The sequence below is a fragment of the Bacillus rossius genome, chromosome 2 (genome assembly GCF_032445375.1).
Source record: "Bacillus rossius redtenbacheri isolate Brsri chromosome 2, Brsri_v3, whole genome shotgun sequence".
Classification (NCBI taxonomy): domain Eukaryota; kingdom Metazoa; phylum Arthropoda; class Insecta; order Phasmatodea; family Bacillidae; genus Bacillus; species Bacillus rossius.
The window spans coordinates 436,984-581,162 of NC_086331.1; the positions used below are offsets into that span (position 1 = coordinate 436,984).

The 144,179-nt window shown below is 39.3% G+C and overlaps 1 protein-coding gene across 1 annotated transcript; it reads right to left on the minus strand.

Annotated features, from left to right (window-relative positions):
• Nucleotides 1-26,351: 26,351 nt before the first annotated feature.
• On the minus strand, nucleotides 26,352-112,223 carry LOC134529894 (polypeptide N-acetylgalactosaminyltransferase 1-like). The gene is made up of 11 exons (XM_063364452.1): nucleotides 112,204-112,223; nucleotides 110,012-110,080; nucleotides 106,807-106,973; nucleotides 96,527-96,701; nucleotides 82,723-82,938; nucleotides 80,457-80,574; nucleotides 66,608-66,793; nucleotides 61,350-61,484; nucleotides 47,818-47,922; nucleotides 42,669-42,815; nucleotides 26,352-26,543 (listed from the first exon to the last, which is right to left on the minus strand). Exons 1-11 carry the CDS (start codon nucleotides 112,221-112,223, stop codon nucleotides 26,409-26,411), a joined length of 1,473 nt encoding a protein of 490 aa, XP_063220522.1. The 3' UTR covers nucleotides 26,352-26,408.
• Nucleotides 112,224-144,179: the final 31,956 nt, after the last annotated feature.

Consider the following 144,179-nt stretch of genomic DNA (forward strand, 5'->3'; position numbering starts at 1 on the left):
GACGCCCTTATCGACACGGCTGCGAGTCACTATTGCATCGCTGCCAGGCGTGTGGGAACCGCGCAGTTCGAGCCTCGGCCGGGTCGGCTCCAACTTGCCACCATCGACGACGCCTGCCAGACGCAGGGCGTCGCGACGCTCCACATCAGCATCAGAGACCAGCACTCTACCACGACGGCCCTGGTGGTCGACGGCCTGCGGGACGACGTCATCCTGGGGCTGCCGTGGCTGTGCGGGCAGAACGCCAACATCGAGGTACGAGCGGGGCGACTACACGTCGGCGTCCAGGGGCGGCGCACCGTCCACGGCATCGGACGCCCCCTACCGCCACCGGATCACAAGGTCAGTCTCGACGATTTGCAGCATAGTGTACCACCCTGTCACCTGGCGAGAATTCAGAGTGTACTGACCACCAGAGGCAAGTGTTCGCGACAGCCGACCCACTCAGACGCACGATGGCAGAACACGCCATACCGAATGTCCCGCACGAACCAATATTCATTCCCCCGGGGAGTTACGGACATGTGGGCAGGCAGACCATCCTTACCCAGGTGCAGGAGATGCTGAGCGACGGTATAATCGAGCCCAGCGAGAGTCCTTATAATTCACAGATAGTTCTAGCAGAAAAGAAGGATGGTACTTTACACTTCTGTGTAAATTTCAAGCCGTTGAATTAAGGTAATCATCAACGCCCCACCCCCTCTCCTGAACATTGCCGACACTATAGTTGGGTTGGGGAACGCCAAGATTTTTTCATCGCTGGACTTAAAGTCAGGTTACTGGCAAGTGCCAATCAGACCCGCGGACCGTCCGAAAACGGCCTTTACCATCCCGGACGGAAGACGTTTCCAATTTTGCGCCATGCCATTTGGTTTACAGGACGCCCCCGCCACGTTCCAAACGTTGATGACGCGTGCTCGATGATTATGCCGGTAAATTCGCCGCTGCGTATTTAGATGACATCATCTTCTGGTCGCAAACCTGGGAGGAACACGCCCACCATCTGGCACTTGTGTTGGAACGGCTCGCCACACACAATCTGACATGTAACACTGCGAAGTGTCACCTGGTAACTACCGAGCTCGACTTCCTGGGACTTGTCGTGAATGATAAGGGTAACCGACCTACGGAGAAACAGCTGGAAGTGATTGCGAACAAACCGCCACCTCGCACGCGCAAACAGCTACAGCGTTTCCTAGGGCTGGCCAACTGGCTCAGAGCGTTTGTACCGGGGTTTTCACTCGTAGCCGCGCCGCTCTCAGACCTGTTGTCACCTAAGTGCCCCTTTAAGTGGACCGAGGCCACACAAGTCGCCTTTGACGAGCTTAAGAACAGGTTCAGCCAGTGTCACCTGCTGGCCCGACTCGACCCGGACAGACAGATCATCGTACAAACCGATGCGAGTCAGGAGGGCATCGGTGCCATCTTGCTACAGATCGGCGACGAGGGCGAGCCGCGAATCATAGAATACGCCAGCGCAAAGTTCGGCGACGTGGAGCGGCGTTACAGTGTGAACGAGCGGGAATGCCTCGGCGTAGTATGGGCGCTACGACGATACCGGCCGCACCTAAAAGGACAGCACTTTTTGCTACGCACTGACATCCAGTGTCTTAAGTGGTTAGCGACGATGCAAGGCCGCCGTTCCAAGTTAACACGGTGGGCAATGTTGCTACAATCTCTGGACTTCACGGTTGAACACGTACCCGGAAAAACTAACGAACTTGCGGACGAGTTGTCTCGAAACCCCGATCATACGGTCAGAGTTCGGGACGATTCCTTGTGGGACGAGCTCTTACCACCAGCAAGAGACAGGCGCGCCTGCGAACCCCACACACCGGAACAACAGGCAATGATCTGCATCATTGCTCAGGGAAGCCCCCCTACCATCCCACCAGGGGCCGAGATAGATGACATTGATGAGTACGTGCGCGCCGTGCAACTAACGGACTAACACACGCAGGCAGTAATACGCAGCTGTCACGAGGGTCTGCGCGAGGGGTACCGCGTCGTGGACGGCTGTTTACAAGCGCGGCCCGCAGGGAGCGAAACGCCGTGGCGGACATTTGCACCAATCGAAACCCGCAGTCAGGTATTCCAGATGTTGCACGTTAATCGGCTGGCCGGACACCCAGGCACGGACGAGACTACGAGGGCCATTCGCGAGACGTTTTATTGGCCAGGTCTGAGCCAGTATGTGCGAAATAGCGTGCGTCGCTGCCGTCACTGCCAGCGACACAAAACACGACGCTCCGACGGCGCGGAACAACAGCTGCCGCGGCGGCCCGCTGAGCCATTTCACACGGTTGCCTTGGACCTAATGGGACCGTACCCTCGCTCCCCAAGGGGAAAAAGTTTCCTTCTGGTGGTGACCGACTGCTTCACCAGGTGGGTAGAGGTCTACCCGCTACCTAACGCCCGTGCGGGCACCATTGCGCACGCACTCGAAACTGAGTTCTTCCCACGCTGGGGCTACCCGAGGGTGCTGTTGTCTGACAACGCCAAGCAATTTGTGGGGCGACGTTGGGCAGGGCTGTGTGGAAAATGGCGGGTGATCGCACACACGACGCCGGTGTACCACCCAAGGGCCAATCCGACCGAGCGTCGGAACCAAGAAATTAAGGCCCAACTCCGCCTCCGGTTAGCCGAGGATCACTCCCAGTGGGACACGCACATACCCAAAATTATGTTCTGTGTGCGCCGAAGGGTCAATGCGGCCACGGGCGAAACGCCTGCTAAACTGGTACAAGGGCGTAATCTCCCCTTACCCGGACCTAGATTAAATTTAAGAATTATTAAATTGTGTCTTTGCGCGACCAGGCGACAGCATGGCTTGCATTATTTTTTGCACACTGCACGTTTCAACGGGAAGGAGGGCCTTGGAGGCATGCAGAGGCCATTTTGGATGGGAGTTTGTCACCAAGCCTCAACAGGGTAAGCTGCGTCGCGTGCGGCGGAGTCCATCAACCTTTGTTCCATTGGCCATTAATTTCAATAGTGTATATTATACAAATCACTTTCTCTAGACTCCGCGACACCCTCCGGTCGGTTTTATCTCGCCACCGCTTAACTTAAAATGTGTACCTTTTGTTTTCTACATAATACTAGTCATTTTATTAATTCGGCCCGAGGACTTTCGGGACCCGCCGCTTTGTAGTGTAAGGCTTCGTGCCCATTTAGTGTCTGTGCTACATAATAGTTAACCCCCGCATGTTCGCGGTACAATTTCTTTCTGTTAGGGTATTTGTGTAAACCTGTACGTCCATTGGGGGATGGCTACAGGACTAGGGTAACTTTGAATCTATGTGCTCTGGGCCAGCAGGCCTATAAAGTAGCAAGCCGCAATAGACGTGCCGTGCCCAGCCAAATCTGAATTAACGCAGGTCATGCTTACGCAGCGCAATGTATGAGCGTAGCGTGGTAATAAACCATGAAAGGAACCCGCGTGTCTGATTGGAAACCACCCTGATCACTAGTCCTAGGACACGTAACCTCACCCCTGCTGTCTGCTGATGCCACAAGGCGACGTCACACCCTGAGACAGACGATCGTGCTCTACCTGAGAACGGGCCCGCAGGCGCATAAACCCCGGCCCGTTGGCGCCCTAAGCAACCAAACAGGCATTCACCAAACAGCAGAAGGCGGTAGGGCAGCAAATGGCGCCCAGATAGTGTGGCAGTTTTTCAACAAATTTGGAAAAATCCTGTTTTGAATTTTTTTTAGTAATCTAACTTAATGCAGTTCTGACTGGGAAAAACGTCCTAACAGTTCCTTAGTGCGCATGGCGAGGAGTTGTGCGAGGCTCTTTGCATGGCGAGGAGTTGCGCCAGGAAAAGCGCTCGAACTCATCGCCTTTGTGTGGGTGGAAAATAACCGGGTGACGCGACATTCCAGCGACAGTGTGGCACGCCGACCCCCCACCCCTTCGCATCACAACCGCTGAAGCAGCCGAGCCACCCCCCTCCAACCGCCTGAACGGGCCACCCAGCTGCGCGAGAGCCGAGCCGGACCGAGCATCGCCGGAGAAGAACGAACCGATGCAGTCGTCCCCCGAACGCGACCGCGCGAGTTTCAGCCTGGCGCGCGCATGCGAACAGGGCCGCTCGACCGGAAGCGAGGGGAGCGACCTCCCGTACCTGTCTGCGCCCGTCACCGACGCCCCAGCCTGCCGCCCAGGCTGGACAGCTGCGAACCGTGATGGATACACAGAGACAGTAATAAACATGGAGGCGCACAGCGGGAATAGCAGCAGGCGACGCACCACCGACACGATCACAGGTGAGTACCCCTCTCTGCAGGGCAACTGGCAAGTCCTGCGCGTGGAGACTGAACTTTTCGTCCGAGCCCCATCGGGTACTCGTGTGCCGCAAGCAGGTGTCCAGGAAACCGAGGCGAGGTGGCGCAGTGTACACAATGCGCTAAAATTAAACACCGCGCGTGCGCCGAGGCAGGAGAGTTCGTGAACTTTCGCGAGGGGCTCTTTCTGTGTACCGAGTGTGTAGAACTCACACATCGTCAGCAAAGTGGCCGACTGGCCGTAGCAAATCGCCCACCCAGCGGACCTATCGCCCTCCCAGGGTTCACGGGCCACGCCCACGAAAACCCATGCTTATTCTTGCGCGCCTGCGAAGGGAAGCTGAGGCGACATGGCGTCGCGCCAGAGGATTGGGCGGAGCACGTGAGCTTACAGCTACAGGGAGAAGCACACACCAGGTGGTCCCAGGTGGGAGAGTACGATGCTGGCTGGGAGGACTTTGCACGCCGTTTATCAGCCCGTTTCAATGACGCGCGCGCCTAGAACAAGTGCCGGAGCGAGCTATTTAGTCGCAGTCAAGCAAGCGGGTAGGGCGTAGAGGCGTTTGTGTACAGCAAGCTGCGGCTCCACCGCCATCTGACGCCCGACGGACAGGCCGATGACATCCTCCCATGCGTCGTGGAGCAGCTTTTACCCGAGATACGCCCCTTCTTGCGCGGGACGATCGCGCACGGACTAGAGGCGTTTCTCGCCCTAGTCCGGGAGGTGGAGCAGGACTTGAAGGCCACACGGGTCGGCAAGAGCGTCGCGACGTCCTGCCCCCTTCCGCCGACACAGGGAGTGACATGGCTGGAGGAAGTGCATGCAGTCGTTCCATATCAAGGCCCGCCGCCACCGCGCGACAACTACCACCCTCCCCCTCCACCAGGCGGAAGGGGGGCAGCGCCGGAGGCCAGCCCCTCCAGCCACCCAACACGGCAGGGGCCCCAGGAAGACCGCTACAGTAGACATCAGCGTGCGCTGGACAGCCGCCCACCACGGTGCCGGTATTGCCCAACTGAACAGCATCACTGGCACGTGTGTCCGACTCGTGAGGCGATCTGGCAGACACGAGGGAACGAACCCGCCCCTACGGGAAATGCTCACTAGGGGGCAGTGACACAGCTGGCCACCGTCTCTGTACCCCCGTTCCAGCTACAAGAAGACGTTCGCCACCCCAACAGCCGTGGAAAGGTGGGGAAAATGCAAAGAACCTGTTTCCAAGCCCGCCCGGGTTTCCAGCAGTCAGTACCGCCCCCCAGGTACTGAAGGCCGGTGGCACCGCCCTCCAGGTGTCACCGACGGCCCCGTGGACGGGCACGCGGCTCGAGAAATTACAGCCCTGTCACAAGAGACACAGCAGTGGCTGCCCGACACGATCCTCCACGGCCCGCACCGGGTCACGGGCGATCGACGCCGCCTGCCAGGCGTCGGCGCCGCCCCCGCCTGTCGTTGCAGTGCCCGGACAATTGCCGCCTCCCACACCTGGGACCAGTGGGGGCGGCACACCTCACCCATTCGCGGCCTGCACCGGGTCGTCGGCGAGCGACGCCACCCACCGGGCGTCGGCGCCGCCCCCGCCCGTAGTTTCAGGGCCCGGCCAGCTGCCAGCCGCCCCACCTGGGACCAGTGGGATCAGCTCGCCTCACCCGTTGGCGGCCCGCACCGGGTCGTCGGCAAGCGGTGCCACCCACCGGGCGTTGGCGCCGCCCCCAACCGCAGTTGTGGCACCCGGGAGGGCACCACCCCGACTGGGCCGATTGGGGCCGGAGGCAGGGGTGTTCATATGGATACTGTTGGAGCTGAATGGGCGACCCATAGTTGCCCTGGTGGACACCGCGGCGAGTCATACCTATGTCGCAGCCCACCTCATCCCCGAGGCGGACCGAGTACCGTATGCGAGCACCATCCAGCTGGCCACAACAGGAGCTAGCACAACCCCGACCGGACGTGCAAAGGTAATGATCAGTATCAGGGATTTTGTGAGCATTACCACCGCCCTGGTTGTGCGGGACCTCCGTGACGACCTCATATTGGGGCTGCCCTGGCTGGCGCAGGACGCTACTGTAGAGGTCTGGGAGGGATGGATCCATGTGGGTAGGTCGGCGGACTGTGTATGGCCTCAACCATGCCGCACCCCTTCCTCGGGTTGACCCCCCCCCCCCCCCGACTCTCCGACCTCAGACATGATGTTACCCCGAACACGCAGCTCTGTTAGGTACCATCCTGGAGCAGCAGCCATGGGTGTTCGCCGCCGCTGACCGTCTACGCCACACAACCATCACAGAGCACTGCATCCCCACCATCCCTCACAGCCCCCCCATTTTAGAAGCCCTTCGGTTTCGGGCCCCGCGAGCTTACTGCCATTAGGGAGCAAATAACTGAGATGTTAGGAGACGGGGTCATAGAGCCGAGCGAGTCGCCGTATAATTGCAGAATTGTCATGGCCAGCAAGAAGGATGGCTCGCTTAGGTTCTGTGTGAATTTTAAGCCCATCAACTGCCTCACCTTCCCTGCAAACCCCCCCCCCCCCCCTGATCAACATCACTGAAGCTCTGACTGGACTGGGCGATGCCCGCATTTTTTCGTCGCTGGACCTAAAGTCAGGGTACTGGCAGATGCCAGTGAGGCCTGAGGACCGCCCCAAGACTGCCTTCACGGCGCCTGATGGGCGGCGCTTCCAGTTCTGTGCAATGCCGTTCGGGCTGATGGACGCCCCTGCGACCTTCCAGACCATGATGGTCCGTGTCCTGGACGGGTATGTCGGAAAGTTTGCCACGGCCTACAAGAACGACGTAATCATCTGGTCTCGGACGTGGGAAGACCATGCCCACCATCTGGCGCTGGTCCTCGAACAGCTCGCCACGCATGGACTGACGTGTGCGCCACATAAGTGCGACAACGGCGCCCGTGAACTGGAGTTTCTGGGGCATGTTTTCAGTGCGGAGGGCTGCCGCCCCCTTCCCGAACAGCTGTCGCTTATAGACCATAAGCAGGCCCCTCGCACCCGAAAGCAGCTGCAGAAGCTAATGGACTTGCTCAACTGGCTGCGGTCATTCATCCCGGACTTCGCAACCATCAAAACACCCATGACAGATCTACTCTCTCCAAAATCCAAATTCAGGTGGACGGAAGCTGCGGAGTGCGCACTGACCCTGGTGAGAGTGCTACACCCTGTCACATTTGGACCCAGATGAGCCCATCTTCGTCCAGACGGATGCAGCCAGGACGGCATGGGTCTGGTGATCTACCAGGTGGGGGGTGATGGCAAGAGGCGGGTGGCTGAGTATGCCAGCACCAAGTTCGGCCCCGCAGAACGGCACTATCATGAAAATGAGCAGGAGTGCCTCGCGGGGGTGTGGGCTCTCAAGCACTATCGACACCACCTTGAGGGGAGGCCGTTCACCCTGCGGACGGATAGCCAGTGTCTGCGGTGGCTGGACTCTGCCCAGGGACGAAATCCAAATTCACCAGGTGGGCGCTAATGCTTCAGAGTTTCACCTTCAGCATCGAACATGTCCCTGGGCAGGAGAATCAGCTGGCGGACGAGCTGTCCCATCATCCCGACCCAGCTGTCACCTTTCAGGACCCTCAAGGATGGGAGAATCTCCTGCCCCCGTCCCCTCAACCAACCAGTGGCCCCAGCACACTGCCTCCAGCCGCACTGTACGCCACTCAGCAGGGAGGCCCCGTTGCCCCGGTAGAGTTCCCACTCCAGTTGGCCACCCTGGTCACTCACGTGAAGCTAGCCCAGCGAAGTGATCCTGATACACAGCGTGACCTGACCGTGTGTGGTGAGCATGCCCTACCACATCTACGCAGCCTGGCCGGAGTGCTACAGAGTAGGGCCCCTGGCGACATGGACATGTGGCAAATCCATGTTCCTCCTACTGCACGACGGATGGTGCTGCAGTACTTTCACAACTACGCCCTGGCAGGCCACCCAGGGGTGGATCAGACCTAGAGGGAGGTCAGGCGGCTGTTCCACTGGCCAGGGATGGCACGTGACGTTCGCGACTACGTGCGCGATTGCCAACCCTGCCAACAGCGCAAGGTTCGCCGAGCAGATGGGGTCGAACAACAGTGCCCCAGGCGACCGGAGGAACCGTTTCATACAGTGGCCTTGGATGTCATGGGCCCCTACCCCCGCACGTCACGCGGGAAGCGATTCCTCGTAGTGATAACTGATGTTTTTACCAGATGGTCAGAGGCATTCGCAGTCTCCAATGTGCGAGCAGGCACAATTGCCATTCTCCTCGACAGCGAGGTTTTCCCTCGGTATGGGTACCCGAGGTCTCTCCTGATGGACAATGTGGCGCAGTTCATGGGGCGATGATGGAAAGCAGAGTGTTGCCGCTGGGACGTGGAGCACCACAACCCCGACCTACCATCCTAAGGCAAATGCAACGGAACGCCGCAACCAGGACACAAAAATTCAGTTGCGCCTCCGTTTGGGGGAGGACTCCAAATGGGATCTTCATCTTCCCAAGTTGCTCTACTGCCTGCAGCGGCGAACCAACGTGGTCACAGGCCAGACCCCCGCTGAGCTACTCCATGGCCAAAACCTCGCCCTTCCTGGGGAGCTCAGAGTAGCTGAGGCAGCAGGGGCCATCACCCGGCCACCCTTCGTTGACTTTAGGGAGGAAGCCCGGCAACACCAGTCTAAATTCTTGGCCACACACACTCCACAGTCACCACACCCTCCGACACCACTGGAGCCCGGGCAAATGGTTTATGCTTGGTGCCATCACCTGTCCTCCAGTAGTAAGCGATACTGCGCTGGCTTAAGTCCGAAGTGGGCCGCCCAACGGGAGGTTCTTCGGTGGCTGGGACCTACCTCATACCTAATCAGGCTCCCAAATGGCAGATCAACAAAGATTCATTGGGACGACCTGCGCATCGTCCCCCCCCCCCCCCCCCCCCCCACTGGTGTATTGGCTGCCTCAGCGAGGAACAATGGTGAACCAGGCGACACACCCTGTCACACCATGTCACCAGCTGACCACCAGGCCACCACTTCTCGTCCCACAACACCATCCGACCAACAAGCCACCACCTCTCATCGCACCTCAACAATTGACCACCAGCACACCATCAACCGCTTTGCATCTCACCCGGGTGGTGCGACAATGGACGAGCTAGAAAACCTGGTAGACATGCTAGACCCCGAGAGGGCACAAGTGGGGCCACTCGGTACAGACAGATCTATCACACCGGGGCCAAGCCCTAACCCGCAAGTCACATTCCCCGAGGAGGCATAAGTGGTCCCCACGCAGTCTCGTCAACCTGGGGCCCGCCCTACTGGCCATTAGACATGAGTCTAGCTGACTCAACACTGGCAATGAGCGTGGAAGAGCCCGACCAACCAGAGGCAGAACCGCCTAATGAGGGGCGTCTGGTGAGGACGTGTCAAGCCCCTGGGAGGCAGTGTTGTGAGGCCAGCGCCGAGGGGGCAACCATCGTCCCCGTCGATGGGGCAGGTGATATTGACAGGGCACAGTCAGTACACATAGAGGTGGGGCTGAGGGGGGCCGAGCCCCGGCCCTTAGGACCAAGACGCTCTGCCCGGACCCACCGTACTCCAGTCCACCTTGGCGGCTATGTGGGGCAACGCCCACACAGAAGGGCGAACCAAGTGCCAAAACCTGACACACCCTGCTGTAGCGTAATGGCCTTTCTCCCGCCATACGCACGGTCATACTCTCCCCCAAGCACCACCCCGGCCCTGATCACGGAACCATCGCGAGACATCCAGTGTACCAAAGGGGGACAGGCCTCGAGGCAATGCGTGTGACAAGGGGCTCCGAGGGTTATAGCGGCCTGGGTGGGGGGGGGGGGGGGGGGCATTTGACGTCGCCCAAGGGCTCCCTTCGTTCGCGTAGGCCGTTATGCCGCCTTGGCGCCTCTGTGGGGTGCGTGTGTGACGAAATGCGGGTGTCATCGGGTGCAGCGTAGTGAACGCAGGGGTCGTGCAGGTGCGCGCGGCGCTCCGAATGCAATCAAACGGCCCAGTGACGTCATTGATATGCCGCTAGATCATTTATCATGTTCTATCCACAGGGGCTTCAAAGAAACAATTTCTATCACGGAAACTCTCTTAAATTTAAGAATTATTAAATTGTGTCTTTGCGCGACCAGGCCGTGCCGAGCCAAATCTGAATTAACGCAGGTCATGCTTACGCAGCGCCATGTATGAGCGTAGCGTGGTAATAAACCTTGAAAAGAACCCGCGTGTCTGATTGGAAACCACCCTGATCACTAGTCCTAGGACACGTAACCTCACCCCTGCCACCTGCTGATGCCACAAGGCGACGTCACACCCTGAGACAGATGATCGTGCTCTACCTGCGAACGGACCCGCAGGCGCATAAACCCCGGCCTGTTGGCACCCTAAGCAACCAAACAGGCAAACAGCAGAAGGCGGTAGGGCAGCAAGTTGTTCCAGGTAAAGAGAATTAGTAGTGCAAGTAAGTGCATCGTTGTTTCATGTGATGTGTATAGGATAATTTCATTATAGAGTGTTTTTGTAAGTTTTTTTTTTACATTGTTTGATTTTCGTTTACGATGTGAAGGAACTAATAATGAAAAGAAAAGTAAGATGGAAGCTTACTGAGGTCTCCAATCTGTTGTTTTCACGTAGTATTTAACAAACATTTTTTTCGCCTACTTTGGCCAATGGTACTTATAGAGCTGGTACCTAGGGCTTCAAGGATAACCTGTACAATAATTTTTCCACTAACTTATTTTTTATTTGATTGTCTATACATTTAGGTAGGTACCTACATACCAGCTCTATCGGTACCAATGGGCAAAGTAGGTGGAAAAAAATAATGTTTGTGATAAACTTAATGAAAACAACACATTGTAGGCCTTGAGGGCTCCTGGGACAACCTGTACGATGGTTCGCACTCTAAATTTAATTTTTTATTGATAGTGCACACATGTATGAAGGTTGCCATGTAACTGCTCTATCGTTATGTTTACAAATTTTGTTGTAAAAATATAAAAACTCTGTTGGAAATTTCCATAGTTGCGTGGAATGACTTAAGGCTGTTGTTGTCCCAAGCTCTCTGACCGCGGTGGCCCGATAGATCCGCCAAATAAAGCTAACGTCTGCTCTGTGAAATTTTATTTTCAGAAGTGATGTCGAAGCGGTTACAGGCAGAATAAATGGTGGGAGAACAAGGGTAGAAGTGTCCAGTTGGTTAGCGCTGTCTAACATCACTAGAGATGCAGAAAGGTAGAAGTAGGTAGCCTAAGAGGAGTTAGGCCCTTCAGGAATTATCGATAATTGATCCTGCCGAGGGAAAAATAAGATAAGCTGAATTGGGTTTAGAGTCCAATGAAGGTATAGAAAGTGTGATTTTAAATCTATTTATGAAAACGTTGGAAGATATTATTTTAAAATCTATTTATGAACAGGGTTAAGTTAAATTAAGAATTGAGTTTATTATTTAAGTAATTCATAAGTTAGACTAAATTAATTTAAGGAACTGTAGTAAGAATGTGAGATTTTGATACAAGAATAATTTAAGGTGAAAATTTTTTGAAGTTAAGGTAAAAGAAATTTGTGTTGAGATGTAACAGTATTGGTCAAGGTAAATGCGAGTAGACAACATACAAGTTTTGTGTTAAGGTATTTTCATTAATTTCTGAGGATAAAAGTAAAGAAAACGTAGGCCTAAAGGAAGATTTAAAAAGGTTATTTTTGTAGGTTAGACTGTAGTTTTTTAGTTGATGTTTAATTTTTGTTATGACGAGAAAGTTGGTATTTTGTTTTAATGTGTGAGAATAAAATTCACAGGTTTGAGGTGATAATTGGTTAGGGTGTACTATTATTTTTTTCTTATTATTTTTTTCTTTCAGAAAAAAAATGGTAACAGAGTTAATATTTGCTGTTTATTGTTTCAGACACCACCAGCTAAAACGGAGACGTAGGCAAGAAGAAGACACCCAACATGAAAACATCCACATTTCCGAAGACCATCTATGTATACATCAACAGTCAGCGAGTTTAATTTTTTTGAGGAGTGTTGACTAATAATGTTTATTTCAGATTGTACAATCTGGTGGTGCAAGGAGCATAAGCAGAAATGTAATGAGTATGTATTTTTGAGAACTGAATTTTTTTTTTTTTTCGGGCAGCATATCCTGAGAGTTTGTGTATTCTATATTAATGGTAATTAATAACTTTGATGTTTCAGTAAAGAGGATAGAAGCTGTAAATGTATGAGTAGTTTGACATACACTTTTTCAAGTACATACTAACATTTCTAGATGCGAATCATGCACTTACCATAAATCAACAAGGTAGCTCGTGTTTTCCAATCACAAATCACAAAAATAAATCCTATGTTTTTATTTTCGAAATAACATTTAGGCGATGAAAGGTTTTCCACATACAGTCACACATTTACATTTTTTCAAATATTTATGTCTCCATAAATCAACGAGGTAGCTCAGGTTTTCAAATCACAAAACACAAAATATCTCCATTTTTATTTTCGAAATAAATTTTAGGCTATCAAAGGTTTTGCACATAGTCATGCTTATGTTAACAAAAATCTTCCATACTGCAACGAAAATCACTTTCTACAAATAGAAAATGTTTACTTTGAATAAAAAAATTTCCCCCCCCCTCCTTTCATAAAATCATGCGACAGTACTAAAATTAAATTTTACAAAATTATTCTTTGCTTATAAGATTTAATGCTGCAAAATGTAAGAATTGTTTAAATTTCAAAAATACTCATAATTTATCCAAATTTATTTTGTAATATGAATGTATATACTGAATATTACAAAAAATAGAACCTATCTCACTTTAATTCAAACATGAAAGGTGATTTTCAGACACGCTACAACTGTACTCAAAAATATAACAAATGTCATTCACTCAAGAAATTCAAAATAAACTTTTGAAAAAATGTGTTGTGAAAGAAACATATTTCTAGCATATGATACATAGTTTACCTCAACATGTAACCCGCAAAATTTACAAACTGACAAATTCATCAGTGAAGAACAGAATGTAAATTTTTTTGCTAAACACAAGTTTGACCTTAAATTACATTTCAGTTCACATTTCGAAAAGAAAAAATCCCTAATGAATATGTCTAACACATCAGCTTTGATACTTAAAAAAACATTATGCATTGCCTAATTTTACATCTGTGCATCAGATATAGTTATATGGTTAATAGTTAACCTAAAGCACTAGTTGAAAATAATATTTATGGAAAATCACCTAAAATGTCTAATAGTCCCTATAATTATGATATTAAAAATAAATAACAGTTTAAAAAACTAAAAAAACACGCTTTTATAGAAAATCCAACTAGAAAATAGAAAATAAATTTTAATAAATTTAATTTAAAAATAGTGTGATATAAAAAATATTATTTTATTTAAAAAAACCGTGCGGTGCATGGTGTCAATAGTTATTATTTTACTGACAGATATGAGTAGAGGATTATCATTTTGATAATATCTTAAAAAGCACCCCACGCTTTTTTTAAATAAAATATATATTTTTATTTTACACTATTTTTAAATTAAATTTATTAAAATAAATTTTCTATTTTTTAGTTCAGTTTTCTATAAAAGCGTGTTTTTTTAGTTTATTAAACTGTTATTTATTTTTTACTTTTTGTTTTGTTTATTTATAAAAGTGTTTTTTTTAATTTTTTTAAACTGTTATTTGTTCTAATCTACTATTAATTCTGTGATAACTATAAGTAACTGCATTTATTTTACAAATTATTAATGTGTACAGCTGTATTGATAGTCAAATCTTGATTTTAGAAGCCATTCAAAAATTTTAACGTTATCAATATATACAGGTATAAGGTTATTGACGAACAAGTGATATCGACCAGTCTTACGTACTGTACGAAATTAATGCTGTGAAGCAGGAAAGGATGGGAGTTACGGATTAATTATTACGTGAAGCGTTCTACATTTACGTAACAGGAATTTTGGGAAGGATAAGGATTGATAAAGGATGAGGAAAGGACCTGCTCAATGAGTGTATACAATATGTGAGAAAAATTCGGATAGACCGGACTGGGATTCGAACCCAGAGTCTTCCGATGACATGTCGGCTGCTCTACCATCGGGCGCTCGATATACAATAAATATGATACAAAGCGCCCCACGCTTTTTCCACAATAATACTAGTATTTTTCATTAATTATTGTTTTAAGCTTATTTTAAAAATTATTTCCTCAATTCCTTCCAGGTAAAAATCCTTAAACTGTAAGTTTTGCTCTCTATCCAAATATGTTTTTGATATATCATCTGTCAAACTTATCCATATTTTCCGTGTTTGATGTCCTTTATTTAAAGAGTTACTGACCTTGGCATAGTTTGGAGTATTTGTAACTGCTTGGTGTAGATTTGCAGGTTCGTGTTCGAGTGGAATTTCAAAAATCTGCCCATCAGGTATAGCTATTGAGGTTATGCATATGGTGTTTGATTTCCCATCTGCTGTTGGTTTCACAGCAAAATAAAAACTTCAATTTTTCCATGTTTCGTGAAATATTTGCATAAAATGTTGTTTTATAATAATGTTTCACTCGTGGTTAATTGGTAAAATGAAAAAAAGACGTAATTGTGTTTCTCTATTTAACGAAAGAAACAACATTTAAAGCCCTTATTTCAGGTTTTTTTTTTTTTTTTTTTTTTTTCATATTTTTACAAATATAGATAATATTCTCTTCAAGAAAGTATATTGTTCACAATAATCATAACCCACTCTCACTTTTCATTTAATTAAATGTCACAATATTTAGTAGGCTTTTTTTATATCGCGCCAAAGATAAACTGAAAGAAAAGAGTTCGCACATTGTAAAGAAAACCATTTCGGTCATGTGCGAACTCTTTTCTTGTGAAATTATATAAATTGTCATAAATCTTATTTTGCAAATTTAATAATGGAATAATCTTATCAAATTAGTGTATTGTCATCGGTCCTCGATAAATCTACAAAGTTTGAATGAAATCTGGCCTTTTAAAGTGGGTCAAAATCGCACCCAAAGGAGTTGGTTACAAACATACAAACAAACATACAAACAAACAAACATACAGGTGAAGCTAATATAAAGCGTGTGATAATCAACAACAGTCAGTTTGAAGCAACATTACCATAAACTGTAAGTACTAATATGTTACCATTTTTAACATTTCAGCTCAAAATGTGTATAACTATAGCAACAACCCAAACATATACAATACATTCCAGAATTTAAAGTGATGACTATATGTTTTTATACTTTTTATTACACCAGTTTCTTCAGAATAAATTTTTTTTGTCTATAAGCTTACTTTTTCTTTCATATTTCGAAACTCAAAAATAAAAATTTTAACTTATTCCCACAATTGTTGTAGTTTCCTCTCATGGGCAAAAAATTTTCAATTTCGTAGTAGTGTGTTAACTTCATGCTAAAAGTAGTGTGTTTGCTAACCTTTAATGCTATTATGGAGAGCACTTAAGGATTTGAAAGAGTCTGTGGTTATTAAGTTTTTGAAGCATTTTTCAAGAAATGTCATTCTTTTCAATTTCAATTAATGTTAGCAGCTCATTTAGCTAAACAAAAACATGATTTAAATACGATGGAGATATTTGATCAGTGTCATTCTCACAAAATTAGTTTTATTTTAGTTACACCAGATCAGTAACAAGATAAGTTACGAATGTTGTATTGTTCTTAATAATGATGGATATAAGTTGGCTATTAGTGTCTCAGATGTTCAAAGGTAATTCTACTTGCCCATTTGTAGGTGTCATGTGTATAAATAAAACTTGGTCAAAATTAAGATACTGTACCTATTGTTCATCTAAATTCCTTTCGGCAGAGTTTTTCTTTCTTTCTTTCTTTCTTTCTTTCTTTCTTTCTTTCTTTCTTTCTTTAGGTGGTAAACTAACACATGTCATTTGGAGTATGAACCCAGTTTTCTTGCTGTTGATGGTGATCTCCTAGTGTCAAAGTATGCAACAGTCTGGATAGTAGACCTTATGTTTTGTCCTTATATTTTCCAAAGTCACCCTGTCTAGTGCCTTGTGCCCAAAGGGTCTATTTCAAGTGGTAGCTAAAGAATGGCTCAGTGATCTATGTGCTTTCAGGTGTCATTCCGATACCCATGTGAAGATTACTGAAGCAGGGCCTGAACAGTACTTCTCAATAAACTAAATAAAATCATAAAATAAAAACAGACTTTCATTAATTACACAAATTATAATAAGGATATAAGTTAAATAAACTAATAACTCTCAAAATTGTAAATTAAGTTAATATTTAAGCCTTAGTAATTTTTAATACACCATTAAATTTGCAATAATGAATATAAGACTATAATAAATAAGTTACTCCACTCATAAAAAATTTACAACTCGTTGCCTAAATTCAGCCACACAATGATTATTTTCTACCAACCACAAAAAAATATCGGAACTTTATACTTCATATTAGGTAAAATTGGACTATCAATAAGTGTATTAATTCATAAAGAATTAGGAAGCCCAGGATATATTTATTAATGGAAAAGATCAATTTTATAACTATTGTAACAGCCCACACTTTTGTAATAGTTTTTTTAGTTATACCTTTCATAATTGCCAGTTTTTGTAACTGACTTACCTATTATAATTAAATCACCTGATATTGTACTTGCACGTATAAATAATATAAGATTTTGACTACTAACACAATCACTAACACTACTAATTATAAGTAGAATAATTGATACACGTAGAGGAACAGGTTGAACATTATATCTAACTTTGGCATCATTAACAGGACATAGATAATAATCTTTAGATCTTACAATTTTTCACTACAAATAGCAGGTATTTCGTCAATTCTTGGGGCAGTAAATTTCATTTCTACAACAATTTAAGTTAAATCACCAGGAATACCTCTTTAACAAATTCCCTTATTTTATCAGTAGTAATTACAGCCATTCTATTATTACCAAGTACTATACTATTAACTGACTGCAATATAAATATATCATTCTTCGATCTATCATGATTAATCTGAACTGTAATTCCCGCAATAACATTATTCTTCATCGCGACTCCATCACTTTGTCTATTATATTTTATATTTAACAGATGAAATTAATAATCCAATAATAACTACTAATCCAAGACACCAATGATACTGAATTTATGAATATGTAGATTTTAATAGTATAGAACTTATACATAACTAGGGCTGGGCGATTAATCAAAAATTACGGTTTCAATTTGATTCCATAAATAATTGAAATCGTATCTTTCTTTTAAATTAAGATACGAAAAAATTTGAATTTCGGCTAGGTCTAGGTCATTTGCATGGTGACAATTTCCCAACATTCAGTTTATTTTGCATATAAAGGTGTGGAATATAACTATGTATGTACGTAGAACCTCAACAAATATTCCATTTAACGACGTTCTTCGTATGTACTGACGCCGACCGCCAATGCTCCTCTATGTCGCATAGACCGCTATGCCTCAGCAACGTCTCGCAAAGGCGTGTGCACCGAACGCGCTCGTGCGCGCACCAAAGTGTAGAACGTGCAATGAGGCGAACGACAGGCAACAAGTGCTACGTCGGCGGAAGGATCCGGCCGGGTGTGGCATATCCCTCCGCCGAACTACAACAAATGTAACTATGTATATTTTCCACAGGTTTTTATTAGACATTATTTTCATCATTTAATATTTCAGTCCTCTCAAAAATTATGTTTCACTGTGCGCCTGGTCCCGAACCTGGCCGGTTCAGTTTCCATCGAAAATAACACGTTTCCGCGGGAGGGCTGGCGGGGGAGGGAGGTCGCGTGCTGCGAGAGCGGCAGTGTCCTTCAGGAGCTCAGAGAGGCCGGCAACTCCGCGCAACACGGAACCAGCAACTTTTGTTTTCACCGACATGTAGTTTCAATAGTCGTAATCTTTCTCAATCCTTTTCGTACAGTTCCGTGGTCGGCCTCAATTTACCATGTGGTATTTCACTTAAATTAATCAGTGCTCCAAGACGAGTGTTCAGCATAATACGTAAAAGTACTGTGGGGAGTCTACAAGAAGTTACGTCAGCGCTTCACACAACAACCTAGCCGACCGGCTACATAGTTTCAGCCCGCACGGGGCAGCCAGTAGGTGACACATGCCACCAAACTTATTAACGAGTCAGTATCTGGGACAAGTCTAAGAGTCAGGTAGAGTCACCGGTGTTACGGGCCTACGTGTCACTAGCCCAGTGTAATACGTAAAGTGTAATAGTGAAGTGTTTTATTCGTCAGGGTGTAATATGTCATGTTAGGGTTTATTCTGTAACCGCCACATCATGTGCATGAGTAGGTCCTTCACGCGTAGTAAAATCGTGAGCCGCCACTGAGAAAGTGGCTGCGCGTGTAACTATTCAATTCGGGACAACCGTTACGGCCAGGACGGGCAGCACTATGTATAGGGCTGTGCCGTAATAAATTCGTCAGGCATCAATCAGTAATTTTGTTTTCTTCTTCAGGCGTCCCGAGTGGCCATAACAGCTCGGGGGGCCCTACTGCGTTAACCCCTACCTCTAGCCACAAGGCCGAACCTACCCTGAGATCACGAACCATATAAAAATCACGTAAAAATCAATGGAGGTAGTGGGGATGGCGTCAGTACTACGAACTTTGATACTGCCAAACAATCATGATACATAATGCAATTTTTACATCTCATCCTGTAAATAACAAAACTCATTTTGTTTAAAATAGGAAAAATTCTCTTTACTACAAACGGCCGACATACACATTAATTATGCAATTGGAAAGTCCTCGAACCAATCGTAAAATACGTTTTCATTTCTGGGATGTGATTATAACCTCAATCACCGAAAGCAGTAAATAAATAAGCTCTAAGTACATAAGCTTCATAGATACTATACCGACGTGCATGCGACACTTCCCACAAAATGGCTTCCGAATTGAGTGCCTGCAACTTAAGTGTTAATGGTGGCACACTTTAGTACCGCGGCTTGGACGTGAAAAACGTCCGACTCTTCCATCGAAGCTGTGCATATAACAGCAGTCATTGCACTGTATCTGTGATAACCACTTCTTTTTTTTGATTCGGGGATCCGGTACTGTGTATTTTGTTTATGAATTTTAAGGACGTAAGTTTGATAGCTACATATGTGGTAATTGTGTTCTTTGTCTTTACATGTATTCCTCGACTGCAGTATCATGCATATTGACGGTGACATTAATGGAAAATGCAAGTGTGATAGTTCTGTAGCAATGATGATTGACCCATTACATCGAACCAAATCGAAATTTAAATTTCAATATTTTTACAGTAATTCAAATCGGAATCGAATCGAAATGAAATCTGTGGAATCGCCCAGCCCTACTGATCATAAAATGTCGGATCCATGATGGTCGTCAAGGTCAAAGTCAAAGATCAAGGTCATGGTCAAATGTCAAGGTCAAAGTTCAAGGTCCAAGGTCAAAGTTCAAGGTCAAGGTCAATGTCAAAGTTTAATGCCAACAGTCGAGGTTAAAGGTATGGTGAACAGAAAATTATACTAACATGTCGCCGGCACACACTAGCAGACGAAGACATGACGTCATACCATCTGACGATATATACCTTGGTATTGGTGGTAGGTCAGTCTGTAGGTGGCTTCTGTGGAGGAAGGATCGGCTGTTTGCTCTTAACGGTTTCGAACCAAGGACGGGAAACAATATAATCAATCAGAATTCTAATAAGTTAATTTTTTGATGAATTTTAAATTTTTTTTCATTAAAATCAGATAATAAATAAAGATTTTCAAGATGGCGGGCGTAATGGAAATTGCAACATTAATAGGATCCAATATGGCGGTCGTGAGGTAAAGTGTAAGGATGGCATCGAACTCAACCAAGATGGCGGGACGTATCGAAACATGCAAAATTTATATAATCCAAGATGGCGACCATAATGACAAGTGCAACAGTGGTTTTTAAGTTATATTTTATTAAATTTTTATTAATCAATTCGATTAAATAATTTTTTTAATGATTTTTAAAATTTTTCCCGATTTTCTAACATAAAAATTACAGATTTTCAAGATGTCGACCGTAACGATAATTGCAACAGTTACGTCTTAATACTGTTGCATGTGCTCCGCATACGCACATCAAGATATGTCGCGCGGCGCCTAACTGCGCGCCGATGCAACCAGCACAAGCCAAGTATTCGCGCGCTGCGCGCATGACGTTCGGAGCCGCTCGGGAAGGCTAGTTTTGGCAGGCTGCCAACCGGACATCGCCGAAGGCGGCGGTTCCGGTAGGCCCGACCGAGAACAATCTGCCATGTTCAATACTAGCAGTTCACAGAGTATAAAAGGGGTCCCATTTTCCGCTGAAGGAGGAGACTCGTCGCGACCACCAGCAACACCAGCCGAAGGCCCTGCTGGCCTTCCCTGCCGAAGGCAGCTACACTGTCAACACGTCTCGCCGGTCTGCCATCACGCTGCCCGTTGGAAGAAGCTACCACTTGGTAAAGTACTGTTTCGTCGTAGACACTTATAGACCGAGTGAAAAGAGGGGCAGTGGTGACGGAGGCAATGCTTGGAGACGGCGGTGTGAGCTTGTGAGTCCCGATGAAAGACTTTACATCTGACTGGACACACAACACTTAGGTGCGAATCCCGGCAGCGACACGTGAAGAATAATGCCAGTCCCCACACCGACGAGCATTTCTCCCGCTACGAAAGTTTGGGGAGATAGTCAATGGTAACCCCTGCATCGACGAATAAGAACTTGCCCTCAGAAATACGTGTCGACAAGAGTAATCGAAGTCGACGACCTGTTGTATTAATAATTAGAGGTCGGCGTACCCTGGTGAAAACATGTATAGTGGTCCTTTATGTATTAGTCACGTTGTGTATAAATAGTATTTTAGTTAAATGATATTAATGATTATGCTGATGTTTGCTAACTTGCGCATTGACAGAGGTGTGTCACGTAATATTCCATAAGTCGAGGGGTCTTGTTATATATTTTCATTTGCACTCTGGAAATTTATGTATGTTAATTGCTTGTAACTTAGCTTTTGTTTTGACGGTGTACCCAGCGCCAAGCGCGGTGCCAAGTATGAGAGCACGGGCAATTGTGAAGTGAATTTGTTAAGCTGCATTCACGTGTTTCACGTTGCAATAATTCTTAAACGTTTCTGTTCACAGACTTTTGGATCAGAGCCACGCCACAAATATCAACTGTTTACTTTTTTGTAGGGATGGGATTTTCGAATCTTGGATTCGTCGAATATACCGAATCCTATGGATTCGAGGATTCGTAGGATCCGAGGTGGGATTCGAGATGGGTTTTTAAGAGTTTTAGGTAGTAATTGATAATTGTAGTGCTGGGCGAAGTTTGAAAATTTCGAACCGAACCGAACCCTTACGTTCGGTTCGGTTCGAAACCTCTTAAAATATATTCGAAAAACCGAACGTTCGTTTAAAAAAAATTACGTTTTTCTAATTTTCTAACCCCCATTTGAGACCATTCACAAAACAGCTCAACAAAATTCTATTACTTGTAATATTCCGACTTTTATCGCATAATCGTCGCCTCAACAGTTTCAAGCGCAGACAAAATAAAATAAAAATTATTAATCGTCGCATAACTCGCATAGCATCTTTTCATATGGGCGCGCTTTGTTTTTTGATTACTTTAGAGAATTTTGTATGCATTTGTCGTACTAAGTAATATAAACTATCGTACAAATGCCAAAGGTATTGTATATTATACCTTTAACTATAGTGCGTATACGAGAAGTGTTGTAAAATCACCAAACATTGCGTACCCCATACGTTAAAATAATGCGCACGTACGAGAACTCTCGTATCTCGGCAAAACTAACGTGATCAAGTTAACACAAGACAAATGCGGTAGGAAATGATTACGTAAATTACGTATTTTAAATTACTGGGATGTATTTATTTTCTTTGACCTTTTTGGTTATAACAGTCAGGTAATGAAAATATTAATTTAATCTTGTGTATTAAAAGTACTGGTCCAGTAAATTTTACAGTACGGTACTAAGTTGACTAGCGTAGTCGCGGCAGCCATTATTATTTCTCGTGTTTTCTTTTTTCCAACGCAAATTTCTATAACCACACTTTTTACGTTACGTTTACAATATTATTGTTCTTGAGGTGATTTGCGATGAGCAGGCTTACGTCGTTTAAGTTTTCCAAATGGAGAAAAGATAATGACGACCCGGATGACCCAGAACCACCCAAAAAAAACGTCTAAAGTTTCTTCTAACGAGCAGCATTCTTCCAAGAAAACAGCAACTGCAGTCAGCGGGTTTTGTAATGTAGATAGGTAACTTAATTCACATTCGCCCTTTTTTTGATGTCCTATTAAAAAGTTTTACTTATTAAAAATGTTAGGTTATGTCTACCACAAAATTATGTTATGTGGCCTTATGCTGAATGTTCGTCATCTTTATAATATATTTTTTTTAAATGAAGGTTAGTGTACACTTAAAAAGGAATATAGTCTTTTTGAAATTTAGATGTAACTTCTTCACGAATTAAAAGTTGGTATATATATAAGCTAAGCTATATAGGTAATGTTTTAATTTTACATATGGCTGGAGAATCTTTCTTTCTCACCACTCAGTTAAAGACCAAAATGCTGGAACTTCTTCATGAATTAAAAGTTGGTATATATATAAGCTAAGCTATATAATGTTTTAATTTTACATATGGCTGGAGAACCTTTCTTTCTCACCACTCAGTTAAAGACCAAAATGCTGGTCATCGGTTCATTTTAATTCAAAACAATTATTTCTGTATGAGGCTCGGTTCGAAACCAGAGAACTGAGGTTCGTCCAGCTCTAGAAAATTGTATACCTAAACTATATTATAAAGGTAACAGAAATGGCACAAACATAAGATAAACTACGCTGCATTTTGTCAATTAGCATAACTACTCTATCATTTCCAACCTTCAATAATATAACATTGCAGAAAAAAACGTAACTTTTTTTTAATGGTGTCTGTTATACAAACGTATTTTATTGAAAACATAGGAAGGATTAATTTAACAGAGAATTACACAGATGCAAACTTACGTGTGTGGTTTTTGAGGTTATTTGTCTCTATTTTATATCAGGTGTATACACTATGCACTTATTTTATAATTTTATAAATACGCATGTGATTTTTTTTAATACATAGGCCTATGTATTTTTTTAAAATAAATGTGTGATTTTTTTTAATAACATGTGGTGAAGTTTAGTGTGGGTCTGGGATTCGAGATTCGATGACAAACACTGAGGATTCGAACAAGGATTCGGATTCGACCAAAATGTGGATTCGTCCCATCCCTACTTTTTTGTCATTAATGAAGTTGTAATGAATAATTTCATGTATAAGCGATAATAAATGTGTTGTTACCATGGAGTTGTAATACCTTTAGATGACATTTCACCACACTCTGTTCCATTCCTACTCCTTGTTCCCCTCGAGTGTTTAACATGAGAGGCTACAATACATGATGGTGGTTCTGTCTCGAACAGGTAGTGCTATTATTACTTAAAATTAAAAAAATACTAGTCCGAATATGCATGTTATTTTTATATATACCTTATTTAATTCTCAGTCTGGTAAATGTGTCGATGGCCGTGCGGTTAAAGGCGTATGTTTTCCAACCTAAAGATCAGAGCTGCGATGGTTCGAATCACAGCGCTTACAATGTATTTTGCATAAAAAATTAAATTTAATATGTCAATAAGGACAATAATAGCTATGGAAGGTAATGGAACATCAACCTTATGTGATGTGACAGAGCGACGCTGGCGCTCTCTAGGAACAAACAACAGAAACAAAGTCGACGGTATCCAAGATGGCGGCCTCCAGCAGAACAGAAAAAAATCAAGAGCGATGCTGGCGCTATCTGGGAACAAACAACAGAAACAAAGACGACTGTATCCAAGATGGCGGCTTCCAGTGGAACAGAAAAAATTAAGAGCGAAGCTGGCGCTCTCTAGGAACAAACAGCAGAAACAAAGTCAACTGTATCCAAGATGGTGGCCTCCAGTGGAACAGAAAAAAAATCAATATGGCCGCAGACGAGAAAATTTCATCATAATGAGTGGGGTGCTCGATTTAAAGATGTCGGATCTAATATGGCGGATCCAATATGGCGGATCCAATATGGCGGATCCAATATGGCGGATCCAATATGTCTGCCTGGGTCAAGGGCAAAGGTCAAGGTCACGGTCATCCAAGATGGTCGCCGTGATCTACTTGTCCCGTTATGCTGTTTCCTGTTATGCTGTGTCCCATTACGCTGTGTCCCGTTATGCTCATCCAATATGGCCACCGTGACGTCACAATAGAGATGTGGCTCGGCACCAGGCACCACCGCCTGGCACCTGGGCCCGGACCGCCATTTACACACTACTGACGAACACGAATAATTTACTAATAACAGAAGAGAAATACCCACACAGCGATCACAAGTTATTTTCTAGTATGCCTATCCACCGGTGCTTTCTTCGCAACAAAAGAGCGCGAAGGCCTGATTTTAGACCAGTAATTATATTAAAATACTGCTCATATTGAAAAAAATTCATTTAATAGTTAAATATATAAAGGTTCCCTTGCCATCCGATACATATGGCAGCCCCAAGGTTACACATTGCCGTTTCATAAACGAAATTACAACTACAAAATACCGTATGTGTTTATCTGTTTGTCACAAAGTAATTTAGGCTTTTTTTCTGTGGGTTTATGTTTTCATTTTTATATCTCATTTGGAATTTATGATTTTTTGTTCCCATACAACTTTCACAGTATGTTTGTATTGTCATCTGTCACACCCTCTGACTTAAGTCTGCTACCGCGATGTCGGTCGGACAGTTAACTACTCTGGAGGATGTATATTATGTGTATATACAGGATGTGTATACACACATACTTATTCTTTAATTATTATTTTTGGATCAAGCATTTAACAAATATATACATTTAAATTACTATAAAATGTGTTATTAGTAAAACCTAATATTATGCAATCCCAGCCAGCCGTTTTTTAAAAGCTTTCTTTTAACTTTTTTAGGCTTTTGTTTAACAGTTTTATCAGAATGTAAGTGTTACAGATTTTTTAATTTTTTTTTTTATATTTTAACCATGTTCTGTATTACTCACATGACAACCAAAAGATACCTGTGAATCATCTGGTCTCCATAAATATTCTCTATTAAATTAATCAGCAACCAGATTCTCTGACTTGTTATTTCGCTTCTGCATTTTACAATTCCCCCTTACACTCAACTAGTGTTGTGTGTGTTGTAACTAAATTTGATGTGACCCTTCTGTGTTCCTCCTCTTGAGTTTTCTTTCCCTTGGACGTTTTCAGTTTTTAGTTCTACCGAATTGTAGTGTGTGTCAGAAGCCATCCTGTAATCTGCATCAAATTTGCATTTCCTAAAAATGTTCAGGTGATAATACCCTGCATCATAAATTTTTACCTGTCAAGAGTTTGTTGCAGACAGTATATGTGGTCAAAAATCTATAGACAGTGTATATTATTTTAAGATATTTCAAATAAGTTTAACTAGGAATGGATTCTTTTAATGTAATATCCCCATTCATAACAATATTTATATTTTGTTTTGTTAAAAGGGCGAGGTGTGCAGTCATACGTATTGACCTCGCCCAATCGCGTGGCCCGTTATGCCACCTCGACTCCTCCTCTCTGGAGGGAGTCACCGGCCGCCGCTGGCGATGCTCACCACTTGGTCATCAGCGCTCGCGGCGTGGAGGACGCAACCCGAACTATACCAGCGTGTGTGCGTCGCACATTCCTCCATCACCACACTCCTGCCGTCTGCTGCAGCCACGCCCTGAAACGAGTCTCTGCTCGCCCTGCGAACTGACCCGCGGGCACATCAAGGTCAGTTGCTGCCCCTAAAGAAACCATTTCGAATGGCAGAGACTGTAGGACAACAGTATATATGATAATTATATACTTTTCTTTAAACCTTAACTACTTATTAAATGCACACAAATAATAAACTAAAAAATACTACAGATTAAAAATATATACTTTATTTTATTTCCACATTTACCATGCAAGCATGTAAAAGGCATTATTTGATATAGTTGTCCCATATCCATAATTGTGATCGCCTGCCGTCACACACTGAAGCTGTGATGTCGTCCCCAGGTTGTAGATCAGAGGAATCCAAGCACAATCCACTGTACTTGGCCACTATCTCGCCACTCTGAAATAAAATAATTTTAAATACATAACAATGTAAAATAAAACATTCATTTGATATGATTTTCAAGTCTATAAAAAACTCAAAAGCTAAAAAAGCACATAACACCTTGCTTGTACATATATAAAAAAATACAGTGGAGTCCTGCTAATCCAAACTAATTGGCACCAAGACCTGATCCAATTACCATTTTTTAGATTAGCAGAATAAATGAAGTAATAGAACAGCGCATAGTAAAGTACATATCTATACGCATTAAGTTATCCCATTACACATTAAACTTTTACAAGCATGAAATCACAAAACATGTTGATTGTAATGTGAAAACGAGTGTACCGTACTAGTGCCTGCGGGTGCAGCTCTAGGCCAATGATCGCAGCTTGGATGATACTTCCTGCAACTGCCATCTGTTGTTTTTGTTGCCGGCCAGTTGAGCGCTGTCAATGTATTGTGTTAGTTCGCAAGTTAATTCCTAGTTTTAATATATATACCCAGATTTAATTACGTAAGTGTTCCTGTTTGTTGTTTCATACAGTAAAAATGGTCAGCAAATGTAAACATACAACTTGCAAACTAAAAAATAAATTAGAAGTTTTAAAACATTTTGATAACGGTGAAAAGTGCAATGAAGTTGTCTGTTGAGACTGGTATTGGTAAGGTCACTCTGACTGGAAAATTACAGTGTCAAGATTTAACAGTTCTGTGCATCTTCTCCAGAAAAAATCTTATGCACACAGAGGCCATACATTTCAATGAACTGATGAAAGGCGATGACATGTTCACTGAAAGCAGAGGGTGGCTAGCACGGTGGAAGAATAGCATGGAATCTGTCAGCTGACAATTACAGGGAAGCAATAATAGGCAGATCACACTGCAGTTAATGAGTAACAAACAAAGTTTGCTAATTTGATTTCACAAGGAAATTATTCACCGCAGAAAATATATAATGCTGATGAGAAAGACCAAAATTTCAAGGAATTGACTACAAAAAAAGAAACCTGAGTTCTAGGCTTCAAAATAAGCAGGCAACTTGTGACTTTGATGGGTTGCAATAACACAGCAAGGAACCATAATATGTTTATGTTAAGAAGCAGATCTGCTAAGCCTCGAGTATTCAAACATGTTAAATATACAATCTTCCAGTACAAAAACTAAAAAAAAAAAAAAAAAGAAAAATTAAGAAAACAATTTAGCATCTATGCAATTTTCCTTCTAGACAATGCCTCATCCCATCCAGATGTGAGTGAACTAACACGTGACGTAATCAAGGTCCTGTTCTTACCACAAAATGTAACATCATTACTTCAACCAATAGACCAAGGTGTCTTGCCAGCATTGAAGCTTATGCAGAGAAAACAATTTATCAGGACCCTCATAGAAGATGAACGAAGCAAACTTTCATTGGTTCACAATATAATAAGGTTAACATTGGGCTGCTGAATCATGGAGTGGAGTGACACAGCAGGCTTAGAGAAAGCTTGAAGGAAAATATGGCCAACCCTGCACATCACTGAAACTAGGAAAGAAACTAATGAAGCTTATAACGTCCTTGTTACACGAAGCACCGGGGTGCGAAGAAGCAGTAAACCCGCATTACCCCAGAGAAGAGGAGCCCAGTGGCAACATGGAGGCGATTTTGTATACAATTTAGTTTTTGCCTTAGAACTGTAAAAGCTTAGTTCCCCTTTTAATTCTTTCGTTAACTTATTTGTTTTCCATACTTTTATTTAAATTCATTAAATAATAATTTTGTGTCATTGTAAGCTTAATTTTAGGGCTTCAGCTGTTTTATTTTAGTATAAGTTAAGTTTGCTTGGGAGCACGAGCGCCGAAGCGAGTGGACTAGAGTTGAATAGGAGAAACCAGCTGTGCCTACTACAAGGCACACGTGCTGACCGGCGCTGACCGGCGCTGACCGGGGCATGACAGTACTGGGCAGCACATTGAAGGCCCCAACAATGCATCACAAGGTATGAGAACACCCGCAACGCCCTTTACCAGTATTATCCGATGGTGGCAGCAACTTTTACAAGCTGGTGTTAAGTGCGTGAACTTAACTTTGCCATGTTTACGAATCGTACTGACAATTACGTAATTTTTAGTACTTGGTTAGTTCATGTAATTTTTACGCTGATAATGACTTGCTAGATATTTTTAGACAGCCCTAGTCAAACAAAGACTGAAAAAAAGTAAAATTTTTACGAAACTATAAAGGTTTGTGATTTGTCAGTATTAATCACGTATTTTTTTGCGAAAGCCTCACTGTATGAATTTCTTTGGACTTGTTTATTTAACATGTTTATTGTGAAAAGCGTTTCAGAAAATTGCTGAGCCCAGTTCTACACACTGCTGCGACCATCTAACTCCTCCATGGCGTGTGTCCGTGTACTGCAGATAGTGTTTCTATGAACATCGTCGTGGTTCCTGCTAATGAAGTTTGCGTGATGATTATTAGGAACTTAAGCTTTGCCTCCCATTTTGATGAATTTTATAAACTTTATATAATTTTTTTGTATGATTCTCTTTTGGTTCCACTACGCAGTGAAAAAGTTTATAATGGCCAATAATATTTAGAGACGTATTTTAATGGTATTTTTTATGTATATATTTTCTTGATTAAATATTTATTTTATACATAATATTTTAATAAGTAATATAAGTTTGTGTAAGAAGTATTTCGTTATATCCAGCAAACTGATATAGTCATTTATAAATGTGTAACAAAATTAAAGGCATATAAAATATATTTACGTTAATCTGTATTTTATTTGGCTTTTTAGCACTGCCCTACTTGCGTCTTGCATGAACGTAGTTCGTTCAAGTTTTTCTCTGCTTTTGGATTCTTTGCTATTTTTTTTAATTGGCCCGGCACTTGGATCGTGGGCGGTATTTGGGTCGGCATGTTTAGCGCGGAATAAAATAAGTAAATACTCTTTTAATTTTTTCCATTTTGCAATTATTGTCCACAGTGTGGGTAATAACAGTAACGCTTGCACTTCGTTACCTTGAACAACACCCCACAACTACACCCACAGATGAGGCGGTGGCAAAACATTGCGGCTTCATGTTGACTGAATTCAGTGTGCTAAAAGAAACTGACTGATTTATTAAGTTATGATTAGGGGTAGAAAAATATCACAAACCACAAATAATACGAAATCCAATCCATTTTCCTTTAAATGCAAAATATTTTATGAAACAGCTTTATTTGCAAAATAGTGACAAAATCAGTTCATATATGCATCTATAAACTTATTCACATTTCTGGATATTAACGATGGCAACGCAAACTGTAACTTAGTTCCGCAATTTAACAAACACATTAACTGAAAATTTATTTTATAAACTGGAACCATTATACGAGCAAGCTGATTTTTTTTTAGTTGTAATGACTCATTTGTCAAATATAAATGCATGGAGAGAACTGCCACTAAGTTGCATTGAGTACCCATAGATTTTTACATCGTTGCAATTATTGCACTCTCTTCCTTTGATGTCCATGGTACAAAAGTGACCTTCTGTCTGTTGCAGTCCATGGTCAAAGATGATTGTTAAATTTTCCATACTACTTATACACGTGAAAAAACCTATACAATTAACTTAATAATAGTTTGTCTTAATTTTAAACGTCAAGAATTGTGGTTTTCAATTGTCAACGCGATTTTTTCCACTATTGTTTCGCGAGACAGTAGTGAAATAACTTTAATTACTTATATATTTAAAATGCAGAGTCTAAAGTTTGTTGAAAGTGCTGTAAATGGTTCAATTTTATTCGCATGGATGAATATACTTAGATTTAGGGGCAGTAATTGCTTCCAAAAATATTTTAATGTTACCAAAAAAAAAAAAAAAGCCATATGATCCACCAAACCAGAATTGGGATATTCCCGTACATCAAGAAAAAATATTTACAGTTATAGATATAATGAACGTTGATTTAAAAAAAAGTGATAAAATATTTGTGAAAAGCTTTCAAGGTAAAAATCTGAATTTGCATTAAGCAGTGCAAAAACAGTTTAGTACATAAATTAAATTTTTTTTTTTTTGCAAAAGTTCTGTAGTTCTGTTCTAGAGAGCAGTATAGTACTATACTGTATTTTTGACAATGTTGAGGAATATGCAAACATGCTGATAGCGGAACAAATGACCCTATTGCTAAAGCGAGCATTTGAAGTAGAAGGCTGAGTCAAAAATGACAGAAGTAAGGCGCAAGCCTATTAAGACATAAAGAAACAATGGCTGCACATGTGCGATGACCCTAGAGGAGGGTGAAAATGTCAAAAACAAAAAAAAAGTGATGTTGTCAAGGAGGGAAAGGAAGAGACGGAGATTGGTGTGTACCCAACATCTTGAATCACAAAAATCGCTAAAAATTCCCCCACCCAAAACAGTCCATGTCCTGAAAAATTACTTATCGATGACAGTCACAGTCTCTCTCAGTGGGAGCGAAGCCGATGATACAAACAAAAAAAGGCACAGTACATGAAATATAAATAATGAGAAACTTCAGCGCTGAAGAGTAGAAGTCTCTCGCTCGTTCACAAGGTCATTGGACTGCTACCACAATGGGGGACCACCACATGTATAATGGGCATGTGAACCCGGCTACTCTATTCTCAGGGCCGTGACGTTGCCTGTGTGTGGCGAGGCCCATTTCCCCCTTTAGCACTGACAACCTCCGAGAACGATGACAGGTGCGCGAAGCTCCTTCCTCTCGCAGCGCTCGTGACTCACTGCCCGTTCATCCTCGCTCGGCAACTCTCGGGAGCGGAGCACTGACGTCACATTGGCGCACGCAGGCCGACACACACACGCATGCACGCACACACACACTTCGGCGGGCGGTCGCAGAGGGTGGTGGTGGAAGGAGGGGGCTCACAGTGTGTAAGGGGAGAGGTGGTGGCACATCGGGCTCAGAAAGGTGCAGCCCGGGGGTAAATTGCCCCCCCCCCCCCCTAAAGTAGGTCGATGTGACAACAGCTCGCGCTGGCAGCTGGGTGGGTGTGACACTGTTTACTTCTGCTTTCTGGCGCTGCTCGTGGCTCGTGTCCTTCGTACCGTACAACAGCTCGGGTCCTGTGGGGCCCGACGGGGGCGTAAGTTGTGCCCGGAAGTTGGCTCTGGCAGCCCTTCTCCTGGCATGTTCGTTTCAGGTTCGGCGGGTTTCTCTACCGTTACTCTGAAGTCTGAGTCCTCTATGGAGTAGTAGAGAGGCCATAGCATCTTGTCATGGTCGGGCGTTCTGGACCGTTCGTCCTCATCGTCCGGTGTCCAGACTAAAGGTGATGATGTGTCCTCCGGGAACCCATGGAAGGGCGTGTCTTCTGCCTCCGACTCCGCGAATAACCGCCTAACAGATTCGGTTGCGCGCGGAGCGGTGATCGGTGACTGCGTCCCCCTCTCCGGGAATCCCCGGAAATATGGTCCCTGACTGCCTGTGGAGGTGGACGCTTCTGGGCCTGCATGTCGCTGATCCGCTGTGTTTGTCGGGGTCGCTGGTTCACTTCCCGCATCGCTGTCTTGTTCCGCTTCATACTCGTGTGCGACTCGCACATCGTCCCGATGATATTTCGCAGTACGCCCACTCGATAACTTGATTATGACCGCAGTGGGTCCTAGCACTCGTACCACAGGAACAGGTTCGGTCCACCTGGGCGCGAGTCCCGCGCAAAAGTTCCGGCTTCCATCCGAGAGCGTGTGCAGGCATGCGTAGACCATCATGCCGGGCGTCAATGCCGGTGGCGGTCGTGTCGTGACAGGAGTGTCAACACACTGCCTGGTAATTCTCTTGTCTGCGGCGGGCTTCGTCATGTAGCCTCGCGATGCCACGCGTGCGCGCTATCGGGGTGTTCTCCGAGTCTTCTCTTTGCCCGTCCTGCACTCTGTATTGGCCGGGTAGGGGGAGATTTCGCCCCTGAACGAGGGAAGCTGGGGATTCGCCGGTGACTGTGTTGATGCGGCGTCGTAGGCAGTAGGTGATGTCTGGAATGTGAGTATCCCACTGTGTGTGATCTTCCGCCAGTCTGAGCCTCAGCTGCGTCTTAATATCTTGATTATGTCTTTCAGTGGGGTTGGCTTGGGGGTGGTATACCGGCGTGGTATGCGGTGTAACCCGCCATTATCCACATAATTCCTTCCACTTCCGTCCCGAGAATTGTGATGCATTGTCGTTTAAAAGGACACGCTGCTTAATCTCTTTTATATCGGTAATCGCATGTCAAATAGTTTCGATAAACACAATTAATTGTTGAACCTCTGCAGCTCACTTTGCACTGCATGTAGGCGGGCCCCTTAAGGCAATTGAAAACCTCCTGTATGTACCTTAAGTGCTCCTAAAATGTTGAACTATAGACTATTAGTCTAAGATCCGGTATAAGAAATTTATACCCTCATCTGTAATTTATTAGTAATAAGAAATAAATGATAGATAATATACTCATTGACGTATCGCAAATAGGTTGCCTAATTAAATTGCGTGCTTGATACAAATAAATGAATAAAAATATGGATGCTGGGGAATAAATTGTAATGTTGCAAGACCCCTGCCCTCCTAACTAAATATTTTTCTTTTAAACTGCTTTCATGCATGTAAACAATTCTTAAAAAGTCTTGTTAAGAATATTTTACCTTTTTTTATGTATTTTAGGGTTAATATTTGCACTTGTGGTGTGTTTTAAGAATGTACTTTGTATTTTAACAGACATTTTAAATCATTACTATTTTTTTATGTAATTGTTCACAAATAAGTCGTACTGAATTTTTGCCTGTTTTGGCCTACTTTTTCAGGTTTTTCTAAATAAGTTTAATTTTGTCAAGTAATTTGTATTATGATTGCTGTTACCTAATGTTCTAGAACAATGGACTTGGTGTGGGATGTGTTAGAAAGAGGCAGGTACAGTAAGTCCTCTATTTACGTCGTACCGATTTACGTCGTTTCGGATTAACATCGCTAATGTTTGAGTACTCATGTTTCAATTTAAGTTGTCGCCGATTCACAATAACGTCGTTTACAATGACCATAAATCTTTATTTTAACCAAAACACCGTATATAATTCGTTTATAATTCTTTGTTTCCTTCGGTAGTTAATTTATGCTATGTAGCGTAAGCTACACGTTCACCGCCTTATCTTATCATACATCATGAGGGACGCTTCCTGCTCTCCGCTGCTCTCCGCGCGGTGATGCAATACTAACAGTCCGCCCGCTCGGCCACCCACATATCTCGCACGTAGAAGTGTTATCTACTTCCCGCAACGACACAGCATTTTCTCCTACCCCTTTTCGTCCAACTCCTTGGCACTTCAGTCGCTATGATATCATTGAGTTGGCCGGAGTTTTAAACGTGCCGTTGTTAACTTTATCGTGATTAAATGCGTTTGTAGTAGGCCTACAGTATCAGCTCACTGCAATTTATGATTTTTTCTTCATAAGATGTCTTCCAAATGTCTAAATTTATCTTCAAACGTAATTTCAAAAAATAAGAACAGAGCACATGTTTCATTAGCCACGAAAATGGAAGTTTTGAGACGTTTCGATTCGGGCGAGAGGGCTGTTGAGATTAGTAAAGTGTTAGGTCTGCCACCTACCACAGTTCGTACAATTCGATCAAACGCGGACAAAATTAAGAGTAGTTTACTGAACATGTCATCTGTCAGTGCTACAAAGACGAGTTATACACGTAATAGCGCTATGGAGAAAATGGAGAAGATGCTTGCCGTATGGATTGAAACACAGAACCAGCACAATTGCTCCGTAAATTTAAGGCTTATTCAAACAAAGCTCTATCATTGTACAATGAGGAAATGAAAAATTTTGAAGGTACTTCAACTATTAAAGAGGAAGTGTTTAATGCCAGCCGCGGGTGGTTTCAGCTATTTAAAGCCAGGTACAGTTTCCATAATATAAAACTGACAGGCGAGGCAGCAAGTTCCGACACTGACGCCGCAAAGGAATTCATCCCGAAACTTGAGAAGATCATTGAAGAAGGTGGCTACATGCCGAAACAAGTTTTCAATGCAGATGAAACGGGACTTTTCTGGAAAAGAATGCCGGCGAGAACCTACATCGCTAAACAAGAGAGGACTGCGCCTGGTTTCAAGGCTGCAAAGGATCGTGTGACAGTATTGTTGGCGGCAAATGCAGCTGGCGACTGTAAAATGAAACCACTGCTGATAACCAAGTCAGCCAACCCACGAGCAATGAAAGGTTACTCAAAGGAGTACCTGCCAGTGATTTTAAGAGCAAATAATAAGGCCTGGATAACTGGCCCCCTGTTCAGGGAATGGCTTAACTTGTATGCCATCCCTGCATGGAAAGAGTACTGTTCCAAGGAGAACCTTGACTTTAAAATTCTCCTTCTGATCGACAACTCACCTAGTCACCCACCCGAGGTAGTAAAAATGCATGAAAATTTGAAAGTGGTTTTTCTTCCTCCAAACACCACAGCTATCTTGCAACCACTAGACCAAGGCGTCATCGCATCGTTCAAGGCCTATTATTTGCGGCGTACATTCCAACAGCTGCTTGAAGGTACAGATGGTGAGGATAAGCCTACAATCAAGGAGTACTGGCTTGGCTACAACATTTTGCATGCTATCAAGAATATTGGAGAAGCATGGACTGAGGTCACTAAAAAGTGCTTGAACTCGACGTGGGGTAAACTGTGGCCTGATTCATGGGCGTAGCCAGATTTCAGTTTTGGGGGGGGTTTACAAAATAAAATGACAAAACAATGCAACATTAATATACACGTGAATAGAAAGTGCATACTGCATACACAATTACACTTATAGAATTATTCTTCTGTTTTTCATTTTGAATATGTCCACTACTTCATCCGCATCTATTTCTGCCCCATAGTGTATATTCATAAGAGCCAAACCGTTCAGTCTGTTTTCACTGGTTGTGTTGCGTAAGTAGTTTTTCAGTCTCCTTAGGCTTGAAAACGTCCTTTCTGGGGTAGCAGTGGAAACAGGTATGGTAGCCAAAATTTGTAGCAATGTGTAAACATTTGGATATAGTTTTTGATCGCACTTATCTAGGCATTCCAAAGCAGATTTTGGAGTAGGGGAGGTGTTTGTCATCACTGCTTTCCACACATCTAGTTCTGCTTTGACTACAGATGTACTTCTTTCGGGAAGCACTGAAGAGTACATACAAACTGCCTCTTCAATTTCAGAACTGGCTGCGAAATTTGATGGCAAGATACCAGAAAGTGCAGTCACTACTTTACGGTGCTTCGTAAACCTTTCGTTCAATTGTTGAATGGTATGGTCAAGGAATGGGATGAAGAAATTTATTTTGTAATGCGAGCATGTATCAGACGCAGGAATGTTTGAGCGGTTCAACTGCCTTCCGACTATGCGTGGCATCTGCAGTATACCGCCATTTTCTTCGAGCAAAACCTTTGCTTCTTCAAAAATATGAGGATACTCGTCATCAACTTTATTCCTCAGAAGTTGCAAGGTATTAATAACATCATCCACATGGCTGAATGCTGTAATCAGGTCGGTGTTAGCTGTTTGCAGCTGTTTGGATAACGACAATGTATAGCTCATGACTTTCTCAAGAATCACTAAGGACATCACAAAATTCGAAGATCGAAGTGTGTTAAGCATTTGGACGGCTTGTTGTGATGTTTCCTTATTATGGCTAGATTGGAGTTCTTCGAGAGCATTGACAATCGCTGGATAAATTTCTTTGAATCTCATGACAGCTTCATGCTTGTTGACCCACCGTGTTTCGCACATTACAAGCAGGCTTTTTTGGTGATCGGCGGGTAACAACTCTCGAATTTTGTCTTTCAAAACAGCAGTGCGTTGAGCGGAATGTCTGAAATACGAACCGACAGACTGTACAATCCCAACACAATTTCGGATATCTGCTTGTGAACATGAGTCAGCAATTGCAAGGTTGAGAGAGTGTGCACTACAGTGTACATAAAGAGCAAGAGCACATTCTCGACGAACATAAGCTTGGGCCCCGTGCAAATACCCACTCATAGCTGCAGCCCCATCGTAACCTTGACCAACCACATGAGAACACTCAAGCCCATGCTTTTTCAGAGCTGTAATAATTAGATTTGCTAGGCCGGATCCTGTGACATCAACAGTAGGAATGTACTCGAGAAACATCTCCTTAACTTTATGATGTTCAACATCCTTCAAATCAACATATCGCAAACACAGCGAGACTTGCTCCACACGCGAGATGTCAGTAGTTTCGTCAGCGAGAATAGCAAATAATCGGGCTTTCTTTACTTCTTCGATTATCTTATGTTGAATTATTTCACCACAAATGTCTATTATTTCATTTTGGATCTGAGGGCTTGTGTAAAGAGCATTCTTCTGAGAAGTGGCCAAATGCTCAGAAAGATCTTTATCCCCAGACTCAGCTCCGTACCGCAACAGTGCCCGAAAATTACCATCATTCTGCAGTGGTTGATCAGGCTCTGGTACAATCCGCCCAGAATCTATTTTACCTCTTAATGGGATGCCTTGTTTACCGCAAAAAATTATTCCTTTTACGATAGGGATTAATTTCTTTCGGTTTTCTTCTTGCTGCCTCTTTCTCTCAGAAGACAACTGCTCACTGACTGAAAAAGCCTGCAAAGATGTTACTTTAAGAAAGTTTTCTGCAAGTTCCAAATTTCTCTTGTGATATCCTGTTTTTGCATGAGTTTCAAATATTTCTAATGCATTTTTCCACTTGCAGAATGGCTCGGTTACAAGCTGGCCAATTCGCTGATGGCTGCCTTTACCTTCAAGTGAACGTCCCATTACAACACAAATTCTGCAGAATGCTCCACTTTTATATTCAGAATATGACAACCAGGGGAATCTCTCTATCCATTTAAGTTGAAAGCGCAAATTTCGTTTTGTGGAAATGGGAAACTTATAATCTTTGGGTGGGGTCCAAGGGACTTTTAAAATTTGGACTTTTATATATTCATTCACCATTTCATCTTGATTCGAATAAAAACCAACGTCCAGTTTAGCTACAGGATGAGATGATGATGAAACAGGCAAGCTGGTCGGTTCCTGAATAAACGTAGGCTGGTTGGTCGTACCCATTAAACAGGCTGCAGGCACCACTGACTCGAATTCGTCGTTAGATACTGTAACTGAGGTCACAGGTGCCACTGACTCGACTTTGTCGTTCGATTCTGTAACTGAGGTCGAAGGCTCACTTGCCACCACAGTCTCATTACCAGCAGCGCGCAAGCTTGTTGTAGTTTCAGTAGCCAAATGTGTTTCCTTACTGGAAACCGCTTGACCACACCACTTTTTCCAGTAGTCCATACCCTTAAACTTATCGCCTTTTCTTTTTTTTCCCTCCATTTCTCGACAACATGAAACTCGTACCTAGAAAGAAAAATAAAAATTACAACTAAATAATAAGAGTTAATATTAAAATTAATGTAACTGAAATTATTCATTAAGTACATTACAGCAACAGTGCTATGTGCTAACCGCGCGAGTCGTCTTTAGGGAGGAAAATAAAATAAAGTGATGTCTCTCATCCATTCATGTGTAATCATAATAGTAAAAAAATATATAAATTATTACCCAATTAAATGGTTGTCTGTAATGTCAGTTTATGGACGGTAATTTTACGTGATAATGTCATAAGAAAACATTGATGAAAAATTGCATACTTTTATGAACTGAATTGAATTATTATATCACTGAATTATCATTATTTTGTATAATACAAAGAAGGAGTAAGTTGTAAATTACATTTTTTTCGATAAATGTAACATTTATTCGCACTCGTTAATTTTAAGGTTTTTTTATTTTTGTAATAAACAATGTAAACCACGACAATGGAAACACTCGGCTCAAACGGAATGGGACACTTTTTCGTTCGTGCAGCCAGCGTTCATCGAGGTATAAGACATTATCACGTCAGAAATAACATTAAAGAACATTGCATTTGCTATGTATACTATTAATTAACATTCAATATGGAAAAAAAAAGAAACTTTTTTTACGACATCATTACAAATCTTTCTAGAATTTTCTCTACTATAATATGCATGTATAATACGGCCAAATATAGCTTACAAATATTTACGTCACCGAATCATGAAATTTCTTGCATTAATTTGTGCAGCCAAATTTCACTTAACCCGCACTGTTTTACTGTATTTTGGCATAACAAACCACTTTTCACATATTATTTGTTCAAAATTAAGCTTCCCCTAATGCGGGAGACGCTAAAAGTTTCAAAGGAACAAATCAAAACTTTTTGATGTTTTAAAGTCTCAGCATGCCATGGGCCGCGGCACTATTAAGCTGGAATCACAATGCCACGACGGGTCCGACACGACAGGCCCGACAAACCGTCGTACAGCATTGCAGCACGACAGATTTAATAGCCTAGGGTCACAATGCCACGACAATATTCAACCCGACGATTTCTGATTTGGCTGTCGGCAAATCGTTCCAAACAAATTATTTTCATAAAATAAAGTATATCTGACGTTTAAAAAAATAATTGAAAGAGAAACAGATGATGCTATTACAGCCCATGCTTTTTTCTCGCTATTTGTTAGGATAATTATGGCAGTTTTTCAACCTAATGCCTTACAAAATAGATTCAGCCTTAACTTTATTAATATTTAGTTATTCGCTAAACTCATTCATTATTAAATTCAAACTTCACCAATCTACAATAACAACTTTAACCATAAACACGATTAAATTTGTACAAACAGATGAAGGCAAGATATAAAACTCACTCGCATGTTAAACAAAATTACGAAGTAGGTAAATATTTTTGAAATTTAGTTCCGTACTGTTTCCTTTCCGTTGCCGTTTTGTTTTCTGTCGGGCCGTACGACACGACGGAATTAGAAATAAAATCTATTCGTTGCGGGCCGTCGGGGTGCGTTTTCTGACGGAGTGACGTCACGGTGACATTGCATTTCATTGGCTATTGAGCTTGTCGGACCTGTCGTGTCGGAGCCGTCGTGGTATTGTGATTCCAGCTTTATTCAAACATTTGAAATGCCGCCCGCCGCGACGAGGACCAGTCACATGCAGCGAGCCCGAAACTCCAAACAAAGCCGTTACTGATTCATAGTTTTACAAAACACAAGGTTATAAAAAACGTAATTTTACTCTTATATAATTAATATTAAAATAGAATTAGCAAAGTTTTCTAAGCGAAATCAGCAAACAAAAAAAAAATAAAAATTTGATGTAAACAAAACAACTTTCTAATCCACGATGGCTTCTCGGCGACTGGAACTGTTCACCGAATGAAGTTTCGAATTTCTCTAAAGGTGTATATGTATATTACGATAATATACCCTTACAGCCTTAACATAAGTTGAGTAGTTTAGAAGATCTAGGCGTACAGAGTTGCAAACTAACAGCTATAGAGACAACCAGACAAAAGCGGGAAGCGAATTAATTTTATAGTAAGTAAAGAAGATTACAATTTACTTACTCCTGTAATATGGCCAGTGGCCACTTAAGTTACTCGACGTGAAATCACAGCCAGAGCAATGATCACACAAATAACTATGTCCAATTGTCCACACTTCACAGTACACGGTACACAGATTCAGTGATCGGTGGCAAGGGATCGGTGGAGACTGGCGATAGCCGAGCTGATTGCACGCAACGGATGCATGCGCGGCGCGGGTTACAACACGAAATCAAGTCTAAGGTTACCAAACGAATACGATGATGCGGGCAGTGTCATTGGATAATCGGCGGCGTGCGGCGGCAGCGCGGCATGTTCAAAACATTGTTGTAATAGTGAGCAATTACCGTGGAACAAGTGTTAATATTTCAGTATATATTAATGAGATATTTTGAATATTTCGGGGGGGGTTTGAACCCCTAAAACCCTCCCCCTGGCTACGCCCCTGGCCTGATTGCCTACATAATTTTAAGGGATTTGAAGATGCCTCTCCTGCTGTAGACGTACGCGCGGACATCGTTGACATCGTTAAAAGAACTGGATTCAATGATCTCGAAACTGACGACATTGACGAAGTCTTGGATGCTAATGTAGAAGAGCTTACAAACGCAGAGCTACACCAGCTGGTAATTAATCCTGCAGCAGACAACACTGATAGTGAAGATGATGACCCGGAAGTGAAAACAGACATCACAGTGAAAGAACTAACCTCCGCCTTAGGCCATGTCAAAATGGCATTGCATTTTTTTTCTGAAAAAGACATAAATGAGGAACGGAGCTCTAAAGTGCGGCGAAACGTAATGGAGAGTGTTAGGTGCTACGAGGAGCTCCTCAAGGAGAAAAAGAAGCAGACAACCAAGCAGACAACACTTCATGCTTTCTTCGGCAGAACATCAAAGGCGGCGACAGCTTCCATGTGTGTAGGAAAGGAATCGGAAAATGTTCAAAGTGACTCGGAATAAATTGACAAACTTGTCACGTCATCCTTTTTGGAATTCTATTCACATTGTGTAGTGTATTCAGAGCTTTTTCATTTAAAATGATATAGTTTATATTGTTTGCGACGTAAATTTAAAGTAGTGTTTCTCATGAAAAATATTTTACATTGATTTTTATTAGAATTATTCCCGTACGTAAATTGTAAGAATTGCGCCGCGCTATTGTATAACCTCTTTTAGGTGTTTATTACTTCATGTGATTATTTTAAATCAAGGGCTCTCAATGTTTGTCATACTTATAGTACTTTTATTGTATGTATGCATTTCTTTTGACTTTGTTCTTACCAGCCTCCAAAAGAAAACAGTTGTTTTCTCCCGCGAATGACTCAAAGTAAAATCTGTGTAGCGCTAAACCACTTTGTATCCTTACAGTTTGAATGCATTATGCGTTTATATTACGTACAGTATGTACTATATATCTGTTTTTATATTTCAATCAATAAAGGTAATAAAGCCGCTGGTTAAATAACCATTCTATAAAGCTGAGAAGTACAAGTTGGACTTGTTTCCCACGCTGTCGGTTGTCATATGCTGATAAAATTGCCCGTTGTCACGTCTGTATGCCAGCGCTTCCGGCCGACCTTGGGCCGTGGCCGGCCGGTGGCATGAAACATGGCTCATTTTGCGTCGTTTCTATTTACGTCGCGGTTTTCAGGAATGTAACCCCAACGTAAACCGAGGACTTACTGTATATGAGACCTATGAGTGCGAGTGAGAAAGAAACTGTGATTCCCCACCAAGAGAGAGACAGAAACGATATCTCGTTACTGCATGGGAACTGGAGGAAAACTACTATCCCATAGTGTTGGAGAGAGAAGGAGAAAGTGAATCCCCTGTTTCTATGTGTGGAAATGGTTTTCAGTGCATATGTTCTGTGTTCTGATTGGCTTGTAATTGTTAGTGTGAATGAAGAGTGTATGTGATTGGTTGGTGAGGTCATGTGACTGCCCTTCCTGCGTGGAGGAACCAGTGCCATGATTTCACCAGTCGTCTGTCGATCGCTGCACCAGGAGGGCGCGTTCGGTGGCTTCTCACCAGATATGTAGGGATTTTGAGAAGGATAAATTTAACGTCGGTAGCTAGAGCCATGCCGTTTGATAATCATTTGTTGTTTTGAAACTTTTTGGATATTTTAAATTAGAAATTACGGCTACCGACGTCGGCGTATGGCTCATGGCGAAATTCGTTTTCGCTGGGTGCGGCAGAGTTTGAGGCCACACTGATTTCGGGTACTTACAGTAAGATGTTACTAAAGGACTTAACCTACGTTATTTTTCGTTAATTCTCATCGCCCGAGCTGCGAGCCATTTTTGACAGGCGGATGTACGAGTTGAATGAGTGAGAAAGATTTTGAAAGTGATTGGATTCGTCTGTGCAGCATTCTATTTTGAATAATAAAACAAAAACTACAATTGGCGCTTAACATCTCTTTTTTTATTTTTAGTATATAACGAACCATTATACAATTGATAAAGGTCTTTAGTCTGTAGTAACCAACTATCCCAGAGTTTTCCTCAAGTGGTTTTAGGAAAAAAATAGAAAACCAAAATTAAATTGGCCAGATGTGGATTAAAAACTGGATCCTGAAGAATACAAGTTCTGTGCCTCACAACAGTGCCACCTAGCTCCATGACACAGGAATAGTAAACTAACATTTTACAAAAAGTAATTCAAAAGATAGAAAGTACACTTTACCTTCAAAATTTCCCAAAATTGGTTTCCTTTCTTACCATGGCACTGATACATGACGACATGCATTGGAACATTGTCAGCACCATAGTTAAGGACTTCTGCACACATATCTTCATGGCGTAATTCACCCGCAGCAGTCAAGGAAAAGAACTATAAATGAAACAATACAACTACATTCCAAATTTATTCTGAATAATGACATTCTGATGTTCAATAAATATTGCACTAGCTTAAACATTAACAAATTGTTTTATATGTATTAAATTACAACCCATAAATTAACTTTCACACAGACTTTACTGTTAAAAACTTTCAAAAAATATTAGTAATGATCACAGCAACTCCTATGGGGGATATAACCATACTAAACGAGACACAACTGCCCTTAGCAATGTTACCAACCAAAAAAAAATATTTCTTCGATATGATCAATGTTCAGCCAGAAGTTAAAATATTCTTTGTAAAATAAAATAATTTTCAACCTGGTAAATTGTGCTTTTATTGGTAAGATTTCATGACACAACTCATTAATTTTTTTAACAAGTTAAAATTTTAGGGTTTGTTAGTTTTAAACTACATTTCATTTTTTTTTTGGGACATTTTAATCAATCACAGGACCTTCCATTTTAATTTATCCAGGCCTCAGGCATAAGTGATGCAATTCGTCCATTGCCTTCATGGACGTTTAGGATTTCCTGTTCCAATGCTTGCATTAGCAGTGGGGACTGATAACTTACGCCCTTGCAGCAACCGTGCCAGATCTCAGGCGTGCAGTCACATAGCATGGCTGCAGCTTGAGACAGCCTAGCTCGTCTTGCCAGCAGTTTTCACTGATTACAGAGTGTGGCTGTAGCATGGCTTCACAGTTCCTGTTGTTCTGAGACACCCCTTGTCCTCTGTCCTCACTTAGGCAAGCATACAGCATCCAACCCCCCCTCCCCCGCACTCGTCGCGCTGCTCTGGCGTGTGACACAACCAAACTAAGGCCCCGAGCTCAGAAGAAACTTTGTAGAGAATATTTTACATATTATTGCCTTATTGTGATTTATGACTGGTTTTATGATTGGCATCAGTATTTTCACTTTAAGGCATAATTATTTTACTGATGCGTAATTTAACTTTGTTTCTTGTAATATTTTATTGCGTAACTTTTTAAAATATAGTATTGTTATCTTAGTAGATTTTAAGATTTACAAGCCTTTTTAAATTGGTAGTATTGTCTGCTCACTGTTAGTTGATTTTTGTGCTAGAGTTTTAGAGAGTAGTTTAAAAGGAATAAAAAGTGAAGTTGTGCTATAAAAAGAGGCTTTTAGTAGTATTTGCAGCCCACTTTGATCCTCCGTTTTAATTTTATTCTGCTTCTTTTTTTGATTTTCTTAACACCTAGGTTAGGTAATTTTTGGAAAATAATTTTTGAAGTTAATTTTAATTTTTTTTTTTAAATTCAGTTATTTAGAGCCAGCCGAGTGTTGAGCTTGTGAAGCGGGGAGGACCCATAACAGCTCACTTCCACGAGTCCCCTTGGAGCTCCTTTAACTGCCACCCCGCAAGCAGTCGACATGCAACCTTCAATTTTGGTTCGTGTAGTCATCAGATACCCTCTCTCACTTAAGTCTGCTACTGCATCGTTTGGATCGGACAATTGACTACTCTGCAGGACATAGTCCCGCAACTAAGGTTTTTTTTTCTCTTCCTATGTACAAGGCATTATGTGGTGTGTGTTAGTTTGTTGTTTTTCTGGTCGACTGTGCTTCCGTTCTCCAAATCTGCGGTGACTCCTTCAGGCTCCATGAAGTAATTCCTGGATCACACCACATAGTGGTAACTGATACTCACTCTTTCTCCTTTTCGAATATAAAATTTCTAAAGCTAGTTTCTGTCTTGGTTTACACTCTTCGTTCTTTCTGTTTATCATTGTGTGACCTCCTGTTCTGAAATGGGGTCCCAGTGTTGGCTCTCTGTTTCTGCTCCCTTCTGAGTGAGCCTCGGTCCTACAGGACGGCTTTACTTTGCGCTCGGTGCACAGGCACGCAGATACGTGCAAACAGGAATGTAGATCATTTGTTCAAGATAACATCTTATTCGGGCTCTGACACAAATACATCAAACACAGTAAAAATGTCACTATGTTAAAGTCAGTGATATATAATTATATTCTTTATTAATTATCTTTGGATTAAGGCTTTGCATACTAGAGGCTGGGCTCGTGGCAGGTGGGTCAGCCAAGCCTTGTCGGATCTCAAGGGTCCTCCCCAGCCGCCTCGTCCCTCCTAAGGCTATTGTTATTGACCCTTTGTGGTCTGGTAATTCTGCGGGTTTTCAGAGGCCGCCGCGTGGATTGACGTGCTTCTCGCTACTGTTCTGGATGCCTGTGACGTCGGGTTGGCTCGGGATGTCACGACATGCCACAACCACCAAGGGGCGAACCACTGTTGAGCCTAGCTTCAGTGAGCAGTGTGTCCTGTGGACTTGAGAGATATTTAGTGATTTGTGAACAGACATTATTAAGTATGATGATTTAATTAGTAATTCAAAATTGGTAAAAAATAAAACTATGAGGGAAGACTCTAAAAAAATGAATTTTTGTCATAAAACATTTATTTATTACCTTTTTAACAAAATTCCTTCAGTCACCTTTAAAGTACTCTCCATTATGTCCGGTGCACTTGTCAAGTCTTCTTTCCCACTGTTAAAGCACCTCTGGAATCCTTCAACTTTCATATCCTCCAGTGCCCTTTGCAAAGCTGTTTTTACCGCCTCCACATCATCAAAACGCTTCTCTTTTAGATTTTTCTTCATCTTCAGAAACAGGAAAAAGTCGCACAGAGCAAGTTCTGACATATCATTTGCAAATCTTCAGTCAAAATCTGCTGGCACCAGCTCCAACTCATTCCTGACTCTTCTGAAATTTCGTCGATCGTGAAACGTCAATCCTAAATTTTTTGGCAGATTTTTTTTCAAAGTTGTCATTGTTTCGAGATGTTGAAGGGCGCCCAGAACGAGCGTGGTCTTCAACACTCATCTCACCACGTTTAAAGCACCCAAACCACTCGAAAACTGGTGTGCGGCTCATAGCATTATCCTGAAAGCCTGTTGAAGCATTTTGTAAGCTTTCATTGCCAATTTTTCAAGCAGGAAACAAAATTTCAAACACACTCTTTGTTCTTTTAATTCTGCCATAACGACTTCACAGGCGGAACACGAGAACAGTAAGAGAAAAACAATACTACGATCAAACGTTAACCTACAAACTGACACTGTCTGGCAAGCTGTTTAGTGAAAGTATCTACTAACCCCATCTAGCGGTATAACTCTCTACTACGTCTACGAATGGCAGCGCCCTCAACCAGGTTTTTTAGGCCACCCCCCCCCCCCCATCATATAATTTAATGGGGCTATTCTTATGAACCCCTTTTCCCCCACTCAAAATTTGATGTCAAAAGTGGGATAGCCATAGTTAAGCCATAGTTTAGGATTAATTTACAGCGAATTGGAAAATATAAATAAAATCATAAAAAAAATTAATATTAAGATTTTCAAGATTGAAATTAGTGTTAGGAACTGTGGTATGTTTTGAGTATAGTTGTAATAAAGTTGAGAAGAAGTTTAGGTTAGATCGTAGGTGAAATTATAGTGTAGTTCATAGGACAGTAGTGATGGTTATAGACCGATAGTATATGTGGAAAATGAAGATGGCGCTCGACGAACTTAAGAACATAATGCCTTTTTTGACCAGACACACTTCACCTGTGCACGAACAGCTGGATTTGGAGGTAAGGATTGGAACTTGGACATTATCACAGACATTTCTTGTTGCTGATATCACAGTTGAGCTAATTCTAGGAGTGGTCATAATGAATCAATATGGGTTCACTATTAATATGAAAGGCCAGGTACTGCAGAGGGTAAGAGGTAGCTTTATTTACCACAACACATTGTAAATTCCTGAAATGCAAGTGGTAGTTAGAAAATTTGTTTCAATTCCAGCAAACCACAAGCAGATAATACCAGCTACCTGATTTAGCCAGATATGACATTAGATTAGCGAAGCTCCTGGTCACTCAAAGCTTTTCATAAATTTAAACACTTCACAGGTCTCGTTTCACCTACTGGTAGCCACTGGACACAGGCAACTGACAACACAATATGCTAAACAATTCTTTACATATTTAAACACTTCACAGGTCTCGTTTCACCTACTGGTAGCCACTGGACACAGGCAACTGACAACACAATATGCTAAACAATTATTTACATATTTAAACACTTCACAGGTCTCATTACACCTACTTGCTGCTACCGTCCCAAATACTTAAGTAAACTAAGTATAATATTGTTCGAGAGCACCAAACTGATTAACAATATTTCACTGTGCAAATATAGCATTATGCATACAAGTAAAACAAACTAACATGCGTAATTAATATCATTCTACAACATACGCACGAACGATTATAACTGATGTCTAGGCAGTGCATCGAAACCTCAGGTACAAATTAGGTAAACAGGCCTAACATAAATGGGAATGCTCGAACCGCAAGAAAGAAAACAGCATACGGCAGGTACAGTACAACAAACTTCAAACATGCAAAAAACACACAAGACTAGACAGCTCATGCATTAGACCGCACGCGTAACACATGCAGCGACACGTGTAGGACAGCTTACACAAACAGTATCCTCACTAAATATTACAAATGCATAGATACATAGCAAGCAAAATTATTAAGCTACACGCAGCCATACTGAACACGAGGAATACCAAACTCTAAGACACAGAAGCTACAGAGAAATGAATCAACATTATTTACAAGAATTAACATTACGTTCCAATGTACAGACATGTCGCAAGCGGCAATGCAAACCGCAAATCACAGAAAAATCACCCAAATGTTTTTGTAGGCCAAAAAATATTTTTTTACTAGAACTTCCCAAACTAACCATTTATTATATAGATGTTCAATGGCCTTTGATAAATATCACACACTATTCAATTCCAGGAAAAGTTTATTATTTTTAAAGGATGGTTTCTCTTAGTGATAATGATAGACATACATTTTAAATACAAACTTACAATTACTTACATTAAGAGTAAGTGATTAATAAGTTATGCCTTGTAAAAAAACAATATTTTACAGATATCTCAAATTACCTGAGTTGTAACTGCCTGTTCATTGCAGCTAAATATTCCAAGATTGTACTGTGCATCCTTGCCGTGACGCTGCAGTGTGTCTAAACACATATGATTGTTTCGAACCTATAAAAAAAAAGTGGTTTACAAAAGCCATAGGTTTTGTGTAGATACTATTCTACACTACCCAAACAAATTCTTACTATTTTACTGATATTTCTTACTTTAACGAAGCCTTCATACTAATATTTTGTTTAAACTTATTTGACTTTAAAATTATAAACCTCAACAGTTGTTCTTATTCTACAAAAAAATTATTTAAAATATGTTTATATTGCTAACACCCCCTGAAACAATAAAATAATCCCTTTCAGCACAGACTACAGGCATAGGTAGAATTTTAAGTACCTACTTATTCTAGAAATGTTCTGGAAACTTCTATAAATTTCTCGAACATTTTAAAAACTTCATGCACATAACATCCTATAAGTTCTCCAATATTCCAAAATGATTGATAATTTGTTTTTCATATTCCATGCAGCAAATATATTTTGAATGTTTTTAACTCAATACATCCAGCATTAAATAGCTTAGAATGATTTTTCATATTATGCCTACTAAGGTAGTAGAAAATTTTTGAGACCTTCAAACAATATTTTATCCCCTGCATACAAAAATTTGTTTCAGACAAAGGCTTAGCATAATATTAACATGGTTTCAAATAAATGTAAACAAATTTGATCGTAAAGAAATTAATTTTTTTGAATAATTGTTTCAGCCAAATGTTTTATATAATGTTTAGGATTTTTACAATAAATTATAACTGATTTGATAGTAAACATAATAAAAGATCTTTCAACCCTTGTTATTTCCATCCCTTGCAGTAATGGTTAGTTGTATAAAAATTTACTTCAGATTAAAGTTTTCGACCAAATTTAGGAAGTTGAAATAAATAAGAACGGATTCAATATCGTATCTATATGGTATGATCAAAGTTTTAGATCATTTACTATCAATTATTATAGATTCTATAGTTTACCTAATAAGGGAGTCATGAATTTTTTTTGTCCTTTAACCTCTGTTTTTTTCCACCCTTTGCAAAAATGGTTGGTTGCATCAAAAACTGTTTCACACAAAAGTTTTGGATAACATTTATAAGGTTTACAAACAATATGAACAGTTTTAATATTCTGCCTACTAAGGGAGATGTGAATATTTTGTCATTTTACCCATATTTATTCCACTCCTTGCAGTAATGGTTCGTCACCTAAAAAATGATTTCAGACGAAAGTTGTAGATAATATTTTAAGGTTTCACAATAAATAAAAACGTATTTAATAGTGTACATGGTACCAAAATAATTTTTTCTACCTCTATTTTTTTCCCCAACCTCTTGAAGGAACAATTAGTTTTATCAAAAATTGTTTCAGATATAAGGTTTAGATTAAAATTATAATATTTACAAACAATATGAATGGATTTTATGGTGTGCTTACTAAGGGAACTAAGAATTTTTTTCGTTCTGTAACCCCTGTTTATTCCACCCTTTGCTGATATTATAACTAAAATAGCTATAATAGGTATAATAACTAAAAATTCTACCATTTAGAAACAGTTTAAACAGATTTGCTAGTGTGCCTACTAAAGGAATTGTAGCGTCGGGATCGCAGCAACTTTTAAACACCGCGCGTCAGCGTGGGCGTTGGCACTTCGTCCCCTCCTTCCTTCCCCCTTCTAGTGTGTGCTTGCACGCCTCCCCTCCTTCCTTCCCCTTTCTAATGTGTGCTTGCACGCCTCCCCTCCTTCCTTCCCCTTTCTAGTGTGCGCTTGCACGCCTCCCCTCCTTCCTTCCCCTTTCTAATGTGTGCTTGCATGCCTCCCCTCCTTCCTTCCCCTTTCTAGTGTGTGCTTGCACGCCTCCCCTCCTTCCTTCCCCCTTCTAGTGTGTGCTTGCACGCCTCCCCTCCTTCCTTCCCCTTTCTAATGTGTGCTTGCATGCCTCCCCTCCTTCCTTCCCCTTTCTAGTGTGTGCTTGCACGCCTCCCCTCCTTCCTTCCCCCTTCTAGTGTGTGCTTGCACGCCTCCCCTCCTTCCTTCCCCTTTCTAATGTGTGCTTGCATGCCTCCCCTCCTTCCTTCCCCTTTCTAATGTGTGCTTGCATGCCTCCCCTCCTTCCTTCCCCTTTCTAGTGTGTGCTTGCACGCCTCCCCTCCTTCCTTCCCCTTTCTAGTGTGTGCTTGCACGCCTCCCCTCCTTCCTTCCCCCTCCTAGTGTGTGCTTGCTTGTTCCTCGCCTCCCCTCCTCCAGTTGGCGCATGCGCGCTGTGCCGCTCCTAATCTATTTAAACGGCCGTCAAAGTGTAATTCGGTCTTGTCTTGGTAAATTTGTGGGCTAGTCTCTTTCGGCAGCTCGAGTAGCTGCATTGTCTTTGTAATCCAGCATGTAGTCAGTTAGGCTTAATTTGTACAACGTGCGAGAGCGACCTCGGGGGGAAAATGTAAGTGTTGTTTGGCTTTGCGAGTGAGGCGGTGGCCCTTGCCCTAATGTAAGCTTATATAAATTCTTGTCTGTCTTGTTTAAATTCCCTTTTGGTCGCCACCTAGAAAATTATGTTTGGATTTACTTGAATAATTTAACTTCACTTTCACTTTTCTTTGTAATTGTTCTCCCCTGAGACGTCGACGTACGTAAAACGCCACATTATTTATTTATTTTAGAATGTAACTTACACATGTAACGCATGTAACGCGCATTATGTAGTAGGTTCTCCCTACATAACGACTATGTTGTAATTTTGCTGTTTTCAACGCGTCTACCTTGTGACGCACCCTTTTGATGGTCCGTAATGGGACCGCGCACTGTTTCGCCGGCGTAACTCGTAACTTGTAACTTGTTCTCTATATTTTGTGGCCTTGATAATGGCTCGTTCACTTGAAATTTTGCTGTGTTTATTATCAATTTAATTCTTGTTAACCTAATTGGTTTTCCTGTCGCACGTGTTCATTAATTTTTACCTTTGTTTGGCCTAATAAAACGCCAAGTTAATAATGTTAAATAATTATGTTATTATGTCATCAAATACCATTCCTCAATCCTTGCCATGCCATGGCCTCCCTCCTCGTATCCTAGCTTTAGACTTTCAGAATTATGAATTTTTTTGTCCTTAAACCCTTGTTTTTTTTTCCACGCCTTGCCTAGCAATTATGCTTGGTCATATAAAAAATTTATTAGACGAAAGTTTTTGGTTTACTCCTAAAAGTTATAGTACGTTCAAATGGATGCAATCTTTGGCATAATATCGGAAATATGGTTATTTAACTGTTTTTCAAAAAAACCTTCCTCTTTTCCACCTCTTTGGTGGAATTTTACCCATTAACAAACTCTACCGAGATATTTCATTACTATATATTATGTATCAGTTTGGGATTTGTGCAAAATTACTGCAGTTATAGTTTCCATAAAATTATTTATTATTTATTTATTTATTTATTATTTATTAAAATTTGTGACATGCACACCAACAGCCGAAGCTTTAGAGGTGTGCACAGAACAAGTAATACAAACACGACACATACAAGCGAATAAATACAACATAAACAGGATAATAAAAGACGACACATACAAGCGAATAAATACAACCTACACAGGAAAATAAAGGACGACACAATAACAAACAAAACAAAACAAAACAGCAACTGAGATAATTTTAACTAATTGATCTAAAATTGGAAGAATAAACAGGATTATAAAATTACTCAGAATATTAGGGTAATCATAAAAATTAAAATTTGAAGTTTTTAATAAAATTTTCATATTTATTGAAATTTGAGATAAGTCTGTAAATTAAATCATTATTATTGTGTAAGGAACATAATAGGGATCGAAGGCGGCTTTTGAACTGCGGGACTCGAATACCAGAGTTATCAAGTAAGTATAAGCAATTAATTTTTGAACTATAGCACTTAAACACAAACAGGGCATCCAGATGGATGCGACGATTTGAAAGAGATTCTAATTTGGGTAATTGATGGTGTCTAGAACTAATTATTTTGAAAAATTTATTTTGTATGGATTCAATTTTGTCACTGTCGGTGGTGTTAATACTGTTCCAGATAACTGAGCAATATTCGAGTTTACTTCTAACTAAGGACAAATAAAGAGTAAGAATGGATTCAATATTAGATGCATAGTAAGTTATATAATTTATTAAATATAAGGTTCTACGGGAAAAGGATACTAAAGAATTAACATGTTGATGAAAGAATAGTTTGGAATCAAGAATAACACCAAGATCTTTTATACTAAGAGATTTGGAAATTTTTGAGTTGTCAAGAAAATAATCATATTTAACTGGATGAATTTTCCTTGTGAAAGAAATAATTTTTGTTTTATCTTTGTTAAGTGAAACTAAATTCATTTTGCACCAATTATCAATTTCAGTAATATCAGATTGAAGAAGCAGACAGTCATTTAAGGAGGAAATTTCTCTGGATATTTTAAGATCATCAGCAAACAGAAAACCAGTAGTATGATGAAGAACTTTAAAAATATCATTGATATAAATATTGAATAATAAGGGAGATAAAGTACCCCCTTGAGGCACACCAGAAGTAGCATGATATAAAGTAGAAGTTTTTTTATTAAGTGAAACAAAGAAACATCTATCTTTAAGGTAACTAGTAAACCAGGTTATATAATTATTACAGAGACCGAAGTTAGAAAGTTTAGCTAGTAAAATGGAGTGATTGACAGTATCAAAGGCTTTAGCCAGATCAAAATAACATGCATCAACCTGCCCCCTTGTTGTAACTTTATTGTATATAGGATTAATAAATGAGAGAAGATTAGTAGAAGTTGTCATGCTATTTCTAAAGCCATGCTGATTAGGAGCTAATCTGTTGTTTATTGGAAAGTTAATATGTTTAAATATTATTTTTTCAAAGATTTTAGTAAAGCCATTTAATAATGATATAGGCCTATAATTAAATACACTGAGTTTACTACCCTTTTTATGTATGGGAATAACCTTAGCTATTTTCCATTTAGTGGGAAATACTTGTGATTTTAGACTTGTATTAAATAGATGCAACAATAGAGGCATTAGAATAAAAGAGCAGCCTTTAATAATGAAATTTGGTATACCGTCAGGACCAGTAGACATAGTTGGTTTTAATGATTTAATTCCCCATAAGACCTGGCTTTCTGATAAGAATGATACAGGAATTGAATCGTGAATAATATCGGGATCAATGATACGAGGGTGGTTGGTGGATGGTACATATACACTAGCAAAGTACTTAGCAAAGACATTAGAAAGAATACCAGGATCATTACAGATATCACCATTGACATTAAGAGAATGGGATTCACTATAACCATTTTTCATAACATTGACATATCTCCAGAATTTTTTAGGGTTATTCTTAACCTTATTATTGATACTACGATTCCAATTAGTTTTATCACGCTTAATAAGATTTTTAACTATTGCTCTATATTTAGAGAAAAGAAGGTAATACTGAGTATTATTGTTTCTTTTATAGAGTTTATGAAAGTGTTTTTTAGATTTTAAGGCATGAATTAATTCACCAGAGAACCAATAAGGATGTTTAGAGGCCTTACGTGTGGATAATGGAATGTGAGTATTGATTTTATCACAGATACAAGATGTAAGTTGATCTACAAGAGCATCTACATCAGTGGTGTTATAATATTCATCCCAATTGTGGGTTTTTAGAGAGTTATAAAGGCTTAAGTAATCACCAGCTTTGTAGTTTCTGAAAATAGAATCTGGAGTAAAATTGTGTGAGGTCGCCTCAATAAGTAGTTTAATAAGTAGGGTAGGATGATAGATATCCTCTTTGACCAGAGATTCAACAGCTTTTTCAACCACACAATGGGATAGATTAGAAATACAAAGATCTAGAAGATTATTGGAAGATTGTATTAGGTTGTGCTGAAATAAATCCAAATTAGATATGAAATCAAGCAGGCACTGAGCCTTGGATCTGACATGTGCACGGGCAATATTGAAATAGTGATTTCCTTTCCAATCTATCCCAGGTACATTGAAGTCACCTAAGATAATCACATTATCATGAGAATTAACGAGTTTTTGTTCAAGAGCTTCAAAATACAATGTGAATAGATTAGGTGATGTAGTTGGAGGAAGATAAATATTACCCAATGTTAAGTACTTATTAAAGGCAATTTTAATATTAATCCATACGGCTTCTACTCCACGATAGTCATATAATTGAATTAGCTGAACAGAAGGGAATTTATGTTTGTTCACTGCGATCAACACTCCGCCACCACGTTCCATTGATGAGAGTAGCGGATCCCTATCAGTTCTAAAAATAGAATAATTATCGGTGAAATAATGAGCATTGATACATCTTTCGTTGAACCAAGTTTCTGTTAGACAGATTATGTCATACTGAGTATTAATAAGATTATCAAAGAATTCAACTGATTTTGTTCTAAGTCCTCTAACATTCTGATATGCAATTTCCCATTCATTAAGATTGGGCATTCACTGGGAAGTGAGTAGGAAGCACTCCTCCAGGCCCTGGCATAGAAGTTGCTGGCATAAAAGGTGACGATGTACTGCAGGAACTTGGAGGTAATTGGGTAGAATTACCGAGAGCTTCAGGAGATGAATTAGTACTAACAATTTGGTCTTGATGCAGTTTTCCAAAGAAAGGACTGATTAAACAGCCACTGGGCCAAAAAACAATATTATTAATTCTACTAAAATCTTCTTCCAGAACAGATACATGGAAGGAGGCGTAAGAATTATGCTTTGTCCGGAGCTTGGCCACTTTGACTTGCTTGAGATTTAGTTCGTTGGAAATATAATCTACGACTTCTTGTTCCGTGACAGACGGCTCAAAACGCGTGACAAAGAGAGCTTTTGTTTTTTTGTAAATAGGTTTAGCAATTGTTTTTAATGTGGAAACATTCCTGATGCCAATTTGCAAGGGATTTTTCTTACGATCCGTGTTAGATAATTTTCTATCGGAGTTTTCATTATTCGTGGACTTGCGTGAATGTTGTACTACGGTGAAGCCGTCTTCGTCGACGAGCTGTTTACCGTTTTTCCTGATGACGTCGTTGGAGACACGCTGAGTTGTAAGTGGGTCACTGGTGCGCGCACTGTTGCCAGATACACCGGATGACTCGACACAAGCAGGTTTCTTGTTTGAGGAGACTTTTTTAACTACTTGACTGTATGAATTAACAGAATCAGTCTTAGAAGATAAGATCTGTTTAATCTGTTGCAGTTCATTTTTTATCTCTGCAGTTTCACTACGAGAGTCGATAAGAAGGGTTTTTAACACCATATTCTCGCTTTTTAACTCGTCAAATTTCATACTGAGGGATTTCACGGCCGAGATTAAGTCTTCCATGGTGGGATCCAGAAGTTTTACCGTCCATACATACATATAAAATTTTGAGTTGACAATGGTTTTGGGGTCTATGGAGCATGAAACGTAAAACTATATAAAAATGTTCTGGAAATCGCACCATGGTAACGGCTATAATAGGTAGACTTTCTTCAAAATCTACCTAAAAACACAGTTATGTAACACACTTGGGCAACAAAAATTGTTTTTATTTTTACAGCCGAAAATTGGGCAGTGGGCAAGACAAATATAAGACAAGGATAGTAGTGATTTGTGCTGCTACGTGGATACTCCAAAACTGTCGGCACCAACAGTAAAGCACTACCCGAGGGAAAGCCACTGCAAGTAGGCATATCCACGTTGGCTTACAAACGCAAGGTGAGTGGACCACGTAGCAGCAACGATCAAAACGAATGCAAACAAATACAGACACAATAACTCAAATAACAAACAAAAAATAGAAACAAGGATATAATACATCACAGTCAATATAAAAAACAGTGAAACAATAAAAATTACATGAAAAAGGAAATGAGTGTATAGAATGACATTAACCATTAATGAACAACAAGAAACACTAGGAATGCAAGAAATAATATAAATAAATTATTCTATAGAAAATAGCAATCCTGAATTATTTATTAAATAAATTATATTTTTAAATAATTGTAGTTGGAAATAATTCTATAGATTAGGTTGTTATTGGTATGGAGAATACACAAAGTTGAAAGGAGGCAACTATTGAACTGTGGAACTCTGTGACCAGTATTATTGAGGAAGTAAGTACATTTCATTTTAGAACTATAACAATTTCGAACAAAGAGGGAATCTAGTTAAGTTCTACTGTCAGAAAGTGAAATTAAAGATGGTTGGGAAAAATTCTTTAGAGTAATTGGATGAATTAATTTGCTATGTTTACTTTCTATTATATTAATATTGACCATCTTGATATCATTCCAGATAATTGAACAGTATTAAAGTTACGATATAATAAAAAAAATAATGGGAAAGAATAGAATCAGAGAAAGCTGCATAAAAAGTAATGTATTTGATAAGGGCAAGTGTTCTTCGAGAAATGTGGTATAAGTAATCAACACGCTTATGAAACTACAAATAAGAATCTTTTGTAAGACCAAAATATTTTATGAAAAAAATGTTTTGGAATTTAAGGTGTTTACTAATTTATAGTCATAAACTACTGGGTAGTATTTTCTATTAAAGAATATTATAATTTTTTTTTTGTTTATTAAGTGAAACCAAATTCTGCTTGCACCAATTACGGACTTCATTAACGCCATTTTGTAATAATAACAAGCAATCATTAGTAGTTTTGGTTGTCCTATAAAGTTTAAGATTGTCAGAAGAGTATACCAGTAGATTTTTTTAGGTGATATCATTTATAAATATATTAAAAAGTAAAGGTGATAAGGTACCACTCTGTGGAACACCAGAAGAATAATTTTCAATCATGAGGTGTGATTATTAATAGAAAAAAAACCATCAATTTTTAATATAACTGGAAAACGATTTAAAAAGTGAGCTAGCTTAAGTAGTAAAGACCAGACCACGATGCCAGGTTCGGAGCTGGCTAGCGGCTACGCATGACCACTGGCATCACGGGCCAGTCACGTGCCGTCCACTGACCGGATTACAAGGGTTGTCATTCCCCCCTCCGCTCCCCGCACTGTTATATATCGCCGAGCGGCCTTGGGGACTACGCGGGCCGCATGAACGAGCGCTGCCGGGTCAGCCCGGGAATACGCGACACGTCACAGCTGCTCTCGTCGGTTCGAGAAGGGCGCCCCAGGTACTTACGCAGCGACGCCGGCCTCCACGACAGTGCCGCGTGAATGCCGAGTTCCGGGCGAGTTCCGAGAGTGAAGGGAAGTGTGACATATGCGAAGAGGGTGAGAGACCCCTCGAGAGTGGCGTGACACGAACGAGTGGCGCGAGACTGTGTGTCGACAGGCACGAGGTAAGGGGCGAACCACTGTTGAGCCTGGCTCCAGTGAGGAGAGAAAACTATGGAACTTGACAGACATTGAGTGAATTGCGGATAAACATTTTTAAGTGCCAGTGATTGGTGGTCGGACATATTTTTAGTATTTTATTTATTAGTAATGTAAATATTAGTAATTAATAAATATGTAATAAACCTAATTGGGCTATCATTTACGAACCCAGTTTTCCCATTCCATGTTCAGGTTTTAGAAGAAGACTTCAGTCGTATTAATAACATTGTATTCTGGCCAAGCAGCTGTCTGATAAGCCCATTTTATGGGAAATGGCACCCAGAACCAATTTTAAATAATGTCTCCTCAACTGAGGACATCAACATCTTCACCCGTAATAACACATCTACCGCAACTGCTAATTCCAAGTCTACTCCATGCAGCTTACCAACAAGAAGTTGTTCTTTACTATCAGAACATAGGTAAGAGGTTTAAGAACCAAAGATATTGAATTTTTTGATAACCTTTCTCGGAGTGATAATGATTTGATATGTCTTACAGACACGTGGTTCATGAATAATAGTATCAACTCACATTATTTTAATGATAATTACCTTGTATAGAGAACTGATAGAGACCCTGTTCAAACTTCGATAGAAAGAGGTGGTGGCGTTCTGACTGCAGTAAACAAGCATATATTTAAAAACGTAACAATTACATATGAATATGACCACTTGGGAATTGAAGCAAATTAAAAATCCAAAATAAATTTTTAATCATCTGGAAACATCTCCTTTAACATATACTACATATTTTGAAGTCCTTGAAGGCAAGTTTGCTAATTCACAAGATAATATATTAATAATAGGTGATTTCAATTTTCCTGGCATTGACTGGACTCAATTGCATACTCTAGATATACTGCAGTCAAGTATTAAGCCGAAAGCCTGTTTGTTAATCTTGACATCAGTAAGATGTTTAAATCAGCATAATTATACCCAACCTCTCACCAACTTTTGGACCTATGTTTTAATAAAATTGACTTATGTTCGGTTGATAAAACTCTGGAGCCACTAGTTAAAGGAGAAAATTTTCATCCTGCAATAGAAATCAGTTTTCAATTTGGAGTAGTTTCAAATAACGATAGTACATCATCCTCATTTTTAAACTATAAGAATGGTGATTATCTCGGACTGTTCAATACTCTTAGAGACCAGGACAATGAATAATCTTATTAAAGTATATATACCTTCTACTATGAAATAAATTAATAAATATCCACTTTGATATTCAAAACAACTAATCATGACTTCAAAGATGAAACTTCACTATCACAAACTATACAAACACACTTTGAATCCTCACTACTATTTATTATTTTCGGAATATCGTAAAGAATCTAAGTCACTTTAACGTAAAGATAAAAACAATTGGCTTTCTAATAACAAAATCAAGAAAATCCCAAAAATGTTTGGAATTATGTTAAAATTATAAGAAAGGACTATGGTCAACATTTCTCACTTAAACTCAATGGCTTAGTTACTAACAACTATTTACAAAAAACAAATAACTTTACTGAGTATTTTTCTAGCATCTATGAAACAACTAACAATAACTCTAACTTTAATCAACTTCTAATTTAAATAGTTGCAATATCCCTATGGCTAATATATCAATTAGTCTAGTTTTATGGAGTATCAAAACATTAAAATCTACATTGTCCACGGGTCTTGACAACATTCCAAATTGTATTATTAAAGGTTGTTCTCTACTCGTCACACCTTTTCTACAGCATATATTTAATTTCAGTATCAAAAGCGGCACTTACCAAATAATCGGAAAATCGCCAAGGTTATTCCCATCCATAAAAAAGGTAGCATATTAAATGTTTCAAATTACAGAAAATATCTTCTTTTTATGATAGCTACCTTCCAGTGTGATATTACATAAATTGTCAGTTGGTGCAAAACTAACTTGGTTCATCTTAACAACGATAAAACTTCCATCATCACCTTCACCAGAAAAATCCATACCATTCAGTACAATTATAAACTTGATAACTTACCTATCACAAAATCTTGACACGTCAAAGACTTAGGCATTTTACTGGATCAAAAATTATTTTTCCATCATCATATTGAATATCTTATCTCGTACTCTAATAAAATACTTGATCTCATTAAATTTATTACCTTCAACACACTGAATACCTCTCTCTACACAGCGTTAATAAGATCCAAACTTGAATATGGATCAATAATATAAAAGAGCATCAAAATAAAGACAGTGAAAAGTTGGATAGGGTTCAATTAAAATTATCAGACTTCATTACAAAAAATTAAATAACTGCAATAAAATTGATCTAAACCCTATTCTAGGTTCTTTATAAACTAGAAGAAAGATTTTAGATCCTATATTTGTTTATAACTGTTATAATTCTAATTTTATACATCCTTCCATGTTAAAAGATACTCGCATTAAAATTCCTTTTTTTAATAGCTGTTCCCCACCTTTTTTATGTTCACTTTCTAATACTAATGACATAACATATAGACTTATCACCAATTTTAATTTTTATGTTGATTTTTTGCAACCTAATAGTGACAAAAAAATTGGTTAAAAACATTTTGTCTTGTGTTACATTATATCACTAATCTTATCATATTCTCTTTTTTATAAACTTAATTTGTTATTTATCTTCTATATAATATTTGCTCAACCAAAAATTTAATTTTTTAATGGTCTTTATTTCACCCCTTAAATAATTGTATTTTTCTTTTTTATTTATTATGTGAAAACTATGTTATATTAATGTACCATACAATACTATTACTTATATTTATTCTAACTAGCAGTTAAATAACACATTAAAACTAATATTATCCTATTGAAACCAATAAGTAAACACTAATATTGTTGTGTCTATTTCATTTCTCAATCATTCCTATGACTAATTGGTACTATATATATATTTTGCATCAAATTTTTTCTTATTTTACTGTATTAATTCTTAGATAATCATGAATTTCATATAATCCTATAAGTTTTATCCTGTATAAGTTGTTTGTCCTTTTTAATATTTTTTTATGTATTTGTGTTACTGTCATACTTTTGTATGTTTTGCTTTATTATGTATGTGTTGTTTTTGTAGATGTAGGTCATGCATATCCTTGTAACCTTTTTAAGGTGTTTATATGCATGTTACAAAGGTAAATAAATAAAATAAATAATAAATAAATTTTCAGAAAATTGTTGGATGTTTTTGTATGTTAATTATTGGTACCAAATATCTTTTCTTTAGCTTAATTATTTTCAGAAATATAATTATCTTCAAACCATATTTACCTCTTTTTCACCCCTTTAGGGATGAATTTCAGTAATAATATATAGCCTAATTTTTAAGTCTAATAACAAAAAGTTAATCAAAATCCATTAAGTATTTTTCGATTTATGCTCAAACAAACAGACAAAACATTTAAAAAAAACTATAGTTTTGAGTTCTCGATAATGTAAATAACGGTTTCCAACAGTTTTTTTTTTTCATCACTTCATCCAATATACAGACTTTTTGCCTCAAACAGTTTTATTATTAGTATAAATTAAAAAATATCCCTACATTGAAAATTTTTTTTGGTATTTTTCTCAGGCATACAAGGCTCCCACAGAATGAGTTTTAAAAAGAATCAAATAAATTTTCCCCTCTCAAGCCATTGCATGGTGTGATTTCCCTATATAAGGATAGTTATGAGAAACTACTATATTGCCACATTATTTTTCACATAAGTATTTTTTTTTCCCATAATATCAAGATTAATATACAAATTTACACTGTTTGATGTTTTACAATCCTATTTATTTAACTATTGGATAGCCAGCACAGCTGGAGATGTGGTTGTTTAAATGCAACCGCAACAGCTTACTAACTGACAGGTTTTCAGATGGTTTTTGACAACTAATTATTTCTCAAGACATTCCAGGGAAATTGGAGAAGAAATGAACCATCCGAACATTGACTCGAGTGGACTGGCCCAAAAGTGAGCCTCCTCACTCGGTGCCTACGTACCTAGTTATTGCCTAGTGTGGGTCAAATGAAAAAGCAATTAAAAATATATAAATTAAAAGACAATAACATATATATATATTAATTTTGGCATTATAGTATTAATCAAAAGAAGTGTTCTTGCATACTTACACGACCATATGCCTGGACGTTTTCATCTGGGATAAAAAGCTGAGGATAAATATTCTGCAAGTACCATTTAAAGTTTTTACATTTCCTTTTCTTCCGAAATTCAAGGCGTTCTGTGATGTTTCCAAAATCTACCATCTAAAAAAAGAGTGGAAAAAAATTAGAGGACTAAGAATTTTTGTCAAAAATGTAACAACTTAATAACTAACAAGTAAGACACAGGGTTTCCTATAAATATTAATGCTGAATTATTAGGAAATTTTATCAAGCCAATTTCTGCAGTGACAGGAAATCAGATACATAACACATGAATAATAGCACCAGCTACAAAGATATACATACAGACAAGGAAACACACATAGATATATAAGAGTAAGGAATCATTCTTTGGTGCATGCAAATAATTGGCACTGTGTGTTTGACACTGAAGTAGTCATGTTTGTATACATTTTTATATAACTAAGTTTTTTGGAATTAATTCCCAAATGTTTAAAAAATTTTTGCATGCCAATTAGAAATTCAAAATATGTAGTTCAGTAGAAGTGCTCTAAAATATGCAAATTAAACATTTTCTACCAATATCATTCCATCATCATATATGCAAGCCATTTGGTTTTTTTTTAATCATTTACCTTACAAGAATACTCTAATGTAGTTTGACTAAGAACAAATAACTTATATGTTGTACATACATTTTACCCACAGTGTAAGTTAAAAAAAGTCATTCAAAAGAATTACGTTTATTTTAAGAGAAACCTCTACCACTAAGCCGGTTAAGATCAAATCAAAATGTTAACTTATTTTAATTTGTGTTACATGTTCGTATCTTTTTAATTTTGTTCAAATTTGTTGACTAGTGCTTTTGATTTGACCATGAATGAGGTATGGCTAAATTTAACTTTTAGTGGAAAAGTATAAAATGCACATTTAAAATTTTTATACGCAGTTAAAAATAAACGTATGAAAAGTACTTACAGCAGTCAAAACGTATAACTTTTTTAAAATCTAATACACAGATTATTGAAATAAGACCAATCAAGAACACAGTGTATTGTTAAGTTACATAGATAACAATAAATTCACATTGATAAAACAGTTCATTTACAGTTTCATTCCTCTTTTTTTGGTGGATCTCTAAAAATTTGAAGTTATATCAGATGAAGCTTTATTCCCCAATGTCTTCGCATGCAAGTATGTTTCTTTGTTAGCTTTGTCCTCTTCAAGTTTTAAAACTTTATATCCTTCTAATAATCCATGAGCTACATCTAACTCTTCAAGGCTTTTTCTTTTCACAACCAATTTTTTTCTTTTTTTCTTCTTCTTCAGAAATTTTTCTCTCCTTCTCTCTTTCTTCAAGGAGTTTCTTTGCTCTTAGTTTGGTTTCCTCTAAGTACTGATGGTATTTGCTTCTTGAACATCTACCATAAGCTATTAGCTCTTTTGTGATTGGAACACAAGCTGGATTATTACCATAAAATTTCAAGGCATCTATAACATTTAAGTGTGCATTCAAAGATCTTACTTTCTTAGCAGCTGTCTGTTCTGTAGTCACATTTGCAGATGTTGAGAAGCCTCTTTCAACATCACTATTACCATGTGGTAATGAGAGACAGGCTTTTACAACATTTGTAACTTCCGTATATTTTGAGTCATTCATTATATTCTTTACCTAAAAAACTTATTTCCAAAATGTTTCAAGGCCTTGGCCGATTCCTGTAAACGTTTTTGTTTTAATCATGTTCCAATCATCAATCAGGCAGTCTGTAAGGACATCAAAGGGCATCCATCATTTTTGCCACTTTCAGAAGTTTTGCTGCACTACATGTAGCTTTACAAGTTTTTGGATCCAGAAAAGTAAAGTCGTGAAGGATTGAGTTTTTTCTTATGTTACACTTCTGAAGGTATTTCCCTGACACCATGAAGTGTTTTTGAACTTTCGACTTTAAAGTTAGGGCTTCTACTTTGTTAAATTTTTTAAGCTCATTCTAGACTTATTCACTTATGTAAATGTTCTGAGGACTCTCAGAGAAATGCTACCACATGAAAAGTCATGATTTGGTCATGATTTGTATCAGGTTTACAAACTCTATTACTAATTTTGGTTAAAAGTTCCACTAAGTGCTTGTACAGCACATGAATCATGGGAGTTTCTTTTTGGAAAATCAAAGAGTACTCCGAGAACATCATAGCACTTCAAATGACGAAGAGGATTTCAGCTTTCATCAAAGGATTTTTCAGGCATGTAGGACTGATTCTTCATCAGTGATGGTTTCTTAAATGGTACAAATTCTAGAAAGTACTTTGTTATGGCATGCCACCGCTCAAGGAGTCGCTCAGCTTCTGGTCTTAGTGTCAACCACCTTGAGGAAACATGTTTGACAAAAACCTTTGGACTGAAGCTGAAGATCATGCTAGATATTCTGAAAAACTTCAAATCTAGCAGAGAAATCATAGAAAAAAATTGTAAACCAATACAACAAGTTCAGACACAGAGTCCCCATATTCATCAAGCCCTTTTGCAAATGCATTGTGAAGATGAAGGTTACAAGTTCCTACTTGCACAAGACCACACCCTCTCAACTCTGCAACTTCATCACTCAGCAACCTAAAAACCTTTTTGTTCACATTTGGCCCATCACTGCCCAGTGTCACAAGTTTAGCTGGAGATAAACAACTGTCTTTAAGTGTGTCACTTATTTTCTTCTTCACATCCTCTGCAGTTGCACTTACAATAAAAAGTGTCTTCAGGTGTCTGTCTCCCACCAAAATCGAATTCTAATTTGCAGTTCTTTATGTCCACCATCATTAGTTGTCTCATCAAAGCATAGGCTGAAATATGAATTCCTTACATCTTCAACCAATGTATTCCAAAAATAGGGCCCAAGTGCATCTGATACAAGGTATGCAACTTTAGCACCAGAAAAAGTAAAGTTTGTAAGATCTAATTGAGGAAACATAGCGTGGAATATTTCTTTAAAATCGGAGCATGATGCGTAAGAGTAATACACAATAACACATTTCATTGCCAGGATGAGTTCTGCAGAAATGGAAGCATCCTTCTCACTTCATCTTCAGCATTCTAACTGTAGACTTGCCCATATCATGATATTTTTCACTGCTTCGTGCTGCCTTCTCTGATGAACTAAGTCCTGATGTTGAAGCACCTGAACACACTCTGTGACCTTGTCCTGATGTTGAAGCACTTGAACACTCTCCATGACCTTGCAATGTCAGTTTTAACTGAAAGGGTCCAAATTTTATTTCACAATTTTTTGAATTTTTTTGAGGCTATGTGTTGGCTGATCTTTTCAAAACCTTTGGACACATTTATTTTACAGTCACAAACAACACACAACAATTCAGTATCACTTATAATTTTGGCCCATGTCTCAATTTTATGTCCAAGTGAATCTTTCTGTGACAACCAATCTTTATTCGCACGGCACTTCCCCATTTTTAATTCAGAAAGTTGAACCAATCACCATAATTTTTCATCTAGTAACTTCACCTGACACACAAAGAAAATATGTCACCTCACAAAATATTTTTAACACAGACAAGGTACCTTAGCCAACTGACAACTTCAGAGAGAAACAAGAAAACCGCAAAACAAAACAAAAATACACTATACAATTCAAAAAGGAAAGACTCCAGGGCCAAAATTAAATGCAACAAGAAAAAAAGAGCCCTGGAGAGGTCATGCCCAGGACAAACAGTTGAAACTTACCATTTCCATTGGTTAATTATATGAGAATTGCTAAAACTACTGGGGAAAAAAATGATTTTAGGGACTCAAGGTACTGATATTTTGAATAAAGGGACTTTTAGGGACTTTATTTTGGTTTAGGGACTTTTAGGGACTTTAGGGACCAAGTAGAGCCCTGATGTCACAGTGAAGTTTTCAAAAGAATTTGACCAAGTCATAGGCCTGTATATACGAGGGGGACACAAAACAACCGGTCTGAGAGCGTGCTGCCATTCATTGATGTAGGCGAGAGTTCTCCCGCTAGATGGGGTTAATAAACAGCTGCCCAGACGGCCAGGAGGATGCTCTGAGCCGCACACAAGTTTTCGAGTGGTTTGGGTGCTTTAAATATGGTGAGATGAGTGTTGAAGACCACGCTCATTCTGGGCGCCCTTCAACATCTCGAAACAATGAAAACGTTGAAAAAAAAAATTCACCAAAAAATCAACAAGGATCATTGTTTCACGATCAATGAAATTTCAGAAGAAACAGAAGTGAGTTGGAGCTCATGCCAGTGGATTTTGACTGAGGATTTGCAAATGAGACGTGTTGCCGCTAAATTTGTTCCTCGCCTTCTCAAACAGGATCAAAAAAAAACATTTGATTGAATTTGAGCCAAGACTTGAAAAAAGATACTGAAAGTGAGCCAAACTTTTTTGACCAAAGTCATTACAAGTGATGGGAGTTGGTGTTACGGGTATGACCCAGAAACCAAGCAAGCGTCAAGCCAATGGAAGACTCCCAACTCCCCCAGACCAAAAAAAGCAAGACAAGTGAGGTCAAATGTTAAGAAGATGATCATTTTCTTTTTTGATTTTCGTGGAATTGTGTACAGGGAATTTGTTCCCCCTGGACAGACTGTTAACCAGCACTTTTATTTGGAAGTTTTAAGACATTTGAGAGAGGATGTGTGGAGGAAACGCCCGGAACTTTGGCAATCAGGTGACTGGTTCCATCATCATAATGCCCCCGCACACACGGCCTTACAAGTGAACCGCTATTTGGCCTCTCAGGAATGGTCTGTCGTTCCCCACCCTCCGCACTCGCCAGATCTAGTCCCATGCCACTTTTTCCTGTTACAGAGAATGAAGAAAAATCTAATAGGGAAGCGTTTTAGTGATGTAGAAGCAGTAAAAAAAGCTTCACAAAGGGCACTGGAGGATATCAAATTTGAAGAGTTCCAGAGGTGCTTCAAACAGTGGGAAAAAACACTTGACAAGTGCATCACATCTAATGGAGAGTAATTTGAAGGTAACTGAAGGGATTTTGCGAAAAAAGATAAATATATTTTTTATGACAAAAATCCATTTTTTGCCCCCTCCCCCCCCCCTCCCCAAGGTATTCTAACGTATATAAAATAAATAGTATAATACAATACTATAATATAATAATATAATACAGAAAATAGCAGAATAAACTCTGCAAAATCCAGGTGTGTGTGTGTTAAACTATTGTAAAACTAGTCTTGAGCATGAGTAATATACACACATAAAAAAAATTAATTTTCTTTACTTACCAATAAATCTGGGCGATGCAGGTAGAAAAGTCTCTTATATTCATCTAGCCACACTTCAACTAGACGCACAGTATTGATGCCATGAGTATCTTTACCTCCTGGGAAAGTGTATGGGTGAAAAGAACGGAAAATGTGGCCCACTCGAGAACAAGGAATTATTTCTAAAGATCCACCACACATCCATACCTACATTGTAAAAAAAACACATACCCAAAATAAGACATATATAATATAATTTCTGTAAATTTAATTAACTCATATTAGATTAAATAAACACTGATATGCTGACAAATACCTCTGCGTACATTAGCAATCAAATACTATAAATATTTTTGTGATTTTCTTCAGTTATGAGTGTAATTTCATTTTTAATAAATTGATTCAAACTCAAAACATTCAGAGCATCAGCTGATTATTGTGTTGAGCTACCATCTATGATACCTGAAAACAGTGAAAACAAGCATACATAATTGTAAAATACAGTACTTTTATAGTGGTTTAGCTTTTCAAACACATTTCTGAAAGAACTTTTCTTAAAATGTTCCAAGTTTACATTTTTTAATTTTTGTAAAAACCATTAAGGAGAGAGATCGATAGTTTAACATATTAAAATGGAGCCACTTTAAAAATGGGAATAACACTAGCTAATTTCCAATAAATTGTCAGCACCAGTAAGTGGGAGCAACCTTTAAGAATAAAGTTAGGAAGTCCATCACGACCAGAGGACAAGGATGAATTTAGGGACTTTATCCACCACAGTACTAAACTCTCGGAAATGTCAGGAACTGTGATAGTGTTAACAAATCTTTGGGAGAGGAGATTAGAGGATACACAAACACTACAAAAGTAACCAGCAAAAATATTAGATAGTACCACAGGATCACTAGATATAACTCCATTGACTTTAAGTGCATGATGTTCATAAAAACTATTTTTAACCCTTTGAACTCCTATTTTGAACCAGGTTTGCCGTACTCAAAATCCTGCTCAATTATTTTTCAAATGTAATTCTTCAATTTCTTAAATCATGTGACATTGTTCTATGCAATGTGATTCCAAGGGACAGGAGAGCCAGATTCAACAAAGGATGGGAACAGGAAATATTAACCTTTTAAGGAAAGTGTGCTATACATCTTGTATGATGTTAGCTATGGTTTGGCCCTAGAATAAAAATACCGGAACATTGTTTCGGTTATTTACGTCTTCTCTACACATGTTTATCTATGGCTATTGCTTGGATCCCGACCGTGGTGTGTTGGTAAATAAACACAGTGGAGTAATTATATTTTCGTTGCTGTTGTGGAATATTCCATAGTTGACGAAACATGTTTTAGTGTAAGTTATACTTATTTTACAGCCATAAAAACATTTTCCCGTGGGAAAGACTTGTAATTCCACACATGTTTATTTTTGTAATTTATTGCTGTCACGAGTAAATAAAAATGTCACGTAGGACACTGCGGCCAAAAAAAACAAATCTCAGCGAAGAAATTTGTGTAAATGAAGAAAGTGAAAATGAAGACATTGAAAGTGACTATTTCCCGAGTGAAAAAGAATGTAGCGAGACGTTTTCGGAAGAAGAAACAGATGCTGAATCGGAATTGGAGGATTGGGCGGCTGGAAAAGGTGACTGCAGTCGACGGCCTGCAGGCAGACCTATGGAAAATAATGTATTTACATGGAAAGAAGGTAACTTTGTGCCCACTGTACATGCCTTTGATAATAAAATGTCTGGAATTTTGGATGACAATGTCACTGAAAATACATGCTGTCGGGAATTCTTTGAATTATTTATTTCCCCAGATATGTTAGGTAAAATAGCTGCGGAAACTAACCGGTATGCAATGGAAAACATTCCGAATATCGGTGATCCAGGAACTAGCAAACAAAAGCCATGGACTGATACAGACTTTGAGGAAATGTATGTTTTTCTTGCAGTTACGTTCCTGTTCACAAGACAGAAAAAACTCTCTATAAAAGAGTACTGGTCCACTGATCCTCTCATACACACACCAATATTTGGTAACACTTTATCTCGTAACAGGTATATTCTGTTACTGAGATATTTGCATTTTTGTTTCAATGAACTGCAGCCAGTTGGAGATAGACTTTATAAAATTCAGATGGTTATCAATGACTTGAAAAGAAATATGTGTGAGGTTTATTACCCATTTCAGAACCTGGTAATTGATGAAGAACTTGTACTTTTCAAAGGTCGGCTATCATTTCAACAGTATGTTCCCAGTAAAAGACATAGATTCGGCATAAAACTTTTTGTGTTATGTGATTGTGAAACAGAGTTCATCATAGACTTCATCATTTGTACAGGTCAAAGCACAAACATCACCCTTTTAGATATGCTAGGTACTTCAGGGTCAGTAGTGTCAACAATGATGGCTCCATTTCTAAATAAAGGGGACATACATTCTGAATAGTAACCCAATCTCAAAAACTTTCATTATAAAAGACCTTGGTGTCTTTCTAGATTCAAAATTATTTTTTCATAAACAAATCGACTACTTAAACTCCATTTCAAAAAGAACATTTGCTATTATAAAATATATCACTCATTATGCTACCAATTCTGATTCAATTATTTCTCTTTACTTGGCATTAATTCGATCTAAATTAGAATACTGTTCAACTATCTGGAATGACATCGGGTCGACTGATATTGAGAAACTAGAAAATTTACAAAACAAATTGTCTCAACTAATAATTCATAGAGGTTTTCCGCATCCCAAACTTATTCCTCTAGCAGACCGTAGAGCCCATTTGGACTATCTTTTTGTACATAACATTTATAACTATAAAATTAAATGTAGCTATATTCTTGAGAACACCGGATTGAGAATCCCCCAATTCAATTCTCGCCTCTTTTCTAGTTTATGCACTATTTATAACAAGAATGATCTTATTTATAGACTCGTTAAAAACTATAATAGACACAACACCAAGTCAAATTAATTGTGTACAGAGCTATGTTAAAGTATTTAATGTAATTTATATCCTCATACTAATTATAGTCAGTATTTTTTCTCTTTCACGTTTACATTATTGTACTCTATTAAATTTTATGTCTTGCTGCTTACTATCTTACCACTTTGTACTAATTATTATTTTAAGTATTATATTTGTATTTGTCCTTGTGTTGTCTGTGTGTATGGATGTCTTGTCCTTTGTTTCTTGTTTCTTTATGTATTTATGTATATTTTGTATACGTCGTGCCCACCACTAAAGTCCCTGGACTGTTGGTGCGCATGTAACAAAAATTTAAATAAATAAATAAATAAATACTGTTTGTTGACAACTGGTATACCAGTCCACAGTTGTTCCAGTTTCTGCATGAAAATAAGACCAATGCTTGTGGCACTGTGCGAAAGAGCAAAAAACACATGCCGAAAGTTATCAAGAAGCTAAAGAAGGGAGAGCATGAGGCTATGCATTCACAGAACATTTTGTTTGTACGTTGGTTTGACAGAAGAGAAGTTACTTTACTGACCACAATGCATAATAATGAAATGAAGAATACGGGAAAGGACAGATCAACAGGAAATGATATTCTAAAACCAAGCTGTGTTCTAGAATATAACATGAACATGGGGGGCATTGACAAATGTGACATGTTGCTTAGTTCTGTCCAGTCAGTGAGAAAAAGTACAAAATGGTACAAAAAATTATTTTTTTTCATTTTGTAGACTTTGCATTGTTGAATGCATATGCACTTTACAAAATTAAAACAGGAAACAATTTGAGTCTGGCAGACTTTCAACTCAAAGTTGTCTCAGAACTCTTGGAGAAGTATGCGAAACCATCTGAGAGGACAAAGCGAGGTAGGCCATCACTGCGAGAAGCACCGACAAGACTTTTGGGGCAGCATTTTCTAGAGACCTACTGAAAATAAAATGCACCCTACCAAGCCATGCAGAGTTTGCTCACAAACACGATATGGGCAGAAGAAGCGAAAGGAGACGCGGTACCTGTGTGAACAATGTGCTGTTCCCCTGTGTCTGATACCATGTTTTAAGAAATATCACACACTCTCAAAGTTTTAAAATCAAAGACAGTAAATAAATTTCAACAGTAAATTAATTTTTGTATAAAAATAGCAAATTCCAAAAAAAAAAAAAAATTAATTTTTTGTTGCCAAATTTAGTCTAATACAAGTTTTTGTCACATGCCATAATCAGTACTTAAAGGGTTAAGGATAACACCTTGCTCGACATAGGAGTTGGAGGGTTAAGTATTATCACGTAACACTAGAACTTTTTAGGATTAGTCTTGATGTTATTACTAATGGCTCTGGTCCAATTAATTTTTTCATGCTTAAATAAGTTTTTGACCTGCTTGCGGTAGAGAGAAAACAAAGAATAGTAATACATATCAATATTTATTTTGTAAATTTATAATGTTTCTTAGATTTAAAGCATGTATTAACTCTTTAAAAAACCAGCAAGGGTATTGGAGTCCTTTTTCATGATTACAGGACTAAATACATTCAAATTAATGCATATACAGGAAGTAAGTTATTCTACTAAATCATTGGGATCAGAAGTAAAAATTTGTAAAAATTAGACCAATCAAAAAAAATTTTATGGCATTATAAAGGTCAATGAATTCACCATTTTTGAAGTCCTTAAAGGTAAATTAATAAGTTATTTTGCAAGGTAAATATTTTATTATTAAGGCTTCTCTGACAAGTGGATCTTCTGCTTGAAAGACAGTGCATTGAGATAAGTTATTAAAGCAAAGATCTAAAAGGTTTTTAGAATAAATTTTTTATTATACTGTTGTAGATCAAGACTGAATGAGAAATTAAGCAGAGATAGTGCCTTATTTCTGATGAGTGAATGTACAATATTGTATGTCTGAAATGAATTTAGTATGTGGAGGTAAGTAGATATTGTTAATTTTACACTTTGTGACGGCGAGTTTTTAACTTCTATTGCATAGTAGCAGAGGTTCCATCTTGTACTAATCTTAGTATCACTGCGCATGCGCCACTATAAGGTGTACAAAAGCACAGTTAACACAATAAACACACACTGTACCATAAACAAGTACATTAAATATTTCACACCCCCTCTCAATTTCAAGTCCTCAGTAAGATTCACCAATAAATTTAGTCTTCTGTAGTCATTACTCATTTGCTATGACTCAAATACTTAAAGTTATCGTAACTTGAAATTGTATACATAAGTTTGCTAAAGATAAAAAAATTATATATGTAATCACAGTTTTTTTTTAATGTATATTAAAAAAAAATGCTCTTATTAAACCAAACCAAGATACTGTCGGCACTGTATGAATTTTTGCTTTCCCATTGGTTTAGTGAAGAAGTCTGCTATATTTCTACCAGATTCCACATACTCAATACAGTCAAACCTCATTATTACAAACCTGAAGGGACCAAATTTTAGCACTTTGTAATAACGAGGGTTTGTATTAACCAAACTATTGGGATATCATGACAAAAAAAATTGATTGAACTTTAAATGGCTATATTTACAATTATAAAGAAAATTATACACACTATTGGTAGTATAAGCTGGCTTCACTACATGCATGACAATATGTAAACACAATGCAACACTTACAGAATAAATCATAATACAAACTTCAATAAACTTGCATTCATGACACATTTTCTATTCAAACATTTGGTTTAAAAAAAGCATAAATTCTGGTTTGCACTATCTTTTTCTTAAAGGCATTGTTTACCACATTTAACTTTGGTCGTATCTACTGCTGCCGACTCTCTACACATAGTTTTGCCAACAAGATTGTTGCGATCCTTAAACCGTTGTAGCCAACCATTGCTGAACTTGAAGTCTGAAATTCCTAACCTCAATGCTAGGTAGTCTGCCTTCTTCTGAATCATAGGTCCAGAAATTGGCAAGTTTGCTGCACACATTTCTTAAAACCACTGCAACAAGGTAGCTTCCATTTCTTGATGTTTTGGGCCTCGCATTCTTTTCTTGTTGATAATCTGCACGAACTCGCAAAAGCCAATTCAATCTTTTCACGATTTTTTAGTATTGTCGACAACGACGATTGCGGAATGTTAAATTCTCTTTCAATTTCAGTTTTCGTTCTCTCTCCATTGTCTACTTCTTCGATAATTTTAACTTTAACTTGCAATGTAAGTTCGTTGCGTTTACGTTTCGCAGTCATATTACAAAACAACTAACACTCAAAATTGAGATTAAGATACACGTGCGTGAACAATGGAAAATATCAGAACATTTTTCCATAGAATGTTTAAACTTCTACGTATGTACACTTCCGACGACTAATATTAATAAGGTATAGAGTTCTTTCCTTTTCGTTTTCCGTTTACAACATGGCATCTTTTCTAGTTTAGTTACTAACATCGCCACTAGAGTTGAACTTTTCAATCTTGTTTTTCGACCATTTTGCGCTGTAGGATACATACATGTATCTTTGGAGAAACGTTTGTTTACATGACGGTTATGAAGACAATTTACTTTCAAAACAACTTCGTAATTCATGTTAACCGAATTTCGTATTAAAAGTACTGAATAACATAGGAAATCATACTTTATTTTCCGGGACTGTGAAAGTACTTCGCATAAACGGGAATTTCGTACTAAGCGGATTCGTATTAATGAGGTTTGACTGTATTTATCATTTGTCTGGCTACTATATCTTTAAGAAAATGATACTTTATGTCAGTGTGTTCAGATCGTCGTGTGTTCTCATAGTTGCCTGACATGTGAATTGCACCCTGGTTGTCTACTAACAATGAGCCCTGCACTTGCACTCTTGTGTCTTCAACAAACTCTGATAGGAGACCTTTCATAAAAATAAGTTCAGTTGCTGCCATGCTACATGATGTATACTCTGCTTCTGCGGTACTTAGAGCTACAACTTGTTGTTTTCTTGAGCACCAAGAAACCGGGTTGCCACAGTGTAATGTTACCATGCCACTGACATTCTTCCTATCCAACTTGTCTCCTGCCCAGTCTGCATCTGTGTAGGTAGTTATTTTTGTGAATTCATCAGGATTTCTCTCGTACACTAATTTCTTGTCCCTTGTTGCCTTCAAATACCGGAGTACTCTTTTCGCAGCGGTCCAGAGGGTTCTGTTTGGCTTATCTAGATATCTGCTAAGGAAAGATGTAGCAAAAACTATATCCGGTCTTGAAGTCTGCGATAGATAAATCAAACTGCCTACAAGTTCCCTATATGGCACATCTATTATAGGCTCTGACTCATCTACATCTATCCTATCTTCCATTGGAGTGTTGCATCCTTTACAATCTTGAAGATTGAATTTAGCCAACATCTTATCAATGAGTTCACCTTGGCTGATTTCTATCTTATCTGTGGATATTTCTATGTCAGTTCCAAGGAAATGCTGTACTATACATATCTTTGGTGTTGAATTCCTTTTTCAGTTTCTGAGCATCCTCTTCCATTTTGCATTTCTCTCCAAATAACAGGATATCATCAACCCATATCACAAGCCAAACACCTTCACCCACATACAGGCATACATCGTACTTTGTTCTTCTTAGACCGATGTCTTCAGCAAACTCATTGAATCTTTGATTCCAGCACCTAAGTGATTCTCTGAGACCATATAACGGTCATTGAAGCTTCAGTACTGGTTCTCCTTTCACTCCTTCAGGTCTGTGTATGTATATATCCTTATCAAGGATCCCATTGAGAAAAGCTGTGGGAACATCCATTTGTTTTGTGTCCCACTGTTTTTGCAGTGCACATGACAGGACTAACCTAATGGTGGACAGTTTTGCCACAGGTGCAAACACATCATTTGTATTTTCTGTTTAGTAACCTCTGGCCACCAACCTTGCCTTTTTTGTTCCATCCGATTTAGTCGTAAATACCCACTTAGTTTCAATTGGTGTTGTACCATGTGGTGGAGTTTTAACTGTTGTCCACGTCTGAAAACGGTCATATGCTTCCAGTTCCTTCTCAACTGGAGACTCCTTTCCACAGCTTCTTTGTAAGACTGAGGCTCAGTTCCACTTAGCAAGCAATAATTCATGTAATACAATTCAAAGTTGTCTAGATGTCTTGGTTTTGATTTTTTTCTCTTTGGTTTTTTAGCATCTACCTCTTCGTTATCAAAACCATGAAAATCTTCATCTTCATTGGTGCTGTCATCCTTCGATGTCACATCATTCACCACTTCTTCATTTTCTATGTTCTCCCTGGACATCTGTTCTCCAACCACACCATCTTTATAATGTATTCCTTCTTTCGCTTTTTCTGGAACTCTGTCTTCATTATCTAGACTGCTTTCTTTCACATTGTAGGTGGTATTGGTCTCATCAAATGTTACATCTCTGGAGATTACAACCTCATCTGTAAGTGGATCCCATATTCAATAACCTCTAGGACTGTAGCCCACCATTCTTCCTGGCCTGGTTCCAGTTTATCCTGTTTTGGTAGTTTCACCCACCATGCTTTTGCACCAAATACCCTCAATTTATGAAGATCAGTTTTTCCCAAAAATATATCTGCTGGAATACCTTCATGAAGTGCTGCAGTTGGTGATCTGTTTAACTGGTAGGCTGCTGTCCGAATTGCTTCCCCCCACAATTGTTTGGGTAGATTGGTCTCGACAAACATGGTTCTGACCTTATCCAGTAGTGCCTTATTCAGTCTTTCGCATTTCCCATTACTTTGGGGAGAATATGGTGCCGTATACTCCAGTTGTATACCCTTAGTCTTACAAAAGTTTTTCAACTTTTCACTCTTAAACTCACCACCATTATCACACCTCACACGGTTGGTACAGTTCACTCCCAACTTAGACTCAAGGTATCTTTCAAAGTCAATCAAATTATCAGCAGCTTCACCTTTGTTTTTTAACAAATAAACCACACAAAAATGTGAATAGTCATCCATGATGGTTTGATAATATTTTTCACCTTTACTGGTTGGGGTGCTTACAGGTCCACCAATATCAGTATGGAGAAATTTCACCAATCCTAGTTGACTGTATGGATGAGCTCCGAGGAAAAGGTTGTCTACTGGCTTTACCCTGACGGCAAGAATCACATACTTCATCTGAAAAAGGGAGACCCATCAACTTCAGTCCTTTCCTGTTTAAATGCCCAAGCCTCCTATGCCATAGGTCATCTATTGAGGTTAGGTTACAATTCTCCACGTGAAGATTGAATTGACTAAAATACAGTTTTCCTGAACTGTTAAAAATAATTCGCAAATTATCACTTCCTACTATCTCTGCTCTATTCTCAGTGAATATTATATTTTTTCCAGCATTAACTATTTTATTTACAGACAACAGATTCAGTGTAAGTCCTTGCACAATGAGAGCTTCAATCCCAATCACACGTCCCTTCGTATGTACTCTTAAAGTACCCTTTCTATCTGAAACCATCTCTTCACCATTGGCTACACTAATTTTCACTGGGCTAGCCATTACACTTATATCAGTCATGAATTTCTCAATATCTGGTGTCACAAGATGATCTGTGCAGCCCGAATCCAAAATAAATTTAACTCTCCCTTCGTGCACTTCATCATTCATAACCACACTATTACATGTTGTCGCAATAAACATAACCTCACTCTCATTGTCACACATATAGCTAGACTGACCTCGAAATCCGGAATTATACTGTCTTTGGTAGTGACTCCTTCCCCTTCTTCCTCGATTGGTACCTCTCGTAAATCTCTTGGGACAGTCAGCTACTAAATGTTGAATGTCTCCACATTCGTAACATCTTCTGATAGGTCTGTTGACATGATGCATTGTTCTTGATGCACCGAAAGATGTTTCTCCTTCTTGTGTTTCTTGCAAACTACATTCGTTTTTCTTTGATGCTCCGAACGATGTTGCTTCATCTTCCTTGTTGTCTTGAACATGACTTGCCTTTAGTTCAGCATCCAGTAGCCTTGATTTCACAAATTCAAGAGTAAGGTCAGTATCTAATGCTTCCAAAACAGTCACAATATTTTCATATTGATTTGGTATGGTTAACAATAAATGACACACGAGATCATCTTGTTCCAGTTTGGCACCCATTGCTTCTAAGTCCCTCACTAAACAATCGAATCTGTTGAATATTCTTGTAGCGATGTGGTACACTTTAATGACAGCAGTTTCTTGCGCACATAAAGTTTTGACATTGCACTTTTTCGTTCGAAAACATTCCGCAGTGACGATAACATCTGAAATGCTGTCTTCGCATCTCTCACATAATCAATGTGTCAATCTGTAACACAGTTAATAATTATTACATTCCTTGCTTTTCGATCCATCTCAATTGCTGTTTCCAACTCCTTACCCTCTTTACTTTTCCATGTCTCATCTTCGACAATTCCCTTGAGTCCTTTTTCCTCCAATAAGGCCAAAACACGAAACTTCCAATTTCTAAAATTTATATCTGTTAATTGAGGAAAGAGACAAACGTTTGTATTCGTCGCCATTAGCACAGTTGTTTTTCTTAGATCTTCGTAAACATCTCCCGACTCACCGCTCACGTCAATATATATTTTTATCAATCTTCAATTTTCCGATTTTTATTTCACTATGCCGACATTCGTAGTCTGGGCCCATAACCTGTTAATTTTACGCTTTGTGACGGCGAGTTTTTAACTTCTATTGCATAGTAGCAGAGGTTCCATCTTGTACTAATCTTAGTATCACTGCGCATGCGCCACTATAGGGTGTACAAGAGCACAGTTAACACAATAAACACACACTGTACCATAAACAAGTACATTAAATATTTCACAGATATTACCAAGATTGACAAATTTGTTAGACAATGTTTTAATTTTCACCCACACAGCTTCAATTCCTGGGTAATCTAGAGAATTGATAAGTTAATCTGAAGGAAAGTTGTGTTTGTTCATTGCTGTTAAAACACCACCACCGCGTACTTTCTCGGTCAGCAAAGAATCTCTATCATTCCTGAAGATATGATAATTGTTCCTGAAATAATGAAAATTAATACTAGATATTATATACTAGATACTAGATGGATTAATACTAGCCAGGTTTCAGTAAAAACAAATAATATCATAGTGAGAGCTAAAATGATTATCTAAACATTCAACAGATTTTGTTCTAAGACCCCTAATATTTTGGTAAAAGAATTCCCACTCCTTCATATTAGAATGCACAAGAACAGTTTCATGATGCTCCTCCAGGCACCACTGTAGGAACCAACCAGATTTTAGAAACTGAGTAAGCTTTGGGGCTAGCATTTCCTAAGTGAAAATGATTAGTTGTAGAAGAGTCGGAGCTGTAGATTTGGTTGGGATGGAGTTTGCCGTACAAGGGGCTTATCAGACATCCGCTAGGTCAAAACACAATGTTGTTAATCCGAGAAAAGTCTTCTTTGAGAACTGATGTATGAAACGATGCATACAAGTCATATTTTGTCTGCAGTTTCACGACTTTGACATGTGTAAGATTAAGCTCGTTGGAGATGTAATCAGAGATTTCTTTTTCATGAATATCGGGATCGAACTGGGTGACAAACAAAGCCTAATTTTTTTTATAGTTGGTTTATCAACTGTTTTTGTTGTGGAAGTATTTCGGACTCCCATTTTTATGGGTTTTTTTTCCCATTCTTTTTCACGGGCTTCAACGACAGTCGGGTTCAACACGGAATTGTGCTTGTGTTGCACAAGAGTGAACCCGTCTTGGTCAACACTGGGCGGCGACACGGCTTCTGACGTCACGCTTTTCATGCTGTGTAGAAAGTAGGTATTGAGAAGACGTTCGCGCCACCGAGTGACTTGACACCTTCGACCTTCTTGACTGCTTGACTGAAGGAATTGTCATTTCCATTATTACAGTTCAGACTTCGCTTGATAAGGCTAAGTTCATGTCCAATCTCTGAAACTTCGGATTGCGAATCGATGAGTAGAGTCTTGAGAATACAACTTTCATTTTTCAAGTCATCCACTTTAGAACAAAGGAACTCGACCGTTTTGATACGTTCATCCATTTTGTAGACTTCGGATTTCGATGTGATAGACGAAGGTTTATCACCATCAGCCACAGTTCCAGAACTGGATTACTTAGTAGGCGATCTAAACATGTTGAAAACCTGTGTTTGTTCTAAAGATAGAACACTATATTGGGGTTGAAGAAACCCCAGGCAGTCAAACTGATCTAGTAATGACGAGTTAATATTGTAAAACACCACATAAACAAAGTAAAAATAACAAAAAAATATCACTGAAGCCAAGGACCGGGCGTTCACACGACCGTCTGCGACTGACTGCTCCTTAACAAAAATTGGTTGTTTTGGCATTCCTTAATGCACATTAAATTTATGCTCAGCAATTTCCAACATTCTGTATATTAAAAGTAACACAACTTGCCTTTACAAATGATACATAATCATTTCGCTTCATAAATTATGTATGTTGGTATTGCAGTTTTTTTTTAACTCAGCTTTACTATCTGATCACAGTTTCCCTTAAAGTATTAACATCCATTTTAAATGTGTGCTTCAAATTATAGTGCAACTTGTAATTGCATTTATTTTATATGGTAACTGATTTGTGGCTCAGTAAACAAACTGGCTTCTCTTAAATAATGACAAAAAAAAACAAGTCTGACTGCTTTTCACTGAACACCGACCTTTGTCAGCTGTTTTCTGCTTGATACTTGTACTCACAGCCATTGTTAAAAAAAAAATGTCACACAAAATCGAAAATAACTGAGTTTAAGGTTAAACAAAAAAAAAACTTTTTCATAAACTAAAATATACAAGGACAGTTCTTCTTACGATATAATGTAACAAATATATTGAGTAATTTGGTTTTGTTTTGTACATGTAATTCTTCTTTGTTACTGTTTCAACCTATAATCATAAACTCATGGCCCTGATTTGTTATTTTTTATTAATTCAAACCTTCCTTGCTCCTATAAAGTTTCTTCACAATTCTGGTACAATTTGTGGTGTCCTAGTTAGTCTTTTTGCTGGCTCTACTTTTTTATAATGCTAAAGCAGGAGAGTATTTGGCAGGGTGAGCTGTTTAGTTTCCTCATTGTGGGTCCTTCTGCTTATTGCTTTTCATTCTTTGTGAAGTTTTTTTTAGATAATTTTAGTATTTGTCATTGATTTTAATTGTATCTGTGTAAGTTTTTGTTTGTATATAGATATGGTGCCTACCACTTAGGCCCTTTGCTGTAGGTGGACCGTAGACATGTAACAATTTAAATAATAAAAAATATAAAAAATATAACTGGGCACACAATTAAGGGAATATGTCTGGCGGTGCAATGCCCTACCCGTTTAACCTCCAGTTGATTTATAAATTATTTTAATCCACTGATTATATTTATTACCTGTAAGATATAGCATACAATTTTATAATGTCTGCAAGATTCAAAAAATATTCAGCAGCATACAAATTTTGTCACCATTGAAAATTGTCACATTTGAGTCTTATTTTGACATCCTCTCATCATTTTCACACGAAACAACAAAGACATCTTTAAGCAAAACACAAGTCATCCCTTGAATGCATGCTGTTAAACATTCAAACAAACACCACTTTACACATTAATTTAATGGGCACTAACAACACAAAAATTAAATAACGAAAATAAATATAATAAAAAAAGTATTTTTAAAGTTATGTCTAGGATTTTATAAAATTAAATCCACTAGAAAAAAGCAAATTGTTTCACTTGCGAAAGTTTCATTGGAACTGCAACATGTATTTGTATATGTTTAAAAATATATATATACATATATTACACCATAGAGTATATTCCAGGAACAAAATGCCTTAACATCGGCATGATTTTTTTATTTTTTTTTGGCCATTTTTGTGATTACTTATTTACATTATTGCTTACTCTGAAAGACATTTCCAAGTTTTCACCACCCCAAACATCCATATCTTTGTCATATGAGCCAATTTCCCAGAAAAAGTTACGTTCAACTGCAAAAAGACCACCAGCCATTGTTGGTGACCTAAAACAAAACAAAAATACAAATATACTGAAAATAAAAGTTTTAATTGATTCCACAGTAACAAATACCACAAAATTCTTAGCTAAAATTAATTAAGTCCTTTACAGTTGAAGGCCTGTTTGCACAATAATTACTTGAGGCAAATGAAAGTATTACTTCATTTAATTATCTTTTAAAGGTTTTGGTTCAATTTTTTTTAGCTAACTGTACGAGTAAGGGGAAGCAGGGAAGTTGCTTTGTTAAGTTTTCTACATTTGAAAAGTGGCATGTAACAACTGCAACTTATACTCCATGGAACCAAGGAAACCTTTGATTCTCCTACTTTCAGGAGAGAGAAAATGCCTATTTAATTTTTAAAAAATTGAGTGTTGTAAAAATATGTATTTTGTTACAATAGATTACAGCATAGTGTTGGAATGTAATATAAAATATAAACTGGTCCCTCTGCAGGTCTAGTCAGCTGCAAGGGCAACGTGAGTTGGCTTCACATCTTCCAGCCATCATTAACGAGGAGTGGAGCAGTGCATGCAACAAGACAGTGTGTAGGAATCTCTAAATATTTTGGTAGAAAACATTTGAAAGCAAAATATTTTAATTTAAAGTGGAAGAACAAGTCCACACACCACATATGTTCACTAATGCTGAATCAAAAGGAAAGGATATCAAAATAAAGTTTAAAGTAAGTTTTTTTACAGCTCTCATGAATTACTTAAAAGCTAGGAATAAATATTAAATTTATTTTGCAGGCCAAGTTTTATCTGCACTAATGAGAATAGAATGAGCTTTAAGAATGGGATTAATAAATACAATATTCCTCTAGAGTAGTGTTGGGTAATGCTGAAGTTAGAGGAGTAAAACCCTGCTGAAATGTTTTGTAAAATTAAATTTTAAATTTTGGATTACTAATAAGGAAAACTTCTTAAAAGGGTAAATAAAAAAAAAATTCAGGAGTTGAATAGTTATGAGTTCGGAAAATATAGAGTAGTAAATTGTACGTGGAGTTACAGTTTATTTATAGCATATTTTATCGACAGGTAAATTTAGTGAACCACAAAAAAATACAAAATATTATCATTCTGTGAAAATTTGTGAAATTTTTTAATAATAGCTTTATAGGTGGATTATGGAAAGAAAGAAAAAAGCCTAATTTACATTTTAAAACCTAGTTCTAGTTATTTTTACAATTTGGTTGTTAACAGCAGCCACACAAGCTGTATTTTAGTTCAGCAATATTAGTCACGTTTACTGAAAATTTCCACTGAAATCCAGAATGTTTATTTAAATTTAATTTGTTTTGAGTCACAACGTCTGCTTAGTCATACATAAATGCAGCAAGTAAGTTACTAAGTAATGTATGCATGATTGATAGTGACTATTAATTTATACTCCGTGGCAACTTTTGCATTCACATCTTTTAATGTCCGTGGCAAAATAGTGCTCCTGTTATTCATTGAAGTCCATGGTCTAAGATTTTTTTTTTCCATTAGGAATGCTTGACGAAACAAATACAAACACCCCACATAATTGTTTCTCTTCTAGTTTAAAATTTCAAAAAATAGTCAGTGTTTTCAATCATCCATGAAATTTTTTCCACCACTGTTTTGCAAGATAGCTCTTTTTGATTACTTATGTGTTCAAATGCAAATTATAATTAATGGTTTTGATAGTGTTTGTGAATGTTTTCATGCCATTACTATTTATGTTGAGTTTAAAGTGCGGTAAATTGTGCATTTTTCATTGCCTACATGAATTTGCAGAAAGCAACCATTGCAAATACATAATGTTATTTTAAAGATGACCATTCAGGAAATAAATGACGGCGCTGTCGTGTTACGGTTCTTTTACTACAATACAATAGTTATTGCGATATTAGGATGGATTCAGGCAAGAATTAAACAAGTTTTTTCATTAAAAAAAACTATTAATTTGGGGTTTTTTTTGGTGCTTATTAAATTGGATAATCTAACTCCAAAACATATTAAAAGAGGGATTTTTAGGTTAATGGCATAGGAAACATTTGTACTTGGCTACTGAATCAGTGCTCTAACATTTTAGTCATATCAAGGGTTGAGATTGAACCTGTAACCCTTGTTATATGAACATGACATAGCGATCACATTCATATAAATTAAATATTTTGACTGATACCTTGTGGGGTTGATAGAACTCCCCCGGCGGGCTTCCTCTTCTGGTGGTATACTTATCCATGTAAAATGACCACTCCACGTAAAACCTCCAATCTGAAAGAAGTCCTTTGCTCCTTTGCTATACATGTATTCCATTGATTCATCACTAATAACATCAATTATTGGCATCAACACAGAGGTTCTGCTTTCTTTTATCCTCTGGAGTAAAGGTTCAAGCCTATGCAAGTAAAAAGGTTATTTTATATACAGTTTGATTGCAATCACTGCATAGACTGTCAAATCCTTAAGGTTCTAAGAGCTAAATGTATTTAATCAGTAAGATTATACAAATGTGAATTAAATCTAACATCTGTAGTGTAATGTATCACTTAGTGATTAATGACAAATAGTTAAACACAAGTGTACTTTACAGAGGTTGAGAGACACATTCACAATCCTATGTGAAAATCTTTTAGTTTCTTCCTGAAATTATTAGTCAATCACATTACTTTACATTAAGCAGGTTTTATGGTAAATAACGAGCAAACTTTGATACTATTTCTTGTACTGGTCACAATATTTGAAGATGCAATACACATTAGAAGATAAAAATAAAAATTGAAAGGATTTAGGTTCATGCTCGAGCAGATATGTGCTTGCTCGAGCGGAAAACAGCTTGGATTGTCACGCACGCTTCCCACAATCGTCGTAGATACCACTGCTTTATATAAGAAGAGGCTTCAGGCATGCTGCTTTGCATTGAGAGAATTACCGGGTTTTGGCTGCGGTGGAAATGGCGAAAAAATTGCGCAATACAGAAAATTTTTATAAACTGGAAAAAATTTTATGCTTTTCTTGGTTCAGAAGCTGACAACTGCAGTTCTGATTCTTTATACGAACTATCGTTTGAACTTTCTGACATATTCAAAATCTACCGAATGTGCTTCAAATATGATTTACCTATGTCTAAACACGTATCAGTTTTGTACGTATCTTACCAGGAATGATTTTATTTTATATTACAGATGAAGATTTTGCAAAAAGCAGGAAACAGAAAAGCAAAATTTTCTTAAGAAACCTGACCTGATATTGTACTTGATTACAATATAAACACAACTGGCATTCATCATGTCCACCAATTACTCTACTACTATCCCTTTCAAAGAAAATTAATAAAATAGGGGGAAAAAATTGGTTGTCTGTAAAGTCGGTTTACGGACGATAGTTTAACATGACGTCATAACAAAACATTGATGAAATGATTGCATACTTTTATGAATAAAATTGAATCTTTTTTATTGAATTATCACTATTTTGTATGGATACAAAAAAGGAGTGAAATGAAATCTACAATTTAATTGATAAATTTACTTTTATTTGCACTCATTAATTCAAATATGTTTATTACTTTAACGAAAAGATTATTTTAACTATAACTTTTATGCATGTTTGCTATTTAACTTCTTCCAATCTGTGTTATTCTGTTAAGGATAGGATGATGATAGGAAAAGTAGGAAACGAATGGGAGTGTTTCAAGTTTAATGTGCCTCGAAAAAGTCAAATTGATGGTTGTTCCAATTGAGTGGAAGAGAGATAGATGCGGCGCAAGCGTACAATGAGCGTAACAGGACACAGCGTAATGGGACAATGTGTTTTACGGGACACTTTTTCGTGCATGCAGCCGGCATCGATTTATTAGACGTTGTCACGACAAAAAATTCTTTTTACTCCTGTTTGATGTCAATAATAAAATCATTCATTTTGTTCATAAAACCCAGGCTGATGGCAACAAAACTGGTTTGAAAATCTTCATGAAAGCTTTTGGGAACCAGCTGACTTCGTATGGCACTACCGACACAGAAATTCAATCATCCTCCTCACCTACTGAGCAATTGTCTGCTCGCCATTTTCCAAAGAAAATTCTGCCAGCTGAAAAAAATAAAACCACACTAGATACTGTAATGTATAATCTGAGGTGGACAAAGCCACCAGTGGTAAATGACTGAGGAAGGAAACTCGGTGGTGAGAAGACTGTGGTTTTGCTTTGTGCGTTCTCTAAGTGTCAAAGTTGATGAACTAAAAAGTGAGAACCTCGTGTTAAAAACGCTACTCCTTGATTCCAGAGAAGAAACTGTCAAAATTAAGCAAGAAATGATACAAATAAAGGAACATTTATCATCAGGTAAAGACCATAATGCAACTTATAGTCAAGTAATTAAGAATTCTTCCACTCACAAGACAGCGGAACGTGTAATTTCTCAACGGGACACGGTAAACCGCAGCCAGCCGCATGACCTACTTACCAGTCAGCAGGAATCCCGATGCGTCATGAGACATGATGACAAAGAACGTGCCGACAGTACACCATTCACGTTAGTGGAACACAGGCGCAAGTCCAACACAAGAGATACCAGTGACATTAAACGTTCAACGGAAATGAAGAAAACTCCTATGAAAATTGGGATTCGTAACATTTCCACACTTAAAATGTTACCCAAACCAGCACCCAAAAGAATGAAAGCTCTTTTTGTGACTTGTTTCGACCCAAGTGTAAATGAACAAGAAATTGTAGAATACATTTCAAGTGAACTGAACTTAGATCATATTAAAGTAACGAAGATGAAAACTAAATTCAATTCATATGCCTCCTTCCACGTTCAGGTTTTAGAAGAGGACTTCAGTCGAATTAATAACATTGTGTTTTGGCCCAGCGGCTGCCTAATAAGCCCCTTCTATGGTAAATTACACCCAGAACAAATCTTGAGCAACTCATCCACTACCGAGGAACTAAACACCTCTACCTGCAACATCGTAACTAATTCTACTGCTATTTCTAAGCCTACATCTGCTCCTACTTCTGCCTTAGCGCCTGGAGGGGCTTCTCACTAGTTCAGTGTGAAACTTAAAAATGAGGAGTTTATTTTATTTTATCAGAATGTAAGAGGCTTGAGAACCAAAGCAATTGAATTTTTTGAAAACATCTCACGTAGTGATAATGATTTAGTATGTCTAACTGAAACTTGGTTCACCGATAATAGTCTGAATTCTCATTATTTCAACAATAATTACCTTATTTACAGATCTGATAGGGATCCTGTATTAACTTTGAAGAGTAGAGGTGGTGGTGTCCTGACTGCTGTTAATAAACATAAATTCAAAAATGTAACATCTACGCATGAATATGACTATCCAGGAATAGAAGCTGTCTGGATAAATATAAAAACACATGATAAACCTTTAATCATTGGGAATATCTATATTCCCCCTCAAACAACTCCTTCAGCTTACACTTCATACTTTGAAGCCCTTGAAGATAAGTTTGTGAATTCTGATGTCTCTTTATTAATAATTGGTGATTTTAATGTTCCAGGCATTGACTGGCCTCAATTACATACCCAAAATATAGTTCATTCAAATATTAAGTCGAAAGCCAGATCATTAATCAACTTTGTATCAGCAAGAGGTTTAATTCAGCTTAATCAAACTCAACCTTCGGCCCAACTCTTGGACCTATGTCTCACTAATATTGAATCATGTCTGGTTAGCAAAGCTCTGGAACCACTAGTTAAAGAAGATAGCTTTCATCCTGCATTAGAGATAAACTTCCAATTTGATATGTACATCGTCTTCATATAAAAACTATAAGATTGGTGACTATCTCGGCCTTTTTATTGCTCTTAGGGACCATGACTGGTCAATTTTATACAATTCTAAAAATATAAATATCATGGTTGACTACTTAACGTGTACAATGAATGATCTTATAGATTTATTTGTACCTACTACTATTAAAAAGGCTAAAAAATATCCCCTATGGTATTCCAACCAACTAATAAAATCTCTTAAGAATAAATCGCACTATCATAAATTATATAAACGAAATCTGAATCCTTTTTACTATTTATTATTCTCAGATTACCATAAGGAAACTAAATCACTTATGTGTAGGGATAAAACAAACTGGCTTTGTAATATTAACAATAAAATTAAGCAAAACCCTAAAAAATTTTGGAATAATGTTAAAATAATGAGAAAGGGTTATAGTCAGCATCCCTCAATTAAAATTAATAACTCAATTACGGATAATAATTATTTAATTGCAAATTCCTTTGCTGAATATTTTTCAAGTGTCTATGTTACTACAAATAACACAAATAACCAAAACATATCTCCTTGTTGTTCATACAATATTCCAATGTCTAATATCTCGATTAGTTTAGTCCTATGGAGTATAAAAACCTTAAAATCTACATTGTCCACAGGACCTGATAACATACCAAATTTTATCATCAAAGGTTGCTCCTTAATCCTTGCTCCTCTCTTACAGCATATATATAATTTCAGTATTCTAAATAGCATCTACCCTGATAAATGGAAAATTGCCAAGGTTATTCCTGTACACAAAAATGGCAAAACTTCTATTGTTTCAAATTATAGGCCTATATCCCTGTTAAATGGATTTGCCAAAATTTTTGACAAAATAATATTTAAACACTTAGCGTTTAACGTAAATAATAGATTGTCTGATTCACAGCATGGGTTCAGAACAGGTAAAACAACCATGACAAACTTAGTCTCCTTTCTTAATCCTATTTATTCAGAAGTCATCACACGTGGTCAAGTAGATGTTTGTTACTTTGATTTAGCTAAAGCTTTCGACACTGTTAATCATCAAATACTACTAAGCAAATGTTCCAAAATTGGGCTAAGTGATAAATATTTATCATGGTTAACAAGCTATTTAAATAACAGAAACTTTTATGTTTCAGTACAGAATATAAGTTCAGATCTCCACCCAACTCCTTCTGGCGTCCCGCAAGGTGGCACACTATCTCCTTTACTTTTCAATATCTACATTGATGATATAACATCTGGATTACAGAACTCAGTTGGCACTCTTTTTGCCGATGACTTAAAGATATATAGAAAAATCTCTTCATATCATGACAGCTATCTACTACAATGTGATATTACAGAAATTGCAAATTGGTGCACAAATAATTTGGTCAATCTAAACATGGAAAAAACTGCTATCATTACCTTCTCTAGAAAAACCTATCCATTGCAATATGAATACAAACTTGATAACTCACCTATTAAAAAATCTCAACATGTCAAAGACCTAGGAATTTTACTGGATCAAAAACTATTTTTTCATCTTCACATTGAAAACATTATCTCGGTATCTAACAAAATACTTGGTCTAATTAAATTTATTACCTTTAACACCTCCAATATTGACTCTATTCTCTCCCTCTATACAGCTCTAATAAGATCAAAACTTGAATATGGTTCTATTATATGGAATAGCATCAATAACACTGATATTGAAAAGCTTGACAGGATTCAATCTAAAGTATCTGACTATATTAACAAAAAATTAAATACCATCAATAACATAGATTTAAATTCCCTCCTTGGTTCATTATCAACTAGAAGAAAGATCTTAGATGCCATTTTTGTCTTCCATTGTTATTATGGTAATCTTATATGTCCTCATATATTTGATGTTACTGGCATTAAAATTCCTTCTTTTAATAGCCGTAACCGACCTTTTTTGTGCACACTTTTAAATACAAATGATATTATATATAGACTTGTTAACAATTTTAATATGTATGTTAATCACTTACAACCTACCAGAGAGAAAAAACTTGTTAAAAAAATTATTCTTTCGGCATCCAAAGATTAATTATCTTTATGCTCTAATGTTATTACCTCAATTATTTAATACCAGATGTATTAATCTAAGGATACCAACTGTATTTATCCACATAATATTATATGTTCTGTACTTATACATTTATTACTCTCATGAAACATTTTTGTTATTTTAAGTCCTTTTCAGAAGTTAAGCACTCATATGGATATTTGTATGTTATGTTGTCTTGTCTTTGTTTTTGTCCTACTATTTGTTGTTCTTATAATTTATTGTTTTGTTCTTATTTTTGTTCTGTTACTGTATTTGTTTTTTTTACATGTCTTACATGTTGTGCCCACCGTTGGAGCCTTGTGCTGTTGGTGTGGCATGTAACAAATCAAATAAATAAATAAATAAAATAAATAAATAAATAATAAGATTGCTTCCAAAAGTTTCATATTAAGTCAAAATTTTCATAAACATAAACTAAAAATTATTTCAAAATTTGTATCTTATACTGAGGTGATTATTTGGAAATATGTATGTGAAAAACGATAAATGAACTGTATTTTTAAAAAAATACATTTAATTACATTGAAAAATATCAAGTGTGTATGAGAAATATTTTTATTTATGTAAAATTTAGTTTATTATAAAATGTAAACTCTACGGTTTTTCATCACATATTAAATACTTTATGTATCATTCACGGTATTTAAATTTAAAAAAAGTGACAAACCATTAAAAAAGCCAAGTATTCTGTGATTTAAACAAGTCATAAGCTGTAAATTCTAATGTGTTAAGTTAAAAATTAGCTCAAGATGTAGTTTTGGAAATTTACCCATGCTGAATACACATTATGTCATAAGAAACCTCAATAAAAGAGAAGAAAGATAAATATAAAAACATGCAGAAACAAGCCAAAATCAGGCGATGTCAAAAAATTAAAAACATAAACACAGAAAATTCTGAGAAAGGAACTAATAAAAAAATTGTTACAGTACCGATGAACAAAGTGGGTTAACAACGAGACAGTAGCAATAAGAACATTAAATAAAGGCAAAAAAATGACCTTGGATAGCACAACAACAAACAGAATAACCCAAAAATGATACTAAACCGATAAAATGGAAAAGCAACGACAACAAGAGACGCACAGACGAACCCAGCGACACCACAATGACAGCACAGATGAACACAGTACAATTCCTACGACAACCTGTTTGTGCCTGAGGACAGGAATAAATCACAGTTCTGGAAACATTGCAACAGTATTAATGAAAAAGGGTCAGTTAATGAATGTTAGAAGTAATACTTATTTTTGATTCAATACACTTAACAATTTTCAAATTAATAGTTACAAAAATTATCAAAATTTGGTTACATAACTTTTGTAAAAGAATAACATTTTACTGCACAATGGATATAGTTAATTATATATATAAAATTAACTATAGCAATACAGATTATTTACTAACCAATATGTATCAACATAAAAGTCCTTTAATGAATACACACAGAAAGAACCTTTCGTCCACTGCACATTATATTATTATTTAATTATAAAGAATGCTAGCAAGATATGGAAACTCTGTCACACTGACACATTTTATGACATCTCAAGGTATAACCTTAAATTTTTTTTTCCATTCAGTTTAGTCAACCACAATAGACTCCTGATTTATCCAGGTGCGGGTTAAACGTGCCATATTTCTATACACCATAAACACAAAAATAATTTCTTATTTTTTATTTTTGTGAGTGCACAATGGCAACGGCACTTGTGTAGCATTAAATACAATGTAGTGAATTAGCAATGCACCAAAGTAGTAATGTAATAAATCATCAAACAATACTTTGCTCATTCCTCAATAGCTATTTGCTTCCTTCATTGCATATTTATTTCCGATGATGCCCGTGTGTTCAGCCAACATTATTTTTCCCGCCATTCCGCATGTCAGCAGCATCTCTGGAGAGAAAAGCCAGAAGCTTTCAGGCATAGTTTACCTTGTCCCTACTAGCATGCGCTAGTGGCAAATCATGGCAGACACACTTTTAGTAAACAACAGTGTCGGGAATTACGTTAATAGGTTACATAATATTTCTAATAACATAAAATGTTGATTTATGCCTTTTTAAATCTTAATGTAACAGAAATATATCTCTTATATCAAAAACATTATTATTTTGTAACTCCGAAATGTTAGGAGCACCTACATAGGAATGTTATGCCCAAGCCTTATTATGTAAACAATGTGATAGGTATGTGAATAATTTTATTTAATTTTAGGTGGTTTAATCTTAAAATTTTATTGAACATTTACTTAAGTGTACTTCTAATGTATTTAGATGTACATATATTAGTACTGTAAATAATTTAACGGAGTAGTGTCTTGATTAAAATGGTAGTCAGCAAGCATACTTACCTGATTGGGGAAAAAAATTATTTTGATTTGAATACGAAAATTTGATGTTTTATTTCAAAAATCTAAACTACTGGTGGATGGGGGATGGAAGTAGTTTATTTTTTCTTTCAAAACCAGATGCAAGTAATTTTTTTCTTTTCTTATTTTGAATGTCAGGTGTGCAAATTTCATCAAGAACATTTTTTTTTTTAACTTAGGGTTGAGGTGGTTTTTTTAAAATCTTATGCAGAGTATTATTTTTATGTGCAAAATTTCATCCAGAAGTATCAAAATTCGAATTTATGGGAAGGTAGGAGGGCAGCGAAGGCGTGGTTTTGGTAAAATCTTATGTAGACAGTGACATTCCTTATTTTGAAGGTCAAGTATGTAAAATTTCATCAAGCTCTGAACAAAACTATAGATTTGTATTAAAAACAAACAAATATATACCCTTCTTTATACACATATATATGTATATAATTATAGACACATATACTATATAAACATTCCCAATTAATCACTGATTGTGTATATAAGATTTATATTCATTATAAGTAAAATAAAAGGGTACATGCCTACCAAGTGTAAGTGTATTAAAAGTGATTATAAAAATTAGGGCAGTTTTACCATCTTTGGTTAAACCCAGGGCTAAAATGTATTTTCTGGGTAGCTCTTTCTTATTCTTGTCTCACGACCTTCAGTTAACGTCTGGCTCTGAGGTAAACTTTCAGTTAAAGTTTACCATGGATGAACTGGTGGCTATCTGTTTAACCTGGAGCTAAGCATCAGAAAAGAAAATGGCGAGTTATCAGGCAAGATTAGTTAATGATAGTGATGAAAGAGAACCTTGCGAACAAAAATTAATTTTTAACGCATTTCGCACCCACTACCGACAGTTTGAATTTATATTAACAATTGTTAAAAGTTAATATATATATAATGCACTCTGGCATGAAAATTAAAATTTTTTTGCTTACATCCTGTTACTTTCTATATGAAAAAATCATCTTTCCTGGAAAAGTGAAATTACGTTAAACAAAAAATTGAAATAAATGTTATGAAAAAAAATACAAACCATATGGTACTTGTAAGAGTATGTTTAAACTATGTCTGGCCGGGAATCGAAACTGGACTGCCTAGGTGTGAGGTGAGTTATCTGACCACTCAACTACCTTGGCCCTGACACCACTTGGTGTTTCCTTAGGAAAACAAAATGTAGACTACTAACATAAAGCTTTGTAATACCAAATGCACAGAAATTTTGCAAATCACATTATCATGAAACCACATAGAAATTAACCTCAATTTGCAGCAAAAACCAAGAAATAGATGGTTGGGCAAGAAAAAACTGAAACTAACCTTTAAAACCATAACTACATTATTTAATTTTACCACATGCAAAAAATTAAATAGAAATAACTCCAGCTCCAAGATAAAAATTTTCAGTGTGTAATGTTTTGCAATATTTGCTTTGTTTTGAATTGTAATCTCATAGGCATTTTAAAATGTAAATCTTATTTTTAAATACAAAGAAAGTTATATGTTAAAGTTGTTTTTGATGTGTAATCATCTTAGCTCTCAGTATACAGCATTTGGTAGGAGAAATTTCATGAAAATGGAACAGAAGTCGATGAATAGAAATGTAAAAAAGTAATCACAAGTTTTAAGAAAACTGCAATTACAATGACTATAGTAATAAAAACTTTCCTCGCAATGTGTAAACGGACTTGGTAGCACAGCGGTAAAGCGTGGGTTTGTTAACCTCAACGCACGTGGTTCAAATCTCGTCACTGTATTTTTTTTTCTTATTTATAACATTATAATATAATAATATTATATAATAATGCTGAATCAGCTCAATTAGATTGTTTGTTTATAGTAATTATTTACAAACTTATTTCAGTCATTTAAGCACAAAAAAAAATCCAAACATATTCTTAGTGTTATAAATGTGTTTTAAAATGTTTCAGTTTAATATTATAGTAATGCCATAGAAGTATAACTTCTAACATGTGTGAAAACTTTAAGGTATTAACTGTTTAGTGAATTTTAATGAGATATACAGTATTATAATAAAAATTAATTGTTGAAAAGTTTATTTGCAACATGAACTACATGAGAACACATGAATTTACCTGTTACCAAGGTTAGATGTTTACAAATCACTGGTGAGAACTGAAAGACACTCACAATTTTTCTTATGTATTTCTGTTGCCAGATGAAGTTTACGACATTTTGTATGTAAGAGTTGTTCAATGACAGCAATGTTTTGTTACTGGCATTATAATTAGCCATTTCTTAATGTTTCCTTCTCCACCACCACAGCAAGTTGGTAATAGATAAAGTTTTTTTTTTTATTTTACATACTGTAGACTGTACATGTTCTATACAGTATAGGACAAGTCACACAGCAACCTAATAACTGTGCTTAGCTTGAATATTTGTGTGAATTATGATGGGCATTTGGTTAGCATGGTAATAAAATCATCATAAGAGTATTATTATAATAATTTCCAATCTTCCACTGAAAAATTACAGCTTCTTAATTTTGTGTTGCAACCGTCCTAACTAAGATTGCAATTCACAATATCAAACTGAAATCTAAAACCAACAGCTCAATAACTCAGACTACTGGAGAGAGAGGTCTTGCAACACTTACAAAACAATTTTTACTAAATTTTAGTTTATTTAATTACCAACATATCCAATATTACACCACATGCTGGCTAAACTTCAGACTTAATGGGAGGTGGTAAAATCGAGCCTTAGTTAATCAAATAACAAGTAATAACACACTATTCTTAAATCCTGGTGTTTAAAAATGAAATAATAAGGTGTAAAAAAATGTAAAAACAAACATTAGCCAGTGATGGGATTCAACTCTAAAGATTAAGAGTTTTGTAACCACACGCTTAACCACTGAGCTAAACAAACACAACACTAGCAGGCAAATAATATTGGATAAAAAGTATTTTTAAGGTTACAATTATTTCTTTTTGTAACTATTAAAGTTTATGAAATGTATATTCCAGGGTATTTTTGCTATCACAAAATTTATTTGGCATGCCAATATGCCTAGTATGTCCCCCGATGTTCACATAAGCCAATATATACAGGTTAATGCCACCATGCACTGTCAGCTATCTGGATGAATTTGGCTTGTGGGTACAGCAGAAACATGCACGTGCATTTGCATTAAAGACTTCGACATGTTAAACTTCTGTACATGGTGGCACACACTTCATTGCTTACTAACATTTTGCCCTCAATGCACCCTAAGTAGTATAACTTAACTAACTTCAATATAACTTTATTAAATAATGTTACGTTAAAAATAATATCCTCTTTATTTGTAAAGAAACATGTTAATGTTGCAAAATATTTTAAGGAAATCCCAGCAAAAACAACTGCTGCATGGTTTGAAAGTAAAATCATTACAAATCATTTAAAGTGTTTGACAAACATTTTCTGTGATAAGTAAATGGATATACTAATTGGTAAGTGATTTAACATAAATTTATTAATTAAATTTAGTTCTTAGGCCAACACCTAACCAAAACTATTATACAAAAAGTCAATTTTATATATTTCACTGTATAATCACAATCATGAGCCAAATTATGTTGTTTTTTTTTTTGTTAAATGGTATAGTAATAAAACATTAATGCTAAACTGTTGACCTGAAAAAATAAATTGATAGCTACACACAACAATACTCACTAACTTTACCACCTTATAATGTTTCAAACTGTTGCAAATTAACTACAATTTCTCGTATTACCATGGGAAACTACAGCGAGAAGTGAAATACTCTGCAAAGTATTTTCTCGCATCTAATGGTGAGGAAATTCCATGCAATTTGCATGAGTTGAGATATTTAAGAAGTACACCTATCTCTCACTTAGCACGACTAATTTGTTCCTAAAAATGCTCGTGTTATCCGAAATCGCGTATTCTGAAGCATTAGTTTCCATAAGTGCAAGGCTAATTTATTTAATGTGTTCCAAAATTGTGTAGGGAAATATACTTTACGTTATATAAATGCGTTGAATAACACTCAATTATAAATATGTCACATTATTTATCTTGATATGCCTCCCATCGCACTTTGTATGACAAATACGAAACCGCGTAACAGGAGATACGTGGTTATGTACTTTATCGTCAGTCGGCTGGCTGACTTGCCTGCCCGGGAAACTCACGTAGCGTACCTTTCCAAACAATCCTTTACTGACACTTAAACCGACATTACTGTCCGGATAGTTACATTTTAATTTTTCAAAAATTAAGGCGCTTATTCGCATATCACCACCTGGTTCACACCAATCCTGTCAGGCCAACGATTCTTTTTTTCATTGCCACATTCATTTAACAACCTTTTCCGCGTGAATAATCGGTTCATTTCTGTTCCGGTATCTAGTGTCAAATATATTCCCGCTAGTACAACCAACAGCATATGAATTATATAAACTTAGTAAGAGTCATTTCGTACGATTGTGCGATTTGTACGATTGCTTAAAATTAAAGTGCGACCAACATAAGCGTGGCCTTCATGACAATCTGCGCGCCTTAATACTTCTAGTTTTGTCTCAAATACTTGAACACAATCCATTATAAGTGATGAAGCACGTACAGTTACCGGCAGCTGAATGGGCAGACGTTGATCTTGTTTGAGTGAATTCCCTGCCACTGGCTAGACTGAGTTCACGGCCCGGTTTGTGGCCAGGCGACAACGGTACGGCAAGGTGGCATACTCGCTGAAGTAAAAACATTTGGTTCAATTTAACTTGCCATAGCTGATGTTTGGACAACAGCCGATAGCGAAGACAGACCTGCGCGCGCATCTCTTCCCCCCTTGTTTGGCTATCTGTATCCCAAGGCACATCTGTTGTTTACAGCATTTGAAACAAACTTCGTTGCTTCAAACACAATTTTTTTTTGCCTGCCGAGATTTCGTGCTAACTGAAATTTACAGACGTGCTATTCAAGACTGGGGCAGTAAAATTCACATCGCGCTAAATGAATCCGCGCAATCTGAAGACGTGCTAAGTGAGGGATAGGTGTATTATCAAAAATGTATTTAAGCTTGGTATCAAAAAACATGTTATGATCAACAGGCCTAAGTCAAAGACTTTAAAAGAGTTATGTTTACTTTTCATTGGCTAGCACTGCACCCCAATTGGTTAATTTTGCTACATTCTAAAGAGTATAAAAAAATGTGAAAAAATAACATTAAACTGTAATCTAGAGTTAACAAACCTAAAAGAAGCCTGGTGGCCACCAATTTAAACATAAGGCTTTTATTTTAATAGAAAGTGAAATTGATCAAATTTTTTTTTCTAAACTCTCTGGATGTGATAAGTGTAGTGGGCCAAATAAAGAGGAGACCTTAATATTTTCACAATGATTTAAGATATCAAAAAGAGTTTTTTTCTAAATGATAGCATGTAAGGGGGCTATAATTTTTTCCTACAATAACTGTTTGTAACATAATTCCAACGTAATACCTACACATTGTCCCAGGTAAGGTGAGAATTTTTGACACGTGCTTCAGCAAACATTCAGACTATGAAAGCAGAATAGTAACTTATTATACTAAACAAACACCAATTCTTGTAGCATCAGACTAGCTATCATTTATCAAAGTATTTTATAAGAATATTCACAATTCAAAGTTTTAATGTTCCTTGCAGAACCTAAAAAAGTCTCACCTTATCTTGAACAGCAAGTATTATACCTAGCTAGAGTAAATACACAGTACATCAAAACCTTTCTCTTACCAAAATTCAGTCACTTCACAATGAGAATCCAAAAACACCAAAACATCAGCAGATGCCATCTTAGCACCAGCCAAACGAGCTCTTATTAAGCCAGAACGCTGTGGCAGTCTTAAAAGATGAACTTTACTAGGTAGACGTGTCCTGATGTAATAATCAAGTTTGTGTTTGAGGTGTTCTGCAAAATAGCACAAAAAAATAAAGCCAAAACTAAATATTTAATAACAGAGCATTAAACATTCATTTAATGACAGTTACAAATCAAGTAACTTTATAATTATAATAATTTTTAAGGGGAGAGAGAAACTTTGCACACCTTCGAAGTACACAGTCCTCAAACAATGCTGTGAGGATGCTAGAAGTTACAGGTTTGAGCCCCTTATAAGACATTGGTGTGTCTTTAACCCCCAAAACATGTACTCACTTCCTGGCACAAAGCTATGCTATTAAAAAATAAATGGGTGCATGTCTGCCATGCAAGTTAGAAGTAAAACTTCACAGAGGGATAGGAAATTTTTTGGGTACACATATATTTGAAACATGTGTACTAGTGTGCTAGTAAATAAGCATACAAGTGGGTGTACAGATTGTGAGTGTATGAGAATGTGTGCAAGTGCACAAGCATGCAAGAGCACAAGTGTGAAAGTGTGCTATAATGAAAACCTGCCATAGAGTGCTGCTGCTGTCATCTGTGTATTTGGCAAGTAATTTCATAGCTGAAATATGATACATAACATTGCTTTCAATAAAGTACACAATGGAGGATACAGCTGTAGCAAACATGACAAAATTAATTTTTTTGACTGTTAATCCAGATAAATTTCAATCAATACTGACAAGATAAAAACATATCTTGGGTATACATACTTGATTATGCCTTCCTACCAGAAATCACTTATCTGGCTGGCATTCCTATGAAATTACAAATAGAAGTAAAGAAGTTAGGCATTTTCCTCAACAATGATTTGCCTTATTCTGGGCATGTAATGTATATAAAAAAACATTCTCTGTACTATAATTGATTCGCAGAAAAAAAAAATTTTTCTCTTGTTTTGTGCAAGGGTGACTTTAGTGGAGTTCTCTTGTACTGCCCCCTAACTATTGTGATGTGGCGTATGACAATTTAATAGAAAATCTGGCATCGAAGTTACAAAGGATCCAGAATACATGTTTACTTTTGATTTTTAACTTGAAGTCTCGTAATCATTTGTCTGAATATTATGATCAGCTTGGTTGGTTACGAATGCATGAAAGACAGATTTTTAAATTGTTTAACACATGTTTATAAAATTTTGAAAAATTCTAACCCAGATAATTTGTGCAACCTACTGGTTTGGTTACGTGATACCCCCAGTTTTAATACACGCTTGAAATCTGACTTTAAACTTTGTATTCCTGTCCACAATACGCAGTACTATTCCAACTCCTTCACTGTTTCTGCAGCGCACGACTGGAATAGGCTCCCTGCAGTGTTTTGAGGCTCAGATAACTCTCAAGATTAAACATAAGGTTGCAAAACACATTGTTCAATATTGCCTATGATTCCACAACCACAACCACTTATGTGTATGTGTAATGTTTGTAACCACATAGCTACTTGCAATTTTCATTATTCGTTATGCTCCGATCTTAACTTACCCAACTGGAGTAAAGAAAGTTCACTTCAAAACTAAACAAAATACAACACTATCAAAATAAGCTTTGTTTCTTTGCCAAAATGGCCAGCTTTCTTTCAATTCATGTATTCACAATTCATGTACTCATGTGGATGTAGGTGGTTTAGGTAGTTAAAAGTGTAGGTGTTTGTGGTGTAGGTAATTGTGATGTAAGTGGTTGTGGTGTAGGTGGTGGAAGTGGTTGTGCTATAGCTGGTGTAGGTGAATGTGGTTTAGATGGTTATAGTATAGATGGTGATTGTGGTGTAGATGATGGTTATGGTGTAGGTGGTCATAGTGTAGATGTTGGTTAAAGTTGTGTTAAATATGTTGGTTAAAGTTGTGTTGTAGGTGGTTATTAAAGTAATGGTTTTATTTATAACATGTCTACCAATGGTTACAGCTAGTTAACTTTAGAGATGGGCACAACACAAAAAAAAGATACGCAATAGACAAAACATAAGACTAACTGACAGGACTAACAAAATTAAACCAGACACTATAAGGTGGAAGACAGGCACTACCTGCAAGGTGGACACTAGCCACAAGACGGGCACTACCCCGCAAGGTGGACACTAGCCACAAGACGGGCACTACCCCGCAAGGTGGACACTAGCCACAAGACGGGCACTACCCCGCAAGGTGGACACTAGCCACAAGACGGGCACTACCTGCAAGGTGGACACTAGCCACAAGACAGGCACTACCCTGCAAGGTGGACACTAGCCACAAGACACGCACTACCCCGCAAGGTGGACACTAACCACAAGACGGGCACTACCCCGCAAGGTGGACACTAGCCACAAGACGGGCACTACCCCGCAAGGTGGACACTAACCACAAGACGGGCACTACCCCGCAAGGTGGACACTAGCCACAAGACGGGCACTACCCCGCAAGGTGGACACTAGCCACAAGACGGGCACTACCCAGCAAGGTAGACACTAGCCACAAGACAGGCACTACCCTGCAAGGTGGACACTAGCCACAAGACGGGCACTACCCCGCAAGGTGGACACTAGCCACAAGACACGCACTACCCCGCAAGGTGGACACTAGCCACAAGACACGCACTACCCCGCAAGGTGGACACTAGCCACAAGACGGGCACTACCCCGTAAAGTGGACACTAGCCACAAGACGGACACTACCCCGCAAGGTGGACACTAGCCACAAGACGGACACTACCCGGCAAGGTGGACACTAGCCACAAGACGGGCACTACCCTGCAAGGTGGACACTAGCCACAAGACGGGCACTACCTGCAAGGTGGACACTAGCCACAAGACGTGCACTACCCCGCAAGGTGGACACTAGCCACAAGACACGCAAAACCCCGCAAGGTGGACACTGGCCACAAGACGGGCACTACCTGCAAGGTGGACACTAGCCACAAGACACGCACTACCCCGCAAGGTGGACACTAGCCACAAGACACGCACTACCCCGCAAGGTGGACACTAGCCACAAGACACGCACTACCCCGCAAGGTGGACACTAGCCACAAGACACGCACTACCCCGCAAGGTGGACACTAGCCACAAGATGGGCACTACCCCGCAAGGTGGACACTAGCCACAAGACGGGCACTACCCAGCAAGGTGGACACTAGCCACAAGACAGGCACTACCCTGCAAGGTGGACACTAGCCACAAGACGGGCAGTACCCCGCAAGGTGGACACTAGCCACAAGACACGCACTACCCCGCAAGGTGGACACTAGCCACAAGACACGCACTACCCCGCAAGGTGGACACTAGCCACAAGACGGGCACTACCCCGCAAGGTGGACACTAGCCACAAGACGGGCACTACCCCACAAGGTGGACACTAGCCACAAGACACGCACAACCCTGCAAGGTGGACACTGGCCACAAGACGGGCACTACCTGCAAGGTGGACACTAGCCACAAGACACACACTACCCCGCAAGGTGGACACTAGCCACAAGACACGCACTACCCTGCAAGGTGGACACTAGCCACAAGACGGGCACTACCTGCAAGGTGGACACTAGCCACAAGACGGGCACTACCCCGCAAGGTGGACACTAGCCACAAGACAGGCACTACCTGCAAGGTGGACACTAGCCACAAGACGGGCACTACCCCGCAAGGTGGACACTAGCCACAAGACACGCACTACCCCGCAAGGTGGACACTAGCCACAAGACGGGCACTACCCTGCAAGTTGGACACTAGCCACAAGACGGGCACTACCCCGCAAGGTGGACACTAGCCACAAGACGGGCACTACCCCGCAAGGTGGACACTAGCCACAAGACGGGCACTACCTGCAAGGTGGACACTAGCCACAAGACATGCACTACCCTGCAAGGTGGACACTAGCCACAAGACATGCACTACCCTGCAAGGTGGACACTAGCCACAAGACAGGCACTACCCTGCAAGGTGGACACTAGCCACAAGACGGGCACTACCCCGCAAGTTGGACACTAGCCACAAGACGGGCACTACCCCGCAAGGTGGACACTAGCCACAAGACACGCACTACCCCGCAAGGTGGACACTAGCCACAAGACACGCACTACCCCGCAAGGTGGACACTAGCCACAAGACACGCACTACCCCGCAAGGTGGACACTAGCCACAAGACACGCACTACCCCGCAAGGTGGACACTAGCCACAAGACACGCACTACCCCGCAAGGTGGACACTAGCCACAAGACACGCACTACCCCGCAAGGTGGACACTAGCCACAAGACGGGCAGTACCCCGCAAGGTGGACACTAGCCACAAGACACGCACTACCTGCAAGGTGGTCACTAGCCACAAGACGGGCACTACCCTGCAAGGTGGACACTAGCCACAAGACGGGCACTACCCCGCAAGGTGGACACTAGCCACAAGACGGGCACTACCCCGCAAGGTGGACACTAGCCACAAGACACGCACTACCCCGCAAGGTGGACACTAGCCACAAGACACGCACTACCCCGCAAGGTGGACACTAGCCACAAGACGGGCACTACCCCGCAAGGTGGACACTAGCCACAAGACGGGCACTACCCCGCAAGGTGGACACTAGCCACAAGACGGGCACTACCCCGCAAGGTGGACACTAGCCAAGTAATGTCAATGTGTAATATTAGTAATAAAATAGAGAAAAATAATACCTAGATAATGTTATACAATTACAAGGATAATATATATAAAATTTACCAAATTTTGAAATGCCAGAGAATAAGCAGTTTTTTGAATTGATTATTATAAACACATTGACTAATTTATAAAACTTGACAGAAATAAAATACATGATTAGAGTCACCATACATCATGCAACTTATATTAAAATATAATTAAGGTGTTATTTAGTGCCTCAAATTATTTTTTTGGCAATTTTTTTAAATTGGTTTAACTGTGGCTGTTCAGGTGTTTTGCTGTAAAGTTTCTTAAGCCCTTCTTGCACTAATAAGCTGTCAAATATACGCCAGGTTTTCGCTTGTTTGTTTAACTTCAAAAGATAATAATTTTCTTGGGTGTAAGATAATAATGTTCTTGGGTGTGTAAAGTTGGCAACATTGAATTTCATTTTATATAATTGTATTCAAAAATTTTGTTTGAAATTTTTAAAAACAATACACGTTTTGGTGAATGATGAAATGAGTTTCGTTTGACGCGGAGGCCACGGTCAGCGAGGCGAGGAGTGTGATGCAAGACCTGCTGAGGATGGACGACTGCAGCCAAGGAGAGCAGGGCGGACGATGTGTCACAGCGAATCAGCCCGCAAGGTGCCGTGCTGTGCTGGCACACGGAACACGAACCTACGAAGTAGCTTCGCAAGAAGCCCTTCCTGGCCTGCCCCATGGAAGTTTTAGAAACATTAAATCTTTATGCACATTTAAAATAAATAAAATAAATAAATAAAACTTTTACAAGTCTGCGAACCTTTTTATAGTAACAAAAAGAACTGGTTGTTTTTAATATTTCCTATAATTTGACATTTTCGGGCCCACTGTTAAAGAACTCCAACGATGGAGTTGTGAGTGGCCAAGATAACTGCGCACTTAGCAAGGTAGCTTGCTGTGTGGTGTGGGGAAACTTATAGTGAGCAGACTGTTCCCTGCTAGGTAACATCACAGATAGTTCTTGTTTCCTACAATGGACGGTAACTGGTAGTGGAGCTTGGAAAATTCTTTTTCAGCTCTTGATCTCATGGCAAGTGACAATTTACACTTTTGTACCTGTTTTGGTGTAAGTTTATAGTGATAAAGAGAGACTGATGATTTTGTCTAAGGTGTGCAACCAACACCCCGCAGTGGCCTTGTTATTTGTACACTTGAAACCTCTTTTTCTGGTTGTCTAAAATACTTTCTTCAAGCAGACTTTAAGCTGTAAAGATGAATAAGTGGTTTTAGTTTTAGTTCAGTAAAACACTTCCCCTCGCAGAGTTATTTTAGGCCATAGAGCGGGACTCTCAACCTGAACTTTTGATACAAAGATACATATATAATTCTACACAATATATTTACAAATGTCCTGTTTTGGCGTCCGTCACAACTTTGTAGAAAAGAACAATTTGGGTGGGGCAGTATTTTCAGTCAGGGGCCCCTGCATTTATGAGACAAACTGAAACTCAAATTTATTTTGAAATACAATTTAAGTGTTCTGACAAGAATACGTTAGCAGTTTTCCAGCACAGCGTACATGATAAAATCCCTTGTTATATTTGGACCTAATTTTTTTAATATTAATTTAGTAAAGTAAGATAACTATGTAATGTAGGGAGTTAAGAGGACTTCTTATAGGACTATATGCTCTTTAAATATGTCTATGTTGCAAGCATGGTATTTGCCCTCCCTTTATATGGACAGTAATTTGGTAACTGTTTTTTGGCAGTTCTTAATATTAGTGTGCAAGGGGTTAAAATAGCAGATAGTATATTGGTTCTGGCCACTGAGATTTTTAAGAAAATTGTATCCTGGTATATAAAAGTGTACACCTTTTCTATCCTAGTGGTTGCTAGTCAAGTTGTGCGTTCGTATTTAATAAATGTTTTCTAAATAAAATCAGAAGTTTTTATCGTATTTTTGACTCAATTAGGTATTTTTCAGTGATCTGCAAATCATCAACAATAGGGAGTAAGTGGTTTTTGGCTGAGATTTTGTTCTTTGAACAATTATTTAATTTCAGTGTTTTACTTAATCCCCAGCCCGAGACTCAGTTTTTGGTATGTTCCCTGTAATGTGATAAATACATACCACAATTCAAGAAACAACGTTCTCATGAAGACACGCTAATTGGACATAGCACGTGGGCAGTCAAAATTGACAGGCACTTACTTGACATAAGGTAAGCATCAACTCTCACAATTAAAAACTATAATAAGAAATTTAATTCATTGCTACTCCACAGTGATACGACATTGCATCCTACAGCATTGACAATAAGACAATTGCGAAACTTCCCATCAGCACCTCAGTTGTGGATAGATGCAGTGATTCTACTTCAAACCACTGTAAGACAGGTCACACCCACTTGCTGTGCACTACTATTGGTTATCCTTGTTCTCACTACTCTCCATGACCTTCCCATTTAAAGCTCGCTACACCTCTCTCCCCGTCCACACCTCATGTGGTTCATCACATTTCCCCTTCCCCTCAGTGCTCCAAACTTCCTCAACTAATTGTCTATTACAGTCAACTCCAATGATGTTAATCACACAAGCACTGCTGAGGCAAAAAAATGCACCTCTAGTCATAGAGTCCTAATCACAGAAGGATAATTTTATTTTATTTTTTAACAAAAAAAAACTGTTTTCTTGGTGTGAACCAGGTTTTTTATTTAAATTGTCTATTTTTGTTCTTACCACATTCAAACTAAATATATCTGATTCAAATTGATTAATGATTTTAGACAACATTCCCAACTGAAAGTAACAAAAATAAGTTTATATTTATTTTTAATAACACCCATAAAATTGTTTCTCCATTTGTCCACTGATAATTCTAATGTAAAAGATTTTGCACAAATATGTATCTAAAAAAGAAAAAAAAAAGTGACAGTACTAAACTCACCAAAACCTAAGAGGTTGTAAATGTTTAAAACCCTTTTTTCCTTTCAATCATCGATTATCAGTTATTAAAATCAAAATAACCACAGAGCAAACCTTGCATTCCTCACACATTTTTATACTGTTAACAGCTTCTTCTGCCAGATAACTGACATTTGAACATGACTATGTGTCAATCCTGTTCTCTTATATACACTGCCTACTTTGGTCATAACTGCTGCAAATATAATTGGTTCATTATGGGCATTTGACAAGCCATTAAATCCAAGAGACATTTTCATTTTCCAGAGTAAGGGAACACTTTTATTTCATCATAAATAGCATCTAGTAATGGCCCACTTATTTATTTTGTGTGAATGAGTATAACCTGGGCGAAGCTGTTGCATGAGCTCCACAAACTTAGGATGTTCGATATCACAAAAAGATGTATTTGTTGCAAATACAAAGTGAGCTACTTGCTGATCTAAAGTCTTTTTCTGCATTTGTGTTGATCAAACTATGTATGAATCAATTGATGTATTTCTTTTAACAGAATAAGAATTGCTTATTTAATTATTATTTTTTTTAATTTCAGAGTAGTATTTGGCTGGGTATGGTTTATAACTTATTCAGATAATTTAAATAAGATCTTGATATGTATATAATGTTTGTTTACTTGTAAATCTCAAGAAACATTAATGACTAAACTTTAGATGTTAATAGAGAGAAATTAAAAACTAAGTCTATTTAAAAAATATGCATTTTAGAAAAAAGAGTTTTTTTAACAACCATTATATTTTTTTTTTTATAAAAACCACTTGGTTTAAACCCTGCGGTGGCAACAGTTTATCCCAGTCCACGTTGTCTTGCACCGTGAACGTGTCATCAGCCAACTCGTTTAACTGGTACATGTTCAAAGGTAAAGTCTAGCCCAGCGCATGAGTTTGGTCAAACACTGGCTGTCGGTATCGTTGACACTCTTTAAGGCTCACACCACACCTAGGCACTCCCACTCGTTCATGCTGTGACTGCATCACCAAATGTTGCACTAGCGTACTCAATTACTCTGTGTTGGCATTCCTTCTAGCCAGGCTAGCAGGCTGCGTTTGTCCACCGGAATAGTTGTATGATGCACAGATATTATGTCATATGCGCAGCCACTATGGAAAACCCCAGAATGAAGGCGTGGACCAGTTGGCAAGACCAATGAATTCTGGAGTGTGTGTGGTGGTGGTTTGTTTACAATTTCTTCAAGCTGTTTTTCAGTCAGCCGGTTACCTTCTGCAATGACTACCAACCCTAGGAAAATCTAATTCCATGGTGACCAAATGAAATTTCTCTTTGTTGCAGGTGAGGCAGTGCGTTGCCAGCCTTTATATCCAGACCAATGCTAGATGGTGCATGTGCTACTCCCACGTTTGTGACCATAAATGATACTGCCTAAATATGCGGCCGCAAACTTGCCTGTGTTACAATTGTTCTCCAGTACATGAGTCATTATATTTTAAAATGTGACAGGTGAATCCTGAAGGCCAATGGGCATAGCACATAATTGTATTCTGCGGCCGTCCGGGGTCGTGAAAAATGTTTTCTGATGGTCCAGAAGAGTGTACTGGAACTTAACAATAGCCAGACTTCAGGTCGAATAATGTGAATATTTTTGCTATCCGAGCCCTGCAATAGTGCACAAGATGTTCAGGAATGGGGGAAGGGCGTTTACTGTCAGCTTGTTTATTGGTTTGAAGTTTACACAAAAACGTAACGTCCCGTCTTCATTCTCTGCCATCACCATCTGAAAGTTATAGGGTGTCTAGCTTGGTTCTATTATCCAGTCAAGCAACATTTCCTGTACTTGATCCAGAGGGTCTGTCGACCTGTATGTCCATAGCTGCCCGGGGGTATAAACATAGTGTCACGTGCAGTTACGGTGGTACGTCTCCACACACTGCACCGTTGCATGGTGCTCATGAGGAACACCATGTTTCAACTCGCCAAGACTGACCATGTGCTGAGCTGCTGGTGGTGAGTGCCTGGCACTGTGGACCGACAGTCAACCAAACTTCACAAGTACAATGAGATACTGATTATTTTAAAAAATTAACATTGTGCTACAAAATTATTTGAAAGAGTGTAATCTGGCTAACTTTTCTATGTGTGAGCAATTAAGACTACTGGCATGAAAACTGTGATTTTAAGAATATAAATACAAAAGAAGACAGATTAAAAACAAATTTGCATGGTACTTCTAATATTTTGAGTCACACCAAGATGAGCTATTGATTTTTGAGGGTTCTTTTACTTTTCATGTTGAGACAAGTTCTCAGAATTGCAGAATGTCACAGTAAAAAATGCAGTTGAAAGAGAAGATTTTTGCACATACTTACATAAATAAATGCATGTTTTTACAATAAAAACACTGGTATCAGTGGGTAGTAATTTGTTAACTAACTACAAATATTTGTAAGTTCATGTATATGAAACAATACAGCTACATGAACATTTACTAATTCAGCAATTTGAGAATCTGTTTAACACCCAATTCAACTAGAAAACAAGTGACAAAGAGAGCCAAACAAATCATAATATTTTAAGAATATTTCTGAAAATGGCTTACCTTTATCACTGAAATCATCAACTAAAATTATTTCTTTAAGTAAATGCACTGGTGAACGATTAAGTACACTATAAATAGTTCTCAAAAGCGAGCTCCATGCTTCATTTGTAAATATAATTATAATGCTTGCACTGGGCAAGTCTGGACCATACTCCACACTCTTGCACCTACAACAAAATACAGTCTAAATTCAAGATCAGAATATCACAACATTCTTTGCAGAGACAAGAATTGAAAACAATACAGGCCTAGCTACGATATTTATTGGGAAACCTACATTATTGAAATTTAACAAAAAGTTACCATTTCACCTGTTGCTGTGAGACCAATTACAATTAGCTTTTGTGTTACAACACAACTGTTGTATGGCTTTTGCTCAACTTTATTTCGTAGGTATTTACTTTATTTTGGTTTTATGTTATGGCGAACTAGTTTGTGTGTGTGTGTGTGTGTGTGTGTGTGTGTATATATATAAAAAAAGAATCAATGCAGTATCCAAACAAAAGCTTACATATATATATATATATATATATATATATATATATATATATATATATATATATATATATATGTGTGTGTGTGTGTGTGTGTGTGTGTGTGTGTGTGTGTGTGTGTGTGTGTGTGTCTGTGTCTGTCTGTATATGTGTGTGTGTATATGTGTGTGTGTGTATGTGTGTGTGTATGTGTGTGTGTGTATGTGTGTGTGTGTGTGTGTGTGTATATATAAGCTTTTGTTTGGATACTGCATTGATTCTTTTTTTTTTCATGTTATTCATGTTAATGTAATGTCATCATCCATCTTATTAATACTTGGAATCCTTTGTGTATTTTAATTCTTGAAATCATCTCAAGAACAATAAGATTTGAAGGACTATTTTAAAAGAACTTTATATTTTAAAACAAAATGTAATTAAATTTTATCTTATAATTATTGAATAATTTAATTATGAAAAATTGTGTTATGACAGTAATAGGCCTATTTGGTTGTTCTCAGTGCAGTAATATGTACCTATGTGCTTTAGATCTAAGTTTGCCATCTTTGTTATATTACATCTATGATCATCTTGGTTAGCAATATTATGTCAACTCAACCTTTTTCATCTCATTGGCCATGATGTACACAGGTTTTAAATTTTGATTTTCATGCTGTGAATTTACATTTTTGCCTCTAGGTTAAGCATTTAGTAACTTAATATACCCCAATGACATTGATATTGTTTGTTTGGACATAGGTGTAAAACTTGGTACGATATTGTGTTACTTAGCGATGCCTGGCACTGACAATACGGCACGTCATGCAATTCCACTAACTTCTTGTTTTGACTGGAAGCAGTGATTTCTTACAGCAACCAGGCAAACATGGATGTGTGCACAATTGCATCTTTTTTAAAATTCTGCATGATTTGAATTCACCAGGATGAACTTTTGGGATCAACAACTTCAGTTCACCAAGCTGTTTGCGCACATTGACAGTCGAGGATTTAAACATAGGCCTACAAGAAGACTAATTTTTTTTTTTGTAAAACTTAATTTTCAAAATTCGGTAAATATGTAGTTGAGCGGTATTTGGGGAAAAAAATGTTAAAAATCCAAAAATACCTTTATTAGACGCTCTTCAACTTCCTCTTTTCATTAAAAGCGGCGGAGGTAAGAAATTCCAAATACTTTCGGAGATATCGAATTTTTAAATTTTATCATATGTAGTTGAGCGGTATTTGCGAACAAAAATGTTAAAAGTCCGAAAATACCTTTATTAGATGCTCTTCAACTTACTCTATTCATTAAAAGCGGCGGAGATAAGAAATTCCAAATACTTTAGGAGATATCGCGGTTCTTATTTTGCATACAAGACCTGTGTTTATCTTTCGACCGTCGCCATTTTTTTATTTTGCCGTGTGTTTGTAAATGCCTAATTAATGAAAATGGTCGATTAGGTCAGGTCAGTTACATTATAAATACTTTGAAACTAAGCGTACATTAGAAATAATATGAAATTATTTCAATGGTTCTTTAGTTTTAAAGTATTTATAATGTAACTGACCTGACCTAACAAACCGGGACAAAGGATGAACAGAAACAACTCACGTAATTTTTTTTTTGTTTTTTTGTTACTTATTACTTGCGCAACAATATAAAAAAAAAGACTTTAAAATTAGAAACGTTAAAAACTCGCCTAAGTTGGAGGCGGTAATTAAACACCGTTTTAAACAATAAATGAAGTAAATAATCACGTATTGGTTCATTTGAATTCTGGCCTATCACGAACAATCACGTGACATCATTATCCAATAAAAAAATAGATGCTCGTAAACAAGAAACAATGGTGAAAGCCACATGAACGCACTGCTATAATTGTGATGAAATTTAAAAATTCGATATCTCCTAAAGTATTTGGAATTTATTATCGCTGCCTCTTTTATTTTAAAGAGGAAGTTAAAGAGCATAGAATAAAAGTATTTTCGGATTTTAAACATTTTTTTTCGCAAATACCGCCCAACTACAAAATTTACCCAAAATTCTAATATCAGTGTAAGGGTGTCCATTAAATGGCCATCATCTTTTTTAAATATGAATGTATCTTTAAAGAAAATTTTGTAACAGTCTCACTATAAGCATTATAACGTGAAATTTTATAAGATATTAAAAATTACTTAATACTTGTGTTGTGGAAATGATGAGGAAATTAATTTCGGTATTGTGTTGTATACTTGAATAGGTAGGGCTGAAGTATAGAACATGATACCGAGGAAAATATTACTTCGGTATTGTCTCCCATACTAGAGTAGGTAGGACTTAAGTATAGAAAACAATACCGTGGGCAATACTAATTCGGTATCATGTCTGGTAAATACTCGGACAGAGTATGGCACTGAAAGAAATGGAAAGAAAAAATTGGAAAACATGGTTTTCACACACTAAACATTTCAAATGAATTTACCCTGAAGGAATGGTTACTCAATTCCTAATAGTTTATGAAAAATAAAAGTTTATAACTTACCTTATTATACCAGCATCGACATCACGGCTTCGTGGAAAGAATAAAGTAAATAAAAATGTAAAATATGTTTTTAAAATACTAGAGACGTGCCTAAATTTACCCTGGAAACCTGGTTTCTTAATTCTTACTGGTTCATGAAAAATCACTGTTTACAGCTTACATTACAATACCTGTGTTTTAACACTATCGCCACCATTCATTGATTACCTGGGATCATGTATCTCTTCGTTTAGCACAACTGTAGCCAAACTATGCTGAATTAAAAATATGCTAATTCTTTCATTTCATATACTGAAGTTTATCCCTGAATCCTGAAGGCTTGATCCTGATGGCAAGATCCTGTTGGCTTGCTCCTGTGGTACATGATGCTTGCTGTTTTAATTCAGTAAGTTGGAAGATCCTGTACATAAAAAAAATTGTCATACAATAAATTATGATCTAAGTCAAAGAAAAATGAATTTTTTCAACCTACAATCATAATTCTTAATTATTTCACAATTTCTTTAATGTGCAGATTCTTCCGATGTACTGAATCAAAACAGCAAGCTTCATGTACCACAATATCAAGCCAACAGGTTCTTTCGACGTACTGAACTAAAACAGCAAGCATCATGTACCACAGGATCAAGCCAACATGATCATGCCAACATGATCATGCCTTCAGGATCCAGGGATAAACTGGTATACATGAAACACCAGTCATATTAAACACAGAATAAATGCTGTAATCAAATAATTCCTTCGAAAGACTGAAAAATTCAATGTGTCAGCCAATTCAGTGCACAGCACGTATTCCTCAAAGAAAATGAACAGCTTTAGCAATTCTATTCGAATTTTTTACTCTCATTAGACTCGCCCATTACAACGCGACTCAAAATAGTGTGCACTTTAAATGCAATGGAACAAAACAAACATTTCATAATAAAATTGCTTATTATAATAAAACAAACATGAAAACATTAAAAATTCCTTACTATTGCAATACAGTCACTATTTAAACAAATTTAATTATTAGACCACCACCTACATTGACTAAAGTTCTCTAGAAACAAATTTTAAAAGTATATGGAAAACATATACCTATTCCTATTTTTTGACGGGTAAATAATGAATGGCGGCAGCCGCGTAAAAACATAGGTATTGTAATGCAAGATATTAAAATTTAATTTTTTCACAAACTAGTAGGAATTACGAAACCATTCCTTTGGAGTATATTTAGGGATGTGTGTAGTGTAGGAAAACCATGTTTTATTTTTTTTTTTCTTTTCGTACTCAAAATCCGCTCTGTCCAAGTATTACCTTGTGTCATATACTAGAATAGGTAGGCCTGTAGTAAAGAATACGATACCCAAAAGATAGTTTGATACAGAAACATGGTTTGTGCAAAACAATCATGTGAATGTTCCCCACCCAAAACCCCCATATTCCCGCACTTGTCCCACAAGCATGTAGGGAAGGCAATGACGTCAACACCGCAATGTTGGGGACGTCACCAATATTGTTATATTGGGATCTAGACTACTCCCAAAAAAATTATATGGAAATTATTTTTTTATATCACAGTAGCTTCTAGCATGAGCAATTATCTCCAAAACTACCCTCACGATTTTATGCTATTTTTAATATACGTAACATAACCACTCTTAAATGGTCAATTACTAGTTAACTACTTGAAATATCACAATGCCCTCACATGACTGCAAAAAATGCCAGAAGTTAAAAAATAAAAATTTTATTCTAATTTTTATAGCAGAGTAGATCTCCTACAGAATTACCGCGTTTCTTGCAAAGTTTATAACTAGCATATAACCCTACACAAGTAACATAGATGAATTAAATACTTACAGTGTATTACGAGGATCTGGCAGACTACGAGTTAGTGAAATTTTATCGCTTAGAAATAAATTGAATGCTTCTTTCTTCATTATTTCTTTTGCAACAATTGCATCTTCACCTTTTAGAGTAACTGCTACGCCACCTTCACCTAATCCTGGCACGATCATAGCCGACTCTTTAAAAAGTAATACTTCATATGCACTATCATTGCGTTTTAAAATTTCGTTTTCACTGTTGCTTTCATTGTGCGTAGTAATTTGTTGAGCGCTCTCTCCTGCTTTCATATCTTTCAACGTTAAGCTACATAAAATTAACCAAACTAACAATACCAAAAATATTAGAAAAACATAACACCGCCTCCCGCTAAGCCGCCTGCAGTGACATCCTCTAAACAACATTGGTAATCGATCTAAACACTAAAATATATATTACTTTCAAAAAGTAACTATACGACTTAATTCACCGGCCTCAAAATTTGAGTTTACATTAGTGATAGGAGAGGACGTTTGTTCGTAAACCATTCGTTCAATTGTTTTTTTTTTTTTATTCGGATAGTGGCCTACAGCATGAAGCCCACGGCCATAGTTCAGAGTGTCGGGAGCATGTTAATCAGAAGAGGAGGCTAGAGAATAAACTACATCTTCTTGGTAGAGGCCCGTCTACCGAGGGTGGAGTAGGCCGTGGAGCATGGAACAAGGAGTTGGGGAGGGCCGGTCACCAAGGAAGTTACAAGAGCAACCCCAGGGTTAAAATGTGATACCATTGGACAAAAAGTAAGCGATGATTGCCAAATATGCAGCGTGGGTGGAGGTGTATACCATATTAGGGTATGATAGTGGGGACGGCAATTCCAGTTCTTGAAAAGTACGTAGGAGGTGCGTTCTCGCACTCAAATGGGGACATTCCAATAAAAGATGCTGAACATCTGCGACAGGAGCCCCACAAGGGCAGGTCGGATGGGGTGTCAGGTTCAGTCGACAGAGGTGCTCTGGAGTCAGAAGATGTTCGGACCGAAGACGGAAGGACATGACCGCCTGACGGCGAGAAGCATATGGGGGAAGAGTTTTGTAAACTGGAACCGTAGAGGGATGGAGAGAAGGGTAGAGTGATGAATGCGTGTGGGCATAAGCAATCCAATCCTGGAACATAACCTCCTTGAAGTATCTCTTCACGAGAGGGAGCAGAGGCTGGTACGAGGCGGGTGTACTAGGTGACCGGTGGATATGGCTAAATTGGCCATCTTATCGACAGTTTCATTTCCCCCCAAGCCAACATGGCTGGGAACCCAAAGGAACGTAACAGGGCCCGAGTGTAGTTCAATTTGAAGGCAGAGGTGTTTAATACGTAAGAGAAGCAAGTCGGAGGTCTGATGAGATGAACAGAGGGACATGAGAACGCTGGCAGAATCTGAAACAATCAAGGGAATGGGAACCACGTGCGACAGAATATATTGTAAGGCCATAAGTATTGCAAGCGCTTCGGCATAGTAGATGGAAGTGTATTCAGGAAGCCTGTAAAGTCCAGATCGACCGTGCGAGGATTCAAACCATGCGGCACCCACACCATCCGGACGTTTAGAGCTGTCCGTATATATGCGAGAGGCAGAGGGGTAGGATGCAAGAAGGTCCAAGTATATTTGCCGAAGCACCGCGGGGGGTTTGTCTTTATGGCCCTCAATACGAACCAAGGGGATATAAGTAAGAACATCAAACGAGTAGCAGTATTTATAACAATACGGTTCAGGATCAATGGATCGAGCAGCTGTAAGAACTGGAGTGGGAATGTCATATAGGGCGTCCATAGCCCGTCGTAAACCTGGCAGCCTTACGATACGAAGGTGAACCCAATGGCGGGCATATAGCATACGGCGATATAAGGATAATGGAATAAGGCCTAGTTCAATGTACATATACATGATAGGTGTGGATTTAAACGCGTCTAGGATGATTCGCATAGCATTATTCTGAAGTGTTTCCAACCTTTGCAACTGGGAAGTGGACGTGTGCATTAATACCTGGCTACCGTAGAGAAGGTTCGGCCGGATAGTAGAAATGTAAAATGAGCGAAGACTACGGACATCAGCCCCCCAAGTTTTCCCCGCTAGAGTCTTAAGGAGGTGTAACCGACGAGAGCATTTATCAATGACATAATTAATGTGAGCGATACTGAGCATTCGTTGATCTAAGAAAACACCAAGGTATTTGATGCACGTGACTATAGGTAAGGGAACACCATCCAATGAAATAGCATGAGCAGGGGTCGTAACCCGTTTTCGTGTGAAGTGTATTATCTTCGTTTTCGATAAGGACAGACTGAATCCATGCGTTCCCAACCAATGTTGAGCCTTAGTGAGTGCAGCTGAAAGAGTAGTACTAGTGTCAAGAATAGTAGAACCACGATACCACAACACCACATCATCGGCGTACGCAGTTAATTTAGCCGAAGTTCCAATGTGAAACATAAGGTCTTGAGAATAGAGAAGGAATAGAAGAGGGCTAAGAGAGCTTCCTTGCACTAATCCCTGGGACACCTGGCGGGTGTAAGGTGCAGGTCGTACCATCCGCGGTGTATAAGTACGAGAAGAGAGTAAGGCAGAAAGGATCCTGATAATCCGACTAAGAAGTCCTAATTTATATAGTTTCGAGTACAGGATGGGAAGTTGGACATTATCAAAAGCCGCAGATATGTCCATGAATATGGCAGAGAATATCTCTTTACGTCGAAAGGCTAAACGAATTTGGGAGTAAAGGGAGCAGATTGCATCTTCCGTGCCCATACCAGAACGAAAGCCAAATTGTTCTGGACGAAGGAGGTTATAATATTCTAACCACCACACCAACCTATTTTTGAGTAACTTCTCAAATAATTTAGCCAAGCACGAACGGAGAGCGATAGGTCTATAGGAGGTGGCCTCAAGAGGAGACTTGCCAGGTTTAAGTATCGGAAGGATGTAGAATTCGTGCCAGCTAGGTGGAACAATGCCAAGCCGTAGAATGAGGTTAAAAATGTGCAATAAGAAGGACTGCGCATTTACAGGAAGATGACGGATCATACTATAAGTAACCAAGTCCGGTCCGGGTGCAGAATAAGGCGTAGTCTGGACACATTGAGAGAGTTATGAAAAAGAAAAGTCTTGTAGGAGCGAGGTACAGACCTTATCCTTTGACGTGGGGCGAACCGGAGGAACGTCATCGAGGAAAGGCGGAGGGGAAACTGTAGGAGGAGCGACCAGTGACATGAAGTCATGGAGTAAGTGGGGAGGCAGAGATGCCCAGGCCGTGGATGTGAGACTATGTCTAAAAGTATTGAATTGTCGCCATAACGTTTTCAGAGAGGTAGAACGTGAAAAATATTCACAGTAAGATTGCCAGTGAGCTTGTTTACGTTTTTTCCAGGTTAATTTAGCAAATTCTTGGGATTTTTTAAGAATTTATAAAGTTATCCAAAGTAGACCGTGTTTTGTACGTCCGTAAGGCGTTTAAGCGCTGCCGATTGGCACTGGCACAGTGTTCATCCCACCAGGGAGCCTTACTTTGTTTATGTACAGGACCCTTTAACCGAAATGGCATAGACGCGCGAGCTGCCTGGAAGAGGTTATTATAGAAGCAAGAGTATAAGTGAAGGAGGTCATCATTGGAAGAGCAGAACGTAGCTGCGGTCCGAGATTCCAGCCACGAAGAAAACAAAGTCCAATCGGCCCTTGATGAAAGAAAAGTATAATACCAGTGTGTTTCTGAGTGCCATTGGGTAGTGGGGTGTGACGTGGTGATAAAAATAGGTAAGTGGTCACTGCCCCAGTTGTCCGAAAGAACCTCCCATTTAAAGTTGCCAGCCAGATGAGACGTTATGAAAGAGAGATCGATGGCAGTAGAAGATGCAGTAGGAGGACCCATCCAGGTGTGTTGTGTACCATTTAATAGAATATAAGGAGACGTATGTAAATAGTCAAGAAGACTGATCCCCGCTGCATCATTAGATTTGTTGCCCCAGTAAACATGATGGGCATTAAAATCACCCCCAATGAACACAGCACCATCGAATTGTTGAAAAAAGTCTTCCCAATTTTGAGATGTATCCGAAGATCGGGGGTGGACATAAATCGAGACAATGGTGAGGGGAACATCATCAAGGAGGAGCCTGATAGCGATAGCATCTACGCGTTGCATAGAGGGAGGGAAGGACACGTTAATTTCCGTGCTGGGATGTCTTCGAGAGACCAGAATTGCCGTACCCCTATCCAACTTTTTCGAGAGGTATAAGTTATCGCCGGGAAAAGTAACATGATGTCCTGAATTTAAGAGAGTTTCTGTAAGAAGAACCGCATCACATGAGGCTGTAGAGAGAAAATGGAGCAGGGGGAACCTACTAGCCGAAAGAGATTGCGCATTCCACTGAAGAAGCGAGAAGGGGTGTTTGAGAAGCATGGTTAAACTAGCACCTGGACAAAAGCCGCGATGAGGCTTTCTTTGTCGAAGGCGTAATCAGTTTCCTTTTTTGCTGTAGCTATCATAATTTCAATGGTATCGACCAATGACTTAAGTTTTTCCATGTTAAGCCTTAATCGTGTGGAGTGTGGAGGTGGAGCTACATCAGAAGAGGAAGTGTCCTGGAGGGCATCCTGTGAAGGATGACGCGTATTCATCATAGGGGGAGAAGATGACAATCCTCTGTCGGTAGGCCCCGGCAGTGCCACACCAGTGGTGATGTCAGGCGTGTAGGGCCGAAACTGAGAATAATAATGTTGAAGATTGAAAGAATTCTGACTTGGTACATCCGTGATCGGTGGTACTGCTTTATAGCAAACCCTGTACCCATCCGGTCGAAGGGGTGGATTCGGGGAGTCGGAGTGAATTGCCTGTGCGTAAGAGTGATCAGAAGTGGGAATGTGTTGTGGACCGATAGGTGAAGGCTGTGTCAGAGGGGGGAAGCTGGTGAGTCTCGGCAAGTGGAGGGGATCCATACGATCATTAGGTAATGGGTATATTCGACCAGTAGCGCGCTGTACCTGCTGTTTCGCATCCGAATATGGGAGATTATTGTAGGCCATTACCCGTTTTATTTCCCTCTCAAATTCCCAAGCAGGGCACTTAACCTTGTCCGTGGAGGGGTGGTGACCCCGACAGTTGACACATAGTGGAGAATCGTTATAGGGACATGTATCCAAGGAATGATCCTGAGAGCAAATTGCACATGATAGAGCCTTAGATCGACATAACTTGATCGAGTGTCCAAAGCGATGACATCGATGGCATTGAAGTACTGACTGAACACGAGGTTTGACGATGAAACGCTCTTTAAAGATGGCAATATATTCGGGAAGAGTTTGTCCCTCAAACGTCACTTTAACAAGTTTGATGGGCACTCGGGTATCTGGAGCTATATATTTAGTCAACCGCTCAAGATGTATGACTCGTTGAGGGGACTCGATACCCTCTATCAGATCGTCGATAGCCATGTCCAAAGGGATGCCATAGATCAATCCCTCCCGCTGGATTAAGCCTTGGGGAATAATACATTTAACCTGAAGCGACTTGACTTGTTCTGAGGTAACAAATTGGTTCGCTGCCTGTAGGGTAGCGAAAGTAATTTTTAGCCTATTAGGCCCCGAGCGCTGAATTTGGACAATATAAGGGTTAGGATGAAGTTTTTTGCCAATGGTCAAAGGGTGTAAGTTACCTATATTATGTTGCATTGATTCTGTCAGAACAATATATGGGCCAGGATGGTTAATGGGGTAACGACACTCTGAACGATGTACATACCTGTTATTAGAAGAACCGTGTTGCTGTGGATCTGCAATCTTATGAGCTTTAGCTTGTCTATCAACTTCAGTAACTTCCTCAGTTAGCAATTTCCTCTTAGTTAAACTACTATTATCCACCTCCATAGTTAAATGTTTGGTAACCTGCAAATTTACATCATGCTGTAATTCACTATCCAGACTGACCACAGATTACAGTCACTGTGAACTGTCGCACTCGATGGTCAAAACGCAAGTCCATTCATTCAAAACCATGGAGGTAATAGTTCAAAACGAACCTTTTTTTTTATGCTGTGTGGCCTACATCTGCAAGCCAACGGCCATAAAGTCATTCCTTATTATTCGTGGCCTTTTATTATCATATTGTCACAGTCTAAAAATATCATTATTTTTGTTTTCTTAAATTTATTTTACTTTTGTATCTCGTCTGGTTAACGTGTTGGTGTACGTGCGCATTTCCAGGCTCGGCCGGTTGATTTCGACACACGGGTAGCGGAATATAGGTTGCTGCGATGGTAGTTTGCAGGCACCACTGGCTTTTTCGAGGCTGCGTGGCTAGCTGATTCTCGCGGGCCACTGGCCAGGGCCCGCCGAGAGATTGCACCAGGTTGTTCCAAAAAAAAACCCGCTGCGCTACGCTAGTTTCTTGTTTGCCGTTTTGTTAGTTCTGCCACGCGAGGCTTTTGTGTACTCGTTTCGAGGACTCTGTCCTGATTAGTGTTGCCATCTTGCATCCGAGTTTGGAAACGTGGGCAGAAACAATCGAGCAGCGCAAGAGGGGGAAGGGGAGGCTCGCTCGCGCCTGCGCAGAAGGAACTGTCGACTTCGCTTGTTTGTTTTTCCTTGCGGGAAGGAGGGACAACCATTTTCTCCGTGGCTAAGTTTTTCCAGGTGTTCGTGTTTTTTTTTGGGGTGACCTCGTTCGGGAGGTAAAACCCTCGTCCAGGGAGTGATCGGGGCTTTTTTTTTTCGCCTTCGAGTCCTCGCTGGACGGGTGATCCACGACAGTACGGGGCCGTATCGCTGAGACGAAGTGAGGGTAAGTGATTGGCAGTGATGGATAGTGAGACGAAGCTTCGGGCTGGACGATCTTCGTCCAGTACTTAATCTTTTAAGAAATAATGTAGCGTAAGTTCCTTTCAGGCCAATTATGTTGTTTTGGAAAAGTAGTTTGGAAAAATCGACGTCTGGTTATTAGCATGCATGTAGTGGTAACTGGGAAGTAGACTATTCCTCAGCGGAGCTGCGGCGACGAGAGAACGGCCATGTTGTTGTAATGATAATTGTTTGCCGGCCGACATCACTTTAATGTGTATTTAATGTATTTATTTATTCGTGAATTTTTTTGTTAACTTATTTGTTATTAATTTATTTGTTAAACATTTTCCTGAGTTTGCTCATTCTGTTTCTAGTATTTGGCCTAGTAAATAAAACCTGTGCTTGAATGAATTAATAATGTTTCTTTTCAGTGCATAAATCATACCCTACACTCCCTGTATGGGGAGAAGTCTTGGTCTCGGGTACAGTGACTCTACCATCTGTATCAACCCCCCCCCCCCAAATGATATAGCTTATTAATTGTTTTATGTATAGGAGTACGTGGGATGTCTTACGGAGTCCCGTCACAATATCATCAATTAAATTGCCGTTTTTAGATTATAACCCATGCCTTACCGGGACTTGAGTCCAAAACCCCTCGCACCCTAAGTGGTGTGCATCCGACTATGCTACGGTGGTCGGCTATTTCAAAACGAACGAATCTTTGAGCGAACGATATGATGTGATTTGTTCGCAATCAAGGTCTCTATAGACATTGATTCGCGATGTAAAGAATCAGTTCTGACCGATTCATTGAAAGCTAAAAACTACTTAGAAGAAAGTAAAACGTAGAGAGAATGCGACGGGAACAGGGGCTCGATTCTGAAATGAATACTATGAGTAGGAGGTAGGTATGAGTGTTGATGGAATTCCCAGATACGGAGCATTTCATGGTATTCTCTAACAATAACCTAAGGCAAAAAAATAAATATCATTTAAATAATAACCCACATGGGAAAATAAGTTTTCATGACATGTTTTCACCTCGGTTCGTAGAGGCCGTTGTGTCCTATTTACACTTTGTTGTGTTTTTTTTTGTGGTGGGGGATCGAATATGGGAGTGATTGACCCGAACGAGTGTTGTGATGTGGAAAAGTGCAAGACAATGAACACAACGGGAAGCCTACAACTCACATAGTTTCGGTTCCCTGCAAGAATTTCCGAAGTTTTGCGTTTTGGTATTAATGCCACTTCAGCTGCTAAATCAGAACTTTCCAATGAAAACAAGCATGTTGTGACTGACCTAACCTAACCTAAGACTTATATTTTTTTAATTTCAATTTTTGAGAGAAATCCGAAGTTGCACGAACGTGGTAGGGAACCGAAACTATGTGAGTTGTAGGCTTCCCTGAACAAACATGCTGCAACTGGCAACTCGATAGCCACCCAAGCAGCTATCTATTAGGGCCAGTTTTTTAAAATAACAGTGAACACACTATAAACTTCCATTTACAATTCACTTTAATTTGTCATTAAATTATTCAAAATTATCTGTTGTGCGCTTATGTTTCCAAACAGAGCCTAAACCAACTTCTGTTCCCTGGGCACTTTTGCATGTGCGAAAGTGACCTCTAGTAGCCAGCGCCATTTTAGTTCGCTGCAGTTGAGTCTCACTAAGTGCCTGGGTCGGACACATTTATGCCTCGCAGAGCAATTATCATCTTTGTACAAGATTTAGTAGTTTCCATTGTGTTATTTTTATTAATACATTTAATTAGCTCTCAGGCCAGCCCCAACTTGTCCAGCTATAACCGACTAGCTGTGTAACTATGACGCCGACCGCCAATGCTCCTCTGTCGCATAGACCGCTATGCCTCATCAACGTCTCGTAAAAACGTGTGCACCGAACGCGCTCGTGCGCGCAGCAAAGTGCAGTGCGTGCGACGAGGCGAACACCATGCAACGAGTGCTGCACCGGCGGAAGGATCCGGCCGGGTGTGGCATGTCCCTCTGCCGCACTACAACAAATTATTTTAATTATGTTTTCCACAGGTTTTATTAAACATTATTTTCCATTAATTAATAATTAAGTCTTTGCAAAATCATGTTTCACTGTGCGATTTGTCCCGAACCTGGCCGGTTCAGTTTCCCGCGAAATTCACACGTTTCCGCGGGAGGGCTGGCGGGGGAGGGGGGGGTCGCGCGCGGCGACACCGTCAGTGTCCTTCGAGAGCTCACCCAGGCCGGCAGCCTGCGCGCAACGCGGAACCTTCAACCTTTGCATTCACCGACATGTAGTTTTTCAATAGTGTAATTTCTTTTCAACCTTTTACGTACATTTACACGGTCGGCCTAAATTTACCATGAGGTACTTAACTTAATTCAATCAGTGCTCCAAGATGAGTGTTCTACGTCATACATAAGTACTGTGGGGAGATTATGTGGATTTACGTCGGCGCTTCACGCCCAACCTAGCCTACCGGCTACATAGTTTTGGCCCGCACTGGGCAGCCAGCAGGTGACGCGTGCCATCGAACTTAATAACGATTCAGTCCCTGGGACACATCTAGACACCACGTAGAGTCGCCGGAGACACGGGCCTACGTGCTGCTAGCCCAGTTTATCTAGAGTTAGGTAATAGTGTAGTGTATTGTGCGTCAAGCTATCGTGTGCCATGTCAGAGTGTATTTTTCGTAACTATCGCATCACGTGTACGAGTCAGCCCCTCACGCGCATAAAAATCGTGAGCCGCCACTGAGGAAGTGAGCTGCGCGTGTGACTAGTCGTGTCGGGCAAACCGTTACGGCCAGAACGGGCAGCACCATGTATTGGGCTGTGCTGTATTAAATTCACCAACTATCTTCAAAAGCTTTGTGTTATTATTCAGGCGTCCCGAGTGGCCATAACAGCTCGGGGGGCCCTACTGCGTTGACCCCTACCTCTAGCCACAAGGCCGAACCTTCCCTGAGATCACGAACTGAACAAAAATCACGTCTAAATAGTCAGAGGTAGCGGGGACGGCGTCAAATTGGCGCCCGACTAGTGTGGCTTTCATTTTCTAAAAATTAACTTTCAAATTTTTTTTTTCAAATTTTTCAAATTTTTTCTCAAATTTTTCAAATTTTGTGCTTCAAATTAATGTACCAGTAAGGGCTCGCGTGGGAATTCAGGAATCGCGCGGAAACGGACGCGACGCGCAGACAGCCAAAGGAGCGGGCACCTGGCGATAGGCGTGCGTCAAGTTACATGCCAGACGCGCATCAAGTTACGCGCCAGGCGCGATAACGGCTGTGGGAGCAGAAGTCCGCGCGCCTCACACAGGGATCGGGTGGCGCAGCTGCGCAACTGCTACGCGCATGAACATGAGCCGTGACGGAGCGGTAAGCATAGACTTGGAAGGGGTATGCCACGCATGCCTTCTGCCAGGGTTGCCAATAAATCATGCCGCGGCAGGGATTTTCGCCACCTGTACCTGCGACACGGAGAGGAAGCACAAAACAGACTTTGACGATGGAAAACCAGGGCCGACATCTACAATTAAGTGCGGCGCGAGGGGATGTCATCGGCGGCCCGATGAGGTGGCGTTCTGCCATCAGTGCGGCACCGTGTGGCACCGCTCGTGCACCGAGGCCTGGGAGTTCCTCAACTTCAGGAATGGGCTGTTCATGTGCTGCGCGTGCGAGCTCGCGCTGGACAGACCGTCAGCGACGCCGGCGGCCCCTATCGCACCGCGCCCCGGCGGCACCCTCAAACTGCCGGAGTTCGGAGGGCAGGAGCACGAGGACCCCGCAAAGTTCCTACGGACATGCCGAGACAGGCTGGCACGATACGCGGTTCCTACAGATGAGTGGATGGAGAAGGTGTGCGATCAGCTGAGGGGGTGTGCCCTTGACTGGTGGACCACAGCCGGAGAATACGGCATGGAGTGTGGCGACTTCGCCAACGGACTGGAGGAGCGATTCAACGACGCCTGTGCCCGGGCCAGGTGTCAACAGTCACTGTTCTGCCGGCCTCAGGAGGCGGGGGAGAGGCCTTCATCAGGTCTAAGGTGCGGCTCCACCGACGGCTGGCGGAAGGAGAAAACGACAGCATCATGCTAGGGGTAGTCGTCCAGCTGATGCTGCCCGAACTGCGGCCATTCCTTAGGGCCGCCACCGACAGAGGACTGGAGACATTCGTGCGGTTGGCGAACGAGGTGGAGCGCGATGTGTAAATCGTCCGCCGCGGCCGCGAGCCGTCTACCCGACGGCCAGGAGCGTCGCCACCGATGTTGACGGCCCCCAAGGACTCCAGGGCTCTGGTACCGTACGTGGCGCCAGTGCCGAGGCAGCAGGGGGAGCAGCCGTCCCGACGCGCCGCAACCAGGGAAACCACCGGGGTACCAAACCAGGGGGCTCCGCGCTGCAAGTACTGCCGCGAGGAGCGGTACCACTGGCACGACGTCTGGCCAAGCGGGCAGCTGTCTGGCAAGCCTGCAGGGCGGGCGGTCCCATGTCGGGAAACACCCGCTAGGGGGTAGTGCCATGGCTGGCCACTGTCCCTGGAACCCTAGCCCAGCCTTCACTGACACCTCGGCGCGCCCCATCAGGACGGACGGGCGCGACTCACCCGACTCGTCAGCAGCCCGCACCGGGTCGTCGGCGAGCTGTACCGGACACCAGGTGGCCCCGGCGACACCGGCAGCACCTGCAGTGTCCGCTGACACACCGGCACGCCCCGTCAGGATGGACGGGCGCGGCTTACCCGACTCGTCAGCGGCCCGCACCGGGTCGTCGGCGAGCCGCACCGGACACCAGGTGGCCCCGGCGACACCGGCAGCACCTGTGGTGTCCGCTGACACACCGGCACGCCCCGTCAGGACGGACGGGCGCCGCTCACCCGACTCGTCAGCGGCGTGACCTGGGTCGTCGGCGAGCCGCACCAGACACCAGGTGGCCCCGGCGACACCGGCAGCACCTGCGGACCGCCTGACGGCAGCGGCAGCGCCCCAGGAGCAGTGCAGTGAGTCGTTCCAATTAGGGCAGTTGGGACCTGGGGCGGGGCATTTACTCCGGATTCCCGTCAGGATGGATGGACAGCCAGTGCATGCTCTTGTCGACACGGCCGCCAGCCACACGTATGTGTCGGCTCAATGCTCGAGCGTACGGGACATTGACTCAGGTGCAAAGGAGGTACAGTTAGCGACACAGGGGGCGACAGCGCGTATTGTCGGCCGCTGGAACATCACCCTCTCCATCAGGGACCATGTTAGTCACACAACAGCACTAGTAGTAGAGGGACTACGGGAGACGCTGATCCTAGGTCTGCCTTGGCTGGCGCAGGAGGATGCCACTGTGGAAGTCAGGGAGGGGAGATTGCACGTTGGCCACCACGAGCGGCGCACAGTTTACAGCCTGGGCTATCGGCCACCCGCCGAGCAGGGGACACCCATCACGCTCGCGGACTTGAGGAATGGTGTGCTCGCTGCCCATGTAGAGCTCATAAACAATGTCTTGTCTCAACAGCCACAGGTGTTTGCGGCCACAGATATGCTCCGCCGTACCACAACCACGGAACACACCATCCCCACCCGACCTCACCAACCCCAGTTCGTAAAACCATACGGGTTCGGACCCACTGAAAGGCACGTCATCCATACCCAGATCACGGAAATGCTACACGATGGAGTCATCGAACCCAGTGAGTCGCCATACAACTGCCAGATTGTCATGGCGAACAAGAAATATGGCTCCATGCGTTTTTGTGTGAATTTCAAACCAGTCAATTCAGTAACCATACCTGCCCCACCGCCGCTCATCAACATAACAGACGCTTTGGCAGGGCTGGGCGACGCCCGCATCTTCACGTCCCTGGACCTCAAGTCCGGGTACTGGCAGGTGTCCGTACGTCCAAAGGACCGCCCGAAGACCACGTTCACTGCCCCTGACGGCCGGCGTTTCCAGTTCTGTGCCATGCCGTTCGGGCTGATGGACGCCCCCGCGACCTTCCAGGCCATGATGGTGCGTGTGTAAGACGGGTACGCGGGCGAGTTCGCCGCCGCGTACTTGGATGACGTCATCATCTGGTCACGGTCGTGGGAGGACCACGCCCAGCACCTCGGCCTGGTCCTTGAGCGGCTGGCCAGACACGGCCTCACGTGCGCCCCCCAGAAATGCCACGTGGGCGCGGCTGAACTGGAGTACCTAGGGCACATGGTGGACACGGAGGGTTGCCGCCCTCTGCCAAAGCACCTGAACCTTATTGAGTCCAAACCCGCCCCACGAACCCGCAAGCAGCTGCAGAAGTTGATGGGCCTTCTCAACTGGCTGCGCTCGTTCATTCCGCATTTTGCCAGCGTCACCGCCCTGATGACGGACTTGCTGTCACCCTAGCTCCAGTTTCAGTGGACCAGCGAGGCGGACGCTTCCCTGGACGCGGTGAAACAGCAGTTCCGCGAGTGCCACCAGCTCGCCCATCTGCAGCCTGACCTTCCCCTGTTCCTTCAGACAGACGCCAGTCAGGAGGGGATGGGGGCCGTCCTATACCAGGTGGGGGAAAAAGGCGTGCGCCGGGTGGTGGAGTACACCAGCGCCAAGTTCGGCCAGCCCGAACGGCGGTACCATGTGAACGAGCAGGAGTGCATGGCCGTCGTTTGGGCTATGCGCCGCTACCGCCACCACCTGGAGGGCCGCCGGTTCACGCTGCGGACGGACAGCCAGTGTCTCCGCTGGCTGGACTCCGCCCAGGGCCGCAAGTCGAAGTTCACGAGGTGGGCGCTAATGCTCCAGAACTTCGACTTCGCGGTCAAGCACGTCCCTGGATGGGACAACCAGTTCGCCGACGAGTTGTCGCGCCATCCCGACCCACACAACACGTTTCAGGATGACCAGGACTGGGAGGGGCTGTTGCCGCCAGAGGGAGTCGCGCCACCGGTCACTCCGGGGGAGGCGCCCGCAATCTTATTTTACATCCCAAGGGCCCCCGACCATCCCGCCGTCTTGCCTGTGGAGACCCTGAGCAAATTAGTGGAATACGTGAAACAGGCTCAGCGGACAGACGACCCCACACAGGCCGAGGTGCGGTCATGTGGGGAGCAGGCTCACCCCTACCACAGGTGCGTAAACGGGGTGTTGGAGACCCGGGTACCAGGGGACATGGACACCTGGCGCCTTCATGTGCCGCTCGGCGCCCGCGAGCAGGTAATGGACTTCCACCACACGCACGAGCTGGCGGGACACCCAGGAGCGCACCAAACACAGTTAGACGTCCGTAAGACCTTCCATTGGCTGGGGTGACGCGGGACGTACGGGACCTGGTGCGGCGCTACCAGCAGTGCCAGCAGAGGAAGACGAGGCGGTCCGACGGGGTGGAGCAGCAGCGTCCCCGCCGGCCCCGCGACCCGTTTCACACCCTGGCCCTGGACATAATGGGGCCCTACCCGCGGACCACCCGGGGGAAGAGGTTCTTGGTCGTCATCACCGACATTTTCACCCGGTGGGTCGAGGCCTTCCCGGTGTCCAACGTGCGCGCCGGAACCATAGCCGCCCTGCTGGACCACGAGATATTCCCGCGGTATGGTTTCGCGCGCGTGCTGTTGACGGACAATGGCTGTCAGTTCAGCGGGAGGTGCTGGAGAGCTGACTGTCGCCGATGGGATCTCGACCACCACACCACCCCCATTTACCATCCCCAGGCCAACCCCACTGAGAGGCGGAACCAGGAGGTCAAGGTGCAGCTGCGGCTGAGGTTGGGGGACGACCAATCCAAGTGGGACGTCCACCTGCCGAAGCTGTTGTATTGCCTCCGGCGCCGCACCAACGCAGTCACCGGTCATTCCCCTGCCGAGCTCCTGTACGGGAAGAACTTGGTGTTGCCCGGGGAAAGCAGGGTGGCCGATGTCGCCATGGGCACGGTGGCGCGCCCCAATCATGAGGAGGGGAGGGAGCACGCCAGACAACAGCAGGCCCAATTCCTGGCGGCCAACACGCCCATTAGTAGTCACCCCCCACCCCCGATCCAGCCAGGTCAGCTGGTGTATGTCAGGCAGCACCACTTGTCGTCCGGGGCGCGTAACTTTTGTGCAGGGCTGGTGCCCCGATGGTCGGAGCCGCGGGAGGTCCTGTGGAGGACGGGCCCCTCATCCTACGCGGTCCGGACGCCAAGGGGGTGGCCCACTAAAGTGCACCGGGACGACCTGCGCGTAGTCGCGCACGGGGTCAGAGTTGGCCCAACGATCCCCTCTTCACCATCCCCCACACTCCAGGAAGCCACAGATACGCCGCGGGAAGGAGCAGCACCTGAACCCACCACCCGGGGGGACATGCACACGGGCGACACAGACGGGGGTAGCCCCGATCAGGCACATGAGTGCACCCAACCCGACCTCCGGGACACCCCTAGCAGGTCCCCGGTGCCGCTGGCCACAGTTCCGCACGTCCCCGAGGAGGTGGGTAGTCCGTTGGTCTGGTTTCCTGACGAGGAGGGGGAGGAGGTCTGTGAGGAGGAGGACGACGAGCCACTGTGGCCGCTGGACCTCAGCCTGGCGGACGCCACGTTCCGGGTGTCCGTGGACGAGCCCAAGGACGGGGAGTAGGCACCGGACGGTAGGGATAGGCGCCCCACCCGCAGATATCGGGCCCCGGTCAGGACGTGCTGCGCGGACGACAGCGAGCCGGTAGAGTTCGCTCCTGTCCCCGCCGTGGAGGCGAGTTGCGCGACCACCCAACCGGACACGAGGGAACCTACCACACTCTGCCCAGTGGAGACCCCTACCAGCACAGTCCCCACCACACGACCACAGAGGGCCCGCCGACCCCCGGCCTACCTGGCGGAATACGAGTGGTCCAGGTCCCCGTCGAGCTACTCCACCCGGGCGCAGCCCGTAGGGGATGTTCCAGTGGTGCCAACACTCGGGGCCTGACCCATATCATCCCCCCCGTCCACGTCATCCAGTCCACTAACATGTCACACCCCGACCACACTGACCCCCCCACCCACTTGTCACCATATTGAGCTAGAAGAGGCGCAAGTCGCTGCCCAGTCCCAGGGGGGTAAAGGACACGGGTCAGGGCGTAACCCCTTATCATTCATTGAGTGGGGGAGGTATTCAGGGCAGAATCTTTGCATCACAACACACCCCCACTCCACCGCGTAGTGTAGGGCTCGCAGTGCGGCGAACGTCAGTGAAGTGCTCAGCGTGTGAAGCGAGGCGTTGATGCACATAGCGGTCTCAGAGAATGGGGGGGGGCATTTGACGCCGACTGCCAATGCTCCTCTTTCGCATAGACCGCTATGCCTCATCAACGTCTCGTAAAAACGTGTGCACCGAACGCGCTCGTGCGCGCAGCAAAGTGCAGTGCGTGCGACGAGGCGAACACCATGCAACGAGTGCTGCACCGGCGGAAGGATCCGGCCGGGTGTGGCATGTCCCTCTGCCGCACTACAACAAATTATTTTAATTATGTTTTCCACAGGTTTTATTAAACATTATTTTCCATTAATTAATAATTAAGTCTTTGCAAAATCATGTTTCACTGTGCGATTTGTCCCGAACCTGGCCGGTTCAGTTTCCCGCGAAATTCACACGTTTCCGCGGGAGGGCTGGCGGGGGAGGGGGGTCGCGCGCGGCGACACCGTCAGTGTCCTTCGAGAGCTCACCCAGGCCGGCAGCCTGCGCGCAACGCGGAACCTTCAACCTTTGCATTCACCGACATGTAATTTTTCAATAGTGTAATTTCTTTTCAACCTTTTACGTACATTTACACGGTCGGCCTAAATTTACCATGAGGTACTTAACTTAATTCAATCAGTGCTCCAAGATGAGTGTTCTACGTCATACATAAGTACTGTGGGGAGATTATGTGGATTTACGTCGGCGCTTCACGCCCAACCTAGCCTACCGGCTACATAGTTTTGGCCCGCACGGGGCAGCCAGCAGGCGACGCGTGCCATCGAACTTAATAACGATTCAGTCCCTGGGACACATCTAGACACCACGTAGAGTCGCCGGAGACACGGGCCTACGTGCTGCTAGCCCAGTTTATTTAGAGTTAGGTAAAAGTGTAGTGTATTGTGCGTCAAGATATCGTGTGCCATGTCAGAGTGTATTTTTTGTAACTATCGCATCACGTGTACGAGTCAGCCCCTCACGCGCATAAAAATCGTGAGCCGCCACTGAGGAAGTGAGCTGCGTGTGTGACTAGTCGCGTCGGGCAAACTGTTACGGCCAGAACTGGCAGCACCATGTATTGAGCTGTGCTGTATTAAATTCACCAACTATCTTCAGAAGCTTTGTGTTATTATTCAGGCGTCCCGAGTGGCTATAACAGCTTGGGGGGCCCTACTGCGTTGACCCCTACCTCTAGCCACAAGGCCGAACCTTCCCTGAGATCACGAACTGAACAAAAATCACGTCTAAATAGTCAGAGGTAGCAGGGACGGCGTCAACTATTTGCTTCAGCTTCTGCCAGGAAGCATTTAGTTTATTGCATAATTGTTCTTTGTTTCCCACATAACACACTTGGTTGCAGAAACGTTGATCCAATGTTGAATTGTTGAAGTTGGCAACATAAGAATCGACAAAGTTGTTGCAACGTTTCCACGCGTAACGAATCTACATACACAAATTTATAAGCCGACCTCCGTAGCGTAGTCGGATGAACACCGACTTACGATTCGAGAGGTCCTGGGTTCGAGTCCCGGGTAAGGCATGGGTGTACCATACATATATATTCTGATATTTGATAAGAGTTGAAATTGAGATTCACGCTGAAAATAATGACCCTTTGGCTGTTGGCGAAAGCTGTAGGCCACATAAAAAAACAAAAAACAAATTTATAACCATGGAGTTAAGAAGTTAGGGAGTAGGGGCGCGGTTACACGGGAGTCTGAACAACTTCAGGTGAACATGTTCAGCTGTTGAGTGCGGTTACACACAGTCTGAACATGTTTCGTTCGAGGCCATTTCCTATTTAACTTAAACAGGTTGGCAAAGTAGTTCAGATCGACATATCTTCTACATTAGCCTCTGATTGGCTGTTTAGAATATAAACAGTCTTTTGCAGAAATTCAAGCTGGGAAGTGTTTCTGGCACAAGTTCGAGTAATATTTTACCGAATGCAAAAAAAAAAATCAACAGATAATTTTATATATATATATATATATATATATATATATATATATATATATATATATATGAATTGATCCTAAGTTTCTTAAAACTGAGATAGGTACTCTCGCTCAAAAAATAATAATAAATAAGTTTAAAAATTTTACTGTGCATGTTGTTTGAATTCCCGATTTGTAAAAAAAAAAAATATTGAGCAATATAAAACACATTCCATTTGTGCTGATAATGCTGTATAAACAAGTGAGAATATCACGCGTTTTCTGGATACAATTACAAAATAGAGATCAACAACACAGTCATTCGTTGAAAGTAGACAATCGGTATTAGAGCTAAACACACTTTTCAGCAACTACAGTGTAACCGTACACTTTCGCGTTTGTAAACGTGTTTACTTAAACATGTTCACCTGAAGTTGTTCAGACTCCCGTGTAACCGCGCCCTAGGTGTGTGTAATCTCTGCTGTGTTAACAGTTGAAGTCAAAACAAAAAACGACCACGCCCCCTTGTGAGAGCAAAACATCACTGGTTGCAATGCATTTAAATGCAGAATACTGTATTTTGTTAATCCGATATTAGCTACCAACGGCGTATATGTGCAAGTTTATCTTTTTAATATTATGAAATGAAATATAATGTGTTGCAAGACTGTAACGTGTGATTTTTTAGTAGAAATAAGGCAATAAATCCCTATATATGTAATGACGAAATGGGTTATAAAATTAATTTATTGCTTACTTAACAGCATTCAGGTAGGGTGCATTGATGTTATTAAGGCAGTATGTTGTGTCAATAACATTATAGTACCCTTGTTTACATTATTTGTGCTTAAAGAAGGTTTTTTTTCGTCATTTCATTTATCGGACTATTACAATGTTAAAGATATTAGCTTATTACCTACATGTTACTGTAAACGAAATGAACAAATTAACTGATATTTAAATTCTCGTCATAATTATTAGGCCTATGTGTATGGATGGATTAGCTGTCACGAGCCCACACGTCTATATTAACTTGTACATGCTACAACTTTTGCATTTTATTTATATATTTATTTATTTATTGCAGTGGCCACGCAATAGTAAACATACCAGTAGTTTCTTCAGAGCTAAATTAGTCCTTTGCACGAATATTTCACTTTAGGAGCCAGTACTGTAAAGTAACAGTAATAACAGAGGGCACACATGCCTACCTGCAGCAATGTTGCAGTGATTACATTTGCAACTTTTTTTTTTTTACTATAGCGATTCCAAGTGTTATATATTTATACTGTCTACGTTTTAATTATTTTTCATCCCACAATTTTAGCCTTGAATGTGTGCCTTAAGCTTCTTTGAGATCAGTGAGGATTATAAAATGCTAGTGAAGATATATTTAAATCGAAAATTATATTTTTGTATTTTTTGTTCTCATAGGGGGCAATATTTACCCACAATTTCCCTAATATTCATATCCATTCAACTATAGATTTGCAAAAATTAGTTCATAGAAATTTTTTCTAGGAAACCTAATTATTTTTGTCAAGATTTTTTCTTGGTTTCCCTTACTTGATGACACACATAAATACTATGTAGCAATAACCAATCAATACTTACTAAGACTGCATATAAATACAAAAAATACTTATGTTTCTGATTTGTAATAGGTAAAACAGTTATTCTTGAATGGAATAACAAGATCACTTGAAGCTCAAAAGGAAGAATGCATACATAGCTACTAGAAGTTTGACTGCAAAAATTCTCATTGACCCTTAAACAAAATTGTCTTCGTAAACATCTTTTGAACAGAATCACTAGTTTAAATTATATTCTTAGCAAAATAATTGAACCTTATACAAACATACTTATCAGAAACTGCTTTTGTCAAATAAACAATATGATTATTCAATGGGGACATGTCATGCATATGCTGATTCAAAGAGGAAAAAAATGTCTTTACGTCTTACAAATACTTTGCACGTCCTTAGACAGGTATGTTATTCCACCTCTATCTTTCTGTGCAATTAATGAATTTTCAGCATTTCCCTCTGGCAACTGGTACATCTTAAATTGGTAATTCCTGAAAAACACTAAAAATATTTTACAGCATTTTTAATGTAGCTATACTAACCTAACCTACAATCTAGTGTTGTTACTAACCTAGCCTAATCAAACACTATCCACATTTGACTACTTCGAAAGAAATATTTTCGAAATTGATTTTTATTACTTTAATTACGGAAAAGTTACGCCGAGGGAATTTTAGAACAAAATGATACTAAACCACACTGCATAAAACTAAAAGTGAAATGTTTTACAGATTAAATCACTTCTCCTCATCCATTTCCTCACCATATTTTTTAAGTTAAGTCTTATAATCGTCGACGATAAAATTGGTACATTATTGGGCTTTGGTAAAAGCAAGCTGGTAGCACAGTGTTGCAAATTTAAAATAGTGTGAAATTATGCGAAATCAACTACAAAACAAGACGTACTGAAGTAAAAACTATAATTTATTAACAAATAACAAGATATTACATAAATGTATGTAATTTGGACAACAAAAATCAATGGAAAATATATTATGGTTTCATGCAGATAACACAATCAATTTTATTTCATTTTTTTTATTTTTTTTAATCCACCTGCAGATCCCTACATGAGCCAACAGCTCAATGGATATTGACCTTGTCACATTATAAACAAAAATTAAACATAGTTAAAATTGCAATAAAATAATCAAGTTTACAATTATAATGAATTTTGCTAATCTACACTTTCAACAAATAATCACAAATTTTATAATTTTCATAATTTACACAACACAACAAACAGTACATATTTTTCATTTAATATACTCTGAATCATTTGTAGGGTGTCCTATTAATTATACAGCAAATTACATATTATTTATATTGTCATTACAAGGTGTTATTTCACCAGCTAAATAAATATTTTTTTCCTTTGATGTATTCTCTAACAACTTTTTTGAATTCATTAAAATTTTGTAGTAATATAATTTCTTTAGGTAGTTTATTAAATAGTGTTATAGGTACCTCTTAAGTGTGGAATTTTGGTTTCAGTTTATAGTTATATCTTGTGATATATGGTCCAGTATGTTCAGATTCTACAAAATTATTTACAATTTTACAAATAAGAGCAACCTATAAATATATTACGAAAAAAAAGGGAATATATTCAACTCAGTAAATAAAGGTTTACATGAGGCTCTTGTATCAGCTAAACATATAATACATATGGCTTTTTTTTGCTATCTAAGAATTTTAATACTATTACTACACTTACCCCATATTTCAATTACATATACCATGTGTGTGTGAAAAAGTGCAATGTATGCAGTTCGTAGAGAATTTCTGTCTATAATTTGGCTAAGAATTCTGAGGGCGTAGCAAGCTTTACTTAATTTATGAATAGTTTGATTGATATGTTCATTCCATTTTAGTTTATCATCAATATGTAAGCCCAAGAATTTAGTTGATTCAGTTTGACTTATCGCTTGATTCTGAAATTCAGATAATATTTGATCGAGCAGTCTTTTATTACCAAATTTAATAAATTTTGTTTTATTTATATTAAGTTTAAAATTATTTGCATCAAACCACTTATTCAAGTTAATTATTTCAAATTCAGTTTTATTTTTTAATTCCAATATTTTTCTGGAGTTATAAGAAGATTTGTGTCATCAGCAAAAGATACCTACTCGTACAAAATTGTACTTACTACAGTCAGAATTTTTTCATTAGTTTTCCTTATCCCTATATTTACACATGAGTTATCCATCAAGTCAAATCTGTGTGGGATTGTACATACCGCCACTTTGTGTTACATAATGAAGGTAATACATATTTCAAACTGAGATACACAGTTTTTGATTGTTTCTTTAACACGTAATTTCCACCTGCTACTATAACTATCTCATCTTCTTTCTTGAGACATGTCTTGTCTTCTCTTATTCCTCTCACCATTTCAATTATAGAAGCTCCTGGTTTGATATAAACTTACTTGTGAAATGTAATTCCCGTCTGCTTTTTCGCTATCCTATTTGTACAACCATAAGCACAACACAAATTTTTTTATTCTTTCTTGAACACGTAATTTCCACCTGCTACTATAACTATTTCATCTTTCTTGAGACATGTCTTGTATTCTCTTATTCATCTCACCACTTCAATAATAGAAGCTCCTGGTTTGATATAAACTTACTTGTGAAATGTAATTCCCGTCTGCTTTTTCGCTAGCCTATTCGTACAACCATAAGCACAATACGACATTGTTTTATTTCATTAAAAACACCATTTAAAACTTGTATTCGCCGTTTGTTTTGGTCGCATTAGTGGGCGTGTCCCAAAAAGCAAAATGACTTCAGCATCCACGCCATACAACCACTCCCTAACTTCTTACCTCCATGTTTATAACGTTGTCACAACGTTGATAGTAGACTTGCGCATAATAGTTCGCGACCGGGAGCGCTCCTTTTAGTTCGCAGCTCCTTGGCGAACTAGGTCGCTCTTTTAGTTCGTCCGCTCCCATCTCGAATTCAAAGAAGACAGGTCACAGATAGTTCGTTCGCTTTGCTACTGCTACTGCAGGCGATCTTCTTTGTATGTTATAATAGTTATTTTTTTATAAAGGGCGCCCATACCCGGTGGCAGGGGGGGCCGTGGCCCCCCCCTAGCTTTCAGGGAAGGAAAAATATATAGTGTAGTCAGGTGTTTTACTTTAAAGAAAATTATTTAAATTCGGTATTATGTAGAAATGGTTCAACACGATGATATTATTGTATATCGTTTTTTACACGTCTACTTCATTTTTTATGTTAGTTCAAGCATTAGTTTCTGCTGCTGCGATATAAGGTGTTGTGAACAGGGAGAAAACGCTGTTCAAGCGCAACGCCCGTGGCGAGTCATTCCCCTTCGTAATCCCGCCCAAGCTCACGCGATAACACAACACAACAGATTTAGACAAGTCAGAGTTAGACGACGCGACAGTTGACATGTACTTGTAGACGGCGAAATGTTTTGCTACTTTTTCGTCATAATAATGTGAATGTTCACAAATAACATCACAAAACAGAGATTTTTCAATAGTCTTTAGGTCTACATTTTTATGCATCTGGTCTAGATTTAGTTTAGTGTATTCAGTCAGTATAAATAACTTAAGTGTAAATAAATCAGTGAAAAGTGTAAAGATAAAAACGATTGTTATTATGTAGTGTTTCTTAGTTTTCCTCATTCGTCACATCCGCTCAGAATATTCACAATTTTTAAGGTAAGCTAACACCTTTAAAGTTACTCAAATAAGAATTATTGTTCAGAAAAGTCTACAACATAAAATTTATTTTGGAATTTTGAATTTAGAGGAAAACCACTTTTTCCCTTCAAAAGTGTTTAAAGGAATAAGGATTCCGCTACCTTCAGTAGACTCGGAAGCAATTTACACTGGAATCTCGATTTTACGTACGCTCACGGTCGCTTGGATTGCATTCGTAAAATCGTTATCTTCATAAAATTTTAAACACCCTATCCCGTGAAGATACATGTTATAATTTATTGAACGGAATATATATAATATTAAATGGTAAAAACAATGACTGCCGTCTGCCCTCTGCCCTCCCCTTATTTTTTTTAACATTCCACAACTTGCCTCATTGCACGAGTGATATAAAAGTGACATCACAGCGACTAAACACAGTTGCACCACGCATTGCATCATGTTAACTTTTGTGTGGTGACAGTAGGTTGTCCGACATGCCTTTCTTGGATATCTTTCCTTTTCGTAAGACGCGTGCTACTAAAATAAATTTATATTTGAGTTTGCAAACTTGTCCACTCCTTGCCAGAGACGACTGAACACAGACGAGACTCTCCAGGGTCGGGTTGATGAGCTGGAAGAATTCCCTGCCTTGCATTTTTATGGACTTCACCTTATCATATTTATCAGTTAATCTTTAACAGATCGGCTTGAAAAATATCAATGAACGCACTTTTAGTAACATAATCGAGGAGAACAAGCACACAGTTCAGTGTACACCTGTACTGTTTCATAAAAGTGATCATAGGTAGGGATTGGAAAAATTCGCGGTTTCAATGACCACTAGGATAGACTCCACGATTCTCTATGTACTCGGGCAAATATCACCTGGCTATTGGCTACCGACTCGGGACACCTGTTTATTGCGATTCTTATGATTCGATACTTCTTTTGTTGAGTGTTTGCCATTGGCTCAGAGTCCTTCAGGTAAATTGCGGTCCAATCACTGACGCAGCATTAAGCTAAACGAGTTTGGATTCCAGCCTGTCTCGAAAGGAATCCGCGAATTTTTACGGTCTCTAATCATAGGCTTATTTGGTGAAGAAAAACGCTGCTCTGTAACGACAGACATTCATTAAAAAAAAACAGTACATTTTAGTGCGAGCATCCCTTGAATTTGTGATAGCCATAAGGGAATTATTTGTTTGTATAGTAAGTTAAAAAAAAGCTTAGTTAAAAATCCGCTCGTCACGTCTACTTGTTGCGTCACTTATACCATTTTTGAGCGTTTTTTACTGGCAAACCGATGCAGCGAAGGTAATGAATGCGACACATGTCAAGATAATGCCTAATGGCATGGGTTGCTGGATATTAGCAGAAAGGAGAGGAAGTAGCTACTCAATATCGTTTCTTTCTCTCACGCTTCACAAGGTTTCAAGCTCAGTTGCTATGCTCACGAGCTGGAAATGTTGGAATGGGTAAGGAATGTTGAGTATAGTTCATTTGCGGTAAAATAAATATTTTTACGGCCTTGACATAATTTTTCAATCGAAGAAATTTCGAACTATGCGACAAATAGTGTACCTAGTCCATTTTTTCTTTTCGATTTTGAGTTTGATGACGCAATAACGTATACCATATTCACTAACGGTAAATGGATGTTGTATTAGCTTAAAAATATGAATACGCTGTGCATTAAAATTAATATTTTTATATGTTTTCATAGTGTTTTTTTAATTTTTTATTAAATAAATTTTGGTGTCAAATTTTCCGAATTTTAGATGGTTCCTGAAAAATGTATTCGTAAAATCGCGGCTTCGTTGAGTCCGGGCTCCGTAAAATCGAGGTTCTAATGTACTCTTAATTCTGAAGTTAAGTAATGAACATGTTATTTAAGGGTTTATCAGGGCCGTATTTACGCGCAGGCTATCTAGGCTGTAGCATATGAGCCCGCACCACAAATGGGGGCCCGCACCACACGACACGAAAAAAAAAAATTATACTGTGACGTGGATCATCTTATATTCTTAAAATACGCGTCCTCATAGTGTCCAGTTGTTTTGTGTGGATTAATTGCGCCGAACTAAACTCTTCTGTTGAAAGCTGACATGAGTTATGTCAGCATTTAGAAATTTTCGATTATTTTCATTGGTTTTGGTGTCACTTAATTCCTTAACCTCTAAAATACTGTTTGGTTAAATTGTCTAGTTAAATAATAAACTAAATTTTCTGCGCTTTTCTATCACTAAATAAACTTATAGTCCTCGACTACTGAATCCATCTGTGCTAATTCTAAATGATAAGCAATTATGATTCATATCGAAACATAGTAATATTCATTTAATTGTGAAACAATTATTGACTGTAATTATAAGCTTGGTTCAGGTGTTACATTTAAAAACAACTGTTTTCTGACTGTGATAAAATATTTAAATCGTTTCTCTCCCAAAGTTGAATCTTTATTTATTTATTTATTTATTTATTTATTTATTTATTTATTTATTTATTTATTTTCATATCCTTTGACCCCATTTCTGGGGTATGATACATGTCAAGTACATATAGGAAAAAAAAAATAATATATATATATATATATAAAGTTTCACAAAAAAAAACAAAATATACAATTTCACAAAAAACAAAAGCACAAAATATATAATTTCACAAAAAACAAAAACACAAAAATATACAATTTCACATAAAAAAAAATAATAATATACAATTACATTTTACTTATAAGTTAACATACATTACAAGTGGGATTGAATTTACCCTATAAAATCTTTGCTATTATTTTTTATTTTTATATAGTCTTCTACATCTTTGAAAGAATAAAAAAACTGTTTTTCAGCTATTTTTTTAAACTCTATTTCAAACAATTTTTTATTATTAATATTTTTAACATGCCGAGGTAGACTATTATATAAGCAGATTCCCACATAATTACAGTTTTTGGCATATTGGCTGGTGGAGTGAGATGGTATTCTGAGGTTGAGTGTAGTTCTTGTTTGATACGGGTGTATGTCACTATTTGTTTTGTGTAGATGTATGTTATCTTTCATTAAAATCATTAGCTGGATAAAATATTGACAGTAAAAAGGTATAATTTTGAGATCTTGAAATAGGTGTCTACAGGATGATGATGGTTTCGAAAAGGAAATTAGTCGAATTGCTTTTTTCTGAAGCTTAAATATTCTGTTTCCTTCTGCTGTGTGTCCCCAAAGTTCCATGCCGTAACTCATAATGGAATGAAAATTTGCAAAATATGCAGATCTTACATAGTCTTTAGACAATAACATTCGAATCACCCTAAGACCATAACAAGCACGGGTTAGTCTTTTAACAGTGTTGTGTATATGCGAGTGCCAGTTTAGGTGGGTGTCTATTTCAAAACCTAAAAATTTTGTTGAATTTTTTTCCTCTATTAGTTGACCGTTATAAGTGTAAAAAGTGTGTGTGGGATTGAACACTGTGTTTCTCTTGAAGTGTAGGAAGTTTGTTTTATTCAGATTTAGTTTTAGTCTGTTTTCTTTAAACCAAGATTCCATGTTATCTAGAGTGTTTACGGCTAACGCATTTAATCCGGTGTTATTCGGGGCTGTTATAACAACACGTTTTAAACTTTATAATTATTTTAATTTAATTTGTACGCGATATTTATTTATGGGTAAAGAGAGCAATTAGTTGAAGGACTGTATTCTTGATATCCGTGTACCCAAGACGCTGTAAAAGTATAAGGACTGTATTCCTGCATTTTTGTTGCTAAAAATTCATTTGTTTCAATAAAATAGTTAATAATTAATTAATAAAGTAGCCAATATAGATTTTTTTTATGGCGAATGAGTACTGTGGTCTAGTATTTTAGTAACAGGACAAAAAATTTTAATAGGGTCAGAACTGAAACTATTTTATGGCTAGTAACAAGCCGCAGTTAAGTCTTCCAAAATATTAAAAATACTTCATACCCCTAAGGGGTCGTCCATTAATCACGTGATGTTTTTTTTTAAGCAAATTTTTAACCCCCCCTCCCCCCTAGTGATTTGTGGCGAGGTTTCAGACTACCCCCCCCCCCCCCCCCCCCCCACAATAAATCACGTGTATTTTTTTGGTACAAAATATTTTTCAAAAATTCAGAATATTATCTTCTTCCTAGTGTGTTAAAATTAAGCACAGTGATAAAAATGTCCAGACACACATTAAGGTTGCAGGTTTATTCTCACTAGCATAAAAATAATAAAGGAAAGGCTTATATGTGATTTACGCATGTATTCGGCGCCAAAATCACAGTCTTACTGGCGACTGGCAAGCCGAGCCGGGTGGTTCATGTTGCGACGGGCGGGGATATTGTTGCCTGGCTACGGCGAGTCAAGGTCACGCGTCGCTTTTCGGTTTAGTAGAAATCGCGCGAAAAAATAAATACACGTGATATCTCGATACACCCCCCCCCCCCCTCCCACATTGTGATATTTCGTGATTTTTCCCGACACCCCCCCCCCCCCCCCCCCTCCTTTTCGAGCCTAACGTGATTAATGGACGATCCCTAAGTCTGGCCCCCCCCTACAAATTATCATATGGGCGCCCTTGTTTTTTATAATGATCAGTGTTGTGAACGCCTAGATTATTATCCTTTTTTGGGTTATTATACATCAAATGAGTAAATAAAACAATAATTTACATAGTTGGGTAAAATGGTGTATATAACAGTTCTGTTTTTATTCTTCACTTAACATACACTATTATCGAAAAATTTTAATTTATAAAGGGATTTATTTTATAGCTGGTTTAAGAAATATTATTTATGAAATACGTTCATTTTAGTGAATAAAATACCGTTTTTTTAATATACAAATTATATTTTTTTAAAGAAATAATCAACAAAAAATGCATTTTTATGTACAGGCTACAAAATTACGTAAATTATTAAGAAAAAAGACCCATTACTCTTCTAATTTGTTACCTTACAATTAGACAGAAAAACTAATAAAAACTAAAAAAAGATTGTATGCTAATATTGCTTAAGAATGTGTATGTTCATTAGGACCTATATATAATTTACTAAATTTAGCAAGTTCAACAACACTTAACATATACTATAATAGAAAAATTTTAATTTCTAAAAGAATTTATTTATTAGCTAGTTTAAGAAACATTATTTATGAAATGTGTTTATTTTAGATGAATTAAGTACCGTTTTATGCCTATAAAAATACAAATTTTAATTTTTTTTTAAAGTTTTAGAAATAATCAACAAAAAATTGTTTGTCTGTAAGGTCGGTTTACGGACGAAAGTTTAACGTGACGTCATAACAAAACATTGATGAAATGATAGCATACTTCTATTAATAAAATTTAATCATTGTTATTGAATTATCACTATTTTGTATTTATACAAAGAAGGAGTGAAATGAAATCTACAATTTAATTGATAAATTTACTTTTATTTGCACTCATTAATTCAAATATGTTTTTTACTTTAACGAAGATATTATTTTAACTATAACTTTTATACATGTTTGATATTTAACTTCTTCCAATCTGTGTTACTATGTTAAGGATAGGACGATGATAGGAAAAGTAGGAAACTAATGGGAGTGTTTCAAGTTTAATATGCCTCTAAAAAGTCAAATCGATGGTTGTTCCAAAATCGAGTGGAAGAGAGATAGATGCGGCGCAAGCGTACAATGACGAGCGTAACGGTACACAGCGTAACGTGACAATGTGCGTAACAGGACACTTTTTCGTGCGTGCATCTGGCGTTCATCGATTTATTAGACGTCACATCAAAAATAAGTTTATTTAACAATGGTTTTATATAAGTCAAAATTTTAATATTAAAGTTGTCATCAGCTGTCAAAATTATTTTATGAATATTGAAATCATTTTGTAAACACTGATATAACTACCTAATGTAATTATGTCTGACTTGTTCTCAGTATACACCACGGTTTCCCCACCGCGAAGTTACCGTGCTCGGACACGAGTATAAAGCTATCATCTGAAAATGTTTCATTGTAGTAAACATTTGCAGCGATAAAGAGTCAACATTTTTGTAAAGTCAGTATCCATTAGACGTCTGAAATTTCAGCTATCCGACCCGAGCGATAACGATAGCCAGCTAAAAAGACCAGCGACAAAGCCGTAATTAATACCCGAAAGGGAGAACGAGTGACGACTTTTGATAAGAGCCTGATCATGTGCACAGAACTAAAAGAAGGAGATCGGAAAAAGAACGAACTAATGAACTGAGGAGCGAGGGATCTGGGAACTAGTTCGCGTAGTTCGTCTGTGGGAGCGCTCTTCCGAACTAGTTCGTTCGCGAACTACACAAGTCTAGTTGATAGTGGTCGTCTTTGCGTATCTACTAAAAGGTCATAACTTTGCTTGTCTTTCAAAGTTTGAAATAAATATATTATATCTTTAAAGAGTATTTTTCATTAATTTTAATTACTTTTAATATTTAACTTAGGTTATATGTTAGTTTGATACTATTATACTATACACTAAAATGTAATTTTAGTTGCAAACTGACTTCAAAATTCCGGTTTTATTGTTTATTTATTTTGTCGTCGTTTTATTAGGCTTGCGCATAATAGTTCGCGACCGGGAGCGCTCCTTTTAGTTCGCAGCTCCTTGGCGAACTAGGTCGCTCTTTTAGTTCGTCCGCTCCCATCTCGAATTCAAAGAAGACAGGTCACAGATAGTTCGTTCGCTTTGCTACCGCTACTGCAGGCGATCTTCTTTGTATGTTATAATAGATATTTTTTATAATGATCAGTGTTGTGAACGCTTAGATTATTATCCTTTTTATGGGTTTTTATACATCAAATAAGTAAATAAAACAATAATTTACATAATTGGGTATAATGGCGTATATAACAGTTCTGTTTTTATTCTTCACTTAACATACACTATAATCGAAAAATTTTAATTTCTAAAAGAATTTATTTATTAGCTAGTTTAAGAAATATTATTTATGAAATGTGTTTATTTTAGTGAAATAAGTACCGTTTTATGCCTATAAAAATACAAATTTTAATTTTTTTTAAATTTTATAAATAATCAACAAAAAATTGTTTGTCTTTAAAGTCGGTTTACGGATGAAAGTTTAACGTGACGTCATAACAAAACATTGATGAAATGATAGCATACTTCTATTAATAAAATTTAATCATTGTTATTGAATTATCACTATTTTGTATTTAAACAAAGGAGTGAAATGAAATCTACAATTTAATTGATGAATTTACTTTTATTTGCACTCATTAATTAAAATATGTTTATTACTTTAACGAAGATATTATTTTAACTATAACTTTTATACATGTTTGCTATTTAACTTCTTCCAATCTGTGTTATTCTGTTAAGGATAGGACGATGATAGGAAAAGTAGGAAACTAATGGGAGTGTTTCAAGTTTAATGTGCCTCGAAAAAGTAAAATCGATGGTTGTTCTAATCGAGTGGAAGAGAGATACGGCGCAAGCGTACGAGTGTAACGGGACACAGCGTAACGTGACACTTTTTCGTGCGTGCATATATTTATTAGACGTCACATCAAAAATAAGGTTATTTAACAATGGTTTTATATAAGTCAAAATTTTAATATTAAAGTTGTCATCAGCTGTCAAAATTATTTTATGAATATTGAAATCATTTTGTAAACAATGACATAACTACCTAATGTAATTATGTCTGACTTGTTCTCAGTATACACCACGGTTTCCCCACTGCGAAGTTACCGTGCTCGGACACGAGTATAAAGCTATCATCTGAAAATGTTTCATTGCAGTAAACATTTGCAGCGATCAAAAGTCAACATTTTTGTAAAGTCAGTATCCATTAGACGTCTGAAATTTCAGCTATCCGACCCGAGCGATAACGATAGCCAGCCAAAAAGACCAGCGACAAAGCCGTAATTAATACCCGAAAGGGAGAACGAGTGACGACTTTTGATAAGAGCCAGATCATGTGCACAGAACTAAAAGAAGGAGATCGGAAAAAGAACGAATAAATGAACTGAGGAGCGAGGGATCTGGGAACTAGTTCGCGTAGTTCGTCTGTGGGAGCGCTCTTCCGAACTAGTTCGTTCGCGAACTACACAAGTCTACGTTTTATGCTCTTTCAACATTTTGGAATTTCACGTGGTTTTATCGTTTGATTTTCTTGGAAATATGGAGGTAAGAATATTTTGAGGATATTATCTCGTAATGTGAATGTTTATGCTTTCGTTCTCCCGCCCACCGATTCTCCCGCATGTAATATAGAATTAAAGCTTGGCTTACTGTTAAAATAATTATTGAATAACGGTAGTCGGGACGAGCATTTTTGAGATAACCTAAGCTAACCCAATCTAGGAACCAAACCCTATTTAACCTAACGTAAACTACAACCCGGTGCTCACGTAACAATATTTTGTACTTATTTGTGTATTATAGGTACCTATGTCGGCTCGTAACCTGACCAAACCATTTAAAATCTAATAAACAATCTACTGAGCTGAACTTAGCTCTATCCAGCCGCAAGGGACTGAGAGCGTGGAACAACAACAGCCTAAGCCATTCCACGCAAATACGGCAATTACCATCCAAGTTTTAATTCTTTCCAAGAGAATGAGCAGTTATAACGTTAAAGCAGTTACAAGGTGACATAAATACAACTGTTTACTATAAAGAAAAATTAAATTTACTATATAAACCAACGTACAGGTTGTCCCAAGGACTCTGAAAGCCACCAAAATGTTGTTTTATGTTGCGTATTTCATAAATGAAGGTGACCCAAAATTCTCCAAGAGATATACAGACCAAAATAATATATATAGATGTTCATAATGGTGTCCTTAATAAATAAAAAATAAATTTGGAAAGAATTACAACGTTTCCGTTGCACAAGGCCTTCTTAGGGTGTCCAAAGTGTGGTTTTTAAGGTATTTAACAGAAAACGTTTTTTTTCTTCGAAACTTTGGCCTACACGTAACGCCACGGCAGGTACATAGGACCTTTCCTCTATGATCCTTCTTACAAAAAAATATTAATTTCCAGAGGTAACCCCCGTACGAGATTCTCCAGGGCCTCCAAGGGCCTCCAAAGTGTGGTTTTTTACGAACTTATCACAAACATTAATTTTTTACATCAACTTTTGCGGCTGGAAGTGATAGAAATGGTACATAGGGGTGTTCCTACAGGTGTCCTTAAAAAATAAAAACTAAATTTGGGAAGAATTACAACGTATCCGTTTTACAGGCCCTCTTAGGGTGTCCAAAGTGTGGTTTTTAAGGTATTTAACAGAAAACTTTATTTTTTTTTCGAAACATTGGCCTACACGTAACGCCACGGCAGGTACATAGGACCTTTCCTCTATGATCCTTCTAACAAAAAAATATTAATTTCCAG

Excerpts from the sequence above, each read along its gene's own strand:
- LOC134529894 (XM_063364452.1), bottom strand. The coding sequence starts at position 112,223 with ATGGCCGTGGGCTTCATGCT. Across the intron at positions 110,081-112,203 it reads ATGGCCGTGGGCTTCATGCT|AATTAGCATATTTTTAATTC; the intron begins GTAGGCCACTAT and ends ATGAAATGAAAG. Across the intron at positions 61,485-66,607 it reads TGCATCGCCCAGATTTATTG|ATGGTAGATTTTGGAAACAT; the intron begins GTAAGTAAAGAA and ends CTCTTTTTTTAG.